We start from the raw sequence: 144,179 nt of genomic DNA, 5'->3' as shown, positions 1-144,179 counted from the left end.
GGCAAATGAAATAATACCTTCTTTTCCCAATTAAATGGGGAAAATCATAGCCGTGAGGATGATTTTTGATGGTACCTTGTGGAGGCTGGCACCCTAGAGGTGTCTTGTACACATAGGATCCCCTCTTCCTGTTCTTGCCCTTGTAGTTCAACCGCAATTGCTTGATAAATGCGCTTGCATGCCCCTGACCAAGGACACTGCTCTCTTCCAAGCAGGGGGAGCCTGAGGCTCAGTGACTTCAAGCTGATGCCCATAGATTCCTGAGTGTGTCTAGGATTCTTGGCCCAGCGGACATTTGCTCCCCTGGTGGCCATCAAAACAGAATCCATGACTCCTAAAGCCATTCTCCCATGAGGTGCTATAGTTCCAGAAACAACTTACCACATTTCACCAAAAAGTTTATCCTGTAATCAAACTGTAACACAACAGCTTCTCCTACCCCATGCTGCTGAAGCTTATGATAATAATTCAGTGATTTTTTAAAAAAATATTGTGTTGACATATTTTTATTCCTAGCCAAAAAAAGAAAGGAGGGAAAAATATCAATGCCTTTTTTTTTTTTTTTTTTTTTAACCCGAGCTCAGGAGAAAGCCTAGGACTGTGTTTCTTTTCTGATCAGCAGGATTGCTGGGTTGTGACACTGTGGTTGCTGGGAGGGCAGGGCCTCAGCAGGGATGGCTGAGCACTTTCCAGTATCTTTGACTTTGGTGAAAATAGTGCAGCGAGGACCAAGAACAGGCACGGATGAATGCAGACACAGGATGCTGGGAGTGTCTCCAGCTGGAAGGGCCCCACACTAGGAAATGAGGCCCAGGATCTGCTGAGCCCTGCAGTCGATATATGTGTGGCCTGGAGCAACTGACAGGCCCTCCTTGACCCCCTGTTTTCCCTACTGTGAAAGGCGTCTCTACAATCTCAGTGAAATCTGAGAGCAGGTGTCTAGTCTCTCCCTCTTTTGTCCCACTGGGAAGGATGGGGACAACTCCCTGCCTTGGAGTTTTTTTCCTGCCTCTCACACTCACAAGACCTATGATATCCTGGGGACTTGTCAGCCCTCCCCTGGCAACAAGAGCAAGGTAACAGCAGGGGTTAGCCCATAAACCTTACAGGATCTGCGGAGGGCAGTGAGCTAGTAGGGAGAGGCGCCCCTCCGGAAGAATAGCACAAAAGGCCACTGTGTATCAAGTTCATACCATGTGCCAGGCACACACTTCGTCCTCATGATAGCCCTGTGAGGCCAGTGTGGAAAATAAGATCCAGAGAGGTTTGGTCACATGTCCCAGGCATCGAGTCAGTGGACCTAGAATACCCTAACCCCCTCCTGAGCCAACTACTTGGGAAGCAGCAGAATGTCCACCCAAGAGGCATCCTGAGCATGGTGCAGGGGTGTGCTCCTTGCTGCAGACAAGGTGCACACTCTATCTCCACTCTGCTTTGTTTTACTCTCCCTGGGGTCAGAAGCTATGGATGAGAAGCACCGGGGAATCCCGAGGGGCCTGTTGCCCAGGACTCTACAGTCACTGGGGCCTTGCCTTCTCTAAGTGTTGGGCAGGAATCTGCATCGAAATCTCCAAAGGACCAAGCATGGCATCGGCTGCTTATGTCATGACTTACCCATTATACAGATGGGCAAACTGCCCCCAGAGAAGTTCAATGACACCATATGACTACACTTCACTGAAAAGCTGGTGGATGGGCCATCCCAGCCTTACAAGCGACAAATGATGCTGACTTGATCCAGCCACTGAGCAACCAGGAAGGACCCATCAGCAGAATCACAGCAGCAATGCCCACCTCACCAGGCTGCAGAGAGGACTCATCGGGATAAGCACAGAGTGTAAATGATGCAATGCCTGACATCTAGGAGGGCACTTGAGAAATTGGGGAGCAACGTATGCATGCACTTGTTTTTTTTTTTGTTTGTTTTTTTTTCCCACTGTACAGCAAGGGGATCAAGTTATCCTTACATGTATACATTACAATTACATTTTTCCCCCACCTTTTGTTCTGTTGCAATGTGAGTATGTAGACAAGTTCTCAATGCTACTCAGCAGGATCTTCTTGTAAATCTATTCTAAGTTGTGTCTGATAAGCTCCTTGTGCCAGGCTCTGTTCCTCATGCCCTGTATGACAGCTCATTATCCTGAGGACATTTCTGTGAGGCAGGCACCCTTGTCATCAACTGAGACTCAGAGCGGTTCTGTGGCACTGGGACCTGACCCCAGGGTTCAAGCTCTGATCAGTGGGTTCCTCAGCTCTCTTTACCTCTCTTGGAGCCCGGAAGCAGCCTGGCAGATGGGAGGAGAGATGTCTCAGGGCAGAATGCCATGAATCGTGGGAGGGTCCGGAGGTGAAAGGATGGAGCGAATTTTAAACCTGACATATTTCACTTTTAAAATCCTCCCCTGATACTCTCCAGATGCAGGAAGTGGTTGGAGTGCACATTCTTCAAAAGCCATCCCGGGCGGATAATCTGACACCAGAACAGACGAGAAAGCAGGGTGTAGGGGGATTTTACCTGCAGGGCAAGGGCCATGCATGTATGCAATGTGCTTCTGAGGTTGCTGCCAGCCATACACACTGATCAGACAGTTTCACACTCATGGTTCTGAGATATCCATATCACAGCAGGCCAAAGGCACAGACACCTCCCACCCCCTACCTTGAGCAAGAGAGCCTCATGCACAGACCTCTGATAATGCCTTCAATGAGGGTGTATTTTCCAAATAATGTCCAACAAATAATTCCAATTTCAATTCTCAGCCAAAAAGTATCCCAAGCTTGCCTGGTCCTGTGGGTCAGGGACCATGGCCATTCAGCCCACCTCTCTGAGGCTAAAGCTTGTCAGGGGCTGATGTGCCAGCCCAGCTGTCAGAGTCCAGTGGCTAAGTGCCCAGGTCGCTGCTCAGCAGGTGCGGGGGGTGGGGGCTCTGCACTGAGTCTTCTGGGTCAGGACCAAAAAAGGCCTGTCCTCACAGGGTTTTGCAGGCCTCTTCTGGGCTACATACTGTGGGAGCAGGAGCCCTGAGTCCCTGCTCTCAGGATGGCCAGACTTGGCTGAGGTCACAACCTTGCTGGGCCTTGGTTTCCTCATTTGTGAAGCAAGGACTGTGATGCTTCCCCTGCTGCTCTGGGGGCAGAAGGGAACCTGGGAACCCAGGTGGTTGGCATCCTGGAGAGGAAGGAGGCAGAGAACAAGGAAGGAAACAAAGAGATGCGTGAAAAGTCCTCAATTAGGGTTAAGAGTTTATGGCTCAAGGGCGCCACCATCCACGAATACTATGTCAAAGACCCAGTGATCCTTGTCACCTAGCTCTCCAAGTCCCATGCCCGCCCTTTTCAAGGCCAGTATGTCACCCAGTATGTCCAAACCACACACCTCCCTCTGCCCACCACCTGTCTTGAGCCCACACCTCCTCCCTATGCAGCAGCCATAAGTCGCTTTAAGTGGGCTATTTCCTGCCCAGCCCCTTCTGGGTTTATTGTTCCTCGTGGGATGGAGGCAAATCCCTCCTTCTGGCGGGAGCCCACATCTAGACTGCCCTACCCTCACTTCTAGCCTCCTTCCCAACTCTGTCCCCCTCAGCCACTCAATTCTTCTCCATCCTGAGTCATCAAGACACTCCCACTTGCCCCAGGGCCTTTACAGATGCCATTGTCACCCCTCAGTTCATCTTTCCTCTCCTTTCACATGGCTTCCTATCTCATCCTTCAGGTACTTGGTCTCCATAACTAGAAACTAGTCCTAAAATATGTCAGTGTACATGCACACATGCTTTTTGCCGCAGCTGTGCTTCTTTATTTTCAGAGGTGGGGTCCTTTTTGATTTGCCTCCCTGCCCTACCAGAGGGTGAAGTTCAGGAAGACAGGAGCCCCTGTATCCCAGGGCCTCATGCTGGATGCAGGAGTGGGTGTTGAATGCTGGAACGCCAAGCCCATGGGGGCTTATTTAAGCACTCAGATTCTGGAGTGTTCTGTCATCTTAGACGAGTGGCTTTCAAGTGTCATAATTATCATATTTCATTGGAATGGAGTGTGCAGAGAGTCAGCACTTCTGTGTCCTGGATGCACCTCTGGGTGTCGAGAGAAGGTGTGAGGATGCTTGGTTTGTGTTGTAACAGAAACAGGAGCAGAAGACGCCGCATGAGGCTGTCCCCTTTGGGGTCCCCAAGAGCTGTAGCTGGTATCACAACACCTGTCAGAGAAATGTGTCCGTACCTCTGTGACAGTGTGAATTCCAACCACTGAGTTATGCCTCATCTCCTCCCTGAAGTGGGACCTGAATCACGACCTAGAACTCAGATTCTAAAAGCCAAGTGCCACCATGGGCCAGGCCTGCCTTTGGGCCTATTAAATGGGGAAGCCAACCAATAGCAACCTCCACTGGCTCGGTCTGGAGAACAGAGACAGCTCAGGCAAGTCCCCACTAAAAGCAATGTTTGAGCGCTGTCTTAAAGCAGACAGGACAGTCTGGGGAGTGTTGCAGGGGAGCATTTGGCGGGTGTGGAGGTAAAGGCCTGGACGGAGGAGGACAGATGTGCCATATTCAGGACGTCTTCCCTGGTGGCCTTCGAGGAGAAGAGGCTCCACCTATATGGTAGCAGCTGAATAGAAGCCTCTGAGGGATTTAAAGCAGATTCTGCTGCAGGAAAGATGACCTTGGCAGCCAGAGGGAGTTCTCCCAGAGGGTGGAGGAGAGGCCTGGAGTGGGGAAAGGACAGGAGGCTATGGCTGCACCCCGGCAGGGAGAAGAGAGGCTTGGACCACAGCCAGCTCCCAGGGACAGAGGGGCAAGACAGAGCCCAGCCTCCTGCTGCCATCTGCCCCAAGGCTCACCGAACCCACAGCCTGCTAAGGACCAAGCAAACCGACCAGCAGGGCCTGTAACCATCCATAGGCCCCACCCTCTGGAGGTGGCAGCAGGTGGGGGTGGGAGGGTTGCAGAGAAACACACAGACCAATGAACTTAATTAAATGCAGGGAAGGAGAGAAAAATGGGGGGGGGGTGAGGGGAGGGCTTAATAAGATTGAGGATCAGAGAATGGATCTCCAAGCAGGTGACTTTTAAATTGAATCCAGAGAAACCAGTAGGAGTCAGTCAGATAAAGAGTCTGGGAAGGTCTTCAAGGTGGAGAGAAAAGCGCAGACGGAGCCTCTGAGGAGGTAAAGCACATGGGCCTGGAGGAGCTGACAGTGCAGAGTGGCTGCAGCACAGCCCCTGATGGGAGGCAGGAGTGGAGGCTGAAGAGGCAGTGAGGCCTAGACGGCCCCACTGAGACCCTCTCTAGGTCTGGTGAGGGTCCGAGCAGACCTATATTGAGGAGGAGGAGGCTATATTGAGTTGGGTCCCTAAGAGCAGGAGCCAGGTCTGGGGCCTGCATGTGTCGGGGTCCAGCCCAGCTCCCACACAGCATAGACGCTTGGTAAAAATCAGTCTCACTCAGGAATGGATGATCTTTTGGCCCCAGCACTGTGGGTCCTAGAGGCAAATCCTAGGTGCTGGGTGGTAGTCCTTGGAAAGTCTGGGCCTTGCCCGGACTCCCATTGGCCATTCCCTACTCACTCTGGCCTGCCCAAAGGAGGAGGACCTGTGGCAGGCAGCACAGGCCCCTTTTCTTTGCAAATTACCACCTGACATTTTAATATTCACCTTTAATTACATTCTCCGCAATTGGTGCAAAAGACTAAAAATGCATGAAGCCTTAGAGGCCTATAAACCAAATAAAAGAACTTTTGTAAAACCCTTTGAAGTCCCTCCTTGAGCCTAAAACTTGCTTCTCCTTTGAATGTGCCAATTGTGTAATGGGGCTTTTGAAATGAGGAAGGGCGCTGGGATCTGGGGACACGGTCACGCCAAAATGCAAACATACACACACGCAGAGGCTGGAAACACCCATAAACCTGTCGCTGCTTTTTAGGCAACTCCTGAGCCCATGGAGTTCTGATTCTTTCCTGGGAAGAAGTACCAATTACCTAGAAGAGTGACTTATGAGTTGAGGGGTCTGAGCCTAACTCTACCATCCCTCACACACAACCTGGGCAAATGGCCATGTCTCTGTTTCCTCACTGAGTGGGCAGTGGTGACGTCCAAGAACGAGAGCCTCATATGGTGCCTGGTGAGTGATACCATCCCGTCCACACTGGTTTGGTAAGGTGACTTGTTACATGGATACCAAATTGTGAGATCACTTTATAACCATACAATCGCTTAAAAAATTTCCCAAAAAATGCATTGACCTTCCAGAACAGGGTCCTCCTTTGGACACAGTGTCTAAGAGCCACTTTGGAGTGGTCAGGTGGGGTGGCCTTCTCTGAACTGCCTTCACATAACTGCTCGTGAGCTGCCCTATGAGAGTTGTGATGTCAGGATGCTCTAATGGCAAGGTCTCTTTGAGGTTGGTCCACAGCCCATATGAGGCAGGCTCACCAGCTCTCACTTCATCTTCTTTCCTGGTGGCTCTGGAAAGAGAAAAGAGTGGTGACAGAGTGCAGTTTCCACAGTCCATCAGCAGCTCTTCTCATCCTACTGACTCTTCTGTGGTGTGACTTTGCCAGTCTTGCAGAAAGAAGTGGAGACCAGTCCCCCAACACTTTGAATCCAGGCTGGATGTAGTGACTCACCTGTAACCAATAGAATGCAATGTAAGTGGCTCTGTGTTGGGTCACCAGAAGCCCTGCAGTTCCTGTCTTGATCCACAACACTCCCTCTTAGAATATTTCCTCTTGGAATCCAGATGCCCTGCTGTTAGAAGTCCAAATCCAAACATGAGGCAGTTGACACCTAGAGCAATTGAAATTGCTTATTTTTGGCAGCCCAGTCTTCCAGTCATTTCAGTTCAGGCACCAGATGTAAGAGTGAAGACAACCTCCTGATAGTTCTAGCCTGAGCTGAGTGCCAGATGGAAGAGAACAGTCAGCACCTCCTTGCCTTGTCCAAATTCCTCACCCACAAATTTGTGACCATAATCACATAGCTCTTGTTTTATGCTACTGAGTTAAGGATGGTTTACTAAACAACAAATGAAAATGGAAACAGCCATATTGATGTTCAGATAATGATGTTCAAATTTGGAAATGGGAGATAGATAATGTGACCATATAATTTATTGTTCAACCTGGAATATTTTTGAAAGTTAAAGGGGAATATATATATATATATATATGGATAATGAGCAGAACCTGGAACTTTTCTGGAATCCTGGCCACCCTAGTGTTTGGTCTATCTCATAATTGATGCTCCTTCCCATTCCTTCTTATTCTGCAGGGGAAAAAAAGCCTGGGCTTGGCTTTAGAAGATCTGAATTTATTTTCCTATTGTCATTTTACCAGATGAATGACATTGGACAATCATCTAGATAATCTTAGATAATCTTCTAAAATCTCAGTTTCTAGAAACATCTGCAAAATGGGAACAATAATTCCTTTCTGTTTTCAGTCTTCAATTCATAACAATTTTTTCATACTATGACCTGGTGGAAATTGTCCTGGAAGAAGTCCTCAGTGACTGGCTTATGCCAAATCCAAAAGATTCTGTTCAGTTCTCACCTTACATGACCCCTCTCTGGCATCCAACTCTGATTAATTTTGTGTGTCAATTTGATTTGGCCAAGGGTGCCCAGCTATGTGGCTAAATATTATTCTAGGTGTGCCTGTGAGTACATTTCTGAATGAGATTAACATATGGATCAGTAGACAGAGTGAAGATGTTTCTCCCTGCTCTGCAAGGTCCTCATCTAAACCCAAATAGAACAAAAGACCAAGCAAGAAAGGATTCACTCTCTTTGCCTGATGGATGGTCTTCAAACTGGAACTTGGTCTTCTACTCCTATGAAACTTGGGTTGGAACTTATATCATCATCTTTGTGGTCCTCAGGCCTTCAGACTGCAGATCTTGGGACTTCTCAGCTGCCATAATTGCATGAGTCAATTCCTTCTAATTCATAAATAAGTAAATGATAAATAAATAAATAAATAAATAAATAAATAAATAAATCCTATTGGTTCTGTTTCTCTGGAGAATCCTGACCAGTACACCAATCTTCTTTTGCACCCTGTTCTTTGTAACACCTTCTATTTCAGTTTATGGAGCATCTCCCTCTGTTGAATGAAGAATGGTTTTAATGGGCTTGTCATTAAACCTGACATGGCTCAGGAAAGAATCAGTGAGTTTGAAAACTGGTCCAAAGAAACTTCTCAAAATAAAACACAAAGAAGAATGAGAAAAAATATCCAAGAAAGGTGGGATGATATCAAAAGGTATAAAAATTCATAATTGAAATTTTAGAAGGAAAAGAAATCATTAAATGAGGCAGAAGAAATATTTGGAATAATAATGGCTGAAAACATTCCAAAATTAGTGACAGACACTGGACCACAGATCCAGGAAGCTCAGAGAATACTAAGTAGTATTCCAAAGATGAAAACAAAACAACAGGAAGAAAACCCCTCTAGGCAAATCATATTCAAATGGAAGTAATCTAATGATAAAGAGAAAATCTTAAAAGAAGCTTCAGGGAGAAAAACCACCTTGCTTATAGAGGAACAAAGATAAGGATTATGGCAAACCTCTCATTAGAAACCATGCAAGAAAGAAGACAGTGTATTTAAACATTTAAATTGTTGAAAGAAAAAAAAGGCACAAATCTAGCATTCTATATCCATTCCAATTATCTTTCAATAGTAAAGGAGAATAAAGTGTTAAGCAAATAAACCTGAGAGAATTTGTCACCGGTTGAGTTGTCCTGAAAAGATGTTAAAAGATGTTCTTCAGGTAGAAGGAAAAATATATAGGTCAGAAACTTGTGTCAAAATAAAGAAAGGAAGAGCATAAGATAAGGATAAATAAGGATAAAATAAAATATTTTATTTTTCATATTCTTTTTTTTTTTTTTTTTTGTCTTTTTTGCCATTTCTTGGGCCACTCCTGTGGCATATGGAGGTTCCCAGGCTGGGGTCAAATTAGAGTTGTAGCCGCTGGCCTAAACCAGAGGCACAGCAACATGGGATCAGAGCCATGTCTGCAACCTACACCATGGCTCACAGCAATGCCAGATCCTTAACCCACTGAGCAAGGCCAGGGATCAAACCCGAAACCTCATGGTTCCTAGTCGGATTCATTAACCACTGAGCCACGACGGGAACTCCAGTGTTCCTAATGATCTAAAATATAACTTTAGAGCAATAATTGTAACAGCATTCAGTGATGATAGCATGTGGATAAATGAAACGAATGACAGCAATGCCACCAGGAAAGTACTCACACTACACCTGAAGTGCTATTTGGAGGTGGACTTAGATTATTGAAAAATGTCTATTATAAACTATAGGGAAACTACAGAAAAGCTAAAAAGAAAAGAATTATAAATGATATGCCATGAGAAAAGATAAATAGAATCACATAAAATGTTCAATTAAAATCAAAGAAGATAGAAAAGAGGGAAGAAAAAAGAGTGAATGCAATAATAGTTACAGAAACAGTAGATTTTTAATTCAGCTATGTCAATAATCACTTTAAATGTCAATGGCCAATAGAAATTCTACCTAACCTAAGTACAACGATATGTCCACAAAAAACTTGATCATGAATGTTTATAGTAGCATTATTCAAAATAACCAATAAGTGGAAAAAGCCAACTGTTCATGAACTGATGAATGGATAAACAAAATATGGTATATCCATACATTGAAATATTATCTAGCCTTGAAGAAAAATGAAGGGACTTCCACTTCAGGGAAGAGGATACAGATGTACATTTCCCTGCTTCTCCCACTAAGTAACAAAAAACTCTAGACATTATATATAAAATGAGCATGAGAAGACTCTGAAAGGTAGAGGGGAAAAGGAAAACCAGCTAGGGACTCCAGGAAAAACATGATGGTGAAGTCCCTGAGTTTTTGTGGGTTTTTTGTGTCTTGTTTGTTTGGTTGGTTTTTTTTGTCTCATATATCTCTGACTTGGAGCCCAAGAAAGCAACCTGAAATACCAGTGGTGGTAATAACGAAAAATAGCCATAAGAGAAGCCTGCCTAGCAGCCAAAGGATTAAGAAATGAACAACCTAGGAAGACAGAAAACTTTTAGACAAAACCACTGCACAAAACCACTGCAGCTTAGGTCTATGCGATGACTCAGGATGACTTCCTAAGTACAGCCCAAGGTGCTCAAGAGAGCCAGAAGAGCATTCGGGTATGACTTTCCCCCTTGTGATTGCCCAAACCAGAGAAGCTGGAAGCATGTACTCAGTCAAATACTTCTATGGCCTTCTGAAATATGTCATCTCAGCCACAGAAGCAAACACCCTGGAAGAAACTCAAACTTTGATCGCCCTTGATCAAAGTGGTGACCCCAACACTGGGAGAAGAGAGAGTAGAGAGAGCTTGGGGAATGAGCATTATCCAGTATCTCAGCCTCCTCTGGCAGATGTGGGTATAGTTGAAGCAGCTAGGCTTAGATAGACCTAAGATCAGTTCTCCACCTCACCATTTTTTGGGTAATCCTGATCAAGTAAATTTTCCTAAGTTTTATCTGTAGAGTGGAGACTGAACACCCACTCCACACTATCTTTAGGATTAAATGAGAAAATTGTGGAAAGGGTTTGGCATATAATAGGGGATAAAAACATGCTACGACCCTCTTCTTATGCATTTTCTTGGTTGTAAATATACAGACTCTGAGTGTAAAACTTTATGGTTGATATTTACACTTTGGCTCTCATAATGGCCCCAGGGCCCACAGAATATAAAATATGAACCTTCATTCCTTCAACTGATATTTATTGACCTTCCTTCTATGCTAGGTACTGGGAAGGCAACAGTGAATTACACATTGTTGAGTGTCTAGAAGGATGTCTCATCTAAGAAAACAAACATGAGTGTGTCTAGACAGGAGGAATGAAATAAACAGACACTGCATTTAATTGGAGGGTTGGAAGAAGATACAGGTGAGAGTGAAGACGAAGTAGGACAAGTAGCAAGAGGTGGACCACCTCTCATATCACCCTCAATGTCACAGTAAAGATATCAGTATGTGTCTGGAGCTGCCAGAGAGCATGGAGGGCCATAGCCTGGGCAGTGACAATGGCCCAATTCCCCTCCCACTTGACTTTTTCAATCTACTCTTAGTTCTTAAAATGTCAGTTAAAGAACTAATCAAGATTGACAGTAGAAGAGTTTGTACTAGATTTTTCGTCCCAATTCCCTACAATCCTCTCTGAGGAAGAGCACTGGGCAACTCAGAGGGCCTGACACATATTAGATATTGATGAATATCTGTTAAAATGAACAAAGTGTACTTTAATAAAAGTTGAACTAAAGTCAAGCCCTGTGGGACAACTTTGGAACACTAATGAAAATATCATTCTAGATGCTCAATGAAAAATATTTACCCTTAATGAACCTTAAGTGAGCTGTAAGTTGGTCATATTCAGTTCAGTAACTGGCAGTTATTTAGGTAAGTCTTGACTCCATGCAAAAAATATGGAGTCAATGGGTAACACTGCAGCCTGAGTTTTCCCTCCTAGGACCCTGCTTGGACATCCTTTTCATGAAAGGACACTTTCTTGTTTGTACAGCAGCTGAAGGTTCACATGTGAATTCTTTATATGCCCTGCAAGCAATCCAAGCATCTGACTTCCATTCTCCACTCACAGCTGGAGCAAGTGCGAGAAGTCAGCAGAAAGTTGGAGGTTTGTTAATAAGGGGTTTATCTTGGCACTCAGTTGCAATTAAATCCAGTGGGTTAAAAGCTTCTGAATGCATTACCCTCTTTTAAACAGGGCACTTTTAAAGAGTGTTTCCACAATGAACAATATTCATCACCAATGTTATATATGGCTGCCTTTTACCCTCAAATAATGCTTTCTTTCCTTGGAAGGAAAAGCAACTTTCCCATCATAATAATTGAATCCAAACATCTGTCACCCACAAAGGCATGGTTTTAGAGGTCGGCTAATGGATATCTGGCTTACAGAGCACCCATAACCACAGTCATTTGCAACACATTTACACCCACACCCACATGCACACAACCCAAATGCATTACTCCAAAAAACTATACTTTTGCATGATCATCTCTTTGAATAAAAGTAAGACAGCAATGAATGCAGCTGGAATAGTCAAAAGAGTAAGAGACTTGGGGTCAGGAGACTTTGGTTTTGCCTTCACAAGTTGCCTGACGTTTGACAAGCAACATGACCTCTCCAGCTCTCAATTTCCATTCCTGAGAAAAATGTGAATGACGAAATCACCTCCACCATTTAACTCTTGTAACCCACCAACGACCATATGGGTTCATGCATTTGTGCATTTGTATGAAGGTCCCTCTACCAGCTGCACTCTGCTGGAACCTTATCATCCTTCAAGACTCACCTAGAACAGTGCTTAGCAAAAAAATTGCTGCCCAACACATTTGTTTACTAGGTCAGTGAATGAGTTTGTTATCTTCATTTGCTTTGGAATGAATCCTTTCAGTTGTTTTGCTTTTGTTGGCTACTTATTAAAGTGGTAGCCTTCCTCATGTGGTGTTAATTTCCTAGCATGCACGTGCAATGGTATCATTTCTCATTTTATTTGCTGGTTTGTCTCCCTGCATTCACTCCTCCTGTCTGACAGATTCACTCTTGCCTTCAAACAGCTCTTGGGTCTTCTACACCACTTCAGATCTCTCATTAGTGGTGAGATCTGAGGTCATGAAGAGGGGGCTCTAATCCTTTACAACTGGTGTTCATATAAAAGGGAATAATACTAAAATAATATTGTTGATCCTGTCCCAGGCCAGGGCAGGGACTGCCTTTGCTTCCAGATGAGTGGCTGCCTCTGTCCCCTCTTGCTACCCAGGGAAACATGTGTCATAGGCAGTTATTTCAAGTTTGATTCTATGTCTATGTGCTCAGCCCTCTTTGTAGGCTTCACACAGGGATCCTGGATCCAGACTATTCCCCAGTGGACCCTGTTCCCAAAGGCAGTTGGCTTTGTGTTTACCAGCATCTATTTCTGCAGCTTCAGCCCTGGTCATGTGGGTTTATATTCTATTTATGGTCCATGGAAATGCTTATTTTGTTGTGAATATGACTCTATATTCTCAATATTTTACATATATGTCTAAAAAATACTTTTTTCTTCGTAATCCTAGTGTCATTTCCAGAGAGTTTCACAAGGCTACTCTGTGCAAAAGCCAAGAGCTGACTCTTCCTTCTCTCTGCATTTCAGGTTCATGATCATTTTTTGAGTCCATAAAGTCTGGGTGAAAACATCTCTAAATATCTGAAAACATTAGCCCTGCAAGTATCATAGCATATATTCTTTTTTTCTTCCTACTTTTTCAGGGGGCATCTTGAGCAACATCTCTTTTGGACAGGTGTGTTAGACTTGGTACTTATCTGAGTCTGCTCAGGCTGCCACAGCAAAATATCACAGACTGGGGGCCTTGAACAATAGAAATTTATTTTCTCAGAGATCTGGAGGCTGGAAGTCCAAGATCAAGGTGTTGGCAAAGTTGGTTTTTCCGGAGGTCTCTCTCCTGAGCTTGCAAATGGCTATCCTCTCTCCTTTCCCCAGTGAGAGATAAAGAGAGAGTTCCAATGTCTCTTCTTCTTCTTATACAAACACCAGTCATAATGGATTATGGTCCCATCTTTATGATCTCCTTGAAGGTCCCTTCTCTAGATACAGTCACAGGCACACTGGAGGTTAGAGCTTCAACATATTGATTTAGGGGGACACGACTGAGTGCACAGCACTCCTACTAAGACCTGTGTCAAAATGGAACAGAGACAGATAGTGCAACAAATGGAGACTCGAACATTTGCTACTTCTCTTGTTTCAGTCAATGGTCAACAACACGAGTCAAATGATGCCTTCTATGATGCAGAGCTCACAAGGTCTTTTCTGTGCACATCCCGTCATCCTCATAAATCTCTATTATGTGATATGAGTGTATGGGAGGGTGTTGTCCAGTGCAGCTGAGCTTTATTTATTTGTTTATTTTTGTCTTTTCAGGGCCACACCCGCAGCATATGGAAGTTCCCAGGCTAGGGGTTGAATCAGAGCTGCAGCTGCCGGCCTACGTATGCCACAGCTGCAACAACACCAGACCTGAACCATGTCTGCGATCTACACCACAGCTCACAACGACACTGGATCCCCAACCCACTGAGCAAGGCCAGGGATCAAACCCGCATCCTCATGGGTACTAGTCAGGTTCATTACCACTAAGCCACAATGGGAATTCTGAAGCTGAGCTTTAGATTACTTTAGTGAGATGGGCTGTTGGTTATCCATAGACACCATGTTACCTCAGAGCTGATTTTATTTTGGTTACTTGGTTGGTAGCAAATAAGTGCCCTTTGCTTATGTTTATTATTTTGCTTGAGAAGGTCATTCTTCTTGATATCATTCATGGTGTCTGGAAGGAGACAAGATCCTAAGTCTCCCTTTTTGAGGTTTAAAGTTACGGAGTAGCTTGAGGGGGACCCCACTGGTAGAGCTGATGGGAAAGGACCCAGGGGGTCCCTAACTAGAGATGCGCTGAGAGGACAGAGAGGGTGGGACTGGTCATCCTGGCTCAACATAGGCCCTAGGTGGCCATGAGAGGATGTGGCTAAGGCTGGACACTCCTATATCAGGCCCACCTGGACATATCTTTGGGAACATGTGTGGGTGTAAGTGTGATCGTGGGCATCATTGCACGTGTGCATAAGTAAAGTCAAAGTAGCCACCTACATGAGTAACTGGGTGCAGGCTCACTGAACGTGGATCCATTTTCCCAAGTGTATGAGAGAAGACCCTCCCCTCCCCCCCACCCTGACCCAGTACCTTGGGTACCCAGATCACCAGGCCCCATCTTGCCTGTATCTGACAAGGATTGCCAAGACAGAATGAAGCTGCAAGAGCAACACTCAGAAGAGAGGGGCACTGGGGCAGACTGGGGGGTGGGGGAAGTCATTAGGCCGAACTGGGGCTGGGCCAGCCTTGCTGTGCTCTTAGGACTGATGATCTGATCCCAGGAGGAAAGAGGCTCCTTGGGAAGGGGGAGAGGAGGGTAAACACATGCTATTTTAAAATTTAAATATTAGATGCAGTAACATTTTGTTTCATACACCCAGCTTATGAATTGCCTCCGTTATTTTGAAATCAAGGAAACCATGGCAAAAATATTTATTTATGGATCAAATGCATATTTATTTAGCACCCACTTTGTACCAAAACCAGAATTAGGTTTTGGGGACACAGAATCATCACTGACCCACCTGCAAGGAGTGCCCAGTCTGACAGGAAGCACCTCAAACACCCAAGCTGATGCCATGTGATGCGTGCAGAGTGATAACGCCTAGATTGACTGGTGGGAAGGCTTCCTGGGGGAGGTGTCTTCTGGACAGTGAACTGAGGAGAGAATGAGAACTTGTCAGGAGAAGAATGAGGGGGGGTCAGGCGGCGCCCAGCTGTCTTTATTCCACTTCTGTGAAAGTAAGTCTTCCATTCAGAGGGTAGGGCTGAGCCCATCTGTGAGCACAGATGGTTCCAGGAAGGAGCTGGCAGTCACCCACACTGACTGATGTAAAATTTGCAGTTGGGCCTGTCCAGGGGTGTGTGCAGCAAACTCCAGCATCAGAACCTGCCGTCCTGCACTCTGCATGTTCCCCCGACGTGGGAACATTCCCCTTGAATCTGGACAAACTGGAGCTGGTGCTGGAGACACAGAGACCTCCCCAGCCTGGCAGGCCCCTCTACCCAAGTGGAATGCTCCCCAGGAGATGCCCCATCAGCAACTCCTGCCTTCATCTGCTTTTCATCATCCTCCCTCTGAGGCATATCCCAGCTTGTTAATAAAACATTTCTGCATTCGCCAACTGCCCGCTGCTGGGTCAGGATGCTCACCTTCACATAGGAAATCTGAAGGGTGAAACTCCTCAATCGGGCATTTCTGTAAAACATGATTTATTTATTTAGGTCTGGGGGTGCAGTCCTGGTGCTGGCGAGCCCAGAGCAGTGCCTCCTATTCCCAGGAAAATCTGGTTCGTATCAGCTGAGCACTCCCCGGGCCCCAGCTGGCTGCAGGATGCTCTCTGGCAGAGGTCTGTGTTCTAACGAGGCTCTGTTTGTCTACAGATCACATTTTGGTACCTGCTAACAGAATCAGGGAGCATCCGGGATCCTTCAGCCCACAGTTTCTTAAGTTGCTGTCAATAGGACTTTGGCTAAACCTCTTCCTCATCTCTCCAAATAAGTTATGGACAGATCAGCTTTCTGGGCCATCAAGCATGTCAGCCATCAAGTGGCAGCCCCCAGGAGGCCCCACAGCTCTGGCTGAGTATTCTGCTAGTGAGTTGGTGTTGTTTCAAGCCAAGATCTCAAAAGCATTAGTATACCTTGGAAAGGGAGGGGTTCCGCCATCACCTCTCTACTGTGGAGTGAGTACACCCCAAGGAGCTTTCCAAGAAGCAGGGGCATTGGTACAGAAATGCTTGGGATGGTTGGTGACCATCCTTTCCCATGGTGGTGACAATGGCAAGGATGCTCAGGCCCCTGGGAAATGTGAGTTGCAATGTTCTGGGTCTTCCATGCTGTTTGGGTGTTATGGGTATTTCTTGTGCTGATTGCCAGCATCCACATTCTCACTGTAGACAAGGGTGGGATTTCATGATTGCATGTGCTTCCCTGGCACAGAGACCAAGGCAGAGAATGGGCCATTCAGCTGGGGTGAAGGGTGGGTTTTTCGACATGAGCTGTGGCTATGAGGGACCCACCAAAACCTCATACCACAGGTATAGGTTTAAAAGGCAAAACCAAGTTGGGGCACCTCAGGGGAGGCAGCACCTAGACCCAGCAGAGGCCTAGTTGACCACTTCGGCCACCAGGCTAAGGGTCCTAGAATGTGCCCAGGGGGGCCATGAGCATGGGGGTGTGGGGTGAGCCAGGGCATAAGTGGAAAGGTGGGCTTCTGTTCATGGGGCTTTACTAACATCCATTTCTGTAGCCATTAAAACTTGCCTGAAGACCAGGGATCTACTTCCTCCATGACTGGAGGGGTATGAAGGCAGGGAGAAAGTTTTTTATTTTTTTAAATTTATTTATTTTTGTCTTTTTTTTTTTTTTTTTAAGGGCCGCACCTATGATACATGGAGTTTCCCAGGCTAGGGGTTTGAATTGGAGCTGTAGCTGCTGGCCTATACCACAGCCACAGCAATGCCAGATCTGAGCTGTGTCTGTGACCTATGCCGCAGCTCATGGCAATGCCGGATCCTTAGTCCGCTGAGCAAGGCCAGGGATCAAACCTGCTTCCTCGTGGATACTAGTCAGATTTGTTTCTGCTGAGCCATGATGGGAACTCCTATTTTTATGCTTAAAATTTTTTGTAACTTAAAAATTTTTTGTTGTTATAAATCATTATTATTTTGGCTGCACCTGTACCATGTGGAAGGTCAAACCCGAGGCACAGCAGTGACAACTCTGCATCCTTAACCACTAGGCCAGCAGGGAAATCCAGGGAGAAAAATTTTTAAACAGTGCATAATCCTCATAAAAGTGAGATCTGTTTGTGTTCTTTCATATTGGTGTCCCTGGCAGTCAACCTTCCTTTTGATCCCTGACCCTTAGTGAGGAGCAGACTGGAGAAAGTCCTCCTATGCAGCCTGGCCAGTGTCTAGGGAAGACAGGCAGGAACCCTAGAAGAGGGAGGTGAGTGAAAACCCGAGAGGGAGCTGAGACCCTGGGTCAAATTAAAATGAATAAATACTGAGAGGCAAGAAGAGTTGTCAGTGGTAAGCAAGGGACAGAGGAATCCAAATGCCCAGGAGGGATGCAGTAGAGTGAGCTCTTGGGTTGTAGTTTTAAGCTCACTTCCTAGGGTCAATTACAAAATAGCCCCAGAGTTTACAGCCCCTCCAATCCAGTGTTGGGGTCTTCACCATCTTGGGCTGGCCTTGGGACTTACTTTGGCCAGTGGGACAAGCGGCCCATGTGACACAAGCAGAGACTTGTTTGCGTACTAGGGCTCCCCCTCTGGCTGCTCTTGGAACTCCACTGTCAAGTGATTACGTCTGGGCACCTTCAGTGTAATGAGAGACCTGGAGCTCAACTCCCCCTTCCCTCCCATCTCCCTCTTTCCTCCTCCTCCCATTCTCTTCCTCTTCCTAGACTTTTTACTCCTAAGTTTTGAGAGTTCTTTATTCTAGGTACTAGTCCTTTGTTGGATATGTGGTTTGCAAATATTTTCTCCCAGTGTGTAGTTTATATTTTCATCCTCTTAGAAGGGTCTTTTGTGGAGTAAAAGTTTTTATGTTTATAAAGTCTAATTTATCAATTTTTCCATTTATGGATTGTGCTTTTGGTGCCAAATCTAAGAACTCTTTGTTTAGCCCTAGCTCCTGGAGGTTTTGGGGTTTTTTTTTTTTTTTTTTTTGAAGTTTTGTAGTTTCATATTTTACATTTAAGTAAGTCCTTCATCTATTTTGAGTTTGAGTTAATATTTGTAAAGTGGTAATATTTAGGTTTTAGGTTTAAGTTCTTTTATTTCTCTTTCTTTTTTCTTTCTTTCTTTCTTTTCTTTTTGGCTTGGGAATGTCCAATTGCTCCAGTGTCGTTTGTCAAAAAGACTATCTTCCTTCCATTGAATGTTTTTGCACTTTTGTCAAAAGTCAGATAGGCATATTTGTGTGGAACTGTTTCTTAGTTTTTTATCCTGCTCCACTGATCTATGTGACCATCTTTCCACTGATACCATACAACTTTGATTACCATAAATATGTAATAAGTCTTGAAATTGGGTAGATGATTCTTCCCACTTTATTATTCCCTTTAAAAATTGTTTTAGCTATTCAAGGTCTTTTGCCTTTTCATATAGATTTTGAATAATTTTGGCTGTCTCTGCAAAAAAATCTTGCTGAGGATTTGACCAAAATGGCATTAAACTTGTATATCAACATGGAGAGAACTGATATTTTTATCATATTGAGCCTCCAATAGATGGTATATCTCTCTACTTATTTAGATGTATTCTTTGATTTCTTTTATCAACGTTTTCTATTTCTTAGCATACGTCTTATACATATTCTATTCATATTCTACTTAATTTTTTGAGTAATTATAAATAGTATTATATTTGGTATAGTTATTTGAAAATAAAAGTTGGAGTTCCTGTTGTGGCACAGTGGAAAGGAACCTGACTAGGAACCATGAGGTTGTGGGTTCAGTCCCTGGCTTAGCTCAGTGGGTTAAGGATCCGGCATTGCTTGTGAGCTGTGGTGTCGATTGCAGATGTGCTGTGTTGCTGCGGCTGTGGTGTAGGCGGGCGGCTATAGCTCTGATTCGATGACTAGCCTGGAAACTTCCATATGCTGCAGGTGTGGCCGTAAAAAGCAATAAATAAGTAAATAAATGTTTATATATGTTATTCTATAAATGAAAAACAAGTGTAACTTGCCATAAATAGAGACTAATCACAAAACACAGTCTTATGTCATTTTATTGTGCTTTACTTTTTTGTGTTTCCCAGAAGTTGCATTTTTTTGCAAACTGAAGGCTTACAGCAACTTCACGTTAAGTCTATTGGTGCCATTTTTTCTCAACAGCATTTTCTCGCTTTATGTCTCTGTGTCATGTTTTGGTAATTCTCTCAATATTTCAAATTTTTTTGTTAATAGTATAATATGTATTATGTTGGTCTGTGATCAGTGATCTTTGATGTTATTACTACAAATGCAGATGTGGTGGAAATAGCAAGAGAACTGAATTAGAAGTGGAGTCTGAAGATGTGACCGAATTGCTGCAATCTCATGATCAAACTTTAATGGTTGAGGAGTTGCCTCTTATGGATGAACAAAAGAAGTGTTTTCTTGAGTTGGAAACTACTCCTGGTGAAGATGCTGTGAAGATTGTTGAAATGGCAGCAAAGGATTTAGAGTATTACATAAACTTGATAAAATAGCATCAGGGTTTGGGCGGATGGACTCTAATTTTGAAAGAAGTGCTTCTGTGGGCAAAATGCTACCAAACAGCATTGAATGCTATAGAAAAGTGGTTCATAAAAGGAGAGTCAATCAATGAGGCAAACTTCACTGTTGTCTTATTTTTAAAAATTGCCACAGTCACTCCAACCTTCATGAACCCCCACCTTGATCAGTCATCAGCCATCAATGTCAAGGCAAGACCCTCCACCAGCAAAAAGATTACAACTCTTCAAAGGTTCCAATGATGGCTAACATTTTTTAGAAATAAAGTATTTGTAATTAAATATATACATATTTATTTATTTATTTATTGCTTTTTAGGGCATACAGAGGTTCCCAGGCTAGGGGTCAAATCAGAGCTACAGCTGCCGGCCTATGCCACAGCCACAGCAATGCCAGATCCAAGCCAAATCTGCAACCTACACCACAGCTCACAGCAATGCTGGGTCCTTAATCCACTGAGTGAGGCCAGGGATCAAAGCCGCAATCTCATGGTTCCTAGTCGGGTTTGTTTCCGCTGTACCACAGTGGGAACTCCAAGTATATACATTTTTAGACATAAAGTTATTGCACACTTAATAGATTACAGTATAGTGTAAACACAACTTTTATATGTACCAGGAAACCAAAAAAATTTGTGACTCATTTTATGGCAATATTCACTTTATTTTAGTTATCTAACCCAAAATATCTCTGATGTATGCCTATACATAAAATATATCTGAAACAAAACACGTAACCTTTTTTTTTTTTTTTTTTTGAAAGGGCTCTGTACTTTGTAAAATCAGCTCACGTATCACAATCATACAGGCACCAAACTTTGGAATGTAATACATCTTCAGTGATTCATGACTCTCCAATAAGTCAGTCCTAAAACAGGGCCATCAAGGTTTTATATAAAAAAACCCCACAGGTTTGGGAAACTCACCACCTGCTGAGGTAGCTAATTCTAGAGTCAAACATTTCCAATTATTGAAGACTCCTTTCTCTGGTTGAGCTGAAATCTGTAGCCCTCTCCCACCCCAGTTCCGAGTCTTGGAGCCCAGGCCCAGATACTGCAGATGACTTCAGGGCACCTCAAACTGAGATTTAGATGGTGTATTAACCCATGCCAGCAGGGTGCCATTCTCTGAAACTGATTGGGATCCTAAACAGTCTTCTTGAGTCCTGTTATTTCACTGCCTGTCTCTAGACATCTTGTCTGCCCTCAGTGTTCCCTTAGCCTTTGCCTGGCTAGGAGGTGACCATTGACATCAACCTTAAATTGCCTCTCTGTTCCACCGTTGCTGTGCAGATTTAACCGACCCCAGGCACATCCATTTCTGCAGCCCAGGTACCTTCTCAGGACATGACGGGGGAAAATAAATTAATTTCCTATTCATTCCACCATCCCTTTGAGTGAACAGGGGACTCTTCTAAAGCCTGGGGACAGGTAGAGGAATAAAATGCAGCCCCTGTCCTCCAGGACTCAAATATGTGAAAGTGACAAATGTACAAACATGAATCACTAGGCCTATGATGGACATTTGTGTCTAGTGCTATGGGGATCCCGTAGCCAGGTTTCCCTGGAGAACAGGAGGCATCTGATCTCTGTGAGGACCCGATAAGGTAGAGGTATTCATCCTCATTCTGCAGATGAGAAAACTGAGATGTCTACAGACTTTTCCCAAGATTGCAGAGTCAGTGAATGACAGAACTGGTTTGGGCATTAAGCGAGAGCCCTAGCTTTTCTTCATTGAGCAAGTGAAAGGCTCTCAGTATTTACTAAACGAATGAAAAAAGGTAGAAATGAATTTCGTGCTGTCTGCCAACAAGTTTCCCCACAGGTGAGAAAAAGCAATGGCTCTCCAGGTCCCTTCCTGAGGGGGTGGGGGCTGCCCTGCTCTTGCCCGGGTGTGAGCAGCTCAGAGGGAAACCCTCCTTCTCACCCTGGAAGGCCTGTGAGTTCCTCTTCACACTCCTGGGATATTTGTTTGCTTAGTTTCACTCACCCAGTGAATGCCTTTGAATAAATAGCCTGATCTGAACCTGGCTGGGGAGGCGAGGGGCAGGGAGGTGAGGAAGAGCGGGACAGTGCAAAGAGCCGCTCCTGAGTTCATGGCGCAGACCTGCCACCCAGAGAGGAGAAGCAGTTTGTCCAAGGATTCACATCCATCAGATGAGAGCCGGGATTCGGATCCCAAGTTTGCTTGGGCCCTTCCCATGTGCCCCTCAGCTGCTATGGAGATTCAGAGGAACAGGACAGAGCAGCCAACAAATGATTCAAGAGCAGGAGGGGGCTGCCACGGACCACCCCCCACCCCACGCCACAAGGCCGGGGAAGGATGTCTTCCTCCTGCCCCAGACAGTACCCTGTCAGGGGCTCCCTTGCCTGCATCCTTGAAGATCTAGACAGAGACCTCATCCCATCTCCCTCCCCAGCCCTGGGCCTAGCGCAGCAACAGCTCAGCACAGCTCCCAGCAAACCCCGAGTGAACCCTTGGGGGCTTTATTTTCATTTCTTCTTGGCAGGACGTAACTTCCTGCTTCTAAGAAAAACATCTTTCAGCAGAGCCATGAACCAGTTCCAGGGTGTCCGTACATCCCCCAGTCCAACGGAACAGCAACACGATGAGCTAAATGGAGCCCGATTGGAAGCACATGGAGCCTGTTTCCTTTCAAAATCCCCAAGGGTCTCGGGCCTGGAGGAGAGAGGTGTTTGATAAATCATGCTGGAGCTTTTATCAGGTCCAGTGTGTGCGAGCAAAAGCCAGGCGAGGGAGGAGACCAAGGGCTCCATTTGGAGAAGACTGAAGAGCAAGAACTGCCAAGCCAAGTTCAGGACCGAACAAGAAGAAACCGTCATTTACTGAGCACCTACTATGTGCCAGGTGCTGAGCTAATCCAGAGCCGGAGAGCAGTACGCAGAGTGCCTGTCCTGACTGGTGACGAAAAGGCTTCACAGACTCCAGTCATAGGGCACAAAGAGGAAAGGCGGGAATTCTGGCCGTGAGCAAATGTCCACTTGGCTGCAGGATGGCACTAAGTTGCTACAGGTGCTCTATCCTCATTCTCACCTCAGTGGATAAAGGGGAGGTGAATTTGTGTCAGCCAAGGTACGGTGTTCGGAGCCACATCATTCTCTCCTCCCTTGGTGCAGGCAGATCTGTGTCTGGCCAAGAGTCTCCTCTCAAGAACAGAGAGGCTGGGGAAGGACTGGGAGGGGAAGTGAGGAGCTGGAGGAGGGAAGCATCTGAGGGTCTGAGGGGTCCAACCATGCTCCACAGTCAGAAGCCCACAGCCCCCTCTCTGGGCAGCTGCGGGGGCTCAGCGTCTGGTCCTTGCTGGGAAGAGCAGCACAGCTTTTCCAAGCTGTAGCTCCTGCAGGAAACTTGTCTTGCCAAATATCACAGCCAGAATGTGGGTCATACATAGTGGTTATTAGGTTTGTCACAGCTTTAGTGGCTTATAACAAGCATCCTTTACAATATAATTTTCATTTCATTGATAATTTCCTTGCAATCTCTGGGAAACTGCATTGCTCCTAAGAACTTTACAGAGGCTCTTCTTATACAACAGGAAATGGTGCTAAGATCACTGGACTTGTGAATCTGATAGCAGTGGTTCCAATTATACCTTCTTGACCTAACAACTCAGTCTTCTGTTATCAGTTTTCTCATCTGTGAAATGGGAACCAGAAACCCTCCATATGGGTTTGATGTGATGGTTATTTTCGTTATTCATATATCCCTTTTTGTTACAAAAAGATTAGGGTGACTTAGGATCCATAAGATAGACTAAAATGGTATAAAAACATAAACAAAAGAAGAAAGAGACTCAAAAGAGAAGATAGAAAATAAATTCAGGAATAAGGCCAACAACCATATTCCATAATGATATTTCACTTCCAAAAAGTGAAGAAGAATTTTCTCTCTAAGAATCATTGCAACCCATGTGAAAATAGAACCTGATGTTTTGCACAGTTCACAGAGGTCATATAATGATGCAGAACAAGCCCCCACAAGAATCTCTGCAGTTCTTGGTACCTAGAGAAGGCAGCAAGTAAGCCTGGAAGTCTTTTAAAAGAGAAGGCAGTGTGGGATAATGAATGATGTCCTAGGGAAATATTGTTGGTTCTTACATAGGGTAACCTCTCAGGCTGGATAATTAGCATCATACGACAAAGCAGTTTAGTAAAAGTGATTGTCTGTGCACTCCAGGTGCCCGACTCTTGGCTGAGTTGTCTTGACGTAGATGTAGATTTCACAACACTGGGAAGAATGACAAAGCTAATGATCTTTCAAGAAATTATCCCTATCACATGTCAACAAATTGAAGACTGTCCTCTCCAACAGCTACAGGATGGGCAGCTGCTCTCAGCTGCTGATTAAATGCAGACCCCTTAAGCCTTGGCAAGATGCTGAGCAGAGGAAGTGTTGGCCTCTTCCCAGGAAAACTGAGATGCCCAACAATGACTCAGGCCTGATCTCTTGCTTAGGGGAGGGTGCATATGTGTCTGCCTGTGTGTTCCACAATCCTCTGTAGAAAATTAGTTTAAGAGCACTGGAAAATACAAACTTTAATTGGGGATTGAGGCCCTAGCATGCCTACTCCTTATTAAATGGACAGAAGAAGTTTAGTCTTGAAAATATTCAGAATTAGTGAACTCAATCAAATAATCAAACAAATCATCTTATAAAGTACTCCACATTTGAGGTGGAGCTATGTTATTTCCCAGAAATTTTTAGTAAAACTGTTTATTTAAAGACATAGTTGTCTGTAAATCATGTAGATTGAGAATTGTCTACGAAAACTATAACTTGAGTTTTCGAAGAGTTGGTTCCTCGTTCAGGCAACGCTGTTATGTTGCATTGTTGTTTGGGCCACAAAACAGACTGAAATACTACATCTTATCATCTGCAGAGAAGACAATGTACGTACTTATATTACTTACATTCTCTATACCAGGTATTTGTGTATTCATCTTACCTGGGAACAGTGCAGGATAATTAACAAATCAGTTTGGAGGCATATTTTTCAATGTTTGAATGTGTTTCTCTAATACTTTAATTTTATAACGTAATGTAATGTAATTTTATAATGTAATTTTACTACAATACAATGCTGAAAGTGTAGAAGAAAATTCTCCCTCCTTTTCCCCTCCTCATCCTACTCTCCAAGGTTAATCACTTTTCAAAATTCTGATTTTGCTTTTCCTGGTTTCTACCTGCATGCTCTAAATATGTTCGGAACCCTATTTATTGACCTATCAGTTCTTAGTAATTCCTCTTGGCTCTTCCTATTTTAAAAAAAGTGGAGGAGCTCCTGCTGTGGCACAGCAGGTTAAGGATCTGGCATTATCTCTGTGGTGCCTCCTGTCACTGCTAAGGTGTGGGTTCAAACCTTGGCCTGGCACAGTGGGTTAAGAATCAGGCATTGCTACAACTGTGGTGTAGGCTGCAGCTGTGGCTTGGATTCAATCCCTGGCCTGGGAACTTCCATAACCACAGATATGACCAAAAAAGAAAAAAAATTTAAAAATTAAAATAAAAAAATAGAAAATTTAAATTACGTACATCAGATTTTACTCAGCCAAAACTTCATTTATATATATAATTATATTAGTTCTCCTTTAGCTCTGTTAGCTTACTTTTATGATTTAAAAATATACTTGAAGCTATTCCTTGATTTCTACTTATGGGGCACTTTCTTATGGTCTCCACTACGTAAAATTGAGGAAATTAAGATCGCTGCTTTCTTTGCCTGTCCCATTCCTTCCCCATCTCATTTTCTGTCATTTCTATTTTTCTTCAAACTATTAAGGTTTATAATATTTTATTTTTTCTCTGTCAATATTTCATGTCTTATTAAATATAGCATGTCACATGTCATTGATCCTATGACACACCACAGTTTTATATTCCATTAAATTAAAAAATGCTGCCAATGATATTCTATTAATTATAAAATTTGAAAAAAGTGTGTCTATTAGAATTTATGGAAGATGGTAATCTCATGTGTTTTGCCTGTTAATCCTAAAAATAAAAATAAACTACTTTTATAATATTGTGTAATATTCCAGTAGGGTGATTAAGACCACAGAGAAGTAATATAAGCTTTTGTCACTAAACCCGTGCTACTCAAATGGAATTGCTCCATGTCAAAGAGAATCTCTTTTCTTATTGCCTGTAACTTGCCCCAAACCATGCAACATTTTAGTGTTCTTTACATGGTTTTCTCATGTAGCTTTCCTGGAATTTTTAATATATTTTCATTTTAAAAAGAGAATGCTTTGCCTTCACCTTATCGCTAAGATTGTCTGGTCCCCAAATCATATTATATGTTATAAAATCCACTTTTTATTTTTGGGATATTCTTTTTGGGACCCTCTGGTTGGACCAGTTGCTTTCTTGATCCACCACATATTTTCTGTCTTTAGATTTTTCTCAGCATTGAGTAGTGGTTTATATCTTCAATTTCTCCAAAACATGTATTTTCTCCTCTCTCTTACCTCATTTTTTCATTATTTTTCAGCATATCCTTCAGTATTTTCCTCCCCAGGGGGATGAGAAGAAAGCATGTATTTCCAGAACTGTAAATACTCTGATGGAATTCCTGACTAAACTTGTTCATTTATCTCTTCTTTCTCACCAAATCCCAATAAATGATAGTAACAGGATGTTTTTAAAGCACAAATAATTTTTAAAAGAAACAAGAGAGTAGTTAATATCAACACAATGTAGTTAAAGCGACAAAGTGAATGGGAAATGAGCAATGGCTGAGCAGTCTAGCCCACCAACGTCCTCCACAGGCTCAGGAACTGGTGGCCCAGCTGCCTCCTGGGATGAGGGTATACAAAGGGTTTCAGCAGTGTATTTAAGTTTGTTAATGTTTCTGTCAAGGATCTGATGGGCTTTGGTAGTATGGTCCTCTTTTTGATTAAATTATGGTTATGATTATGGTTAAAGAATTGAACACAGACCTTTTTAAGCTGCTAGTGCAGACTCTTCCTATTTTCACTGCTGTTGTGAAATTTTCCCCTTCTGTGTTTCTTAGTGATCATTTCACTAGAAGTTCAAGGAACATCACAGATGCCAGATAAATGATAGGTAGATAGATAGACAGACAGATAGATAAATGGTAGATAGATAAAGATAAATAAAAGAGAGAAGTGATATATAGAAAGGTAGATAGTCAACCATTTTGAATTAGTATCACTGCTAGAAAAATGCAAGTTTCTGCCAAGACATGGCTCCTCCTGACTCTGGTGAGGGTCCTGTAAGCTTGGTCCGTGATTCAAACGCCAAACTCTTTGTTGACCTCATTTAGCTTTGTCCATAACCAAGTTACATCAGTATGTTAAAGGGTGCAGAAGGTTAATGAAATCCACCAATAAAGCAGCATAATTGTGATGTTCCCCAAGTGGCAGTTCCCCGGTTGAACATTGGGCCGTGTGTAAGGTCCTCTGGATACATCTGGAAAACATTGACTTGAAAAGTCCTGACCTATAATGCATCAACCAAGAAACTGAACAACATTTGGATAGAGTGTCTGTCAATTAAATTTTCAGGGAGAAGAGAGGAGTCTTTTTAAATATAGGATTCCCTTTCTCAAACCACACGGGACCACACCTATAGAGTTAACAAAGGTGAGTGAGGGTTTCCGAAACAAAGCCCTCCTCACTATGCAGCCCTTTGTGGTCTAGATTTTTAATCAGCAGCTCAAACTCTAAGGGACCATTGCCCAGCTGGAATGTTCCTGTCTTAATCTGCTTCAGCTGCCATAAAAAATACCATAGCCTGAGTGGCTTAAGCAATACAAATTAATTTTCTCATAATTCTAGAGACTAGAAAGTCTACCATAAAGGTTCCAGCCAGGTTTGGTGTCTGGTAAGAGCTCTCTTCCTGGCTTGCTGACAGTTAGCTTCTTGCCATGTCCTCACGTGGCAGAGATTAAGAGAGAGACAGAGACAGAGACAGAGACCTGGCATCTCTTCCTCTTTTATAAGAACCCTAATTCTGGAGTTCCCACTGTGGCACAAGGGGATTGGCGGTGTCTCTTGGGCACTGGGATGTAGGTTTAATCCCCAGCCCAGCACAGTGTGTTAAGGGTCTGGTGTTGCTGTGGCGTAGGTTGCAACTATGGCTCAGATCTGATCCCTGAGCCTGGGAACTCCATATGCCATGGGGCAGCCAAAAAGAAAAAAAAAAAAAAAAGAAAAAAAAAAGGCACTAATTTTATTGAATCTAGTCTCAACCCTTATGACTTCATTTAACCTCAGTTGCCTCCTTACAGGCTCTGTTTCCAAAAACATTGACATTGAGGGTTAAGCCTTCAACATAAGAGTCTGGTGGGACACAATTCAGTCCGTGGAAGTGCCTTAGGTGCCAGACACATGGGAACCAGTGGCCATTATTCATACAAGAGAGTAGAACAGAACTTGTAAGTCTTCCTAGAAATCTGGAACTCTCTCATCTCACAGGCTATTTTAGACCGTAGCAGCTTGTTGCAGCTCTTCCACCACAAAAAGACATAAGGGACTCAAGTTCTGTCCATCCTCAAGGGAATAGTGGCCACTTCTGTTTTCTATCAAGTTCTTTTGTGTCAGAGTAGCACTGTGTGGCCACAAGGCCACAGAGCTCAGTTCTAATTCAGGCTCTCCTGTTCCTTACTTTGGTGAGCTTGAGCAGTTTATTGGACTTCTGAGTCGTATTTTTCCTTTTCTAGCTGGGGATCATAGCGCTGATCTCAAGGCTCTTGGGAGAATTAAGTAGATGATGTATGTCAGGCCTTCGATGCCATCCGTAGCAGAGGGTGCAGCCCCCACTTACTCCCTCCCTGCTCCTTCCCTGCCCCTTCCCTGCCCTCCTCAGGACCAAGGACACTCTGTGAGTCTCTTCTCATTTGAGATCTTGTAAAACATAAATTCCATTCTATGCTATTCAGTGACCCCCTTTTCTGGGAACACTCAGGCTGGATCTGCAGAGCGGCTGCACCTCCAAGCATGAAAGCGACACCAGACCCAGGTTTCACTGTGTGGCAGTAGTTTCTGGGCTTTATGCTTTTTCTTTTACCCTTTTTCTTCCAAGGCAGCTCTGTCTATGGATCTGCCTCTGCCCACCAGTCCCCTCTGATATTACTGTCATGAGATGGTACTCCAGAGTGGGGTTTCTCCAAAAGTGCCCCCAACCGGCAACAGCATCCCTACGAACCTGCTTCAAGTGCACATCCTCAGGCTCCACCCCACAAATGTGCTATCACATATCACAGGCAAGAATAATACAACACCTAGCATGGTCCTGCCTTCGAATTCCTTCTAGCAGTGGGATTTTGACTCTGATGAAAGTCTCCAAAATGATGGGACAGTATTGCCCTGGGCCAGCCTAGCAGCAAAGGACCTCATGTCCCTGAGGACAGGCTCTGCCCTACATAGGCAGTGCCCCCATCCCACTTCCCTGCTGTTTGATAGCCCAAAGGCAGAGGCATCTGTCACATCTGTGGGCAGTACCACTGGTGGGAGGATTGGTGAGCCCCCGGCAGACATCTCTATTGTTGAGGCCAAGCTAGAAGTGTGACTGGGAGACAGCCCGAATACCAGTGATGGGATCCATTTGATTTTCCTATGGTCAATTAGCCTTTATTTCTAAATACCCTGGGGTCACAGGGCTTCCATCAAGCAGCCTCTCTGAACACCTCGCCTCCTGAAGACAATGCCTGATGTAATGAAGATTGATGGCCCGTTGCAGCCTGCTGGGCCTTTCCCCACAGTGGGAAGAGAGACTATGAGGAGCCTGGGGGCGGCAGGTGCCATCTGGGCCGCTGCTCTGACAACTGCTCCTTGCAGACACAGCCCGCTAGCAAAATGGGCTGTCTTGCTGTTGGCCTTTAGGAGCAGGTTAAAAATAAACTTTGATGAGGTTGCTCTTGATCCAAGCTTGTTTCCATGCATTCCAAAGAGACTCTAAAATGCAAACATGGCCTCTGGGTCAGGACTGTGCTTGGTTACTTTTTATTACTCCCTTAAGAGTGAAAATTGCTATGGACACACAGAACTTCTCCAATCAGGCGCTGACTTCTTCCTGGTTTCCTGCCACTCATTCCCAGAAATTTCAGCAACTCTGAGCTGTTCTTAGTTCCAGGTCTTGTTGTCCTATCACCTGGGTGGGGACATGTGCTCTGGCTGTCCATGTGTCTGCATATGATCAGAAATGCCCCCACTCATCCTCTTTTCCTAGGCCTCTCCTGACCCCACCATTAAACCTGTCACTCCACTGTAATGCTACACATCTGTTCCCTCCTCTGTCTCATCATTGTGTGTATGCCATTGTCCATTTTTAAGCCTTTAGTCCCTTGTTTTCTTATTACCAAAGGGCTACATGTTTACTCTAAAATAGAAAGTATAGGAGCACATGAGTTTAAGAATGGTTATTCCACTCAATAAAAAAAAATGGAAAAGAGACCTAAAGAGACATTTCTCCAAAAACGACAAACAGATGGCCAATAGGCACATGAAAAGATAATTAACTTCACTAATTATTAGAGAAATGCAAATTAAAATACAATGAGGTTATGATATCACTTATATATGGACCCTAAAATATGGCACAAATGAATCCATCTAAGAACAGAAACAAACTCAGGGACATAGAGAATAAACTTGTGGTTGCCACGGGACAGGGGGACGGAGTGGGACAGACTGAGAGTTTGGGGTTAGTAGATGCAAACTATTGCATTTGGAGGGGATAAACAATGAGATCCTGCTGTAAAGCACAGGGAACTATATCTGATTTCTTGTCATGGAACATGATGGAAGATATTATGAGAAAAAGAATATATATATGTATAATTGGGTCATTTTGCTCTACAGTAGAAATTGACAGAACACTGTAAACCAATGAAAATAAAAAGAATGAAGGAGTTCCCTACATGGCACAGTTGTTAACGAATCCGACTAGGAACCATGAGGTTGTGGTTCGATCCCTGGCTTTGCTCAGTGGGTTAAGGATCCAGCGTTGCTATGAGCTGTGGTGTAGGTCACAGACACGGATCGGATCCTGAGTTGCTTTGGCTGTGGCATAGGCCAGCAACTACAGCTCCCGATTAGACCCCTAGCCTGGGAACCTCCATGTGCCGCGGGAGCAGCCCTAGAAAAGGCAAAAAGAAAAAAAAATTTAAAAAAAAGAAAACTACAGTGAGATGCTACTTCACACCAGTCAGAATGACCACCATAAAAAAGTCTACAAACAACAAATGCTGGAGAGGGTGCGGAAAAAAGGGAACACTCCCACAGTGCTGGTGGGAATGTAAACTGGTGTGCAGCCACTGTGGAAAACAGTATGGAGGTTCCTTAAAAACTAAAAATAGAATTGTTGTATGATCCAGAAATCCCACTCGTAGGCATACATCCAGACAAAATTATAATTCAAAAGGATACATTCATCCCTATGTTCGTAGCAGTATTATTTACAATAACCAAGACACGGAAGCAAGTTTTCAACCTGAATGTCTATTGACAGATGAGTGGATAAAGAAAATGTGGTACATATATACAATGGAGTGCTACTCAGTCATAAAAAGAATGAAATAATGCCATTTGCAGCAACATGGATAGAACTAGATTGTCATAATAAGTGAAGTAAGTCAGAAAGAGAAAGAAAAATACCATATGATATTACTTATACGTGGACTCTAAAATGAACTTACAATTCAAATGAACTTAGTTACCAAACAGAAGTAGACTCATAGACATAGAAAACAAATTCATGGTTAGCAAAGGGGAAAGGGGATGAGGAGGGATAACTTAGGAGGTTGGGATTAGCAAATACAAACTACTATATATAAGATAGATAAACAGTAATGTCCTACTGTATTGCACTGGGAACTATATTCAATATCCGTAATAAACCATAATGGAAAAGAATATGAAAAAGTGTGTATATATATATACACCAAAAGTGTATATATATATATATATATATATATATATATACACTGAATCATTTTGTGGTATGCCAAAAACAGAACATGGTAAATCAACTATACTTCAATAAAATATTTAAAAAAGAGAACATTTGTTCATTGTACAACCTCGGCTACTTCGGTATGTATTTCAGTTATCGTGGGTTTAATCTCTGTCTCCCCCAACAAGTGGTGCTCCTGGAGGGGCTGTGTCCCTTCACTCCACTCTGGAGCCCTGCTCAGTAGAAGAGGATGGCCCAGAGCTAGAGAGAGAAGATGTGAGGACCCTATTCACTGTCACGATCATGTTCAAAGCCCATCCACCTCAGTTCTCAGTCCCAGTTGCTGGTGTGTCTTCTTCCTACAGTCCCAGCCTCCTAGTAAGCCCCTGGAAAATGGCAGTATAAGATCAATTTCATGACACATTTAGAGCCTGAGCAGCCTTCTTGCTGTGAATGTTTAACTTGGAGAGACAGAGCAAGAACTCTGATATTAAAGCCCACAGGCTCAGGGAAGATATATAAACTCAGACTTCTGACTCAGGATCAAGGGTGGCAGAGTTAAGATTTTTTTTTTTTTTTTTTGAGCCACATTCCATGAAGAGCAAGATGGGAATACAGTGAACCATGGATTCTCCCAAAGCTGGAAGACTGAACTGAAATTAAGTCCCAGGCTGGCCTGATGTCTAAACTTGTACCTGCCCATTGTTCCACGCTGCCCCCCACCCAGCAATAAGGAATCAGACTATTTTGATTGGATTCAGCACCCAGTACCAGACACTGACATGTAGACAGACCATTGCAAATCAGAATGACTCATACAATGGTGGCCTCAGTGAGGGGCTGTCAGCTCTTGAGTGGTCCTAGAGTGCTTCAGAGTCAGAGCTTGTCTTCAGTGTATTTTCCACACATCTTGTTATCTTTCTGGCTTTTTTCTAGAGCAGATTGTCATTAACCTTGAACATAAGGGATTTGGTCTTGGCTGGATGTCCAAAGCTGACTCCATCTCAAAGTCTCATTGGAAGTCTTCAAAATAGTATTCACTTAGTCAACAGGGCTTTGTGTTAAAAGCAAACAGGTGGAAAATAACAGATCATGCTTTCAAACACCAGCCAAGTAATAGCACATGACAGCACGACCGGTGTGTTACCAAGCTTCATGGAAATGTTCCGCATGGTTCCAATCACTCTACGTGCTCTGGCCACTCCAGGAAGTGAATAGTTTTTAAATGAGGTGCACGCTCATTTGCTATTTCCAGGGCCAACTCAGAAGGAACACTGCCTGAATCACTGAGGGAAGAGCCAATAGAACCTGTTTGCAGACACAGATTTTAAGAACCTACTTGTGCTTCATCCCAAACCTTTCAGATGGCCCGCATGTCTTCATAATCCCCACGTTCAGAGTCCATCTTCCCAAGGACCTACCTTCCCCCTACCCACTCACATCCTCTCCCATTCTTCATTTCCTTCCCCTCTTAACATGTCCCACTGGGAGGGAAGTGAGGGTAAAGGGAAGTCGGCCAAAGGATCTTCTGCGTGGGGAACATTTGCTGATGCTTCAAGTGCTCTGAGATCTGTAACTCCCAAATGGACCATGCCAAGCTCTTTTCCCTTAATTTCTGAGGCCCATGGTGAAGTTTAAAGAAAATCTGATCCATGTGTTTCTGATCCATCTATACACAGCTCATCCAAATGCTGGATTTTAAGAGTTTGCAGATATGCATGATGCTTATGGAGTCAACTTTACAAGCCTTTCACGCTCTCATTTCTACTGAGAGAGAAAGCTGGGTTCTGCCAAGAGTAAATGAGTTGGCGTCTCAGAAGGTTCACGTTGGGTCTGTAACATCGAAGCCACAAGCCTTGAGTGGGAGCTCGGCCTCAGAGAAAGTACTCTCATCTCTGCCCAGATTCAAAGCTTCATAGGAGGCTTTGAAGCCTTTATGTCTTCATCCTCTGCCTGTGTCATGCTCACTCTTTTTAGCTTCCTTTGGAGCTTAGCAGTGTTAAGATAGGATCTAATACTGCCAAAAGGTTTTCCTCAGTCAGGGATGATCCTTGCAGATGGTTGAAATGAAGCTTTGGCAGAGAATTGATGACTTTGCCTTCTGGTTTTGAGGTATTGAGACAACAGATAAAATGGTCCCCCATACTAGCAGGTTGAGGCATTCCTCATACTGTCAACACGTAAGATCCACAACTGTTGAGGTTCAGGGCAGATGAACATGACTGTGGATCTGAATGAGGCACATTCCAAGTATCATTAGTAGTGAGAGAGAAGCGTGGAAGGAAGCAGTATCCTTCTGGAAAGCCATACACTAGGAAAGGAAAGAGAGAGAGGACAGTTAGGCCCCTATCACAATAAAGGAAGCTGTACATCCCTTTCAGGAGAACATTATAGGAATAGCATGAAATGTCCTGCTCAGGATCTGTCCAGATCCTCAACTTGGCTGTGTAACTGACACACAGTGTTTATATAAAAAGGAGGAGTTCCTGTGTGGCTCCACAGAAACGAATCTGACTAGCATCCATGAGGACACAGGTTTGATCCCTGGCCTCACTCATTGGGTTAAGGATCCGGCATTGCCATGAGCTGTGGTGTAGGTCACAGACATGGCTCGGATCTGGCATTGCTGTGGCTGTGGTGTAGGCCAGCGGCTACAGTGCCAATTCGACCTCTAGCCTGGGAATCTCTATTATGCATGGGTGCAGCCCTAAAATAATAATAATAATAAAATAAGGAAGGAAGTGTGCATGAGCAAGGCAAAACGCATGGTGCTAGGAACTGCTTTCATTTCCGTGCAAGCCATGGGGCCTAAAAGGCAGCTTCAGGGTAGAGTACAAAGCTGTTGGTTTTGGAACCCAGTGAATCCTGGTTTGCCTCCTGATTCTACCACTTTGTAGCCACATGACCTTGGGTAAGTCCCTTTACCTCAATTTCTTCCTCTGTAAAATGGGTATAATGATATCAATCGCTCAAGGTAATTGGGAGGAAATACACTAGACAAAACACAAAGTACTTAATAAGCAGTGTAATAAAACAAGAGGGTGGAGACAGGGCTGCCATTGGCAGGTAAGTAGGCTCTTGTGGCCCTGTGACCTGGTCGGCTGAGGTCTCAAGAGCTCCACTCTCCAACTTGGTCTTGGGGCCTTAGTGTGTTTGAAAAGAGCAAAGGCAGAGGTGTTCAGAGCTCCCAAGGTCGGGGCCATGCAGAGCACAGAATGGACTTGGCTGTTGGAGTCCCAGGTCTCAAGTCCCAGCTTTGTCTCCAGGACAAGGGGCTGAATATCTTGGAGGTTTCAGCTTGTTTATCTAAAGAAGTGGGGGGTCATGATACTGGAGCCCCAGGACTGCCCCAGGATTTGCATGAAAAAAGGGATATACAGAAGTGCATAGAACTCTAGGTAGGAGCCACAAAGCCAGCGCCCGAGGAGGAGGGGGACCAACAGCCTTTGGGAGGAAATAGAGAGTGATGGGAAGGGGGGCCTGGCACATGCCCTGACTGAGGGCATTCACCTGCACCTTTACAGACACCACCACTAGCAGGGAACCACAGTCACTGTGTGACCCAAAGAAGGCAGGCTGGCTTCGGGGAGCTAGGATGCAGCCTCTGGACAACTGGTGACTGTAACTTTGCATTGTCCATTATATGAAAAGTCCCACAATCAAGGATGGAACTCTCCATGGGCTGCCAATAAGTCAGAGGGGTTGGGAAACATCAGAAGAAACCATTTATCAGAGGGTGCACATCCCACAGTCACAACAAGGTCTTGGGCAAGTCATTTCCCTTGTTAAGCCTTTGTTTCCTGTCTGCAAAACAGAGTGTCAGCAGAGATTAACAGAGAATGCAAGCACCAGGGGCCTGGCACATGGTAGGCTCTCAGGAACTGTGTTGGTCTTTTTCCTCCCACGAAAATATTAGGCTGCCCCAAGTTTTTCTGATGGATAGTTCAGCTTTCTTAATATTGGTGGCCAAAAATACAAAAGAAAAGATGAAAGCAGCCTCCCGCATTAGCCCAGGGAGAAAACACGAATGTGATCTGGGTGCAATGTAATTTCTCTTTTAGTGTAATATGGAAATGCACGTGCACGTGGGGACGTTACTGTCCTGCTTAGGCAGAGGTTTTGCAGGAGGAAGGAACACTTCCTCCCAAGCTCTGCTCACAATTGACTCCAGGAAGGCAGCTCTCCGATCTCCCTGGCGTGTTTTGATTCTGGAGGCCCCGCCAGCCACTAACAGAGCCCCTATTCACTGCTGCCTCGGAAGAGTAACGAAGCATTTCACTATTGCATGCAGCAGGCTCCCAGAAATCGGGTTTACAAAGAGTTATTTTTTTAAGGACAGATTTTTAAAAATTCCATTTCCTTCTCTCCTTGCCGGGGCCCAACCCCCATACCTTTGTGATTGGACCAGAAAACTCTGTGGCCAAGCTTTTCTTGGATCATGTGAATCAAGATCAATAAATATCTGTCCTGGAGCATGGCTTGCCCCGGCGCCTCTCTGAATTCTGGAATAAGGGCCCTGGTTGTGTATGGCCGTGTAGCCCTGGTGTGTGCCAGCTCTTCTGCTCTATGTGTCTGTGTTGTCTGTGGACCCATCAGGTCCCCAGAGAGGAAAGACCCTTCTGGGGCTTGAGTGCTGGGGGACATGCACCTGGAGGGTGCTCTCCCAGGAGTGTGGCCTGCCTCAGGGGCGGGGTGGAGGTGGAGGAGGGAGGGGCTCCATCGGTCTTGGGTTCCAAGATGAATTTTCGGGGTATGTGGTCCACAGCTCGATTTCAGTTGGATCACGAGAGGTCCTAGGAGCAGCTACAAACATCATTTCTTAGGTACCAGCACAATTCCTTGAAAGAGGAGGGAGTGGTCTCTACTCCCTGCCTCCCCTTCCTCACTCCCCATCTTCTCTTTAAGGTGCTCCAATCAGGCCTTTGCCGCCACTGTTCCACCAAAATCACAGCCATGACTGCAATCTTGTCAAACCCAGTGGTGGACTCCTTGTCTTCATCTGGCTCAGCCTTTCAGCAACGATTTCAACCATCACTCCATCCTTTCCCTCACCACCTTTCCTCATCACCTCACATCCACACTTCCCTCATCATGCTTCTATAGGACCACAGAGGACCAGAGCAGGCTGCCTTCCTTCATCACCCTGGTGGCGCCTCCTCTTCTCCCTGACCTGTTAGTGTGGGGGCATCAAGGGCCCAGGCGTCTGTGAACACTCACTCCTGAGATAATCACATCCAGGCCCCTGGCTTCAAATATCACTGATGCAATTAACATCCTTACATTGATCATGTCAGCCCCAACCTCTCCACCCTAACCTAGTTCAAATCACCATTTACATGGCTATTTGGAATCAATATGTTGAAAACTCAATATGTCTAAAACATAAGTTTGCTCTGTCACCCCTCTCCCGTGGCAAATATACACTTCACTCTACTCTTTTCTATTGCTTTCTTTTCTTCTTGTAAGTAGTTTTTCCCCTACTTGCTTGTGTGTCTTCCCTGTTAGATTATAAGCTCCACAAGAGAAGACACTTTATGTTTGATGCTTTACTTTTAGTTCCAAGGCCCATCCACTCAGGAACCCAATGAATATTTAACGAATGATGGAAGAAAGTAACACTGAATTTTGTAATGTGAATGTTATTCTTTTTCCAGCTCTCTTTTGATCCATAAAAGCATGTCTATAACACTGCTCTAACACATGATAACTTCCATTTTTAACAGACAGAACAGCTTCAGTCTGAAAACCTTAGAAAAACAGTATCTCACCAAAATAAACTTGTTTTATTTTCATTGTCTTTTAAATAGTTCCATTGTATTTGTGGCAAGTATTAATAATTCTATATTTATACTCATGACAAAAAGTTTCCTTCTAAATTTTATTCATTTAGGCAATATGAGTGAATCAATTTAAAGAAGATACTAATAAGAGAAGGTTAGACATTGGAGCTGGTTGGTCAGGAAGAGACATCTGCCAACACCACCAGACACAGCATCACTGGACTCCAGGGCCACAGGGAAGGGAAGGGAGGCCAGTGCCTCCTCATCACAGGACCAGGGAGGGGCTCAATGAGAAGGAGTTGAAGGACCAGTCCCCGAAGCAGGGCAACCAGCTCCCAGTTGAATCTCTTCAAATGGGAGATTCTGAATATCTCCTCTCAACTTCTGTTTTGGGTATCTGGGACCATACCTTCCTGCTAGGGTACCATGGGAGGGAGTTTGCACATAGACAGAGATGAATGACCTCAAGAGCCTTCTGGGAAGATTCTAGGAAGGATATAAGGGAGAGGGAGGGAAAAGAAGGTTAAGAGGGAGAAGAAAATAGGAGACATATTAAGCATTGATTATTTGTCAACCTTGCAAACTATCTCAGTCTACTCTCTAAATGTCCAACATCATACAGACATGAAGGAACACGTGTCTAATGGCTTCATTTTCTGCTCTGGGGCCAGGTCTTTGGCAATAAGACCAGGCATTGTCCCTTCTGGCATGAGGCCTCTCATCCATGCAGACCTTTCTCTGAGACTGGGAGCTGAAAAGGCCAGGCCCTCAGCCCATCTTATGCCTCCTGGTGGTGTCCCCAGAGCCTCATGAATGTTCAGATACTCAAAAGTCTCTGCTGAATAAGGGAAATAACACTGAATATGAATGGGTCAAACAAACACACAAAAAACACCTCTGAAGATATCAAGTCTCCACCAATAATTTAAGACAAGGTGATATAAATGCAGTCTTTATGACTGCACTGGCCATGAAGAAATACTATGAGGTAAAGGTGAGACTAAGCTGCCACGTGAGGGAAATATGGGTTTCTCAGTTCTCCAGGGAAGAGATTCGGAACATTCCTTTACCAGTTTCCCACCTCTCCAGCTATTATAATACAAAGCACAGACATTTCACAACAGAGGCATTCTGTGTGATACTACAGGTTCCATGGGTCAGAAAGCATCCAGAGAGGGCACTTTCTGACTCACCCATCTGTGCGTACATGATGTCCAGGGTGGCAGAGCTGGGGTTGACCAAGGCAACAGATGTGGCAAGCTGGCCGTGCTGCCTTTGTACAAATTATGAGTTTTTTGGTTGGAGGCAATCATATGGTGGGTGGGTGGGGGCAGCCATTCCCTAGGACTAAAGCTCCCTCCACCCAATGAACTTCTCTTATAAGGGTTTTCTGGATGGAAAAGAATATCCCCTGTTAAAGAGGAATTATTCTTTCTGATACTTGATTTCAAAAGGCAAGGAAGGATTTATTCAAGATTATTGCAATAAGGGAGATACATAGAACTCAACTCCAAATACAAACAGAGACAAGTGGGGATTTATAGCCAGTGGGCAAGGTAAGGGAAGGGATAAAAAGCTATGTAGAGGAATTTGATTGGGTATCCATGGATGAGAGGAAGTGAAACTTGATTGGACATCAAGGATGCAGGTGGGGGGAATCCATGATAAACTGGCTAAGCAGGATTCTTTGCTCTAAGTGGGCTTGGCTGACAAGGACTAGGCTTAGTCCAGAGGAGGGTTCAGAGGATCCAGACTACAGTTTGGTCCAAGAAGTCCTTGTTACCACTCAAAGGAAAAAGTCTTGCCTGGGGCATGGGCTGGGCTTGGGGATGAAAGTGAAAGAATAATTTGAAGGCAGCTCTGCTAGAAGTCAAGTCACTCTGATGTCTCTTAGGACCCAGGAATATAAGCTAAATCCATGAGCTAGAGAAATGGAATGGAAGATATGACAGGGAAATCTGGGTCAGGGACCGTGGTCTTTAGCACAGAAAAAATGCTTTACCAGAGTAAGTAGGGAGAATCCCTCCCACATTTCAGCCTGTAAGACTCCAGTGAGCTGAAGGCACTGCCACTTGGAGAGAGAAGCAATGGCTGGAGCCAGGGATCTTGAAATGGGATAGGAGCTCTGGGACTGCAGAAGCCCTGGGATCCACAAGGTGGAAGTCAAGGGCTGTGGTGGACCCTCAGGAGGCACCCTAGGGGCCAGTGGATACCATGGAGGTGTTCAGATGGGGATGGTGGTGGGCCCTTGGGAATTTTATGACTTGGACTAGAGCCAGAGAGTATTGAGCTGAGGTGGCTGGGGGCCCATCTCTCGGTCAGATCCCCCCAGGCTGGCTTGGCCTTATGGGGCTTGGTCCACATCGCTTTGAGCCTGGAGATTGATAACCAAGGCCTGACACCATTTTCATCATTAATGAAAGAGTGAGTAACTTTTACCAGACTAGCCATCCTATGGCATCAGAGTGGACAAATGCTTTACTTGCCAAACAAATGTTAGAAAAAGGTAAAGTTTCATGACATTTCTGCCCAGGTATTCCACTTCTGGGATCCTAGCCAAAGGAAATAATATTAAATAGAAAACAAGCTTTATGAGCAAAGATGTTTATTGCAATGGCACTTATGCTAGTGTAAATTGCAAACAATCTAAATGTCCCACCACAGGGAAGACAGTTAAGTAAGTTCCTTCATAATCCACTTTGAAATATTTATTCAGTCATTAAAAGTGATGCTTACATAATCTATAACAACATGAAGGAATGTTTAACATGAATGAAAAAGTGGGGAACATAATTCATATATAGTATGTTTGCCTCTGTGTGCAAGTAAGAAAAAATTAAATCCAATGTTTCAGAATTCTAAGAAATTTTGATACTCCTCTATTAACCAAAAAAATCTAGCTGCCCCAGAAACCCTAACCCCAGATAATTCTCTATAAGACAGCACTGCTGCCTGGTCCAGACCATTATGCCATGTTAACCAGGCAGACACCTGGGCAGCAGGGATGAATGCCTGTTCCAAGTGACCTTGACAAGCTTCATTAGTTGGTATAGGCTAGGCTGTGCTGCAGTAACAACCAACTGTAAAACAACATAGGCAGATTCCTCACTCAGGTTACACGTCCAAGTTGACCAGCTGGAGACTGTGCTCCTCACTGTCCCCACTCAGAATACAGGCTGATGGCCTCATCACCTGGAGTACACATTGTAGAGGGGCAGGAACCATGAGGGTTACTTCCTCACACTTAATTGCTCCATCCCAGAAGTAACTCCTAACACTTCCACCTACAAACCATGGGACAGAATAGTCATGTGTCACTCTCTCACAGGGAAGGTCAGCCTTTTCTGTGCTGGAAAGGACAGGAGAACCGGCATCCTCTGAGAACACCATGGGCTCCACAAGGCCTTCTATGAGCCCAGGTTCTCCCACAAGATCCCTCGGGACGGTTTCTTAGTGCAGATGCCTCACTATCACCTCTTTTTAAAATGCACAGAGACATTTGTTTCGAAGAATTGGGATTAGGGAGGCTGGCAACTCCACTTTTTTAAGGCAGGTTTAGTGGTAGTGAACTTCCTCAGTTTTTGTTTATATGGGAAGATCTTCATCTCTCCTTCATTTCTGAAGGAGAGTTTTGTCAGGCATAGTATTCTTGGTTGGTAGGTATTTCTTTCTTTTTCTCAGTACTTTGAATGTATCATCCTACACTTTGCCTCATGGGGATTCCTTTGAATGTAATAAGTCACCTTCCTCCTGTTTTCTGAATTTTTTCTTTATCTGTAACTTTTGATAATTTAATTGTTTTTTTTTTTTTTTGCTATATGCCTCTTTAGGAAACTTATTTGGAAAAAACTTATTTAGGAAAAAATCTTATTTAGGGAATTTATTTGGAAACTTTTGGGCTTCATGAATCTGGATGACTTGGGTAGTTTTTAGCTATTATTACTTTGAATAATCTTCTACCCTCTTCTCCCTCTCTTTTCCTTTTGGGACTTGCATTTTGTGTATATCGTATCTTTTGATAGTGTTCCATAAATTTCATAGGCTATCTTCATTCCTTTTTATTATTTTTTTTCTTTTTGCCCCTCTGACAGGGTAATTTCAAATGACATCTTTGAATTTATTAATTCTTCTACTTTATTGAGTCTGCTGTTGAAGTTTTGTATAGATTTTTTCAGTTCAATTATTTTATCCTTCAGCTCTAGGATTTCTGTTTGGTCTTTTTTAATGGTTTCTATCTTTTGCTGAATTTATTTTGCTTATGAATAATTTTCCTGATTTTGTTTAGTTGTTTATCTATGTTCTCTTGTAGTTCAGTGAGCTACAAAATGATTATTTTACTGTCAAGTAGTCTATAGATCTCCATTCCTTTAGGAGCAGTCACTGGGGCTTAATTATTTTACTTTGTTGATGTCATGTTTTCTGATACTTCATGATCCTTATAGCCTTGCATTGCATCTGTCCATTTGAAGACATAGTCTCTTCATCTGTTCTTTACAGTCCGGCTTTGGCAAGGGAAGACATTCATCAGTTTCTGGCTTAAGATTCTGGGTGAGGCAGTTGACAGTGTCTGTAGAAGGGTGGAACCTATTATTAGGGGTTGTGTGTTGGCTAAGGTGGCCTGCTGCTATAATTCCAAGGTTGTGTGGGACCTGTTGCCAAGGTCCATGGTCAGATAAGACCTTCTGTTAGAGCTTCACAGGTGGGAAGGAGCTGCTGCTGGAGCCCGACAGTCAGACAGGGTTGGCCAGTGAGAGTCCACAGTCAGACAAGGCCATTGGCAGGGATCCATAGTGGAGTGAGGCTACACCTGGGGCTCTGCCACCTGAATAGGACCAGCAGGCATAGCTCTGCAGTCATAGTAATGGGGCTCCATGGTGGGGCAAGACTACTGCTGGGGTAGGCAGGGCTTCTTGGTCAGGTGAAGTTTATGGCAAGGGTCTTGATGGGGCTTCATGGTTATGTAGAGCCAGTAGGCAAAGCTATGTGGTCCCAAGATCTTCAGCAGGGCTCCTGGTTGGGCAGAGCTGTTGGAGGGGGGTTATTCCTTAGGTACAAAACTGATGGTGGGACAGAAGCTCCTGATGGCCTCCATTGTTGGGCAGGGTGGCTAGAGGAGCTTTTGGTTTGATGGCATCTGGGCGATCAAAGACCTGGCAGGGTCACAGTTAGGTAGAGCTGGCAAAGCTACTGGTAGAGTGAAAGAGGCTAGTCTAAGACCTATGCTTGATGAAAGGTGAAAGTCCTATCTTTTGTTCCTAGATACCTCCAATAGTCTAGCCATGATGGTTCCCCTAGTTTTTCATGAGTTGAGACAGAGGTGGGGCACTAACACAGTGTCAAATAATGAGGAAGTTGGACATCCTCCTTGGTCTCTCTTTCCCTCACAGGAGAAACAGTGGATCAGTGAGATCCTTCTCAGCACTGTGCTGTGGTGGCTACAGGTGATATAGATAAAGTGTTCATCTTACCATTTTAATGTGGTTTTAATTTATCTTTGCTCCACTTGTGTCCTTTAACTGTGCCTCTAGGTTTTTTTTGTTTTGTTTTGGTTTGTTTGTTTTTTTTTTTGCTTTTTAAGGCAGCATAGTCAGATGCATTTCCACTGAGCTACTACAGAGACTCCTGACACTCTAGGTTTTTTAATTCTCATAAAAGAATTCTTGCTCCTAGATAATTGCTTAATCAATGTTTCTGTTGGATGGACTAGGACAGAGGTCCTCCTATTCTTCCTATTGCTGACATCACTGGGGCTGGCAGGTCCAAAATAGGCAGCATGGACTAGCTGACTAGAGACCCAGGAAGAAGTGATGCTGCAGTTAAAGTCTAAAAATTGGCAGCCCAGAGATCTAAGAAAGTCCAGTGTTGTAGTTCAAGTCCAAAGGCTGCCTGCTGGCAGAATTTCTTTTTACTTTAGAGAAGTCAGTCTTTTGCTCTGATTGGATGAGGCCTAGCACATTATGGAGGGTGATCTGTTTTACTCAAGGACCACCCAATTTAAATGCTAATCTCATCCAAAAACATCCTCACACAAATGTTTAGAATAGAAGTGTCTGACCACACATCTGGGCTTCATGACCCAACCAAGTTGATATAATCTTAACCATCACACACTTGGGATAGGTTTAAATGAAGGTATGGGGGGGAAGAGAAAGTGTTGGGTTATGCAGAAAGTGTTTCACTTGAATGGAAGGGAAGTTCCCTTTTTATTAAATCGAAGTCAACCTATTAGTACCTTAATCATATCTGCATAATATACATGTAACCATGTAATGTAACCTAATCACATATGGATAAGAGCCACATGACATTGTATTCAGGGGTTCTGCCCACAGTTAAGAGGAGTGAATTATGAAAGTTGTGCACACGCAGGGTAGTAAGTAGTCTTGGGGCCACCTTTGAATTCTGCCCACAGCAGGGGTCTGTTTTTCCATGGTCATCAGATTCAGTGCACAGCCAGCGGGAACCTCTAAGCTGGATGCACTAAACCATCATGGACACTGCAAAGAGCCACATTTTATTCACAGAGTTCTTTGTTCAAATGCCAGGCCCCTGGTCAGAGGGGAGCCTTCGGCATCCTGGAATGGAGAATGGGAGCCGTCAGCAGACATAATTCCAATTCCCTTCTTTCTCTCTGCTGCTTCCTAAGGAAGCTCAGGGAGGGCAGGGATAGCCCCGGGGAAGAGCAGGGCCATCAGAGCAGAGCAGAGCAATGCCACACACAGAGTGTCTGCAGGCCTCGGACCCCTGGAGAAGCCATGCTAATATTTTCTTCTCACCAGTCAGTGGAAGCAGAGGACAGTGGGGTCCGGGGAAGTGATAGCAGATGTGTGCAGGGCCTTGGCTGAGAACTGATGATGTGGTGGTGCTGGGTGGGGGGATCAGAGAACTCCTATTTCTCTTTGGGAACAGACTCCCTGGCTTCTGTCCACGGGCTCCAAGGACAACTCTCAGAGCTGTCCCCCAACTCACTTCCCTGGAACCTGGGAAGCCATGTGGGAAGCTGAAAGGGAAACTGGAGTCCCAGGGGCTATACTGTGGTTGGAGCCATGGGCCTTGGGTTCTAGTCCTGCTTCTTACTGGCTGTTGGTCTGGAGAAATCACTGAACATCTCTGAGCTTCAGTTTCCATCTCCACAGATGAGGATGGCTGCAGGATGGTGTGAGGTCCCTTAAGGAGGGGGCTTTCTAGCTGGCTGTGTACTTTTCACATCTTTTGCTCCTGGGCATCCTGCTGCAGATCAGGACAGTGGGCCTCAACTCTCCTCATGGGCAGGTAAGGCAGGGTCCAGGTGGGTCTGAAAGGATGCTCTCTCCACTCCACCTGACACCTTGCCTGTACTGTTCCAGCTTATCCCAGACCGACTCAGGGAAGTCAAAGATGGCCCCATGGCCAACAGGGCACATGGCTGATCCAAATCCAGAGCCTGAGCCATGGGTCAGGTCAATAAGCTGGGGCTGTACTCAGTGCCTCAGTTTCCCCATCTCAAAATGAGGGCTGATCCTAAAATGTGCACCATGTCGCCTGAGGTCTAGGACTGAGCCTCCCTGATTCTGGGGCAGCTTGCTGTCATTTTAATATATTTTTTAAACTAAATGATCTAGCACCCAGCACTTAGTAGACCCCAAAATTTACTTAATAAACCAAGTTGAACAGGAAAATCTCCAGGGCGGACCCTCAAGTTGTGAGTCACTGCATTAGAAAATTCCATCACTGGAGACAACACCCCAACCCAAGTGGGGACCTCAGCTCCACCTCCCCCCCAGGATAGAGAGCTTGCTGCCCAGAGGCCTTATTTCACTCTCTGTTATATAGTTCTGCCTTAAGCTCAGGCCAGCCTCCCAGTCATTCTGCTAGGCAGCATTTTGGGTTGTGGATGAAGAATGTCACCTGCCACATGTAAACAAAGAATGTTGAGGCCACCAAGCTGTCAGCCACTGTGGCCACCCCGCACTGTGCACCCTTAGGGGATTTAGGATGGAGAAAATCAGGATACTGGCCCTATGTAGTTAAGATGCATATCAAAGAAATGATTTCAACGAGCCCAGACCTTTGCATTTTTCCATACATAGAAAAGCGCTAAATTCATTAACTTAATATGTCTGGTTTTCTTTAATTAGCAGTAACATTTTGATATTCCAACTACTTTGTTTTTGTTGCTAAAACTCATATATATTCTGGCTCCTCACTCACCTCTTCTGAGCAGTCCCTCAGAGCTATCTGAGAGCCTGTGTTCTGGACTTAAGTCCTCAGAAAGTCCACCAAATAAAGAATGATTCTCAACCTTTAGGTTGTGCATTTTTTTTCAATGAGGGTTTGAGGAGCCTGTGTAGTACCTCAGGGTACTACATGTGCTTGCCTGGGGCTGTGGGTTGAACAGAACTGACCTGTGGTGAGAAATGGGAGGAAATCCCGCCCCCAGATCCGCCCTCTGCCTTTGGTGGTGGCGGTAATTGGGGGGCTACCTCCTGCTGCCATTTCAGAGATGCAATTTCCATCTTGGCAAAATAGAACCAACAAACCCAGTTTCTCCTGGGTAGAGTAAGAATGAACCAATCTGGAACAGTTTATAGGGTGTTATATTTGAAACTGTGTCCCTTGAGTTTCCCCATAGTGAAGCCCCAATGCCTAGTGTGACTGTATTTGGAGATAGGGCCTTAAAGGAAGTAATCAAATTAAAATGAGGTCTGAGTTTCCACTGTGCCTTAAAGGTATGGAACCCAACTTGTAACCATGAAGATGCAGGTTCGATCCCTGGCCCTGCTCAGTGGGTTAAGGATCTGGCATTGCCATGAGCTGTGGTGTAAGTCACAGACACGGCTCAGATCCTGCATTGCTGTGGCTGTGGCTGTGGTGTAGGCCAGCAGCTACAGCTCTCATTTGATCCCTAGTCTGGGAACTTCCAAATGCCAGGGGTGTGACCCTAAAAAGCAAATAAATAAATAAATAAATAAATAAAATGAAGTCATTTATTAGGCTGAGCCCTAACCCAATATGACTGATGTCCTCCTAAGATGAGATCAGATTCACACGGAAAAACTGTGGGAAGACACAGGAGAAGACGGCTCTCTATAAGCCAAAGAGAGAGGCCTCAGAAGAAACCAACCCTGCCAACACCTCCATCTTGGACTTCCAGCCTCCAAAACTGGGGGAAATGACTCTCTGTTGTTTAAACTGCCCCATCTGTGGTATTTGCCATGGTAGCCTGGGCCTACCAACACACAGGGGAAGATTCATTTGCCAGAGGCAGAGAGGGAAAGGCCACTGGAGCTCTCCGTGCAGACAGTTCCTACAATCCACCCACTGTGGCCTAGAGCCCAGTGTGCCCAGGCCTGCCCTGTGGCCTGGAGCGCCCGGTGCCCCATGCAGGACAGTCAGCTGGGCCCTGGGGAGGGTAGCTGACAGCACACCACTGCAAAATTGTTTTGATTGTAGGCAGCTCTGCTGAGAGGCTGTAGAACTCCGCCAACTCTTCTAACATGATTCTGCGAGAAATGTTGACTCTAAATTACAAGGACTTAATTTTTCCAACCACAGCTAGGCCGTAAATGACTCTCTGAAATGACAGATGGAAAGTTCAGTTAATATGTTTATCTTCTGGCTCTAAGCGGCCCCACCTCCCCCGGCACAGCTCAGGGGTAGTCAGCTCAGAGAGCGGAGGTAAAGTGTGCTGTCCCCAAACATGGGCCCCCTTCCCCAGACCTGGACCCTCAGACCTGCCCTGGACAAGAGGTGGCTGCTGTGCAGAGGGCAGGAAACCTGCCCGCGAACCCCAGGCTCCAGGCCCCTTCTCACAGCCAGTTTGGCCACGTCCATCCCCAGAAAGTCAAATGAGCTATCCTGAGACAGCCATGACCTGGCTTTGTTCCTGAAGTGGCAAATCACATGACCTCTCAGTCAGCTACAGGGTAGTAATACAATACCTCCCCTCAGGGAGGTGCCAGGGACAGAATCATAATTAAAACAGCCAAGGTCTACACAGAGTTTTCTATGGGTCTGGCACTGTACAACCTGGGATGTAGGTGTTACTACCGACCCCCTTTTATTGCTGAGGAAACTGAAGCACAGAGAGGTTAAGCAACTTGCTCAAGGTCACACAGTTAACTGGAACTCCAACCTGGACAGGCTGGCTTCATAATTCAGGCTCTCGATCACCTCTGTCCTGACCTCAAAGAGATTTCCTGTGGAAAGTTTCTGGCAGAAGGATCTTGTGCTTGGCAAGGCAGTCACCACTCAGCTCTGGGTCTCCTTCTTCTCTGTAGAGATGAGCATGTGGGCTTGGACCAGACTGGGCAGGGTTCTGGACCACCTCCCAGCAACTGGCCCCCGCTAGGAAGAAAGCAGATTCATCTCCCCACCTCCCTCCATCCTCCATCACCTCCAGTCCCTGCCTGTGGCCTGCCTCTGCAGTCCTGGGAGCCCTGCCCAGCAGCCCTTGTGTTCTGTCACTGCTCAGAGGGAGTGCCCATCATTGCCAGAGAGTGCCTGTCCCCTGTGAGACCTCTGCTTCCAGAAAAGGGCTGCAGGCCATTGCCTGAGGCCTGCCGCTCTGATGGCTGCCTCTTGGATTTAACCTCCTGATGTAGCATATTGGTCATTGGGCCAGCCCCTTGTATAAGGAGCTGGAGCCCCTGGGAGGGCTTGGGGGCAATTGTCCCTTAGCAGAAGAGAGACAAGATAGGACCTTTACAGTCCTCAGTGGGGTGGGCTCCAAACAGGTCAGAGCCCAGAGCGGGAGTAGGAACCTGAGACCTAGTGAGGGAAGGTTTCCTTGGCAAGGCCCTGTCTGGGCCAATCTTCCAGGAGAAGGAGTAGGTAAGGGGGGTTTAAGAAGAATTCCAGGCAGAGCAACGGCCAGAACAAGAAAAAGAGGGTGGCATGGTGGAGTTGTTGGTGGCGTGTATGTATCTGTCTCTGTGAGTGTAAGCCTGGGAGAGTGGATTTCCAGGGCAACCACTGTGACTTCTGTCCATCTGTGAGTTCTTGGGAGAGTAGCAGAACTCCCAGATGGATGGACAGAGAGATGAGGCTGGAAGGGGTGACAGATGCTGGACCACACCCCCTTCTGTCAAGGTCACATGTGCCAAGTTAGGGTGTGTGTCTCATCTTTTCAGGGATGCGTCTGTGTTTTGTGACAAAGCAGATGTAACATACAGTTTACCATTTAACCGCTTTTAGTGTACAGTTCAGCAGCACTGAGAGCATTTGTGTCTCCAGAGCTTCTCCAGCATCCCCAGCCAAATCTCTGTACCCACTAAACATCTCTGCATTCCCTCCTTCCAGGCCTCTGCAGCCACCATTCTCCTTTCAGTCTCTAGGGATGTGATGGCTTGAGGTAAGGGGACTCAGTCTCAGCCAGGGAAGGGTGACAAGGTGAGGGGTTGGTTTCCCCATCACTGTAGCTGCAGAATAGACAGTGGGTTGCTAAAGACCTCACCAGTGGTACCACAAGTGTCCAAGCCAAAGACCAGAGCTGCTTTTGCACTGAGGAGGTGGCCACCGCCAAACACCCAGCCGGTTCTCTGTCCAGTGCCAGGCTTATACCAAAGGCTTTACATGATTTGTCTCAGACCAGCCATGGGCACCTATAGAGTGAGAGACTCTAAGTCAAGGAAAGAGGTTTATTGAAGTTCAGGGCTGAGTATTTGCAGCTGAGAGAACATTAGCACTGGGCTCAGCATTGAGGGGTTGCTCATAAATGTCAATTTACTCAGAATCCCTTCATAAATGTAAATCAACCATTATGCCACATTTCTCACATGAATGCACAGATCTGTCATTCAGGTAAATGGTACTTTTAATTCTTGGAGTTGCCCTAAAGTTCAAAGCAAAGTGGCCTCAAAACAGATCCATTTCAGCACAGCCCTGGTCCCTGCAGGAGGCCTTGGCTCCTGTTGAAAGGTAGGGAGTCCCCAAGAGGGTGACAGCTTCAGAGGGAAGCTGTATAGGGGCCTTTACCTGAAGCTGGAGGAAGCTTCTCTCCCCTTACCCTCACTGCAAGGTTGTGGGAGGCAGCACAGCTCCTAGCATGTTCCTGGGGTCAAGAATGTCATGAAGGGCTTTTATTGAGCAGCCCCAGACCCCAGGCCTTTGCTGTGGCCTTTGGGAAGGCCCACATGAAGAAGAGGATGTATCCACCCCACCATTGCTGCAAGGAAGAACTGGTGCCACCCCAGGGAATTCCAGAGCCAAAGTGGCTGGAGCCAGGAGATCTACTGGTGAGTCCAAGCTGCAAGACTCTTTTGAAGAGCCTGGACAGAGGCTCCCAGCATGCCATGGCCATAAAGAGGCAGCAAACAAACTGGGGCATGGCTTCTATTCCCCAGATCACAGGCTCCCACCCTCCCTTCCCTGCATCCTCTGTGATGCCCCATTGATGAGTCTCACCATCTAGGCCTTGTACCCTGGCCTCTTGTGGTCCACATGCATCCAATGCTGTCCAGTCCTGCTGTACTCATCTCTCCTCACAAATGCTGAGACTGAGTGGAGGAAAATGTCAAGTTCCCCTCCAACCCAAGTCTTCCGTGATTTAGTACCTAAGAGAGGCTGTGCCTTTCACTGAGGGCTGTTTCATGTTCTTCTACAGACCGAATCCTACTCAAACTCAACTCAATGTCATCTCCTTCAGATGCCCTCTGGGATCATCCCATCAGATGGCCTCCTACCCACTCGCCCCACCTCCCTCGCCCCAAAGCCTGTGCCCTCACAGCACTGGGTTTGGTGTCTAGGGCCACCTTTCCATGTGGTGTAGTAACACATCTGTCCAAATGTCTGGTTCCTGCCAGATGGGCAGGAACAGTGCCTCATTCTCCATGGCCACAGTGTCCAGTATAGGCCCCAGCACAAGGTGTTGTTCAAGGCAAGCTGCTCACCTGACTTAAGCAATGTTTTCCAGTCATCCTTACTGTGTGACAAACCATCACAGATGTGGCAGAATAAAACAATAATTTTATTATGTTCATGGATGCTGTGGGTCTAGAATTCAGTCACAACACAGTAGTATGACTTGTCTCATTTCTGTTAAGAGTGTGAGCTCTGGTGGGAAGCTGAGGTCAAGTGGGAGTGACTTGATGGAGGCTGGAATCATCTGATGACCTCTTCATTCAGCATCTACATGCAGTCTCTCCGTGCTGCTTGGGCTTCCTCCCAAGAAGGCAGCCTTGGATAGGCAGACTTCTTACACAGCAGCTCAGGCTTCCAGCTCTAGTGTTCCAGTATATAAGGAGGAAGATACATTGCCTTTTTTGTCTCCTTTCTTATTTTTATCACAACTCACCAGATTCAAGAGGAGGAGACATGAACACTGACCTTGTGAGGGTAGCAAAGTCACATAGTTTAAAGAGCATGTAAGATGCACCATATTGTTGCACCCTTCTCTGTAAATACAATTTGCCACAAAATGAAGAGCAGAGAAATTGAAATAAATACACTCAACTGAAATATTTCTTCTCTTTCCCTCTGCAGAATCCAATCCTCCATTCCCTTTATCCTCATCTTCAAAATCAGGTTCTCAGCACAGGGAGGAAGGCAAGCACCAACAGCCTTATGCTATTAAACTCATGTGTGGCTCCAAAAATATGCTAAAACAAAACTATTTGGCAAGCACATATCCTTGTGCCTATTTAAAATATGACATCCTAGACCCTGTGACAAAGGGCATATATATATACTGGTTTCTAATCTAAGTTTGAAAACTGAAAGAACATCAGGTCCTAATTTCCAACAAGAAATTCCTTCCAGCCAAGAACTCCTGGGTTCCATTTTGTTCATTTCTGTAGGAATTTGGACAAGCTAAAAGAGACACTGTTTTCAACTCAGGATCTTCATCACATCCAACTGGAATGAATGTCAGATTTAAAGAGGGGGTGGTGGTGTTAATTTCCTTAAAGTCATGTAATAGGTGGGAAGGGACAGAGAACATCTTGGAGTAAATAGAACGCTGGGTGTTGAAATGTGTGTTTGTTTATTGAACAATTTTAAAGAAATTAAAAAGGCCATTGGTCCTATTTCTTTAATTAGAGATGAGACCAGGAGGTTGGGGATGTTGAGGTTAGCTGAAAACAGGGATGCACTGACCTCAGTCTAAACAGAAAGGAAAAATAGTGTAAGCACCCAAAAAAAGCATTTGATTATTTTTCTTTAAATGTAAATAATGTTTTTGGCCAGTAGAGAGTGGAGGACAAGCTAAAACTGCCTTTGCTGCCTTCAGCAAATAAAGACACAGAGTAGACTCACCACCAATTTAGTCTCTTTTCAGAGTCATATTTGAGTCTTCCATGTCATTTAAACTGATCTGGGACCTTTGGGTAACATCTGGAAGGCATGTATGCCAACAAATGCCAAAAATAACTTTTAAATATCAGTCCTCTAGAATAAGCAATGGGAGGGAGGCACTCTTCAGAAACCATGGAAAGATCAAACTCATTTTATTGGTTCAGAGAGCAGCCTAACCTCTCATGCATCCTGTGATGCTGATGTAATGTGATCAAGAGGTACCTTTCTCCAGCTTTCCTTCACTGTAATAGCCCTGTCAACAAACAAGTCTGTGGAAGACATGAGGTTATCTCTCATTTAGGAGCAGGCCCATGGTGATCAGGCAGGTCTTTGGCTTTCTTGGGATTTCTTGAAGGGGCAGTACCACCATTTAGCTCAGCCAATGGAGCACAAAAGGAGGAAGTCTAGAGAAACATAGCATCTAGGACAAGAAGCTGACTGATCACATGGAATGTCTTGCTCTTTGTTGTTCCTTCTTCCAGCAGGCTTTGTAATCCATCCTGCAGCTTACACTTGAATACCTGCTGAGATGGGGAACTCACTGCCATCTAAAATCTCCTATACCATTAGGAACCTTTGTTGGGCAGCTCTTCCTAATAATAAGCTGGAATATCAGCACCCTCAAGTCAGTTGATGGACAGAATGAAAGAAAGAAACAAGTACCAAGCTGAGAGCCATCTCCCTTAACACCCTCTGGTGATGCTGTGCTTCCTGGACCTTTACAGAAGGCAATCAAGGTAGTGAAATAGATGGACAGACATTGACCATGGGTCTCTCTCCATGTAGGTCTTTCTCTTCTGAGACACCAGAGCTTGCAGGGTCAAGGGGATGGGCTTACCCAAGATATAGGACAAGGTACAGGGTGCTGTGAGTATGAAAGGGGAGGTCTAGAGTGAGTACCAGGATTATTGTTATGTAAGAGAACAATGGGAGTCCCAAAGGACATGGAATGTTTTCCCCACACACTGCTGCCTTGCAGAAGAACAATGAAGCAGATACTTGGGGGAAATTGGGAATTGCATTTAGTGTGCATTTGTTTTTTTGTTCTTTTGTTTTTTTTTTTTAATGTTTGAGGCATGCTCTCACTATTCAGATCTTGCAGGGCTTTGCAGAATTCTGTACAGATGCTGTTCTTATTTGGTAGAAATGGAAGCCATGGCAGAGTCTTGGCAGAAGAGTGGTAAGACCTGGAACATGGTGACAGGATTACTCTGCTGTTGAATATTCAAAGCACACGTCCAATGCAAAAAAAAAAAAAAAAAAAAAAAAAAAAAAAAAAAAAAATCAAGTGCCATTGCTTTATTCGTCTGTTTCTTTGTTCATTCATTCAACAAATATTTATGGAAGTCCTACTATGTATCAAATGTTAATTGTCCTCACAGTTGGGGACAAGGCAGGGAACAAAGCAGACATGTCTGTATCATCTCGAGGCTCAGCATCCACCTGGGGGAAGCAGCAATAAATGAATGATGGTGTGTTTTATAAGGAACACAGAGCAGGCTGAGGGGGAAGGAGAGGAGGAAGGATGGAGGGGCCTTTTTAGACAGGGTGTTCAGCTGGGGGACACCGGAGAAGAGCATCTCAAGAGGTCCCTTCAGAGGAATGGTGAGTGCAGAAGTCCTGTGGCAGCAATGGGCTGGGCTGCCAGGGACCAGCAGCAAAGAAACCAGTTGTTCTGGAGGAGAGTGAGCAAGAAGGAAAATGATGGGTGAGAAGGTCAGATGGGTAGTGTGGCTCTGAGGACACAGGGCTCTAGAGGCCACTGTGCAGATGTTGCTTTGACTTTGTAGGAAGGAGGTCATTGACAATCTTGGCAGAGAGCCCTTGTGGCCTGTCTTACACTGTGAGAGAATTACTCTCTATGAGAAAAACTGAGTTTTGGGGAGCAAGGAGGACACAGAGTCTACTTCAATAATCCAGGCAAGAGATGACAGTGGCCCAGACCAGACCAGGCTGGGCCATCTTTAGCTGCAAGTCTATGGTAGTGAAAATGTCTAGCTGAGCCCACTGTCACCTGAATGCAATCAGAGTTCTCCTGCAGACTAAGGTGAGAAAAGATACAGGCTGGGCAGCTGTAGGGCTGTCATAACTCCTATTCGCCCTTGGGTCCAGATGTGGATTTCCAATATTAATTTGCACCAAGAAGCATCAGGACTCTTGTTCTCAAATTGTAGGGAAGGTAAGGTGTTAATGAGTATGGAAGATCTTGAGAATTACCATAAAAAATATTGCTTTCAAAAAATGATTCTAAGATCACTGTTGAAAGGACAAAGGAACCACTTTGAAAACAGCCCATCAACCAAGCTGAGCATGAAAACGAAAATAATAATGAAGATTACTTAAGCAAGTTGATTTAATAGAAGACCATGAATTCATGACAATAGTCAAAAAAGGAAATTTAAAATAATTGTATGCAAAAGAAGAATCCATATATTAGGACTTGATTTTATCATTTCTAGTAAATAGAAAAAAGTGCTTGTTTTTACTGTGATATTCACAAAATATAGAATTATATTATTCACTCTTTCTATAGATAAGATAGAATAAACACAGGGAACTATAAATAAATTCAGATAATCCCCCAAGCATGGGTTCTGCATCATGTAATAGGCAGATGGAGGAAAGTCAAGCAATTGATTGCTTTTGTGGTTCTACACAGCAAGCAATTAAACAGAGAATCCCGCAGAGTGTTCCAAGATGATTAATTAGCCAAATGTTGCACGCACTCCATCTCTCATCTCTTAGTATATGGAACCTTGAGATGGCCCTGCTAATTATAATACAATATTGATAAGGCATGCATAAGTTTCTAATTATATGTATAGACTAGGCCAATTTATCATAATGACGGGACAATAGTTTAGGTATTGCCAACCATAAGAAACTTTCAGAAATACATCATTTCTGGGAATGACACCAAGTTTCAAAAAATTAAATCTTTGAACTTAGATTTTGAAAGGCAGGGGCTTAAAAGTCCGGATATAACAAATAGAACCTCATTATCGAAAGGAACTCAGCCAGTGATTTGGTTTAGATCACTTTAGACTATACAGACTTGTCCTAGATTGGAATCTGTGACTTATTCTCTTCTCAAATGGTGTGTGTGTGTATGTAGTTTAGGGTCTGCTAAGAAGATTAGTATCTAATGGAATTGCTAAAGCCCTATGTGGGTATAAATATGAACACTTAAGAATATTATAAACAAAATTTTATTTTCAATGCAGGGAATTCATTATTATAAGACCCCTTTTACATAATAATTGTTTTGATTTTGTTTACATTTATGTCTTAAAAAGACTAATCGAGGGGATAGCCTAGGATGTGTTGTGATTATAAGTAATCTCAAAATTCTAAAAACTTAACAAAATAAAGAACTCTTTCTTTCTCATTCTCTACCTCTATCTTAGTTCAGCAAAGAGCTCTGTTCCACTAAGTCATTCAAGGACTCAGGCTGATTGATAGAAGGTCCACAGTTTTGTAGTTACAACATCCAGAGTACGCATTCTCTTCCATTACTAAGTGTGACTTTAAAAAAAAAATGAATTCTTTTATGTTTTCAAATTGTAGAGACTAATTCTACTCCCTTTTGGTCAAACAATACTCAGTGACTTGCTTTTAATGAGTGGAATGTTGCAGTAGCAATGATGTGATTTCCAAGACCAGATTATAAAAGGCATTGAGGAATTCCTGTTGTGGCTCAGTGGAAATGAATCTGACTAATATTCATGAGGACACAATTTTGATCCCTCAGAGGGTTAATGACCCAGCATTGCTATGAGCTGTGGTGTAGGTCACAGATGTGGCTCAGATCTGGAATTGCTGTGGCTGTGGTGTAGGCTGGCAGCTGTAGCTCCAATTAGAACCCCTAGCTTTTTTAGGCCTCAATTCCAAATAGGTACAGAAGGAATATAAGGATATACAGGACCAGACTGTGATGTGCCTGCTGGGAAAACAAATGTTGTCTTAGGTGACATTGCTAGAATTGTGCAGAGTCCAGAAGAGAGTGGTGATGACCTTATTTGGCCATCATAAGACTATGGGGAAAAGCTGCTTGCTTCTAAGATCTACACTAAAAGAAGGTGTTTCAGAGAGTGGTGATCAGGACAGTGAGAAATTGGAGGTCATCTGAGGGGAAGCAGAGATACGTGAAGTAACCTGGACAAAAAGGAGACAGGTTGATGGCCTCAGGCATTTGAAGGGTCATGGAAGAGGGTTTGTGGACAGAGCCAGCTCTATTTAAGGGTAGAGAGTAGTCCTGGGAGTTGGCTATGCTAGGAAGATAGGTAGAGAGCAGGGAAGAATTTTCCAGTCATGTTTCAGCATGGAATTTTCAGGCTCATAACATGGTAAGACTCCAACATTGGAAGTGGTCAAAGAGAGGCTTGAAGGTCATTTGTTAGAACTTACGCCAGGGATCCTGACTTAAGATAAATTGAACTAATGGCATTCAAATTCATTCCTCAACAAGACTCCAAAATCTGGAATCTAGCTAATCCAAAGATAAAAGCTCCCAGGTTAGCTGGGTTGAACTCTTTATCTAATCAAGAGAGATTTGGTCTACATGGTTAACAAAATTGATGTTCACCTTCATCTAGTTCTCCTCTAATTTCACTTACACAAAGAATTATATCATGCTGTATAGCACAGGGAACTATACCCAATGACATGTGATGGAACATGATGGAAGATAACATGAGAAAAAGAATAGATAGGTAGATAACTGGGTCACTTTGTGCACAGCAGAAATTAACAGAACGCTGTAAATCAACTATAACAAAAAAAAATTTTTAAAGGGAGAAACATAAATTCTACTCCTTGGAGTTAGGAATGGGCATGTAATGAGTTCTTACCAAAGAAATGGAAATGAAAATGATGGGCCATATTTTTGGCCAAAGCGATTAATTGCAGATGTTTGGCCTTCTGATTCTTTCTTCATCTGCAACTGTGAGGAATGTTGAGATGGAGAGGCCAAAAGAAGGGAACCATGTGAATTCCTAAATAGGCTGAGAGCTGCCCTGGAAAGTCACCCAGATCTTCAGTGCACTTCATGAGAGCAAGAAATCGATTGATTTTGTTTAGGTGATATTTTACTGCAGCAAAATTTAGCCTACTCTGAGTTATACTTTAGGAGCAAGAGGACGTGTGAGTTTCTAATAGGAAAGAAACTAGAGGAGCGGGGAACAGTTCCTGTGAGATAGATAGAAGGGAAAGCCACGGTCAGATCTCCTGGGGGTATAAATTTCCAAGGATTATTGGAACATTATACACATTTTTAAAGTTCCCTCTGAGGTCCCAAATGCATCTCCTTAATAGTCAAGTGAGAAAGATCTGACACGAAATTTTGGGGACGGAGAAGGCTCTAAATAGTGAAATGAAGTTAAACTTAGCTTCTGGAGTTGCCCCTTTGGCACTGTGCAAACACCAAAGGTTTCTCTTTTGTGCGAAAAAGCCAACCTCATTGTGTCTGCAAACACAGTACATCTGGGGTTACACAGAACTCATTGATTTTATAAAGAAGTCCCTGCTGAAGAATGAAAACTAGCTTTATTTAATAGGTGTAGAAACTGAGGTCCCACCGGCTCCAGGGAGCTTGAACCTGGGTCCTTTGGGTTTCTGTCTTCTCCCCAGGCCAGGCTACGGCGATTGCCCAAAGTATTTCTACAAAAGAGAATCAAACAACCCTCCTCTGTCTCCATCGACAGTCCTGGGCTGGAGGGGAAACAGGGCTCCTCACAGAAGTTCAGTTTACAGCAAGCCTCCCCCTTTGCCCCAAGACAGCTTTGATCACTGTGAAGTTTCCACAAACACAGAATGAATGAGGAAGAAGATGGTTATGTTTTTAACCTGACTGAACTGATGAGAAATGAGGCATGTACAGTCTTTTCCTTTGCTCCCCACTTCAAACAGCTGTCCCCTCCCCTTTAAAGTATAGGCTCAAAATAGTTGTATATTTTGTTTGCTTTTTAACACCTCTCATCACGTAATTAAGATTTGATGGTGAAAGTCACTTGTGCCTCACTGATACGGTTCAGTAGAGTACAAGGCCAGAAAGCAACCTGCCTGCCTTCAACTCCCAGCTCCTCGCTTCTAATTTTCTGACTACGTGGCTTTGGGAAAGTTACTTGACCACTCTGCACTTCCATTTCCTCATCAGTTAAATGGGTATCATAATAATATCTACTTCATAAGGCAGTTATGGGATAAAATGTGTTAATATATGTAAAGCATTTGGAAAAGTGTTTGGCATATGGTAAGTATTCAAGAAGTAGTATTTATATTTTTACTAAGTTCTTGACTGGCAGCCAACCAAATTCCAAGAACTGTGAAGTCTCTGTGTGCTCAAGTCTAGGTGGGGGGCGGGGTAAAATAAGGTAATTCATGGGCCTCCCCTAAAGGCCCTAAAAGTCCATCGGGGGGGAAAAAAAACTAGACTAAGCAAAAATCAGAGGATTATTATTAAGAAAGAAATTAAGAAAGGGCAGTAGACAGGGAGATAACAATAACTGCTACAGTCACGAGGTCACATAATCACCTTCGGCTCTGGCGATGCTGGGAAAAAGAATTGTTCTAAATGGCCAATGAGGCAAAAGCAGGCTCTGGAAATTTTTTCTTTGCTGCTCTCTACGTGCTGCATTTCTTTCTTGCTCCATCTTCCTCCTCCCTCTCAGAAAACAGGATTGTCTGTTTTCAATTAGCAAAGGCCACACAAACTTCAGGAGTCTTGGTCCTGACAGACCAAACCTCTGACCCAGGACCCTGTACACAAGAAAAAAAAAAACAAAACAAAACTGTAGTATGTTTAGATGCTACACTTGAGTGGGTTTTGTTATTTGTGAGTTACAAGTCTTGTCCATCACATTGGCAACATTTTAAAAGAATAATGTCCAATGTGGTCTAAGATGTGAGTAACCACAGTATCAGGCATTATTGGTGAAGTGAAGATGGACCCAATATTTTCAAAGGATATTATAAAAAATCCTTAAGATAAAACACATTTACTTTGAGAAGGAAATTCTACTTCAGGGTGTTTACTATTTGGAAATAATCCAACAATCATACAAATGTGTACATATGGGGATTTTATTAAATGATATTTATAGTAGCACAAAATTAGAAGTGTTGCATGTCTTCAGCAAAAAGCTAGGGTGGTAGGGAGAGCCATATCCTGCACTGAAACCATGCTGCTGTAGCTCTGTGTGAGTTCATGGCCATGCTTTACTAAGTTCAAAATTCAAGTTATGAAACAGTGTGTTTTGTAGGATCCATTTGCATGAACATATATATTAACTGTAAATGTGTGGTTTGACAGTATTTGGAATTATATATACTTAATTGTGATAGTTGCAGTCACAGACTTTTAGAAGTTTGGAGGAAAATTTTCTTTTGAACTTTCAGAATGGTTAGACACCTTCTTTACAACCCATTACCAGTTTCATCAGAAAAAATAAACACATCCATTTCTGGAGGGAGAGAAGGGAAATAAAGTCGGCCTCCCCACCACCAGCCTCCCTGACTCCGTGGTACAGAGGGCAGAGAACTGAGTGTTGGTCAGAGCAGCTGTGCTCCTTTCAAAGCCACGAGGCCAGATAGCTAAGCAGGCATCTCCTCAGTGTCAGATCAAGACTAGTCCTGTGAAGCCCAAGCCATCACTTTGGGAAGGTTTCCTCTCATTTAACAATGTTTGGATTGAACCCTATGTAGGTTCAATTCATTCATTCACTTAGAGGTACTTTTTATAACTGGTTTATCTTGGCATGTTCATCAGGAAGTCACATAACTTAAAGTGAGACATCCTTTGCTAAGCTTTATGAAGGGTTTTATGACTAACATGAGCATTTAGTAACACCTAGTTTAGATTTTCCAGCCTAGAATTATTGCTATATGTAAAAATCTTGAGCCTTGAACACACTCTATTGATAAAGTAAATCCCAGTTCAAGTCTTCATTCTTTAATTCTCCAAATATTCTTCTAGCTTGCTTTTGTGCCTGATATTGTTAGGAGATGCAAAGGTGTTATGGGTTGAGTTTTCCCCCCTCCCCCCAAAAATTCATTTGTTGAAGTCCTAGCTCCAGGGACCTCAGAATATGACCTTATCTGGATAAGTGCTAACAGAAATCATCAAGTTAGGGTAAGGTCATTAGAATGGGCCCTAATCCAGCATGACTTCAGAGACACACACAGGGAAAATGCCATGTGAAGATGGCAGTCATCTACAAGCCAAGGGGAGAGCCCTGGAACCCACCCTGTCCACACCTGGATTTCAGACTTCTAATGTCCAGAACTGTGAGATGATACATTTTTTGTTGTTTACACCACTCAGTCTGTGATGCTTGGTTATGGCAGCCCTGAGAAACCAACACAGGTGGTAAAGAGTCCAGGCGTGGCTCTCACGCTCAGGAAGCTCCCTGCATGGTGTGGGGAGAAGAGAACACCCTGATGGGCGCAGGCTGAAACTCAACAGGGAGAGGCAGGTGGGTGACTTGCTCTTCAGGCAAGTGTCAAAGTCAAACAACAGTTCAGCTCTCTGGACGATGACATCTGGGTTTCAGTCTGGCCGCAGCATTTATACGTACTACTCTTCCATGAAAAGGCAGTGAAGGCCATCTTCACTCCAGGTTTCAGAGAGTAAAAGTTTGACTACATCATCAATTCATGACTAAACTTAAATTGAGACAAATATTATTCCTTGAAGATGGGATGAAGGATTAAGCCAGAGCAGCGTGAAACAAATTCTTTGTGCCCCTACCTCTGGAGCTCTTTTCACACAACCACAATTCATGGTTAGAGCACAGGCACATGTAAAGCAAACCCAGGGACAGCCAGGGAAACTCCTAGTCACCGACCCTGGGAGGATGTTGGTAAAGGACACTGTCCCCTGTCCTACACAGTGACTGCTTGGTTGGAAGCCAAAGGGATGTGAGGTCTCAAGTCTCAGCAGCATGAACTGAGTGTGCCTCCTGGGGAGCTGCCGTGGTTTATTTATATTAAAGACATTGTAAATCATGTTGCCTGATCACATTCCCTCCTCCTGTGGGCTGCTTATAACCTCAGAAACACCTTTCAGAGCCCTTGGCAAATGCATGAAAACCTGAAGTGCACATTCATATCATTTCCATCCTCCTAACCCACACTGAATTTTATTTTAACCAGTATTAGTTTTCATAAATGCCTGCTCTGATGGTTTATATGAAGAGGGGGATGGTATTTAAAATTAAGTAGACATGTTACTTGATTTTGGTAACCACTCAAAAATATTTTGTTCAGTTATTAAAAGGATACAGGACCATGAGTATTTTGTTTATTTCATTTAACTTTAAGAAAAGGAAATCCCCAAGATGGGCTTCTTTTTCCAGCGATGTCCCCATCACCCTTTTTTTTAAAAAAAAAAAATTATTATGATTGATTTACAATGTTCTGTCAATTTCTGCTATAAAGCAAAGTGACCCAGTCATACATATGTATACATTCATTTTCTCACATTATCCTCCATCATGTTCCATCACAAGTGATTAGATATATAGTTTCCTGTGCTCTACAGCAGGATCTCATTGCCTGTCCACTCCAAATGCAAGAGTTTTCATCTATGAACCCCAGACTTCCAATCCATCCACTCTCTCCCCTTCCCCCCTGGCAAACATAAGTCTGTCCTACATGTCCATGATATTTTCTATTTGTAGACAGATCATTTGTGCCTTATTTTAGACTCCACATATAAATGATATCATATGGTGTATGACTTTCTCTTTCTGACTTACTTCACTTAGTATGAAGAATACTATAAAGAATATCATTGGTAATTTGATAGGGATTGCATTGAATCTGTAGATTGCCCTTTGATGTAAAACATACTAGGAGTGGTTCCAGGAGCCCCTGAGACATCTCTGGTGATACTCCAGGGAGCAGGCTGCAGTCATGGGCATTCCTGAGCAGGGGCATCTGGCCAAAAGTCCCACCCCTATCTACAAAAGCCATATCATTATAGGACCAGGCTCCTCAGAATTAAGGATTTTATCATCAAAGTCATGTCTAGGAATTTGCAAACTAAAAAGACTGGTTGCCCTCCATCCCCACCCTAGGATACAATGTTGAGGCAGAAGCAGGATAACTGTGGGGGACACTCCCACCAAAAGGGGATGGAACTGAAATGGAGCCACATCACAGCTACTGCCATCTAGCCAGGCTCTTACAGACCCCTGCTGTGGGGTCAGGGTCATCTCTGATTAGAGGCTGGCTCATTTTCCTGGAAGTGGCTCCTCGTTCACTGTTTCTGAAAGCTTGGATCCACTCTCTTTGAGGGTCTTCCTTTTCTCTAAGATATGGCCATGTTTGCAGCTGAGTAGCTTTCTCAGCCAGATGCCTGCCTGGAGATATTTGGGGACCCAGAGATCTTTTTTCAAGTTTCACAATCTTAGTTCCTGCCATAGCAGTGCTGTCATTTAGATCCCCTGACTGAATCTCCTCAGCAAGATAAAGAAAACAATAGATACAATATAAGAAACATCTTTTCAAATGTAATGCTGAGCTGGAATACTAAATTTGTTATGATTTGTTAGAAGAAATCCTAAATTTGTTAGAATAAATACTAAATTAAACGAAGAATACAAAAGTTTAAAAACAAAAAGAGGCTCATGTTTCATGAAAAACCTGCTTCTAGAAAGTAAAAAACCTAGAAAAAAAGAGTATTAGGAATAGCTTTTGCAGTGACAATAAAGATACTAATAAACTTTAGACATTCTTAAATATGTGCTTTGAAATAGCTAAGATAACCTTTAGTAGAGCAGACGTGGAATGTATACCCTTAAAACAAGTAGAAGGAAAACAATGGAATTGGGTTTTAAGGCATTTCATCCAAATTAAGGCACAAAAGGAGAAGATAAAAAAGAAAAAAAGAATGAGGCAAATGGAAATTGTGTAGTAAGAATGAAGGTAACCCAAAAAGAAAATTCCAAACTACATATTACTAAGAGTGACCTCAAAAATATATAAAGCAAGAACTGCCATTACAACACGGAGAAAATGACTAATCCACCATATTAAAGGTTGTTATTAAATAATAATCCACCTTACTAAAAACATCTTTAAGTAATGGATACAACAAGCAGCTATCATACCGAGTAAACAAGGAATAGACAGTTTTCTCACATAGGAAGCATTTATAAAATCTGAACATACTGATAATAAAGCTAACCTCAATAAATTTCAAAAATATTGTGTCACATGGACCACATATTCAGCTCACAACATAATTGTTAGAAATAAATAACAAGGGGAGTTCCTGTCGTGGCGCAGTGGTTAACGAATCCGACTAGGAACCATGAGGTTGCGGGTTTGGTCCCTGCCCTTGCTCAGTGGGTTAAGGATCTGGCGTTGCCGTGAGCTGTGGTGTAGGTCACAGACGTGGCTCGGATCCCCCATTGCTGTGGCTCTGGTGTAGGCCGGTGGCCACGGCTCCGATTCGACCCCTAGCCTGGGAACCTCCATATGCCGCGGGAGCGGCCCAAGAAATAGCAACAACAACAACAACAACAAAAAAAAAAGACAAAAGCCAAAAAAAAAAAAAAAGAAAGAAATAACAAAAAAGATAACTTAATATGAGTTTTAAAATATGATAAAGATATTGCTAAATAATTCAGGGGACAAAAAAGAAAAAGAAAAATCAGAAAGTATTTGTAAATGAATATAATAAAAATACTATGCATTACCTTCGTGGTACATAGCGGGGAACTTATAGCCTGGAATACTTAAGGTAAAAAAGAAGGCTAAAAATAAAATACTTCAGGAGTTTACATTGCAGCGCAGAGGAAGCTAATCTGACTAGTATCCATGAGGATACCAGTTAGATCCCTGGCCTCGCTCAGTGGGTTGGGGATGCAGCATTGCTGTGAGCTGTGGTGTAGGTCGAAGACATGGCTTGGATCTGGCACTGCTGTGGCTGTGGTGTAGACCAGCAGTTGCAGCTCTGATTCAGCCCCTAGCCTGGGAACTTCCATATGCCAGAGGTGAAAAAAAAAATGACTTCAGCATCCCAAATACAAAATTAGAAAAATAATGGCAAAGAATATGGAAGGGAGAAAACAAATGTGAGAACAGAATGAGTGACATAAAAACAAACATACAGTGAGTAGGTAAAATTTAAATCAATTACTGCAAATTCTAAATCTAAATTTAAATGTTGCCTATCCTCTTTATGTTTGTTTCTGTATCATTCATTGGGCAAGTTTAATCAAGAAAAAGAGGTAAAGACAAAATTGCGAATGGAAAGGAATATAACTAAACATTGCAGAAATTAAACTAACAGAGAAATACTAATGGAGCTCCTTGTGGCTCAGCAGTTTAAGTATCCAGCATTGTCACTGCAAGTGGCTCAGGTAGCTGTTGAGGTGCAGGTTCAGTCCCTAGTCTGGAAACTTCCACAAGCCAGCAGGTGTGGCCAGAAAAAGAAAGAAAGAGAGCGAGAAATATTAAGAATAATTATTAAGAATAATTTCACGTAAACAATGAGGTAGATTCATATCTATAAAAATACAATGTATTAAAATTATTTCAAGATTAACATGGAAAACCTCACTAGTTGCTAGAATTCTTTCATAAGGAAATACCAGACCCTAATGGCCTTAGGGCTGATTTCTATCAAACATCAAAAACCAGATAATTCTACCTCACATACATTCTTCCAAAGAACTGAGAAAGTGAAAGCACATATTTTCTCATTTTATGAGGCTGTATTTTTGCTTAATACTAAAACAAGGAACTGCAAGAAAATAAAGCTACAGCTCAATTTCCCTTGTAAATAGAAAATTCTAAACAAAATACTATAAAGAACTTAATATATGTTAAAGCAAAATATGTAAAGAATTATACATCATGACCACTTTGAGATTATCCCAGGAATATAAGCATGGATTCAATTTTTAAAATCATTTAAAGTAATTCACCATATCAGCAAATTATAAGCAAGACCAAGTACTCATGCTTACAGTTGCAAAGATAATATTCAAAAGATTCAACATTCATTCATTATTTTAAAATAAGACAAAAAATAAACAGCTAAAAGCAAAACTTGTGACAAAGAATGAGAATATTCTTAACTTGATAACAGACATCTAACAAAACCTATATCAAATGATATGTGAAGATGATGAAGGCATTTTCTTTAAGATTAGAAAAATGAGGAGTTCCCGTCGTGGCGCAGTGGTTAACGAATCTGACTAGGAACCATGAGGTTGCGGGTTCGGTCCCTGCCCTTGCTCAGTGGGTTAACGATCCGGCGTTGCCGTGAGCTGTGGTGTAGGTTGCAGACGCGGCTCGGATCCCGCGTTGCTGTGGCTCTGGCGTAGGCCGGTGACTACAGCTCCGATTCGACCCCTAGCCTGGGAACCTCCATATGCCGTGGGAGCGGCCCAAGAAATAGCAAAAAGACAAAAAAAAAAAAAAAAAAAAAAGATTAGAAAAATGATAAGCATGTCTGCTTTCACCTTTCCTATTCAGTAATACTAAAGAAAGGGCTTAGCCAGTACAGTTTCTTCTACCAAAAGGAGAAAAAAGAAAGGAAGGTTAAAGAGATTGGAAAGCAACAAACAAAACTGTCATTATTTGCAGATGTTAAGATTCTCTGCATAGAAACCCCCAAAGAATACATATATCCCTGGGAATAGACCCCATGCCAAGAATAGAACCCATGCCACAGTAGCAACACAAGCCACTGCAGTGACAACGCTGGATCCTTAACCCACTGCAGTGCACAAGAAAACTCCAAGAAATACTTTTTGAATTAATAGAAGAATTTGTTACCTTTGTTGGATTAAAAACTCAATACACAAGAGTCAATTGCATTTCTAAATGCCAGTAATATGCAATTATATAATGTATATTTTTTAAAAATTACTATACTGAAAACTACACAGAAAAGGACAAGATAATTAAGGCAATTTTCAAGATGACACTACTTGGAGGGAGGAGGTGAAATGCAATTAGGGAGGGGCACACAGGGGGTTTCTAATGAATTTGTAAATGTCTGTTTCTTAAGCTGAGTGGTAGATTCTGTTTTTCTTATTTCAAATATACCCATACTCTTTTTGCATTCTTTTTATGTTACCAATTACTTTTGCAATATTTTATTATTAAAAAGAAACTTCTACTCTTTTTATATATGCAATTATTTGCAATTATTTTTGTTATTAAAAACTAGGACATCATTTATCTGGCATGTTACAATAAGGTTAGACATACACATGCATGATGAGGGGGCAGTTATAAACCACAAATGAGAAAGCTGGGAAGATTTAAGTTGGAGGAAGAGACTGAGGACTTCTTGATCCCAAATACCATGGAAAGGAATTTTCATTCTTTTCCAAAGGCATAGCTATATATTCTATCAAGAAATAATGAATATGTACAGACACAAGTGATTATATTGGTGTTTTAGGAAGGTAATTGGCAAAGCACTATAATGATCATTTCAGAATTTTAGGAATGGTTTTCTATGCAGGTTGACATACTTTGAGGATTTTCCAGAATCCTCAGCCTTCTCCCCTCAACAACTCCCCGACCCCAAGCATTTCAGTGTGACATGTCAGGGCACTGCTCGGTTATGAGATGTCCTGTCACGCTGGGCTCGTCCAGAACTCCTTCTTGTTATTTAGAAAAAGGCTAAGAAGGTGAGGTGGTCTTGAGGACAACACATGCTCTAGCCCACAGCATGGAGGGCGGACGCCCAGGCCACCCACCACCAGCAGAGGCAATTGTGACCTTATTCAGAAGGCTCTCCAGCCACTGGTCCCTGGTTTGTCTCTACCCTGGTATCTGTCCAGACACTGACCTTTTTGGGAGATCCTTCTCCTCCAGTCCTGCCCTTGCTTTTTGAATAGGAATACAGTTGGTCCCCTATCTTCTTTCTGGAAGAAGCCCAAATCCCCAGGTTCTCAGTCCTAGACCACTGGTATAATGGACATTCCCTGGCCAAGCCTGCTGGAGCCCACCCATGGTCTCATCTCCTTTAACATAAGGCCTTTGGCCCTGATCAGTGTTTGCTTATCTCTTTAGATTAGCATTGAAATAAGTCCTTACAGTGTTCGGTTCTAATCACAGTTTGAAAAAACTGCAGGTTACAACCCTAAGTGGATTGTGAAATCAACTTGGTGCATCATAACCAGCATTAATTTTTTTCCACATGCGTGGCATATGGAAGTTCACGGCCAGGGATCAAGTCCAAGCCATAGTTGCAGCCCACACCACAGCTGTGGCAATGCCAGAACCTTACCCAATGCACCACAGTGGAAACTCGCAGCATTTTTTTTTAACAGCGTAGAATTCTACTTTTAAATTAACTTTATCAGATCACCTCACCCATGCTAAGTATTGATTCTTGTATTTCAGTTATTTCTATGTACTGAGTTTTTACACTGTTATGGACTAAATTGTGTCCCCCCAAATTAGCATGTTGAAGCTCAAAGAGCTAGTACTTCAGAATGTGACTGTATTTTGGATCTAGGACTTTTAAAGAGGTGATTAAGTTAAATGAGGCCATTAGGATGGGCCCTAATCCAACCTTGCTGGCATCTATAAGAAGAGGAAACTTGGACTCAAAAAGAGGCTGCAGGGCCACACATGCACAGAGGGAAGGTCACGTGAGACACAGCAAGGAGGCCATCATCCACAGGCCAAGGAGAGAGGCCTCAGAGAAACCAAACCTGAGACTTTAACCTGGACTTCTTTAGCCAGTTAGCTGACACTTTAACCTTGGACTTCTTTAGCCTCCAGGACTGGGAGGAATACATTTCTCTGAATAAAGCCTCCTGTCTGGTATTTTGTTGTGGTAGCCTTAGCAAACCAGTATAGATAGATAATGTAATTCTTACGGTGGATCAGGTCAAAAAAGTTAGTCACTGGCTTAGATTGTCTCTAAGGGCCCCTCAAACTTTAAAACTTCTTGGAGGCTGGATAGAACAAAGGCCTGCTCTTCAGCTTGCAAGGAAGCTTCTACAGGGTCTTCTTGACCATCAGCGTCCCCCTTGAGCCGGCCTCACATGATGCCTGCAGGGTAGAACCAAGGCATGCAACTGGTCTCAGAGCAGCTGTGAAAGCTTATAACTATGGCCCTCCTGTTTTAGATGGAAGCACACAGAGCATGCAGGAACTAGCCCCCGGGGTCCAGAGGCCAGTCAGAGCTTGGCAGCAAAGGGTTAAAAAAGAGCTGATTGAAATGTTCAGGGCCAGGTGCTCTGAGGCAGTAGGGTTTCTGGGTCTTGCTCCATTTCCTCCGATCGGTCCGCCCCTGAACACCATCCCAACATAAATGAGGGCGAGGCCAGCCCTAGCAGAGCCGGCCCCATCCTGGCTGGAGCATGGGCACGCTCGCCGCAGCAGACTCCAAAGGTGAGCCTGTAAACGCCATCCCCAGAGCGCCATTCAATGACAACCTCCCCTTGGCAGGTCTGCTTGGAGGATCCAAGCGTCTCACTCCCACAGTCGCAGTGTAACCTCTAATGCCTGCTGCTAAAGAGTTTTCTGTGTCCAAAAATAATCTCTTACTGATGGTTAGCATGACCCTGGCAGAATTCATCCTCTCCAAACAAGTGAAAGGGAGCTAATGCCCAACTCCTGGCACAGTCACAGAGCAGGCCTTGGAAGAGAAGGTGGCTGTGACTTCAGTCCTTGGCATAGAGCTTCGGGCTGGATGGGGAGCCAGGCCAGCAGCAGGAACATGGGCATAGGGTGCCTGGCATGGGCCTTTCCTTCTGGCTGGGGCCTGGGAATACTCTGAAGCTCTTCTGCCATTCTGCCCAGAGCTTTGGGTGTCTATCACCTGAACTGGATGCACCCCTAGCCCTAGGTATCACCAGGATTTCACTTTTCCAAGAGCTTCCTGTTGGGTTCTTGAGTACAAGGAAGCACTCACCTGGTTGATGGAGCTGATCCCTGATTGTGAGAAGAGCCTCTCTGTGTGTCCTAACTTGCACCTCTCCTTGACCCCAGGGAGAGACCAGAGATCTCTGCATGTCACTTTACCCTACCCATATTCTCACTCAAGGCTGATGCTTAGGACTTCAGATGCATTACTTTGGGCCTAGAAATGGATGCTGTTGGCCTCTTCACACCAACTTTCTTCCTTTGCTCCTTTCCCCTGTCATTCAGGGCTCTTTATCTGGAACATTTTGAGGCTGGGAAGAGATGGAGGTGGAGTCTACAATGAGACAGGAAGAGTTATTCAGCATCCTCAGAGTGTAGTTAATCTTTCCAACAGCCCTGGGAGTGACAATTAATCTACCCACTTTGTAGACGAAGACACTGAGTACCAGAGGTCAATAACATGTGCCAGGTCACCAAGGTCATGTGAGGCATTTGCACAGTTTATTTTGGTTGAGATCTATGATCTTTGCATTCTTCCTTAGCCTGAAGCTGGAAAGATTGATAATTGGTCCTGAGAGAGGCAGGTAGGAATGGAGAGGGGGCCCGAGAATGACTATGAACTATGAATCTTCAGGAGCTTCCCCACAGCGATGAGGGGCAGCCCCAAAGGCGGATCCATGGTCACCTGCAGGTTAACATGGTCAGTTCTGACCTTGGAAGGGGGCATCCTTCGTTAGACTTCATAGGCAGAAATGTGATGGAAAGCTCAGCACCTGGGGTGGAGTCCAGCATCATGACTCACTGACTGAGTGACTCTGGGACAGTCGTTGGACCTCTCAATGCCTGTTTCCTCCATCTCCATCTGTCACCATTGCTGAGGAGTCAGCCCCATGCTGGGCATCTGTCTTCCTCACCCCACACGTGTAGATGGCATGTGTGTGCGGGCCTCTCGCTCTCTGCTCAGGACATTTGGAGGTGTTGAAGTCAAATGGAAAATGTATGCTTCTTCTACAGAGCTCTCCTTGTTTGAATGAACTGAATCTTTATTTTTCTTTTACAAGCAAAGAGGTTTTCATTAATTTGTGCCAGACTGTTTAATATATTCTTCGGTTTCTACAGTGCTCTTGTTTCACTTAATTTTCTGGATTTCCAAGAAAGTTTCAGGACCTGGTTTAGTGAAAGACCTTGAAGGAGCTGAGAGGATAAGGAAAATGAGAAGTGATTTTTTTTTTCATAGCAAGACTTCTCAGTTTCAGGATCTCATCAAGAAATAAGGACAATTGGATATAGGTAGGAGTTTTCCTTTAACATCTTTATTTCGGTTCTTTCTGGCAAAGTAAGATGGGTAGGAAATCAAGACAGAAATTCAAAGAAACAATGCACAGCTTTGTTTGATTTAATGTGAGTCATTAATCAGCAGTTTAAGCCATGGAATGGAGGGGAAAGATGCTTTGGAAGAATTTTGAAGAAACATTCAATGCAACCTACCTGAGAGCTACCTAGGAACACCAGAAACCTAGTAGGGACAGTTTCTTCACTGAGCGCCAAGCTCATGAGTTGGATTGTTCTTCCTGTTCTGCAGGTGAGAACCCTGAAGTTCAGGGAGCTCTGGTAACTAGCCTGAGATCTCAGAGCATGTGAAAGGAACCCAGCACAGCTAGAAGATTCCAAATGCTTTCATATATATACCTGGTTGGGGGAAGAGGGCAGAATGGAGGGAGGAGGAGAGAAAGGGAGAGGTGGAGAAGAAGAGAGAGAAAAGGAAGGGGGGAAGGGAGAGAGGGAGGGAAGAGGAGAGAAAGAAGGACTGATAAATTCAAACCATGCTGGGATGGGGAAGGGACTCCAGGGGCCTTAGCTTTCCCATCCCAGGAGTTGCCTTACAACATTGCTTCAGAGGGTAAGCTATAAAATGATGAAGTGATGTAGCACAATGCAGAGAAATGCTTCCTTGTGCAGACCTGAGGCAGTGAGATCCACCGTCCTCCAGCTGTGTAACCTTGAGCAAGCTTCTGCCCCTCTCTCTGAGCATCAGCTTCCTCACCCATAAAATGCAATTAGAGAAGGTGTGCTAAGAAGCTGACACTTACTGGGTGACCTATCAAGAGATATAAATCCATAAGCATGATTAAGGCTATGATGCCTATCAAGAATTTAAAGATACAATGCAAATAAACATTATTGTTGCTCTTTGCCTGAAATAGATGTATACAAGGAAGCAACTGTATTCTAGGAAGTAAGGAAACTATTGATGGATGAGGGGGCGAGTATTGTTGCATGGATTTGCCCTCCAAGGGCTCTGGCAAAGAGGCTGACACTGCCTGGGTATTCTGGGAGTCCTCTGGGGCCCCTGCTGGAAATGCCCCCACCTAGCCTGGCCTGCTCACCTTCTCCTCCAGGTAGAGCTTCCAGTTAAAAGGATGAATAGTTCAATTTGAGTTCAGATAAGTAATGAATATTTTTTTAGTTTAAGTATGGCCCATGCAATATTTGGGATGTACTAATGCTAAAAATTTGTCATTTATCTGAAATTACAATGTAACCAAATATCCCATCTTATTTAACAAATGTAGAAAACCTACCTCCAGTGAGAAAAATAACTTGCTACTTCATTGACCTTTTTGTTAGAATTTCTTTTCTGATTGCGAAAATAATATGTGCCTATTGGATAATTTAGGAAATACTAAAATACATGGAAAATAAAATAGTAATTCTTACTGTAATACCATTAACTGTATGTTTGAAAGTCTCCAATACTTGAAAATATTAGAAATTGTGGCCTATTTCTTTGTATCTTATGCAGTAGAGATGATACATTATATATGGGCTTTCTAGGTCTTTGGTCCAACATTATCCATAATCTCCCTGTCATCAACTCTCTTCTTTATTGATTTTCATTAGGCGGCATAGCCTCCTTTCCGTCTTGCTGAAGTCGGTGGTTTCCAGCATGCATATCTGCATCACACTGTGTCTACACGCCTTCAGATGATCTTTCAAGTGGCTTTTAAAATCATTCCAATTTAAAAATTTGAAAATAACTAAATTAAATTATTCCAAGTTTTGTATGTTTAATCATGGCAATTTGAAAGTGATAACATTTAATATCTCATAGCGATTTTTTCTGAAGCCCTTAATGGTGCAGAGCTTCCCTCCAAAGCCCAGCTGAGCAACCCTGAACAAGCGGATATTCCAAGGGGAGAAAGGGAAGCCAATGCTCAGCCTTTGTTCCTCCTTGAGCCCAGGAGCATGCAGTCCTGCAGAAAACTGTTGGTTTGAAGAACACAAAAATAAGATCTGCGAGATGGTGCCTTGATTGCCAAGGTCAGGGGGATGGATTTTGGGATAGTGTTTGGCACCTAATAGGCTGGGACACATGATGAAGAGTTCACATCCCTTTCTAGACCTTCCTCAGATTAGTGGTTCTCAATCCCAGCTCTCTACCCAAATAACTGAGGTGTTTATTGTTGTTGTTTTTATTACTCAATGAATTTATTACATTAGTAGTTGTACAAAGATCATCACAATCCAGTTTTATAGGATTTCCATCCCTGAGGTGGTTTTAAAATTGCCCAATCCCCCAGCCTCACCCCGCCTAGTCAATATTTATCTTTGGAGGAGAGGTCTCATGATCAGCATCTTTTTCTCAAGTTTCCTACGTGACTTCAGTGGGCAGCCGGGGTTGAAGGTATCTGTGTTAGACTTTAAAGCTATTACTTATGGTGAGGAGGCTGAAGACAACAGAAGAATGCCAAGGATCTACCTCGACCTGGGGCTCCAATGTCACCATGCCCTTGAGTCTGCCCATGTAAGGAGCCTACCTGCTGGTCTAAGCAGGCACAGCTTCTCCTCAGGGCCTCTGCAGAAATCTTCCCTAAGCTGGGAAGGATGAAATTCTGGTCCTCCTGAGGTCCAGCTCAAGTGCCCACTTTCCCCAGGTTACCCCTCTGTCCCACTCCCACACAAAGCCCTCACCCCCATCCCAGTGTGCAGTGAGCATGGCCTTTAGTGACCACGTGTGAGCCCGTTTGGGCTGCTCCTTCCCATCCCCAACACTCAGCTCAAGGCTGGCCCAGAGTGAGCTGACGTTACTCCCCTTTTATCACTTGGTGGGCCTCTGCCCATCTCCATCTGAAAAGACATTTTCTTTTTCTTTTTTTTTTTTTTTTTGCTATTTCTTTGGGCCGCTTCTGCTTCTGCAGCATATGGAGGTTCCCAGGCTAGGGGTCGAATCAGAGCTGTAGCTGCTGGCCTACGCCAGAGCCACAGCAACACCAGATCGTTAACCCACTGAGCAAGGGCAGGGACCGAACCTGCAACCTCATGGTTCCTAGTCGGATTCGTTAACCACTGCGCCACGATGGGAACTCCTGAAAAGACATTTTCAAGGGTCAGGGCACACAGCTTCCTCTGAGGATGAAGGGGTCTGTTTTCTGAATTGCAGACTTGTCACTCTAGGGCTAACTTTTGCTCTGTGGAAAGCCAGAACCATTTATTTCACCATTCACATTCCAGGCAGGGACACCAACCCTTTCGGCTGGTACACACATAGGACGGGAGGTGGACTTTATGACTGACCCCAGGGGTCATGCCCAGCGGAGCTAAGAGTCCTGGAGGAGGCTGTCAGGGGCGGGTCACTTCAGTTCCGGGAGTCAATTCAGGCTGCTTTAACAAAATACCATGGCCATTTATTTCTTGAAGTTCTGGAGTTATGGAAGTTCAAGATCAGGATGCCAGCATGGTTGGGTTTTCACCATAGAAACTCCTGGTTGACAGAGAGCTGCCTTCTTACTGAAGCCTCACACAGCGGAGAGAGAGAGAGATTTGGTCTCTTTATCCCCTTATAAGAACACTGATCTGATCGTGCAGGGGGTCCGCCCTTGTGACCTTGGGGATTTAGGCGGGGATGAATGGGAGACATTCAACCCATAGCAGGAGACACAGGGGAAATCAGTGTTGGGGGGAACCAAAACATCTGAGAGAGCAGCCACAGGTTTGGGAAACATGCCCTGTGGATGGCCCCTCACCAGGCAGGGTTGTTGGGGTGGGTATGCCATGATGATGGGAGTTGGAGACAAGGTAGAAGTGGTCCCTTCTACCACTTCTCTCATCTGGGACCTCCCAAGTTCCCAGAGGAGATGAGAGAGGACAGAGGGCAGCCTCTCATTCAGGGCAATGGGGGATGTAGGGGTCTGGGTCACTTACTGGGTTCTTTAATGATGCTTCCAGGCTGGTCCAACTCCCACTTGTCTGCCATATCCATTGGTCAGTCTGCAGACATTTAGTGAGAACTGTTATGCCCCAGGTGTTGTATAGTGAGCAAGATGTGCAAATTTTCTTCTTCATGGACTCACACCCCTGGTGATGGGGGCAAGACAGACATTCATCACACAGTCACACAGGTGCACAGGCCCAAACATGAGGTATGCAGACTGCATTCCTGCAGAACCTGTGGCTTCCAGCTGGGTTTATCCAATGGAGAAGGTGGAGGAAAGAGGAGGGAAGTGGGGGCTGGTCCCCCTGGCTCCCTGCCTGCTGCATGCCTGGATGGCTAAATCCTCTACAGAAGGCTCTGCTCTTGTCCTCCCACAGCCGCATCTGAGAACCTCAGTTCAAGAGAGAGATCCCCCCTATAATTTAACCCTGCTGGCTCAGAGGACCACCCCGCCCCTCCCGGCTTCCCCTAACCCTGGCCCACACTTTGTAGGCAGTCCCCTCATTGAACCCTCATCAAATTACCCAATTTAAATATACCATCTGTTTCCTGCTGGGACCCTGCCCGACCCAGTGACCTAGTTTGGGAGGTCAGGGAAGCTTTCAGAGAAAAGAAGTGTTTGAGCTGAGCTCTGAAGGATGAAATTCGAATTTCTCTTAGTGGGTGGATCCACTATGTGTGTTTGGTCAATAAGGGGGGCTCCTGGTAAGTTGAAGGCTGCAGTGAGCAGGGGGTCACAGTGGATATCATGCCTGGCCAGGGCATCCCTGAGCCTGGACCCTGCTGTAAAGAAAAAAGGGCAGCAACTCTCATTCTTTAAACTTCACTGCAGGAGCTAGGAGTATCCTGGAACCACATACCTTCCATACACGTGGACCCAGAAAAGGCCAATATCTAGTGCTCCAGGTTATGAGGGATGCTTTCTAAAAGGTCCAGGCAAGCAACAGGAGGAACTGAACTCAAATTTGAGGGATGCTGTGGAAAGCTCTAAACCCCATGCACAGATTTAACTCTGCCTCCCAGAGTTAGTACCTCAGGAAAGTGTGGGTTAGAACTAGTCACATAGACATTCCAAATGCAGTTTTATAACCTTGAAGTTTTGCTCTCTAGGTTTCCTATGGTTGCTGTAACTAATTGCCACAAACTTGGTTGGTAAAGCAATAGAGGCTTATTCTCTCACAGTTCTGGAAGCCAGAAGTCTGAAATTCAGATGTCACTAGGCCTTGCTCCTTCTGGAAGCTCAAGGAGAGTACTCATTCTTTGCCTGTCCCAACTTCTGGTGGCTGCCAAATTTCTTGGCTGGTGGCCACATCACTTCAGTCTTCAAGGCCAAGACCTTCACATCTCTTTTTGCTCAGTCTTCATATCACCTCCTCCATGTGTATAAAATCTCTCCCTGCCGCCCTTTTACAAGCACTTGTGTTTGCATTCAACCCAGATAATACAAGATTAAATTCCCCATCCCAAGATCTTTAACCTAATCGCACCTGGAAAGACCTTACTTTTGCATACAAACTAACATTCACAGATTCCAGGGATTAAGACCTAGATATCTTTTGGGGGCCCTGCCTCAGGCTGCTGCCCCCAGCCATGAGACATCATAGCTCCCATGTGGCTGGTGGCTTGATCCTGGAAAAACTGCCGGTGGACAGCAGAACTCAAGCTTCCTAATGTGCTGCCGCTACTGGGTCCTGGTCCTGGCCGAGTCACTGGACCTCTCTAAGCATTTGTTTTCCATTGTATATGAACTGATGGAAATAAGTCAGTTTCCATGAATCACTACGGTATCTCTAGGTGGGCCACAAGGCATCTGGAGGCCCCTTGCAAGATGGGTGCTCCCTCATATGCAAATATTCCTTGTCATCCTCTTTAGTTCCCCTGAAAGCCTGCAGCTAGAGAAGCTTCTAAAGGATCACCTGGGTGACTCCTAGCCCTGGACAGAGAGCCCTGGGAAATTTCAAAAAGTAGCCAGGCCCCAGACCCAGTCAGCCAGAACCTGTGCAGGTGGGGCTGGATTTTGTCAGGCTATTTAATCTTTCCATATGCTTCTAAAGTTCAGGCAGGGGTGTGAACCATGAACCCTTAAGTCCTTTCCTTTAATGTCCCCTCTAGGTGATATATTTGATGAATCAGAAGAGACAGAGCCATGAACATCATTAACCAACACAGACTTCTGACTCCACCCTTGGAGTCTGATTTAATTGAACGGCATGTGAGCATCAGGAACTTTAAAGCTCCACAGGGGCTTCGGTGTTCAGTCCATGTTGACAGTAAATGGCAGCCTTACTGTGTAGCTTCTGTTCCTAAGGGTGATGGATGTTTAGGTGGGACAGGTCTTCCTGATTCAGAGAAGTGCTTTGAAACCACAGGATGGCTGTTCTATGGGAAGTCATTTCTCTGGAAATCTTGACCAACCAATGAGATTTCTAATGGTCAGAGGACTTAGACATAGCTTTATATCCAAGAGGTTGAGGCATGGATTAGGTGACCTTTCAAAATACCTGACAATTCCCTGAATTATCAAAACTGCTATCAAGACGGCCCTTGCTAAATTGCCCTTGATAAATTCTGTCGCCGTGTAGACAAGGACTATAAAAAGAATAAAAATAACCTGATGAATTCAGGATGGTGGAAAATGTCATTACTGGTAATGAAAATTACAGGAAGCCTTGCCGACTTTTACTCCCTCCCCAAGACTAACATGAGAACATGTTTTTTCTTCTGATGCAATAATTAAGTTTGCCCAAGAAAACGTCTCTCTGTGCATGCCTCAGGGCAGGGGTAAATGAAGCCTTTAATGAACTGATAAATGTGATCATCTCAGTTACTAAACTCTCAGGGCAGACAGGTTTCCCAAGTGGATTAACTGAGCAGTGATGTGCATGGGGAAGGGGAGGAGGTGGAGGAGGTGGGGGTGGGGCAGGCTCTGAGGCTAGAAGGACTGACTTCATCTGGAAACGGATGAGGTTTGGGGTGACATCTGTAGCTGACACTGTTATAGAATGGGAGCCTGAGGTCAAGAGACCTAGATGGAAGTAACAGCTCAAAATCTCCCCATATACCCCCAAGGTGAAGAGACACACTCCCCCAACACTGAGTACAGATAGGACAAGGGCCCTGTGTAGACACTGCAGATACCAGAGGGCCCTCCCCACCCCCCTCATGGAGGTCTCATTGAGTGGGGAACCAATCTTAATCTGGGGAGTCTCCCAGGGCACTCAGAAAACTGACCAGGACTAAGGGTGGGGTTGACAATACCTGAGCTTGAGAGTTGAAAACCTGGGCAGAATAAAACTGGGCTGGGCACAGGGGCTGGAGGCCAGGGGCAGTGGATCCATACACAAAGACCAAGGATGGAGACGCGTAATTACTAATTACAAAACATGCAAATGAACCCAAAGGGAAAGGTTTGCCCTCATTAGCTATCAATGAAACAAGAGGGAAAAGCCTCCTGAAGAATGATTTCTATCCTCTGGAGGAATACAGAAATACTCAAAGAATGGCTAGTGTATAATGAGGCGGATCCTCCCTGTACTTTTGAAAAAGGATTCACCTGGAGTTTTTTTCTAAGTCCCCCTTCTAAGTAATTACACATCTAGTCACAATTCAGATTTTATTTTATTTTTATTTTTTTGTCTATTTGTCTCTTTAGGGCCACACCCATGGCATATGGAGGTTCCCAGGCTAGGGGTCGAATCAGAGCTGCAGCTGCCAGCCTACGCCAGAGCCACAGCAATGCAGGATCCAAGCCACATCTGCAACCTACACCATAGCTCATTGCAATGCCGGATCCTTAACCCAATGAGCGAGGCCAGGAATTGAACCCACATCCTCATGGATGCTAGTCAGGTTCATTAACCGCTGAGCCATGACAGGAACTCCCATAATTCAGATTTTAAAGAAAGGGCATAGCTTGCCAGAGGAATGAGGAGTCCATTCCAATTAGAGAATCCAGAGGCCCCTCAACCAGAGAAGTCCACAGGCCTGCCTGGGATGAGGGCTAACCAGCAGGCAGCCCGTGAACAGAAGGAAAGTAGAGGGAGGCTGAGGAGCTATGATGGATATGAAAAAGACGAAAGAAATAAATTCCACCAGAGAACTTAACATAGCATTGCAGTTGCAGGTTTTGAAAAAAAGAATCTTCTGAATAGAGCTTTTCAAGATCTTGAGGGAAAGGCTGGGGTTTCCTACCCTTTGCAATTGTTCCGACATTCTAGATCTTAGCAATTACCCTGAGATTTAGCACAAAGAAAAATAGATGGCTCCCATCCCCTCTATCGGATCCTTCCCCAAGTAGAGTTGATGAGCTGCAGAGCCTCACTGGGCAGCATGGCTGGAACCAGGCCACTAAGTCCCCAGCTCTTTAAAGACTCACTTTTCCTTTACCCCGGGGTCTGGAAGCCCCCAGAGACAGTTCCTGCTAGCCAGCTCACAGCATATTTTGGTCTTGCTTTCCTCCAAACCACAGAGAGCTAGCACTCATCACTTGCAAGTTCTATCTTTTGCATTTCATCTACTGTCTTCTGACTTCCCAGCCTCTCCAAGAGACCTGAAGTATTTCTCTATGACAATGCATCAAGTTCTCTATGTTCAAGTTCCTAAACTTGACCGTGCATTCAAATCACCCCAAGGGGAAATATTAGAACAGAAAATGCGGGATTTACCTCAGAGTTTCTGATTCAGTAGGCCTGGGATGTGGGTGAGAATTTATGTTATTACCAAGTTCTCAGAGCATACCAATCCTGCTGGTCAAGGAGCACTGTGTTCTATGCAAACTGTAGATCCCAGGGTGCACATTTCTATAGGAAATGCTGCCCTTCTGCACTTGCTGATGAGCCAGGGTCAGGGCAAGGAAGGACTCTATGCTTTCTGAACAAAGTGTTTCACAGTGTTGAACAAAGTGAAACACTGTCCAAAGATGGTCCATGTTGCTGAACTTCAAATAGAGAAAGATCTGAGTTAGTGCTAGTTGTGATATGGTGGCTACATGTATGACTTTTGCCATCAGGGCCTTGAGAAAGGCACCACAGTGGTAGGATTTGAGAGGAACCATGGAGGTTTGGGGGATTATGAGGGCTTGAGAGGGAAGAGAAAGTAAGAGAGGCATCTGGGGTGGGGCCTATTCTCTACTATAGAGGATATAGTAAAAGAAATTAGGCCAGAGCAGTGTTGAGGGTTGAATTACATCCCTCATTCTGAACGCTGTGAATAGGATCTTATTTGGAAATAGAGTCCCTGTAGGCATAATTAAGATGTAAGGTAAGGTGAACCCTTAATTCAGTATGACCAGTGTCCCCATAAGAGGAGACGCACAAAGGGATACACATAGAGGAGAAGAGCATGTGAAGACACAGACACACAGAGGGAAGAAAACCATCCTAGGTGACAACAGAGACAGAGACTGGAGTTACACAGCTGGATACCAAAACCACCAAGGATTGCCGAAAACCACCAGAAACTAGGAGAGAGACCATGAGCCTGCTGCTGCCCTGATTTTGGACTTCGGATCTCCAGAACACTAAAAGGATAACTGTGCGTTCTAAGCCACCAAGTTTGGGTACGTTGTTAGAGCAATCCTAGGAAACTAACACAGGCAGACAATATTGATTTCTTCTTTCAAATATAGTAGAGTAGGAATTGAGCTGAAGGTGAATAATCCCAACTGCTCACCTTTGAGAGGGATCAGCTGAACTGGAGAAGAGCTCAAGTGAACCTAGAACGCTTGCTGCAAGGTCATTGCTCTTACCTTGCTGATCCTACCATATCTGCCTGTTCACATAGTGTCCTGCCTTGGTCTTTTGTTCTCTAATGCACGGATGAGGCCCCCACCTCTGTATATTGTCAAGTTCTGGGTGGGCTAGGTCCTGTCCACAGTGATGAGAATAGGGGGTCAGTCAGCTCTGTTAAAGGGGATCAGGACTCTGGCTTTCTTGAAGGAATTCAACGTAATAAAGATTAGAAAGGAATATGTGTGCCCTGATTCTGAGCCCTCACACTCAGCTCTGTGCCATCAAGGGCTCTTTAGACCTGATGATGCTTTAAGGACTGAAACATCCTCTCCACCGAGCATATAAAGCTCAACTCCACCCTCATAATCTCAAGGTTGTTCTTACGTGGTCCAAATGGTACTTGTACTTTATCATTAACCCTTCTAAATGCAGTAAAGCCCACAATGTGATACTGATTCCCACCCACTAGGGTCTCTAGAATCAAAAAAACTGATGATAGGAGTTCCCATTGTGGCTCAGCAGGTTAAAAACCCGACTGGTATCCATGAGGATGCAGGTTTGATCCCTGGCCTCGTTCAGTGGGTTAAGGATCTAGCATTGCCGTGAGCTGTGGTTTAGATCACAGAAATGGCTCAGATCTGGTGTTGCTGTGGCTGAGGCTGTGGCTGGCGCCTGCAGCTCCAATTCAACCCCTAGCCTGGGAATTTCCATAAGCCACAAGTGCGGCCCTAAAAACCAAAAAAAAAAAAAAGAAAAGAAAAGAAAAAAGACAAAAAAAGACAGATAATAGCTAGTGTTGGTGAAGATGTGGAGAAGTTGGACTCTCATACACTGCTAATGGGAATGTAAAACAGTGCAGTCCCTTTGAAAAACGTTCTTGTAGTTTCTCAAAAAGTTAAACATAGACCATATGACCAAGAAATTCTACTTCTAGGGCTATACTCAAAATAAATGAAAGCATATGTTTACACATGTGAATATGTATATTCACAATAGCCTTATCCACAATAGCCAAAAAGTGGAAACAAGCCAAGCATGCATCAATGAATTAAAGGATAAAAAAAATGTGATATAGCCCTACAATGAAATATTTTTCAACCCTAAGAAGACATGAAGTACTTATACATGTTACAACATGGATTAATCTTGAAAATGTACCAAGTGAAATAAGCCAGTCACAGCTTGATTCCACTTACAGGAAATGTCCAAAATAGGCAAGTCCACAGAGAGAGAAAGTGGATTGTGATTGTCAGTAGCTGGGAGAGAAAAGAACTTGGAATAAATGCTCATGGGGATGGGGTTTGGGGGTGTGTGATCAAAATGATCTAAAATTAGATAGGGTTGATGGCCAACACAATTTTGTGAATATAAGAAACACCAAATTGTAAAATTTGAAGGGTGAATATTATGTGACTTGTATCACCATTAAATGCATACATATATACACAGAATATATATAATTATGTCAAAAGACAGAATAAAGCCCACCAAGCCCTCTGTAGTGTTCATGGATCAGAGATAAATGACTTTTGGCTTCATATGGAGCTGATACATTTTCTTCCAGAGCCTCTCCATTGAATGTTGCACTTCATTCATATCTATGGCAAGTGCCTCTACAGGAGAGTATGAGGCTAGGAGCAGCATCCAATGATAATTATCCTGGCAATCTTATTCCCCATAGATTGGAGAAATAAGAGGGTAGAATCTGTGAAAGCAGTTGAAAAGAATTTTGCTGCAAAGGATAAAGAGCTGAGGACCAAAAAATCTAAGAAGTTGCTATGGAAACAGAATAGTAGGACACATGGAAATAAGGAAGAATTGTCTGAGGAGCATTTCAGAACATAGTGATAATGGGCTGTCTGAGGGACCATGGGGTCTGCCCAGACATGGCCCCAGAACTCCCAGAGCTCCAGAAGTTCCAACTGTCAGTCAGAGGTAGTGAATCAGACAAATTCCATTGGCCATTTTGGCTCCATGGTGAATATAAGAAGGAATAAAGGCTTCAAAGCCTCTCCAATCTTAATTCCTCAGTTTCTACCTGTGATAGCTGACCTCCAAAGGTGACCTCCCCAATGAACTATGCCTCCCAATACCCACATCCTCATCTAATCCACTCCCACCTTGAATCTAGGCTAGCCCGGTGTAACCAATGAAATGCAACAGAAGTGACACAGCGTGATTTTCAACAGGAGGTGATGAAAAGGTCTTGCAGTTTCTGCCTTGGTCTCTTGGAATACTCAATATGGTGGAAGTCTGACATCATAGAAACAGTCCAGCTAGCCCAAAACAGCCATTAACATGAGGACACTCAAGACATCCACATGAAAAGGCCAAGTATGGAGAGAGAGAGACTCCCAGTCAGTCCCAAGAACCTAGCCACCCCAGACCGGGGACCAGGTGTGGGAGTGAAAAAGCTACCTTGGATGTCCAGCCCATGTTAGGCTTCAGATAACTCTAGCCCTAGGTGACATCTGCCACCCCCGATGACATCTGACTACAACTACATAAATGAGTATCACCTTGCTGAGCTCAGTTAATCCTCAGAACCATGAAAGAATGTGACAAAATGTTAATTCTCTAAGTTTGGGACACTTTGTTACACAGAAATAGATGACTGGAACATTAACCCAGGGAGCCCTATGAGAGCGACTCTCTGCAGACACTAAGACCATTTCCATGGCCTGGGAAAAGGTGGGGGAGGCTGTCACCCGTGCCACCCATGGTTATAACAGCCTCCATAGATGAGGATAACTCATTGATACCAACCCTCCCCACATTTCTCTCTTGCCTAGAGGCAGAAGGAATCCAACCAGCTCTTCTAAGCACAGAGCCCACAGATCCCCCTGGGTTTGCCTGTGTCTGGCTGCTAATTTCCCTGGCAGCACACCATGATATGGTCAATGCCCAGGACTCTGCCATTTGTCACCAGACTTGATCTCCATTTCTCTATCCTAGCTCTATATACCCTGCTGCTACCTATCTAGGGCATGGGGAGACCTTGCTGAGGGAACCTGGGAATGATCTGGAAAGGAAAAAGGCTATAGAAATTGGGGCCCAGAAGAACCTCCCAGGCCAAACTGGAACCTACCACATGCCCTGGCCCTCCCTGCCTGTTGACTTGGGCTCTGTGTATTTTATATTTTATTACTAGTGGCCCTGGGCCCAGGCTACACATAAGTGTTTATGCTGGCAACAGGGGGCAGCATTTCCTGGGCTGCATTTGGAGAAGGAAAGTCATGTTTCAGAGCTTTATTCTCTCTCCATGCTGTCAGTTTTCTCCTCCTAAGCCTGTGCCATGGTCAAAAAAGAGCTTGTTTCTTGGGGTGAAAATTCCCTTCTTACCCCTGGGTCTGGTCTTTTTGAAAAACACATTCCATCTATGAAGCACTTTTCTCCCGACACAGGCATAGTGTAGTTGCTTGTGGGTGTGACATTCATATTCTCCAAAGTTTCAGGGCCAGGGTCCCATAAAGTACTTTCATGTGATGTAAAGGGGTTAGCCATCAATGCTGTTGGCATTTGGGCCCATGGTTTCCAGACCGGCCGTCACATTCAGGGGTCTCCAGCCAGTGTTACTGATGGTCTTCACTTATGTTGACCTCACTACCATCCAAGTCCACCCCCCAAATGGTTTAGACCTAGAAGAAGTAGGGTAGATGCTTGGGCAGGTATGATAAATACAAAGGCTATTAAGTGCAATCTGTTTTAAAATATCAATCATCTTGTTAAACACACAAACACACACACAACACTCACCTAGATGATTTGACTGCATTTAGTCAAAACAGAATTACTTTTCATATTTCAACTGGCTAAAGAGTGGGGCAGTTTTCAGGTTCCACATGCAACTGGATGCTCAGAGCTTGCCCTGGGCTGGGGATCTGATCAGCAGCTAGGCTTTGATCTACACTCCCCTTGGACTAATGGCCTGGAAAGCAGTAAGCTGGTAAGAGCCAGGGAGGTGCTAGTGGGGCCAGCTGGAAATGGCCTCTTTGTCTGCCTCTGGGCAGTTCCCAGAGCCCACTCTGTACCACCCAGGGAGGTTTTGCTTTCTCTGACTCCTTTGCTTGATCCCCATTCCTGCCTCCAATTTCACAGTAAGCATGGAAAAACTGAGCCACGGAGAAGTAAAGCCAGTTAGCAGGGCATTCAGCAAAAAGCAGGAGAGCCAGGTCAGAACCCAAGAGTGACCCCGCTGCCCATGAGACATGGAGAAAAGTCACCAAGGCTTTAGAATCCTGGGGAGGCTGGGGCCAGAGGACATTTCATCCACTGAGGGTATCTCTTGCCAGAATGAGAGGTCTTTGAGCTTGGCCAGTGACAGAAGAGCCATGTCATAGAAGGAAATTTACAGTGCTGCTCCAGCCTGTCTCTTCTTCTGTAACATAGGTACACATGAGAATACTCTGCCTCTCACTTACATTTTGCTCACTCTTTAACAAATCATGTGGACGTGAAAAATGTTTTGTAAAGTATCTTCACCATTTTCATTGTGGCCAACAGCAATGTAAAAAAGACCTGGGATAACACTCATACCAACTGTCCACCTTCCACATGGCAAGTCCAGAAAGTGATCAATTCCAGATTGACACCATCTTATCCTCATGTCTAATCCCCTTTCCTGAAAATGGGCTGCACTCAGGGACTTACCTGGCCAGTACAACATGGTAGAAGAAACATTCTGGGCCAAAAGCCTCATAGCTTCCACCTTGGCCTCTTGGAACACTTGCTTTTGGAATGCCCTCTCGGCTGCTCACTTCCACGCCACACAGAAAAGTCCAGGGTAGAGGTCTAGGCATCCACTGTTTCAGCTGAACTCCTAGCCCATGACCTGCACCAAGAGCTGGCTGTGTCACTGAGCCATCATAGGGGTGTGGAAAAGGAAATAGGGAGGTTGACAAGAGTGAAGCCATTTTGCCGCCACCATCCATCTTGGTGAACTTAAGGTAACTCATATGAGGGCTCTGAGAAAAAAACAAAGTCATTAGGACTTGAGAAACTCCAGGCACCAATTATTCTAAAGAAATTCAAAAATAGCTAGATTGTACTTGAGGTTAATCATTAAAGTAACAGTATAAGGCATTCTGTACAGCTATACATCTTTCTGTATCCTGCACGTAACTAAAGATTAATGTAGCATGTTAGACACCTAAGCAAGCTCTGTAAACATATGTCCCCCTTTTTGTTCAGGGTCCACGATTGGGAAGTGATTGCCCCATGGATCCGCTGGTGCAATAAATTTGCATCATCTTTCTTGAGTGTCCTCTGAGATGATTTCTGGGAATTCTACAACACCATGTCTTGGATGTCCAGCCTCTCTGACCCCCAGACACTCCAGCAGAGCAGAGCCATCCTGACCGTGACCGTGTGAGAGAGCCTAAACAAGAACCACCCAGCTGAGCCCAGTCAACCCAGAAGAGGACCAAGAAGAATAATAAATCATTGCTGTAAACTACCACATTTTAAAGCTGGATATTTAACTGAAAGAGCTCGTCACAGACCTATAGGCATCTGAGTCCCCAGTGCTCCTACCTGAACTCTAGAGTCTAAACTGATGAGAGTCTCTTAGCCTGGCCTCCTCTCACTCTGTTCCACAGTATCTCACCCCACTTTCTGCTGTCCCCACAGATAACCCCAGGGTTGTTCTCAATTTAGGGCTCTTACTACAGGATCCTTGCAGGGACAAAGGTGAGACGACAGAGTGACAAGCAGAAGGAAGTGACTTCAGGTGGATCCAGTGTGCTCTACACACACCACCGTTCCTAGGCTGAGGTGGTAACTTCCTCTAAATGATGACCAGGAGAAGCTCCTGAAGACTCACAAACAAGCTCCAAGATCCTCTTGACCATCATCCCCAAACGCCTGCCCCAGGAGCACCTTTGAGCAGAACAGAGCAGAAGTTCCCCACAGGGAGCTCTGCATGCCCAGCCTTCAGCCAAGAGTCTGTAGTGCTTATCATCTCTGCATCCCTTCTCAGCTTTGTCTTCACTACCCGGAGCAGGGAGGCTGGCCAGAGTTAGGGTATTCAGAAGAAGTAACTCCACAGACCAGGCTTTCTCTGACATCTGTGAAAGCACCACAGATGTGAGAGCTAATTAGCCACATTCAGTGAGACCAGGCCTATCAAACATCCCAGGCAGAGAGGTCGGCTCTGGGCTGAAAGGTGAGCTGTTTGTTTAAGGGTGGTGGGTGGTCTCTAGCAGGACTTTCAGATTAACCTAAGCCCTCTGAAAATAGAAAATGCAAAGCTGGGTATCCTGGGGTACCAGCGGAGATAAGAACAAGCCAGGCGTGAGGTCCTCTTTGATTTCAGGATCCTTCAGGGGTCGGGGGTGAGGAGGAGGGAAGAGGAGGAGGGCCTGGTTCCAGCCAGAGTCCAGAGGGGCAGGCTGTCCTGGAGCAGAAAAGATACAGAAATCTTCGCAGCCCCAATTGCACTTCTGGGGAAGAACTCGGTAAGGTCTTTGCATTGCTGGGTAACCTCACAGGCTCTCAGTTGCTTCCTTTCTATTTCTGGGATCATCTGGAATATCAGGAACATAAAATTGCAATCCCTGCAGATAATGTAAAAGGCAGTGAATAAAAGTCCAGGCTTTCAGGGTTAAATAAATCATGATTCTAAACCTGCTTCTTATTAACAGTGAAGTATTGGGCAAATCTCTTCTTTTTTTTTTTTTTTTTTTTTTTTTCTGTCTTTTTGCCTTTTCTAGGGCCACTCCCACGGCATATGGAGGTTTCCAAGCTAGGGGTCTAATCAGAACTACAGCTGCCAGCTTACGCCAGAGCCACAGCAATGAGGGATCCGAGCCGCATCTGCGACCTACACCACAGCTCACAGCAACGCAGGATCTCCAACCCACTGAGCAAGGCCAGGGATCGAACCTGCAACCTCATAGTTCCTAGTCAGATTCGTTAACCACTGCGCCACGATGGGAACTCCCAAATCTCTTCTATGGTCTTCTCTACCTTGGCTTTTCCCATCAGGAAAACGGGTATCCTAACCCCTTGCCCTCCGTGCAAGGCCTGAGATGAATCACGCACACAACGCCAGCCACGGCACCTGTCATAATCCCCTGACTGCCCCCAAGACTCTGCCTGCAGGACTCAGACATTTTACTAAAGGGCTTATTTCTCTCAGTGCCTGGGATGCTCACGCATGGCCCTGGGAGGCAAAGTTCTCCCCAGTGGACAGGGGGAAAGCACCAAGAGAGACTCGGAGGGATGGTAATGCAGCTGCAGTCTGAGTGTGAATTTCTGTCCAGGTTCTGCTCATCAAAGCCCAGGGTCTTGATCATGGAGCTCTATTTCACCCCACTGTAACCAGGATACCACAAATGCCATCACTGTCACCATCCACAGGGCAGTCTCTGGTCCCACGGTGCGGCCCTATCGGGGCCTTTGCTGCCTCCCCTTTCTGAGGACAGCCTGGGCCCCCTAGTTCCACAACAAGCCAGCAGGGCCTCCTTCCACTCCTTCCACAACCTGTGGGACTCAGCAGACTGGTCTGATTCTCCAGCTGGGGAAAGCAACTGTCACCCTCAGGCCTAGTAACAGCGTGGGTGGGGGAAAGGCAGCAGATATCCAGAGGTCTCAGCTCAGGCCCCTTGGAGCAGGACCAGAGGGTGAGCTTCCCCAGTGCAATGTGGATGTGTCACTGATAACAGATGCTCTAGACCAAAATGTCCTTTCCATTCTCTTTCAGCCTCTCTGGGGCTTTGTGACAATCCTCAGAGCAATGCAGGACAGACAAGGCAAGGACACAAACACCTCTCAGAGGTACAGCCTCTGGCTTCAGGGAGATCCACTCATCCTTCCCATGCCTTGACCCCTGGGCTGTGTGACCCCAAACAAGTTCCTTAGCCATTCTGTGTCTCAGTTCTCACTTATTAAGACAACAATAAGGAGTTTCTATTGTGGCTCAGCAGTAAGGAACCCGACTAATAACCATGAGGACTCGGGATCCATCCCTGGCCTTGGCTCAGTGGGTTAAGGATCTGGTGAGCTGTGGTGTAGGTCATAGACATGGCTTGGATCTGGTGTTGCTGTGGCTGTGGTGTAGGCTGGCAACTGCAGCTCTGATTCAACCCCTAGCCTGGGAACTTCCATATACTGTGGGTGTGGCCCTAAAAAGAAAAAAAAAAAAGACAGTAATAATACCAACCTCATCAAGACTAAGCTATGAGGATTAAGTGAAAGAATTAGAAGAGCTCTGCCAGCCAGCCAGCCGGCCAACCATTTATCCTTCCATCCATCCATTCATTTATCCATCCATCCATCCATTCATCCATCCATCCATCCATCCATCTAGGCAGCCAACCAGCCATTTTCCCCCCCATCACCCTCTCTGAGACCCTTTAGGTGCTGGATGCAGGGAAGACATGAGTCCCAGTCCCTTCCAGGCTGTCCCAGCTGGGTTCTCTGGAAAGCAGGCTCTGAGACAGAGTTAGGAATGTAAAACATTGGCTGGCAGGTACCACCTATGAAGGGATGGGTTTGGACTGGGAGAGGTCAGGCTGTGGTGCAGGTATAACCAAGTCTCTGTCAGGCCCAGGGAACTCTGGAACAGAACCATTAGAGAAGACTCTGTTGCTTGGGGGAAGAGCTATACCCTGGTACCTTGCCTTGCTCAGTTGTTGATAGAGGCTGCTTCTCGGGAGTGTGACTAGGCCAGAAGGTAGCCAGAGGCCATCTGCTAACCACACTTCTCACAACTGAGCATCTGAGAGCCCTCTCCTAAAGGGGGACCTGCAGTGTGTCTTGGAGCCCACCACAGCAGACCTACAGTGGAGGGTGGGATGTAGTTATGACAGAGCCTCATACACAGGAGCTGGTGGGCTAGAGCGAGCACTGTGAGGATGCCAGAGACACCTGCCCTTGGTTAGCGGGGGGAGGGTGGGTGCAGTGAGGCTTCTTGAGAGCAACAGCTGGGATAGAGGCTAACTGGTGAGTGCCAGGTGCCAGGCAGGGACAGGATGGGGCAGGGGAGGCAGTGCTTACTCGGTGGTAGCTAGACGCTGCCGAAGCCTTGGGCTATGGCTGCAGGACCTTCTGGAGCCCGGGGCCTGGCCCTTTCCAGGAGGCTGCCAGATTTCTTGCTCAGGCTTTTCTATTCTGGTCAAAACCGCAAGAGCCTGGGGCGGTCCCAAGCGCCCTTCCTCTCCATCGCTATCGCCTTCATGTGGAGTGTGGGACCAGAATACACCGACCCCGCTGTGAGGCTCGCGTTTCTTGCAGACAGCCTTGGCCTTGTCTGCCTGGGCCCAGGGGCGCTGGTCAGAGAGACAGGGTTAGCAACAGGGGTGAGTTACCAGCCAAACCCAAACCGCTCTGCGAATGCGCAGAGGGAGGAGCTATTGTTTTTGGCCTCAGGATTCAGCTCAAAAGCCAGGGTTGATTTTGGTCCTATTCAGCCACCAAATACGTGCTCAAGTTCCGCGGGTCCATTTCAGGTGAGCAAAGGGTCTGAATGTCAGCCCTGAGGACCATGGTGACAGAAGTCTGGGGGGGGGCGGGGGGGGTGGTGGTGGTGGCAGATCTCTGCCCTTGGCTGAAATTTAAACCATGCATCCCGCCCCTCCCAAGAAATCCTCCTGGTCTCGTCCCCCCAGAGTGTTATCAGGCCCAGGCCTGGCCCCAAACCCTGGATGTGAATGGTTCAACCCTGAGATCCTCCCACATCTGGCACAGCCAGATGTTGCAGGGCTACTGCTTTTTCCCCTTTAATTTGATTCCCCTCAGTAGCCCGCAAAGCTGGTGGGGGGGAGTTATTTTCAAACAAGAAACTCTTGTTTGCTGAGCATAAGCTCCCATTCCTTTAGAAAAAAGTTGAGGGCTTCCAGATTTCTTCTGGAAGCCTGGCCTCTATTTTGAGGCAAAAGCATTTTAAGAAATTGAGTTCCCAGGGAAAGCTTCCTGCTCCCCCAGGGGGCTTTCAACATGTATATTTGGTTGTGGACCCTGAGGCAGGGCTGAGACCCTGAGGCAGGGCTGAGACCCTGGGTGTTTGATCAGAGCCCAGGTGATGTCCATGTTGCTGCCCCGCAGGTTGCATAGTAGTAAGGATTGAGGATCTGGCCAGAGCCCTGTTCTCCAGAGGGTCCTCTACTCAGGTCTCAGAGGCTGTAGTCTTTTTTTTTTTTAGGTCCGCACCTGCGGCATATGGAAGTTTCCAGGCTGGGGTAGAATCAGAGCTACAGCTGCCAGCCTATAGCAATGTCAGATCCAAGCCACATCTGCAACCTATACCACAGCTCACAGCAACTCAGGATTTTAACCCACTGAGTGAGGCCAGGGATCGAACCTGCGTCCTCATGGATACTAGTTGGATTTATTACTGCTGAGCCACAACAGCAACTCAGGAGGCTCATGGCACTCATGGTAAAGCCACCAGACCCTCCCTGTCTGGCCACCGTGCAAAGAGCATTGGCAGACTATGACCCAAAGTGCATGAAGACAGGGATGCCCACCTCTAGGCCTTCCAGGTGGGAGAGGTGCAGGAGAGAGGACGGGCAAGGACTGGGCCTGGAGACCCTATGTCTAAATCACTGGCAGATAAGGGAGCCAGAAAAAGGAACTGGAGAAGGAGCCCACTAGTAGGGTGGGTGGGGGGTGGGGGCCATGAAAGACACGTTGTCATAGAAACCAAGGAGGAAATGGTCTCAACTCCAGCACTGCAGAGAAATCACAGAAGCTGCAGACTAAGGGGTGACATTTGGGTTGGGTTCAACAGCAAGGTGCTCACTCAGCTGGTAGGGCTGCAGCCCTGGTCCCTGCACAGCAGGCCCCTGGGAAGGATGCAGTAGATGCCAGTGAGGCGAGGGGCACAGGCAGAGGCTGGCAAGGGACAAGAAATTGAGTCAAAAAGAGGGAGCGTCAAAGCAGTGATTAAGAAGGTGTAGAGACAAATGGGGCTCTTTTCTTTGTGAGAAGGAAGAGTGAGGCAGAAACGATGGTAAGCGAAGAGAGCAATGGGAGGAAAAACGGGCCATCAGAGGGCTAAGCCCAGAAGGTTGGCACAGGGAGGTGTGTAAGAGACAGTGAGAGGAGGGGGAGGTGGGCTTCCATCAAGGCTACAAGGAAGGAGGGGAGGCCATTTGCTGCGAGTGAAAGAGAAGTTTGGAAGCAGCCACTGCGGGGAGTGGGGTTCCTATGGCTCTGGTAGGCACACGTTGGTGGGCTGGTTTTCTCCAGCAGCATGGAACTGCCCAGATACCAGCTCTGAGAAAGGAGTGCTTGGCTCAATCCCTTGCTGGGGTGTTGCCAGGGGAACTCAAGCCAAGAAGGGTGATGCAGGAGATGTGATGATATCGCAAGAGAGAGGCTGTAGCGATGCTTCCCAGAGTCTAAGCAGGAGAGGAACGGAGGAAGGCAGGAGGGAGTCCAGAGGTAGGGAGAAAGCAGAGGGGGCAGTGGTCTTGGACATCCAGTGCTGTGTTTCCGGAATGATTGATTGAGACAGGTACAAGGAAAGAAGTTACAGAGAAAGTGAGAATATTTAGTCCTGGATGAGGACATAGTTGAGTCATAGGGGAACAATGACAATAATAAGTGGTGATCAGGTAAGGAAGTGGAGTCTTGGCACTGTCCCCAAGGGTGGCCACCTAGGAGAATGACTTACTAAGCCCTGCAGCTCAGGGGAGACCCCTCCACAGTTCCTGGGATGTGGCACAGTCTCAGAGCAGTGCTCTCCTTCTGCTGATGAACAAGTAGAGGTGTGACGGTGACACCTGAGAGCCAGTCCTCCACTAATTGAGAGAGGACTAGGGCTGGGCCCGCAGTCAGGCACAAGGCACTGTGGTCTCTGGGGGAAGCCCCAGGGTAGCAGCCTTGCTTCCCAAGGGCTATCTCTGGGGGCTGGCCTTGCCCACCCAAATGAGCCAGCAACAGAGGAGTTGCCACCAGCACACACAGAGGGAATGTGAACAGAGACCAGGCTTTGAAGCAACATTGTTTCAGAAAGAAACAATGAGAAAACACTACCGGCAAGTGAAGTGTCCCTGTAGGGAAGGATTCCTGTCCTTTTTTTCCTGCTAAAGGATCTGATAATTTATGTCCCCTACACTGACCTTAAGTGCCACCATTAGGTCCCATTCAACTCTGTGCTACATAAGTCTTGTATACATTATCTCATTTAATCCTCATGACAAACTTGAACTTGAAAACTGCAAATTGGCTTACATGCATTTCTATGTGAACACTTCTGCTCCCCCAAATAGTGGAGCACAGAAGGAATCAGTCAGAAACACCAGTTTAAAAATTCCCTTTCTCATCCAAACACCCATTCAAGTGGGACAACTCAATATCCACATGCAACGAATGAATTTGGACCCCCACCTCATAATATATACAAAAATTAAATCAAAATCGAACATTGACTGAAATATAAGAACTAAAACTATTAAAATCTTAGAGGAAAACATAGGAGTAATTCTTCATGATCTTGGATTTGGCAAAGGAGTCTTAGATATGCCACCAAAAGTGTGAACAAAATAAGAAAAATTAGATAAATTTGACTTCATAAAAATTTAAAACTTTTGTGTATCAAAGAACATATCAAGAAAGTGGAAAAACACCCTATGAAATGGGAAAAATGTTCACAAATCATATATCTGATAAAAGTCCAGAATATATCAAAAATATACAAAGAACACTTACAACTCAATAAAAAAAAAAGATACTCAATTTAAAAATGGGCAAAAGACCTGAGTAGACATTTCTCCAAGGAAAATATATACAAATGGCCAATAAACACATGAAAGATGGTTGACATTGTTAGTCACTAGGGAAATGCAGATCAAACCACCATGAGATATCACTTCACACCCACTGGGATGGCTATAATGAAAAAGGCAGATGATAATGAGTTTGGCAAGGACATGGAAAATTGAAACTCTAATACACTGCTGAGGGGAATATAAAATGGTGCCGCTGCTTTGAGGAAAGCTTTGGTTGTTCCTCAAAAATTTGAACAGAATTATCATATGACCCAGCTACCCTACTCCTAGGCATATACCCAGCGAAATGAAAACATCTGTCTACACAAAGTATTGTACACGAATATTTGTAGCTGCATTATTCATAAAAGCCAACAATGGAAGCAACTTAATTGTCTGTCAATGGATGAATGAATAAGCAAAACTGTGGTTTATCTATACCCTGGAATAGTATTTGGCCATGAAAAAGCAGCAGTGTACTGACTCATGGTACAACTTGAATAAATCTCATAAACATTATGCAAATTGAAAGAATCTAGACAATATATCTAAAATAGGCAAATCCATAGAGACAGAAAGCAGATTAGAAATTACCAGGGGGTGGGAGGAGGGGAGAATGGAGAGTGATTAATCAGTGAGTATGGGGTGTTTTGTGGGGTAATGAAAATCTTTTGGAGCTAGAGTGAGCTGGTGATCGCATGGCATTGGGAATACCTGAAACACCACGAACTGTAAACTTCAAAATGGTTGATTGAAAAAAAAAGGAGTTCCTGTTGTGACTCAGCGGTAATGAACCTGACTAGTATCCATGAGGATACGGATTTGATCCCTGGCCTCGCTCAGTGGGTTAAAGGATCCGGCATTGCTGTGAGCTGTGGTGTGGGTTGCAGATGCGGCTTGGATCCCGAGGTGCTGTGGCTGCAGTGTAGGCCAGCAACTGTAGCTCCAATTTGATCCCTAGCCTGGGAACTTTCATATACCGTGGGTGTGGCCCTAAAAAAAACAAACAAAAAAATTAAAAATTAAAAAAATAATAAAATGGTTAATTGCATGTTATATGAATTTTGCCTGACAACAGTGTGGCAAAGAGCTGCATGAAGACAGAAAGGACAGGCCAGTCCTGAGAGGGACATGGCAGCCCACATACCCCACCTGCTCCCTTCTGGCCTGGGAGCTGCTGGACTCTGGCTGCAGGTGAGAGTCAAGGCAGGCCTGGTCACTTCCTGGGGGCATGGTGGTGAGTGGATGCCTCAGGAGCCTGGCATCCTCTACCAAGACGACCAGATTCAGCTCTGACCGCGCTGTAGCCCCAGGCCTGGGAGTTTAGGGAAGAGTGTTAAGGAAGAGAGAACAAAGACATTCACAAAAGGGCAATGCACAGACTTATTTCTTATCTTTCCTTAAATTGAACGCTTTGTTGTCTCCTTCCCCAAGATTAAACATATGCTAATTAATAGTCCACCATAGCTGACCTTCTAAAGCCCTGGCATTTTACAATGGAATGCTTCTCTGAGAACATCTTATCTAATTTTATGATGAGGAAAATGGGGCTCAGAAAGGAGAAAGGAGTTAGTGACAAAACGAAGATAACTCCATGTTTTAAGATCCAGGCAATTCCATATTTACTGACGCACAAGTCATTGCTTCAAAGCAGGAATTAAAGATGCTGGGAGGAAGGAATGAGGTTTCAGGATGGTGGGATAATAGGAAAATTCTTCAACCAACAGGAAAGGGAAATGACATCTGCAAGTATTTCCACGTATCCCACCCATGCGATGGATCCACGCTTGGAGGAAAGGAGGGCAGGGGCAGAGCACAGCGAGGAATAACAGGACTTGAGTGCAAGCTCTGGGTCTCCAAGTCACCCCAGGGGTGATTCAGAGGAGCTGCAGCTCATACAGATCTCGACTCTCCTTGGTCACCTGGAAAGAAGTGGGCCAGCAGTGTAGGGCCACAGTCAGGTTAGAGAGTGATCTCAAAGGCTGTGCCAGCTTCACGGTCATCCTCACAGTCTGGGAACAGGTTGATGGGCTGGAGGGAGCCAGAGCTTGTCCTCAGGGAGAGCCAGAGGAATCATCGCTATGGCTGATTCTTCCTCTCCCTCCCGCCCCTTCAAGTGATCCCACCATGGCTAAGTCCTCCCCAGGTGGTGGTGGCACAACGACCCTGCAACCACCCCGCAGACACCCACACCTCCCAGGTTGGGCCAGCAACAGCCAGCTGGCCACGGAGGTGTTTTTCCCCCGCTGACCGGGGCCCACTGTGACTGCTCTGGCCCGGTGGTGACTCACAGCTGGCAGGCCTCTGGCCCGGTGTTATTTTGAGATCCGGCTCCGTGATGGGCTGATGTGACAGCTTTGTTCTCTCAGGCCCCTTTGATTTGTGAATCTCTCTTTGTGGCCCGTGGGGAATGTTTGGGCCCTGCTGTTTCTGGGCTCCAACGTCCCCTCAGCCAGGCAGGCTGGGCCAGCAGCAGCGGCAGCGGGGGTGGCAGACAGAGGGCGGGAGCAGCAGGGCCCGGAGTTGAGCTGCCGCTGGCTTGGGCAGCTCAGGGCTCTGCTTCCAGGCAGCGCAGGGCTGACTGGGTGGTCGGGGGAAGAATGATAAGTGTCCGCTCAGAGCCAGTTCTGAATGGCCAGATCGCAAACCACAGGGATGGACAAGGGCTGCCCCGCTGTGCTTGGGCCTCGGCCCGGAGCTCTCTGCTGTGTCTGTGAGGCTCGGGGATGGACCCCAGAGAAGCCTCTGCGGACTGGCAGGGCAGCCAGCCCTTGGGAAAGAGAACTTGGGGCCTGGGAGGGTTCTGCTAGCCAGAAAAGACTCCAGGCCTGTCAGATGAGGTCTGTGAGACCCCGTTCGTGGCACTTAACTTCAAGGCAGGCAGTGTTACAAAGCAGAAAGAGTGGGACAGCCAAATCCTAGCTCTGTTCCCAGCTGCTGCTAAGACCTGGGGCCCATTCTTTAAACTCTACTCTCTCCCCTGTAAAACGGAATTCTAAGACCCACCTCTCTGAGCTTTGAAAGGTTGAACTGAACTATAACACACCCAGATGGGCTCAGCATTGTACCTGTTTGGGAAATGTAGTAACACACACACACACACACACAAACACAGAGCCACCTTCCTTCTTCTGTGATCCATGGAGTAGGGATGGATTGTTCCCCATTGCTGCCTGGCCAGGTGTCCCCTCCATCCTCATGGTTCTATGAATACTTCCCGAAATTGATGTGTTTCCAAGTCACTAAGGGTCAGTCTCCGGCCACTGGACTGGAGGCAGTTGAATTCAGCATATATTCCCTGACTACCGACTTCCTACACTGGACTCTTAAGACTTCTTTGGCTGCTGAAAATTTTATGGTCACAGGTGTTCCTTCTGGCTAGACAGTCAGTTTCCACTAGGCAAAGCCTCCTGCAGAAAGAGGAAAAGGCAGATCCCAGATTAAGGCTCACTGATTGAAAGAAGGAAAAGGAGGAAACTGAGGAGCTTTGCACATCCTTCAAGGTGTGACCTGCCCTGGAGTTTCAGGGTCTTACTCCAAAAGCCTCCACCACCTGGAGGGGATGGCAAGGGTCACATCTTACAACGCATGTGTCTGGGTTGGAAGAGGGCTTATCTCTCCTTCTGCCCAAGCCTCAAGCAGTGATACACATCCACACTGACACCTGCAGCAGCTTCCACTGGGACCCCTCCAGGGAAGGGCATTCACTCTCCTTTGGGCAGCTTGCTGCATCAGCAAGGCCTCCGAATAGTGAAACCCTGCCCCACATAGCTTATAGCAATTGAACCGTATTGCATCGTCGAGGGATACACAGCATAGATCCTCGTTTACACTGGAATAAGCGGATTCTGAGGAGATCTCCAGAGAGCCAGCACTGATAACCCTCCCTGATGCTCCTCTCCCTGGGGACCTCTTTAAAGGCTTGGACCCCTTCCCCTTGGGGGAAGGGATATTTTCTTTGGTCCTTCCTGAGGCTGGGGCTGGGTCTGGCCTGGGTGTCTGAGAGCCTCAGTCTCATCCCCAGCCATGGCATCTTTGATTCTGTAACTCTCAGCTTTTCCATCAGAATTCAGAGGGCAATAATAGGAACTGTTTGCTTGTAAAGTGCTTGGAGCTCAGAGGAGAAAAGGTGTCAGACAAGTGTGAAATGTTATTCCTGGCACAGGCCAAAGAACAGAATGGAAATTTACCAGCAGAAAGTAGGAACTCAGAGGAAGCCATTTGTCAGCTCCTCTGAACAAATGGATGTAGGAAGGGAGGGAGTCTCTCCTCTGTGGCCAGGCACACCTCCAGGTCAACCGGAGGGGCTGGAGGAGAGACAGGTGAGCCCAGAGGTCGGGTCCTGTTTTCTGGTGTCACCACCACTGAACTCATTCAATAGCCATGCATTGAGCCTGAAGACTTACTCTCCACTGCACACTAAGGGAGGCTGCCAGCCCAGGTCAGGTACCCAGGGCCCCCAAGCAGTCAGTTTAATCAGAGAAGAAGCCTCCTGGAGAAAAGGGCCATTGTTTCCATCATCTGGAGGAATGAACCTGGCTTTCAAACAGGGATGCACCAGGCAGAGGGAACAAGTCAACATGTGTGACACAGAGACTGAAATGACAGGCAACAGGACAGACTTCTTTGGACACGTGGATAATTCCATAAGCAAAAGCAACTTTAAACTCTGATTAGCACTCTCAAAAATTCGGGAAGATTGTACATTCATAAAAGAATATGCTAGGGAAAAAATGCCTTCTTAGACATTCTAAATATGATTCCATGTCCTCAAAATAATCATCAATAAGTGAATTAAAAGAAAATTAAGGAGATCTTCCAGAAAGACATGGAGAGAGTTCCCTTTGTGGCTCAGTGGTTAACGAAAACCAACTAGGATCCAGAGGATGCGGGTTCCATCCTCGGCCTCCCTCAGTGGGTTAAGGATCTGGCGTTGCTGTGAGCCTTGGTGTAGATCACAGATAAGGCTCAAATCCCACGTCGCTGTGGCTGAGGTGGAGGCCTGTGGCTGTAGCTCTGATTTGACCCCTAGCCCAGGAACTTCCGTATGCTGTGGCTGTGGCTCTAAAAAGCTAAAAACAAACCAAAAAAAGGAAGGAAGGAAGGAAAGAAAGGAAGAAAGGAAGAAAGAAAGAAAGAAAGAAAGAAAGAAAGAAAGAAAGAAAGAAAGAAAGAAAGAAAGAAAGAAAGAAAAAGAGAAAGAAGGCATGAAAGAAAGAAGGAAATGGAGAAGGAATTATAGATGGATATGACCCATACATCCTATTAAGATGAGGGATAAAATACCATATAACATTTTAAAACAAGAAAGATAAAAAGAAAAATCAAAAACACTGAGAGTGAAATGGCATTTAGTTAACAAAAAGTGTTGGAAAATTGTGGAATTTTAGCACATACCATCTTCCTAGATGGGAAGTCTTCATATTCTAAAGATACCAAGCATCCTCAAATGAACCCAAATGTCAGATTATTCCGCCTGACTCCTGAAAGCTAAAGCTTGTCACTTTAGGACTTTGAGCCTGGAACTGGTACTGCAAAGGATCAGAGGATGGTTCAGAATCTACTCTAGTGATGGTGGTAATACAGATGGTGGTGGGAGGTACTGGTGGCAGTGAGACAGATGGTGGTGATGGGGATGGTGGTGAGTAGTGAGGATGGGATGGCAGCAACCAGTACCAGGGCCCAAGAAAGATGCTGGTAGCTGAATCAAGAGAATAGCCTCTTGGCCACAAGCATCCAGGGGCAAGGGCACCAGTGTCATCAGACTGTCCCCAGGATATCATTTCTCACTGATTCTCCAGCCTCTCCCTAGTCTGACCTTTATTTCCAAAACTAGTTTCCAAAAAGGAAGAAAGACATCATTTCACAAAGAGATCCAATATCCTTCTAACAAATCTCTTCTCTGCCTCAGTTAAATAAAGTTGGCTCCTGTTGCTTGCAACCAAGAACATTGACTGGCACCAGGGATTTTCTAATCTTGAGAAAGAACAGGCTTTTATATGCAAAGCGTTAGATCAGAAATATTATTCTGAATGTAAAAGACTGATGAATTGAACCACTAAAACTTGAAATAATCCAATAGAAATAGTGATACATGATAGAGGAAACAGAAAGGCTGATAAACATATGATAAAGTGCTCAAGCTCCTTTGTAATCAAATAACTGCAGATTGAAACAACAAAATACAATTTTTGCATTTCAGGTTAGCAAAAAATATAAATGATAAGTAACATCCAAGGTGCAACAGGGTAGAAAAATGGGCTCTCTTACAATGCATTGGGGAAAATAAAGAAAAATGGCTTGATTGGAAAGTAAATGGTATCTTCCAATACTTGAAATGGAAATTTCTTCTACTCAAAAACATTATTTCAAAGAATTTGTCCTATAGAAATACATACACAAAACACAGATGTTAATAGCTGGATTGTTTCTAAGATTCAAACATTGTAGACAATCCAAATATCACTAACAAGGGAATGGTTTAACAAAATATGGAAAAGACAGGAGGAATTAAAAAGAGTTCAGTTTATCTCTACTGATCTAGAAGACTCCTTGATGTATTGTTTAGTGAAAAAAAAAAAGCAATTGAAACACATCCTGTGTTATGATTGAATTTCTCTTTTTAAGACATTTTTTGAAAATCACAAAAAAGGCAGCTAAGATCACATAAAAAACCTTACACACCTTACACTTGCCGCAACCTCTGTAACAAGTAATACTGTACAATAAACATGTTTCCCTTTTGCAATTTCTCAGCAAACTAAAAGTAGAAAGAAATGGGGTTAACAGGAATATCCCTTTAGGGATAAGTCACCATGAGGGTTTCACTACTGTCATGTGTCATTGCCAATCTGCTGTGGACTAGGCTGGGTGAGGGGTGGGACTTCTGCTGTGCCCTGTGCCTTTCTGCAGGGTAGGTGCAAGAGGCTGAAGAAGTGCCTGGTTTTCTTCTACGGCCTCAGAAAAATTCCTTTGGAGTCTAGGTCAAGCTAACAAGGGAAATACTGAAAAGAACAATTGCTGCCTTGCTTAAGAATTGCCCGGGTCCCTTAATGTTCCATCAGAGAAGTGAAGTTAACTAGAGGGAAAGCCCCCACGCAATAAACGGAATCACAGACAGATGAAAAGATGTTTGTTTGACCCAGTAAGTACAATATACTGCGCCCACAGCACATCCTGATGGAATATTACTAAGGGGCTGCCTGTGTTTTACAGCCTGAAGTCTCTTTGATTTATGGAGCCAAAATAAATGACAGGCAAGGCCAATAAAAATTCTTTAGAGATTCGGGCTTACTTTCCATTCCATTTCGTAAAGAAGGTGAAAAGACAGGCAGGCCTATAATGGGACTTAGTGAAACTCATGAACCACGGATGGGGCGTTCATTCATCTGTGTGGAGGACGACGTTTCTGTTGTCAGAAGGGGACTTCTGTCCAGGGCAGGTCTTGAGGCAGGAGCATAGCTCCATCTGGGGGAGGTCTGAGCTAGATAAACATTGTCCACTGCTGGGAGTCAGCTGAGCAGGCTCTGGGGGACCAGAGGAGCTGGCTTGTCCAGGAGCTGGGTTCCTGCAAAGCACAGTCCACAGTGTCTATACCCAGTGGGTCAGCTTGCCTTTCAAAAGAACCTGGAGAAGAATGTACTTAAGAGAAATGAGTGTTTTCATGAGTGAACGAAAGATGTCTCTTCCCTAAGTGGAACCCTCACACAAAGCCCAAGGGGAAATATCCACTGAGAGTCATTGGGAGGTAATGGGCTTGGGCATGAGATGGTTTGGAGTTCAAACTATACTTTGAGTAACTTTGGGTATTTTGCTTCTCTGAACCTTTTTTTTTTTTTTTTTTTTTTTTTTGTCTTTTTGCTATTTCTTTGGGCCACTCCCACGGCATATGGAGGTTCCCAGGCTAGGGGTCGAATCAGAGCTGTAGCCCCCGGTCTACGCCAGAGCCACAGCAACACAGGATCCAAGCCGCGTCTGCAACCTACACCACAGCTCACGGCAACGCCGGATCGTTAACCCACTGAGCAAGGGCAGGGACCGAACCCGCAACCTCATGGTTCCTCGTCGGATTCATTAATCACTGCGCCACGACAGGAACTCCTGAACCTTGTTTTTTTCTTCCTTTAAATGTGCACCATACTAGCTTCTTCATAGAACAGACATACTGATCTGTGTTAGTTTTCTAGGGCTGTCATTAATGGGGGATCACAAAATGAAGAGGCTGGAATTACAGAAGTCTGGTCAGAGGTCTTAGGCTTACCTTGGGAGGCCAGAAGCTCCAGGTCAAGGTGTCAGCAGGCTGGGTTCCATCTGGGGGCTGTGAGGGAGAGTCTATTCCATACCTCTCCTCCTTCTGGTGGCTGGCAGCCCATCTTTGACATCTGTGGGCTTAGAGAAGAATAACCCCAAATCCTGCCTTCATTTTCACGTGATATTCACCCTGTGTATCTACCTCCAAACATCCCCCTTTTTATAAGGACACCGGTACATGAAATTAGGCACCCACCTAATGACCTCATGTTACCTGATTACATCTGTAATGGCTCCATACCCACATAAGATCACATTCTGAGGTACTAGGGGCTAAGACTTCAAAATAACAAATTTTTGAAAGACATGCAATTCAACTCACAAGCGAAAATAATGTAAAATGGCGGGCATATCATATAGTTCCTCAATAAACATAAATGAAATGATTCCACGCTGGAATACTAATAGTTTGGAATCAGTGAGTTAAAAAGCTATTACTGGAATTAATGTCACCTGGTTTTTCCTTTTTTAATGTGGCTATGAGAACATATAAAATTACATATTTGGCTCATGTTTGTGGCTCAGAGTCTATTTCTATTGGACGGTGCTGATCTAGAGTCTGAAGCAGTAGACAAAGCATGGGGTTTTGAGTCAACAGCTTTGCACTCCAACCCAAACTCTGTCATTACTAGCTTTGCCAACAAGGGCAAGTGATTTAACCTCTATGACCCTGGGATTTCCCGTATGTGAAGTGGAGATAAGAAAGTATTTCACAGTATTGTGGTGAGGATTAGGTGGGATCAGGTACCTACAATACCGAGCAGGAGTTTGCCACCTAGTAGAAACTCAATAAATGTTTGTCTCCAACCCCCTAGTTAATAGGAAGAGAAAACCGTGCTGTCAACGCTCTCTTAATCATCACCAGATGCAGGGCTGGTGGCTTTGCAAAGATGCAGTCCTGAGCAAGCACAGTGAAGGAGGGGATGTTCAACCACACACAAAAAGTCCTCAATGTTATTCTATAGGAAAAGTTTAGAGTTTAGGGCAGGGGAGGGTCTTTATTTGAATTTATCTTCTCACATTTCCCTAAAGCGAGCTCTAAATTGTGGAATGTATCCTTGATAAGTGGAGAATTGTAATGCATCAGTATTGGTGCTGTGTGTGTGATGAAGTCACAGCCATAGAGAGCATGCTCTATGCCTGTCCTCCCTGTCCCAACACAAAACTTAGGTGCTCTCAGCACTTGCAGCCTCTGCCTCGCAGCAGCTCTGGGAACCACACATTAGGACACTTGCAGCAACCAATTGGAGGGGACCAGCCTCTTAGAGCCGGTCTTCAAATATAATAACTGAGATGAAATTCAGTTGAGAGAACTGAATATCCTGTCCTGGAGAGAAGGCTCTTATCTTGGTTTGGTTGCCCAGACGTTCAAATGAAAGGTATGGGTGTGTGTGTGTGTGTGTGTGTGTGTGTGTGTGTGTGTGTGTGTGTAGGGGGGCTGTTTATTGGATCTAAGACCATGGTGTGCTGCTCAGATCAACAGCTGGAGCCTGGAGGCACAGGGTTTTCAGAACATTGGTACCAACAGCTCCACGTATGGGAGTTCATTTGAAAAATTGTTTATTTCTTCACACTACATTCTAAGAGGAGAAATAGAAAAGTGGGGTTTGTCCTAAGGAAGATAAACAGGTAGCAACCATGTCACATGGAAACCATTGGTGGAATGGGAGTGTTTAATCTGAAAAGGGGAGACCTGTGACGTCTCTAAGAGTTGGATTCATTGCACATGAAGAAAGTTCTAGCCTCACTCTGCTGGCCTCTTTTGGTGGGAAAGAGGCCAGTGGGTGGACTCTCCAGGAGAGAAATGATTGGCTCCCATGGGAAGAGTGCATTGTCATTAATTGTCAATGTCCTCCCTTCTTCCTAAAAAGATGTAAAATAAATGAAAGGAACACAGTGGTCCCCCAATACAACAAGCTGCATTGTTATGTTGCGGGCTCCGTGTCCCCAGAGACATCCCAGTAGTTGTCGCCTGTGCTCCAGCAGCCTTTGTTGAGTGAAAACCTCCAACTCTGGGCTAAGAAAGGCAGACACAACTGACAGCAGGTGGGGTCTTCCCATGAAGCTTCCAGGATCTGCTGCTGGCTACCTGCTCCTCAGGTACACATGCATGCTTGTGAAGTTGGAAATTTGGTTTGGAAACTTTTCTCCTGAAAAATGCATCATCTGTTGGTAAAGTTCACTTTTCTTGCACCTTCTCCAGGCTCTGGTAACCTCAGGCCCCTGGCCCCACCATCACGCTGAAAGGGATGCCCGACCAGCCTTCTCTCTAGTGCACACATTCAAAGGAAAACCAAAGCCAAGACCAGAAAATGAAATAGCTAGTGTGGATGGAGGGGGGCAGGGCAGGTTGGAAGAAGAGTCTCTGAGGCCCCAAGGGGGTCAGGGCTTGGGAGGAGCCCGACACGTGCCTGCCCTGGCCTGGCTCTTGTTTTCGCCAGTCCTGCCTGGACCCTGGACTGAGCCAGCCCCAGGGATGGGCTCTGTTTGGGCAGGGTGGGAGGTGCTTTCAGTGTTTTTAAATTGTAGTTGCCTTTGGGGAATGGGAAAGAATGAGTCAGACACAATTCTTTGAACCTGGGACCCCCAGCCTGAACTCCGAGGAGACAGGAAGGCGCTCTGGTTAGTCACTGTGTTTCTGTGGGCCATGAGGGGGGTGAAGCCTGCTCATGTGTGTTGCCATCACCAGCTTTCACGGGCGGAACAGGAGGTATGGGAGTGACAGCTTTCAGGGGAAATAACTGCCCAGGGCCAGCCAACCACCGCAGCCTGGAATGCTCTTCCAGGCCTCTGACGATCACTGCTGCCCAAAGCTCTGGCCAAGAGGGGAGAGGGCTGGAGGGAAAGGCAAGGACAGGGGCTCACAGAGTACCTGGTGGTCAGATTCGGGCTGATCGGCTGGTCTAGGACAAGTGAACAAGGGTTTTGTGAGCAGAGGACTCTGCTGCTCCCTCTGGGCATGTGGAAGTTGGAATCCTAAGGATGGCCTTTCTCACAGGAGATCAAGAACCTAAAGGTGTTTTCACATCTTGTGAAGTAACAGTTCCACTCTGGGAACTGACTGTAAAGAACTGATCCTAGATTTCAAAAATAAACTACCCAGGAGTTCCTGCTGTAGTGTAGTGGTTTGAGAATCCGACCGCAACACCTCGGGTTGCTACAAAGGTGCGGGTTTGATCCCCAGCCTGGCACAGTGGGTTAAAGGATCTGGCATTGCTGCAGTTGCAGCGTAGGTTGCAGCTGCAGCTTGTATTCAATCCCTGGCCCAGGAACTTCCATATACCTCAGCCAAATAAATAAATAACTAAATACCCAAAGAAGATGGTCACTATTATTTATAACAGCCAAAGCTTAAAATGGACTAATTAACCAATAAGAGGTGATAGGTTGCCTAACCTACTGTGTATCCTTAGCCACTGCTTGGACTATTCAGGAAAAATTTGTAATCACATGAGAATATGTTATGTCTTTCAATAAAAAACACAAAATCGCAATAGGAATATACACAGTTGTACAACCACAGCTGTGTAAAAGGACAAAAACACATACAGAAAAAGTCAAGAATGGAAAGTTATCAAAACGGTAGTTAGTACTACGTGATAGGAATGAGAATTATATTTTCTTTTCTTTTTGGTATTTTCCAAACTGCCTCTGATGAGTGGATATGTCTGATAATTATTTCTGATGTTTTACAAGGTAAGCTCAGGTTTCAAGACCATTAACAGCCCTTTCACAAGTGGCCCCATGGGTAGTAATGGAGAATAAGGATACAGGAGGCTTCTGTGTTGAGACTCATGGACTGTGAAGGCTTATGCCATAGAAAGTTGCCTGAAGATGAAGGTGCTGGTTCTCTGACATGGCCATTGGTCAGAGCTTCACCTTTCCCTTCCCCGCAGGTCCCCACAAGCCCTAGAGAAACCTGACCATTTTCCAGCAGGGGGCGGAGGGATGCTAAGTCCCCATGAAACTGCAGGAGAGGAAATGTCTACTTCCTGGTGTCCCCTGACACAGATCATAGATGGACAGACACAGAGTGTGGACTGACCATGCCTTCTTGGTCCCCTGACACTCAACTCTGTCTCCTCTTCTCACGCTGGTGGTCAGAGAATGAAAGATTTCCTCACTCTTCCCATGGGTCTGGCCCCAGGACAGAGAGACACAATTGCCACATGTGTCCCATTTGCCAGGCCAAGAGACCCTGACCCTCATTGTACCAGAGGAGTGATGAAATGACTCATGCATGGCAAGACTTGGCACACGTCTTTGTGTTTCTTAACCACCACTCTTATTTTCCTGTTACCCCCACCAAAAGAGGATGTTATTGTCCTTCAGCTGGGTGTGCTTCCGGACCCCACAGACTTGGGGAAAAACAGTATCGTGGTCCCAACAAGAACATCTGTCTCTTAAGGGATTAAGAACAAACAGCAATATGATTAGCTACAAAATCTCCTATTGACCAATATGAAGACTCAAGTGTTTCCAAATGGGACAGCTCAAGACTTTGGTGGATGATAGGGCCCCTGGGAATGAGGTCTTTTGAGCTGTGCACATGAGGAGTCTTCATGCTGTGCACTTGCTCCTCTTACAGGTGGAGAAACTGAGGCTTGGAGCAAGGGCAGGTGGCTGGATTCCTTGTAGAACCAGGCCAGAGTCTATGACACTCACCACTGGCATCCTGGTGACCTGAGGACCACTGCTCCCATGAATAAGGTCAATCAGTAAAATGACCCAGGGAACATGGATATTCGGAACCTCATGTACCACTTCTTTTGGATGGTGGAATGTTTCTAGAATACCTGGAATCTCCCGAGCTCAAATTACTCCTACTTTCTACCTGCAAGCTCTGTCATCAATTGCCAGACAGCAGACCACATACAACATCACCGCTCCCACCACTCCCACCCTCTAACACCTCCATGACACATAGAAGAAAGGAGGTCCTTGTTCCTTCCTCTTGCTCTCCATGGTGCTCAGACCCATGAGTTTCAACATGGAGACAAGTCTACCTTCTGCTTGAAATTTGCCAGTGGCTCCAGAGTTCAAATGGTGGATGTGGAATCTACCTCTGCACCTGCGCAGGGTAGAGGAAGAGCTGGCAGAGAGCCCACCTGGATGAAACCTCACCAGACTCTGCCATGGACACTCAGTCGGATCACAGACATGACTGAGACGCCTAACACATTTCTCCATGGTGGTGCTGAAAATCCTGGGTTACACGGCCCTTAGGGAAGGAAATTAACATACAATGAGCACCTCCCATTCCCCTGCAAGGTTGGGAAGGGGTGGGATTAACATCTTTTTTACTACTGGAGAAACCGAGGTTCAGAAAGGGTGAGAGTCTCGTCAAACTCACTTACTGTGTGCTGGGGCTGGGATGCAAATGCAGAATGTTTACTTTCAAATCCCACCCTGCCTCCCCACACCTTGCTGATGCCAGGAGCTCACTTGATCTGGTACCATTATCCCCACATTAGGGAGAAAATCGGGGCCCAGGGGAATAGCAGGATGTCAATTTCAATCAAATATGGTGGGTAGAAGTGGCATCGTGTCCACTTAAAATTCCAGTAACAGTAAAGCCATAAACTCGTAGAAGAAAGACTGAAAAGAAAAATGGCAACAGATTAGAGATGTCAGCAGAACTTGGGGAAGTTAGAAAGGTGAAAGTTCAGCTTGCAGTAAGGAAGGTTTTAAGAAGTCAGCTAATTCATCCCAATGAAGCACTCTAAAGAATCTAGAGTTGGAGGTGCCAGGATCTAGGAAAGGGAGGCCAGGAGTGGGACTGAAAACAGAGGTTTTGTGGACACTGTGAACAAGGAGGTTATATTCTCCCATCCTTTCTCCAGGCAGCATAGCCAGGTGCCCCAAGAAAACACACAATGTTCCTTCTGGGGAATCGGAGAAGAAACAGCTTTGAATTCAGGGATAGCAGTTACTGTTCAGGGATAGCAGTCTCTGTTAAGTTACTTCCTCACTGGGAAGGCGGATACAGTGACTTTCAAGAAAGGAAGCCTCCTTTTCTCAGTCCCTTCCCCCTCCACTTCCTCCACCCTCACAGCCACACCTGCCCCTTCCCAGGTAGGAGGCAGGGCACTCCTGATCTGCCCAGGAGAAGATGAACAGACATTTGGGTCCCCCAAGGAAAGGCCAGGTCCCCATGTGACCAGACTACTTAGAAAACCCTCAAGTGACTGCCCCACCCCCCAGCCCTCACACTCACATGTACCTTGAACCCAGTTTCCAATCAATTTTGGTTGGATTTTAATTCGATATTGTGTTTTGACTTTAGAAAGACAAATTTAAGTTAATGAAATTCTTCAATTCAGAGTCCACCTTTGGTCCCTGCAAGCCCCTCTTCTGGGCTGGTTTGTTTTCCCCGCCATCCTCAATCCCCAGTCCCGAGCCCCCAGAAACAGCTCTTCTGATGTATTTAATATGATTGCAAATTTCATCAGATCTCTTCCAGTCTCTTCTCCCCAGTCAGGCCCCTGAGCCCCCCTGCCATTGTCACAGGTCCCCAGTTGGCCCTGCTTCCAGCTCTTCTCTTACCTCCAGGAGAACACAGGCTCACAGGCTCACTGCTACGGCGGGTCTGTGTTCTCAGGGCCTATAACAGGCTCTGGCAGAGACTGGAGGGACCTGGCTGAAAGGTCGGTCACACTTTCCTGCTCTGAAACGCTTGCGGCCCTGGAGCTCCCGCCAACCCCAGGCTCCCAGGGGCCTGTCTCTGCCTTCAGACCCCACGTCGTCCCCCAGCCGCCCCCCGCCCCTGCCCGCCCCTCCCGGCTCAGCCCAGCCCTTTTGTGAACTAATGGAAACAGGCATTTCAGGAAAGGAAATCTCTAGCCAGGAGGGCCCAGACCCCCTGTTCTGTGGCTGGGTCTTGAGGTGTGGTCCCTGGGGTGGGCCTGCTGGGGTGGCCCCCAGCCTCTGCTTTTGGGGCAGGCTCAGCCAGGAGCACAGACGCCCCCCAGCCACCCGCACGCTGAGGCAGACACAGACCTGCAGGGCCACACCATAAAACCCTAACTAGGCACATAAAAGCCGCCTGCCAGCCCTCTGGTGCCTCTGCTGGCTCCAGAGAGCCTCCAAGACCAGCCAAGACAGACGGCAAGGGTCCGGACACAGCGGCACCAGGTTACACAGGGTCCCCAGACGCCTGGCACCTAGGCACAGGGTGTAGCCACAGCAAAGCTGTGATGGCCAGTTTGAAGAAAACCACCTGGCTGGCCCCTGACTCTGGGGGAAGGGAGGGACCTGGCATCAGCAAAGTGATTGAAAGAATGATGTTTAAGCCTTGGGCTCCACCAAGCAAGGTGAATATTATAGCAGATTCAGACACTGTGCTTGGGAAGGGGAAGGTCATCCAAGGTCATGCAGCCAGGCAGGCAGAGGCTAATCCTCCACCCCTTGCTGTCTGCTGGGGATGGCCACTTTCCTGCCTACTCCCCGCCATGGACCAGACTGTATAGAAGCACCTTAGGGTCTACAGGAAGCCAGACCGCCTTCTCAGTGAGAGTAGAGAGTATTGTTTCCAGAATCACCCCAGAAGGGTGAGGGGTTTCAGGAAGGGGACAAATGGCGAGCTTGGACCTGACTCCTTCTCTCAAGGTTCACTCCTTGCCTACAGGGAAGACCCCCAGCCCCATGCCACTGCCCATGCATGGTCTTTGTGTTTCTCTGAGCTGCTCTGCAAATTTACTTCTCTGCTTTAGCAAATGCCATATGCCTCTTCCTTCTCTCCTAATGGTTAACTCAGTGGTCCTGCTGGCTAAGGGAAGGATCTGCAAGCAGAGGTATTCTTGCCTTCCACCTTACTTGCAGTTCCTGGAAAGACCAGGTATGTTCTCTCTCTCTGACTCTGGACACTCCCTTGACCTGGAACACCTTTCCTTCTTGCCCTGTGCTGTTTCCTTCTTGGCCCAGTCACCACCTCCTCCAGGAAGCCCTCCTAGACCTCTCCACCCAGGCTCAGTTAGGGTTTCCCAGGGAGAGTTCTTCCATCACCCCATGCTCCACACCCACCTCTCCATCCTCATCTTATGACCCACCCCACCCTGCTCCCACTTCTTGGAAATGGAATGCTCTTTCTGCATTCTGAGAACCACCTGTCCCAGGGCTCATCAGAGACCCTCAGGAAACACTGTCAAGTGGATGTTGGAAAGGGAAAAATCTCCAAATCCCACTGGATGCAGTGAGAGTTCAGGAACAGGACTGGGATGCTGCAACCTGGACTGGGATGAAGGCAAAAGCAAGGCCAGTACCTCCCTGAGCTGCCCCTGAGGAATATCCTGGCACCTCTTCCAATCTCTTGTCATCTGCACCTGGGACCAGACCCATGCTGGCCAAGTGGCTGCCTGGGATGGTGGCAGGGGGTGGGGCAGCCAGGCTGCCCAGGGATCTCTGGGAGCCCCAGAATGAATCTGGGGTGCAAGGATACAGAGAGTGCCACTCAGGGAGGATGTGGAGTGTGGGGTCACCCCTTCCACAGCACAGCCCTGCCTGAGGGCTCCATTAAACATCAGAGAATCTTACACATCCTTACAACCCAGAAAGGAAGCCCCTCTGCTTCAGCTGGAAGGATGCACAAATTGACCATTGGGTTCAGAGGAGGGAATGTGGCTGGGGAGGTGAGTGTATTCCTAACTTTGATGCCCAGGCAAGTTAGAAGCCAGCAATCAGAGCCTAGCCACCTCACCTCACACAGTTGGCCAAAGAAATCCCACCTAGACCAAATAGGCAGGCATGACAACATTTATAATAATAAAAATGAAATAAAATAAACATCACAGGAAGAAATTATAACTGAATATTGAATTTGTGGAAGGGGATGTAATAAAGCGCAGAGGTATAAATAGTATTGGAAGAAACAGACTTGATTTTATAAAAAAATGTAAAACTCAAGACATTAAAAAAATTAAACTCCGTAAGAATTTTACCCCATAGCAGTTAGAAATATGCACAGAAGCTCTGTAAATACTCATACTCTTCAATCAAATAATTTCATTTCTGGAAATCCATTTTTGATATTATCTTGCAAATTATTTGCAAAAGTCACAATCATTTTAAATATGGAAAAGTATTTATTACACAGCAAGTACCTTTTGGTATTGTTTATCATAGGAAAAATTGGAATAATCAATAAGACAATATTGGTTAACTGAACCATGGTAAAGTTAGCCAATGAAATAGGCAATCTATTAAAATATGCTTTTGTAAAGTTCTTTTGTGATATAAAGAAATGTTTATGCTCCAAAGTTTAGTGACAAAAAAGAAAATCTAAGCATGTGAATTCAGAATGGTGTCAACTAGGACTTCCCGTGTGGCTCACAACAGAATGATGTCAACTGTTTGAAAACAAAAGACATTCATAGAGTAAGAATGGACGAGAATTGAGTAATCTATTATTGACAGTGAGTTTGGGTGGTACAAAAATAGAGAATTCTTTTTAACCTCTGCTTTTTATACTTTCCATGTTTTTTTTAAATGAGGTTTAAGTATATTTAGAATAAATAAGCAAATATCTTTTTTCAGCAAATCTAAATTGACTCTGCTTTGCAATCTGACACTGACTTGGGTTTGGGGGACTAATGTGTGGCAATGGATCCAGAGTTCCTGGTCACAGAGGGCACCACCGCAAGCAGGGACAAACACCAGTCTTCATCTTATACACAAGTGGGCAAAAGTAGGAGTTCCCTTTGTTGCTCAGAGGGTTAAGAATCTAACTAGTATCTATGACGTTTCGGGTTCCATCCCTTGCCCCGCTCAGTGGGTTAAGGATCCCACATTGCCGTGAGCTGTGGCGTAGACAGTGGATGTGGCTCAGATCTTGTGTTGCTAGGGCTGGGGCTGTGGCCAGCAGCTGCTGCTCTGATTTGACCCCTTGCCTGAGAACTTCCATATGCCTCAGGTAAAAGACCAAAAAAAAAAAAAAGCAGGCAAAAGTAAACAAGTCACACAATGCAACAGATATTGAGAAGAACCACATCTGATGAGTCTTACCTGAAGTAGGCAAATTCAATGCATACTAGAATTCTGGATTGGGTAAAAACAAATGCTCACCAAAAAGAAAATCAGGGTGAAACTATCCTTCATAAAATATTAACCTGATTAATGTGAATCTGGGACAAGGGCACCACTGGCAAATCGGCCCAAGAAGAATGGATCGTAGTCTAGTTTGCTTTGCAAGGACTTGGCTTTAACTCTGTTGGTCGACTCAGCCTTAGTAGTAGGAGAAGTGGCAGAGGCTGGGGACCTGGCATCCTGGTGTCACACAAAGCATCTGCATCCCTCAGCAGGCACCACAGACATAGGAGGACAGGAAGTCTGCTGCCAAAGGCCTGTGGCAGGTAGAGGCAAGGGTAGTCCCTCCTTAACTCTGGGGTGGGGACAGCCCCAGGCCCAGCTTCTCTCCAGCCAATCTCCTGAGCCCCTCCCCTTCCAGCCCCTCCTGCAACCCTCCCCAGACCTCCCGGGTCCACAGAAGATGCCAACATGTAGCCTGGCAGTCCAGTTGCCTTCTCAGTCCAGCCCTCCCCATATGGTTTCACCCAGTACTCCCCATGGCCAGACCACCAAACTATTTCTCTTTCCTGAAATTAGCTAAATGGTGGGAAAGGGCCTCATGGGTGTTGTCATGAATAGAGGGTGCCCTTGAGAAGTAATATGGCATCCAGAGGAGGAAGGGATGGAGCAGACAGAGCTGGGAAAGGCAGGCGATGGCAAGATGCCCTGACAGGGCAGGAGCAGGGAGGTGAGAGCAGAGGGTACTCTGGGGACTGGCAGTTTTCATCGGCACCTTTGTTCCAGGTCAGGCAGGCCTGAGTGAATATCTGCATGAACAGAGGGGGATCCAGGGCTGGGGTTGGATGGGTAGCAGTTCATGGCCACAGCAGGGTCTGGATCCTCCTAGGATGAGCCAGAGCAGCGGGGGGTGGCAGGGGAGCGAAGGGTGAGTCCAGCACACAGAGGAGGATGCCCAGAGCCTACAATCTTCCCTGGGGTCAGAACCAGCAGGCCAAGGAGCTCTTCTCCACAGAACAGCCTGGGGAAATCTGGAAGATAAAAATGGAGATGTGTGGGGACATCATTCCCTGTGAAAGAGCCACGGAGGGAGAGGAGGAAAGCAGAACTGATGTTCCCGTAGCATTTAGTGCAGTGCCAGATCTAAGAACTACCTGCAGGAATTTCGGTGCTGCAAACAGGAAGGGTTAATGGACACGGTTGGTCACCAAGCCCTATGATGATCCAAGGACAGTAGCATGAGCCAAGGACAGCCAAAAACAAGGGGATCAACCAGCAGCTGCAGTCAGAAAAGAGAGAAGAGGCAGTGATATTTTCCAGCGAGAAATCTAGTCAATGGAGAGTCACTCAGCTTCATCGCTCATTCCGCTGCTCTCTGCCAAAGCTGCTGTGTTGGTTTGCTCTTACTTCATGACAAATTACCGCACATTCGGCAGCTGCAAATAACACACATGTATTAGTTCACGGCTTCCATGGGGCTGGAGTCCAGTGTGGCTTAGCTGGGTCTTCAAGTCAGCACCTCACAGGCTGCTATGCAGGCCTTTCTGGAGCTTGAGTTCCTCTTCCCAGCACCTCGTGGTTGAAGGACTGAGGTCCCCACTTTCCTGCTGGCTTTCAGCTGGGATGCTGCCACTCCTTGAGGTCCCTACGGTTCCCTGGGGCCCTCTCAGCAGGCGGCTCACTTCTTGGAGGCCAGCAGAAGTCACATGAAGGGCCCAGACCTCTCTTTAAAGTCTTTCATCTGATTAAGTTGGGCCCACCCAGGACCATCTCCCTTTTGATTATCTCAAAATCAGCTGATTTGGAGCCTTGATTATATATGCAAAATTCTTTCAGTGTTCCCATATAACATGCATCAGTCTGGTTTCTTAGGGGCCAGACTTGATGTTTGTAAGGATATCCTCATTTCTGCCATTCGCTGGGACAAAATACTGATTTTGATTTTTTTTTTTTTTCCTTAACCTGGCTTGGGCAGGTAGGAGGGAGTGGTTTCAGAGCTTTCCACTTGGACTCCCTTACCACGGTAACTCTTACCCTGCAAGCTTTGACTTGCAAAAGTTCTGGCAGCTACCAATGATGTTTACTCCAGCTATACATTCGAGGTTTGGAGAAATGGCTCCTGGTTGAGACCATGGGCTCAATGAGCTGGACCTGGACCTGAATCCATTTATTACCTAGCCCCCATAAATCTTTTTTTTTTTTTTTTTGCTATTTCTTGGGCTGCTCCCGCGGCATATGGAGGTTCCCAGGATAGGGGTCTAATCGGAGCTGTAGTCTCCGGCCTATGCCACAGCCACAGCAACGTGGGATCCGAGTCGCATCTGCAACCTACACCACAGCTCACGGCAACGCTGGATCGTTAACCCACTGAGCAAGCGCAGGGACCGAACCCGCAACCTCATGGTTCCTAGTCGGATTCGTTAACCACTGCGCCACGACGGGAACTCCATAAATCTTGACTCTAACAGGTGGTTAATGATGCTTTGGGCACCCAGGATCAATGTCAATTTGGACCTTGTATCCATGTATCCTTGAAGCATCTGGATGTTCCCCTTTCCTCAGGTATAGCTGTACTTTGAGTAAATGGTCATAGGTCCCTTTGAGGAAGGATGGGGAATCATCACCAATTACCCTTGCTGTGCTGTTGCGGGCTCCTTCTTTCTGGGAAGAGAAGACCTAGCCTTTCTAGTCAATGTGTCCAGGCCTAAGAACAGGCTCAGGTCCAGAAACTGGGCAAGAGAGTGTGAATTTTATTGGGGTGGCTGCCCCCAGCCTCATTCATCCATCCACGTTCTCATTTTGATTGTACAAATGGAGCAGCAATCTTGTCGGCTGCCTGTCTATTCATCCCCTAGGGACTCCGTGTTCTGTTAAGTACCTCCACAGCTCTAATGTGAGTTCGGCATCCTGACTGCACTCCGGTTGTGCCTCTTTTTTGGATAATTGTGTTCACCTTAACTTAAACAGTCAAGGATTCCACCAGCGGGGGCTCCTTTTATCCCATCTCTGCTGGGGATCCCAGCTCAGCAGTAACATCCCCTACCCCAAGCCTGAGCCCACAGAGAATGACCATCACAGAGCTTCTCATGAATTTGATGCCCTACCCACCACTGAATTTCTTGTCACTCTGGTAAGTGGAGAGTCCTCTGAGCCCTTTTTTGGGAATATATAGGCTCATGGTATTCTGGCCCTATATACAAATTCATCTCCAGGATGTCCTCTGAAACTTTCATCTCTTCCTCTATTTTTCACCATGCAATTTTGGCATTGATATTTTACTTAGTGTAGGCTGTTGCTTTTTTCAGCTGTCCAAAAGCCAACCCGTATTAGCCCCATTTACTGGGGCTCTTGCCTGGGTATAAATCCTGCATTATGGGGCAGTACATTTGTTTGATAAACTCTCCCTTATCCAACTATATATCCTGGCCTCCTCAATCCCACCCACCCTACCTCAGGATCTGGTCCCAATCGTAATCTCCAGTGTCCTCCTGGTGCATGCTGAGTCTGTACTAAGACACTCTAATCTACAGAACCTTTCCCCCTTAGTGGGCCCAGCACTTCTTCAACTGAGTTATATGGTGCCATGACCTCAATTTTCATTTGGCAGCCGAGAAGGGAGATTTGGATAGATCAGAAGAAGGACACAGGTTACGTCTGCATCATCTTCAAGCAAGAGAGAGGGGGCACTTTCCATGCTCAGTGCATGTAAGCAGATATAGGGTTTTAAGGTTCTTGTACATCAACCAAGATGCCCCCATCTCAAGACTCAGGGACCCACTCCTTCCCAACCAGTGCCTTGATTTGGGCATAAGACTTGCTGAGGTTGAGAATTCAACCATCTCTGAAGCTCAACTACCTTTGAATTTAAGTTCTGGGCGTGATCCTCAGCTGCACCCATTGCAAGAGATGGAGGTCTCTTTATGTCCTGCCAAGAAGGCCCTCTGGTTTGCACACTTTGTCTTAAATTAGTGATTAATCACCCTCAACCTTTCATTATCTACCTCCCATGACTCTGATTCATTCAACAAGAGCCAGCCACTTCCATTGCCTTTATAATGACCACTTCCCCTGAACCTTTAATATTGGTGATATTGAACCCTACAGCTCATACCATATATGCCAAGAGCTAGGGTGACTCTAGCTATACTAGCCACAGAGTCCTCTTTGCTAGTGGGTGGTCCACAACTCAGCCTCCAGATCCCAGCTTTAAACCCATTCCTCACATCACTCCTGGCAGTGACTGTCTGAAGTCAGTGGTCTCAGGAAACCGACTCTGAGATAGAAATATGCATACAGAGGTTTATGAGTGAGAGATTATGGGAACCAGGACTGGTCAGAGTGAGAAGCTGAATGCAATGCGGCTGCAACAAAGTCTTCAGCAGAGATGTAGGGAGTCCTAGAGACAGATCGTCCTACAGAACAGTCCTGCCTTGTGGCAAGGCATCTTTCAGGGTGTCCACACTGCATTTGGGTTGCCCTGGGGAGGGAGACAGCTTTGGGTGAGGCAATCTGTGGAGAGTGTAGGGGGAACTCAGCTATAAGCCATGAACAAATGACTATACTGGCAAATGGGTCAATGAGAGCCTGGGTCCTGGAAGGGATACTGGGTGGTGCACCACAGCCTGCCTGTAGGGAAGCCCAGCAGGAGGGCTGTGCACTGAGAGCATATGGACACTTCTGAATTCTGGGGCACTAGAAGACTGACAGAAAGAAAGAGATTGGAGAGAGGCTTTACCAATGCAGACAGAGATAGACGAGCCAGATAATGAGGGCTTAAATGCCAGCTCAAGGACGTCAGGCTTTGTCCCTCCCGCAAAGTTTTGAGGAAGATTATTTGGGGGTTGTAAGGAGATAGCACAGCCCCAAAGGGGTCCTAATTTCTAAAGTGTCGCTTTGGCCTCCCCCTCCACCCCCACTCCCACTGACTCTTAACTTGCTTTGGCCAACTCACACATACCACTGCCCCCTCCCCCAAATCGGCTCCCTTCAAATTGTCACTCCCCACAGTGCAGCATTCATGCATCAGCTCTAAATAGTCCCACTGTTCAGCTTTAACGAGAAGTAATACCAATTCCCATGTTTGCTCAGAGAGCACCATATTTCATCAAACCAGAGCCCATGCCGGCTCAGATTACTGGCTGAGACAATGTTCTGTAATCCTGGTTTATTCACATGTCACGGGTATTTTAGCAAAACAGAAATGAATGGCCCGAGCCACCCTAGGAAGTAACGGGAGAGTTGGGTTCCCGCCCAGGGAAAGTCATGCTTTCTCCTGCCACGGTTCTCCAAGGAGCTGACTTTGATTCTCTGAGTTTTCCCCAACTTTCAGAAAGAGAATATGGGCTGAGGAGGAGTCACAAAGTGGGTAGTTATTTCCCTATAAAATGTTAACTCCATGGATGGATTTTGCCAGAGCAAAAATAAAATCTGTCATTGATTATAAAGTCTTTTGTGCTTGTTATTTCACAGATTTATTACACTGGGGCCTGGCGGCCTGGGGGAGGCCCTGGGATTCTTGTCTCTAGCGCCCCAGCAAACCCTCCAGCCGCTCGCTTTTTCACAGCTCATGCCCCAAAAGGGAAGAGGGATTTGCTCTCATTTCTTTTGTCCTAAGGGCCAAGAGCTGGAGATCTAGATAAAGAGACGTGAATCACCCGCCCTTATCTCTGGACGGGGACCCACAGATACGGATGATAAAGGTGCATTGGGAGAGGTCTATGACTTCCTAGACAAGGAAACGATCTCTTCCCTCTTCTTTTTCTTCCCAGCTCTTGGCACTGTGCATGAAGAAATACATTTCCTCTGTTGGAGCAAGGAACGACCAGGCTAAACTTCTCACCAAACCTCCCAGAGTCTGGATCCACTTTAAAGAGGCTACACCCTCTTTTGAACACAGGATAAACAAAAAGAGGAGTTGACAAAGATCAGTGCTATTTAGTATCAGCTCATGTTAAAACTTTTACCAATGGTCCTCCTAATATCTTACACTTGTCTCTCCCCCACCCCATTTTAGAGTTGAAAAAACCAAGGCCCAGCAAAGTCAAGTAATGCACCTGGGGCCATACGGTTAGGTAGGGGTGAAAATAAGGACACGCACCTCATCCCAGTTGACTCCAAACGTTCATGGAGACGTTCTTATTTTGAAGAACGGGTTGACATGAGGCCACAGACCTCAGGCGTAGCATGTTGGACCTGAAACAGCCGGGAGGTGAGCCTTCTCATTTAAACAGCCAGAGGCTTGGGTTCCAAAGAGGTGCTGTGGTTAACCCGGGGTGACAGAGCTACTTAGATCCAAAAACTGGCTCTACCACAAGGTAACTGGACAATACCATGAAACCACTACTCAGGAGTATTTCCTTTGGGGTTTACTTGGAGTGAGGTTCCTAATGAAACCTAATGAGCTTGCTTCCCAGCCTGCCCAGAGTTTGATTTCTCCTCTACTCAGACATAGAATGGCACAACTACAGAGCCTCTTCACTCCTTCTTCAGGGTTTTCTGAGTCTAAAAACCCTGTTACTCCAGGGCGAGTGGCAGACAGGCCTGGAAGACCGTGGACCCCCCAGCAACCTCTCAACATCCTAGAGAGCATCACCACCCCTGACAGCAAGTTCAAGACCTCAGAGACCCCGGTAAAAAAAAAATAGCATTGGATGCTCTGGGGACTGGGATGCTTTCAGTAAGAAGCAGCAAGAAATCACAGCTCTCAGGACTTGAATCCACCATCCGCCATCTCAACTCTTATTTTGAGCCGCAGCCTAAGCGATTAAAAACAAAACATCCTCACTGGCAAGCTCTACAATTAGCCTCATTTCCACGCTAGGAACACTGTTCTGCATGAGCTGAAGTCGCACGGCGATTGTTTCTTGTCCTAGCGACGTTGTTTGCAGGCAGTGCTGGGAGCCAGCGAGGATGTGACCCGGTGGTAATCTGAATTGCTTCACCAAACACATTTTTATCCCATCATCTCGGCTACATGAAAGGGGGCCATAGTGCTCCAGTGTTCAAGACTTTACAGTCCCGCTGTTCAGCAATAAAATGAGGCAAGAAATATTAGCCGTCCCCGGCTGATGCCTTAATTCTTTCCCAACAATGTCAGAGAATCTGTACCCTACAGGTTTTAGTGCCGGCTAAAGCCTGACCCTCGGGCTGCCTTGAATGGAGCGGGAATGAGTTAAGGAGAGCAAGGAGGCTTTAATGGACACAGATCCCGAATAGCCCAGCTTGTCCCGGCCTCCTGCGGACTCACCCTCCTTTTCACAGGCCTCGATTGTGTACGGCCCCAGCAGAGACAAAACTACCCATGAGCAGAGGTTACCCCCAGCCGGTACAGGTCAGAGGCATTCTGGGGGAGAAGAGGAGGGGGGGCAGAGGGGAAGTGAGGGGCACATGGAGAAGGAGGGAAGTGGGGGTGGGGATGGGGGAAGGGAGCAGTAAAAGTTGGTGTGGTTCATTTACGAGAGATTCATCAAGTCCAAGACTGCGACTGGTCATCTCACCTCCAGGCAAACCATTTTTGCAAACTGTTTCACTGTACAAATGGGAGCTATACTATCCTGGAAAGTTGAACATGATATGAGCTGGTTATCAAAAGAAATAAAACGCTTCTCTATGGTTTTCCAAAAGCTACAGGTCTGACACATTCCAAAGTTTTCAATAGCATGGCCTCTAATTTGACACGGCAAGATTTTTAAAAATTACAAATGTGTGGCGTTTTACACACTGAACGGAAGCTTTCCCCAGCAATTTTTCAATTATTGCATTGTGAGCCCTCCAAGAAAAGTAACTCTTTTGGCTCAGGGAGCCCAAAGTTACCAAGTAAAGGGAACAGCGTGTTGGAAAGTTTGCAAATAGTCCTTAGAAATGTAGTATAGACATGTCCTGGGTCTTGCTGGAAGAATATGGGTTCAAAGAGGTCCTTTCCTTCCCTGAGAAGGGTCCCTAAACCTTTTGCGTGGGCCCTGAACCCCTACCTCAGTCTAAGGAAACCTATAGACCCTTTCTCAAAAAAAGTTCTTAGTACGCAGGGTTACAGAGGAAGCCACTTACATTAAAATAGAGTTATAAAAATGTTTCTTAAAACAACTTTGCAACATAGTGATATATGTGACTTTTAATTAACTCATTAAATAAGCAGCAGCAGGCTTAACTACTTTAATTTCAGAATAAGGATGAACAACAATGATATTTTGAGAAATCTGAAATATGATAGAACAACTGTGATATGAAAATATCTGTGGGTGGTGGCAACTGGTGACAAAGTCACAGGTATGGTTAATACCACTTTGTTGGTTACGTGCATTTTTAATATTATGAAATGCTAAGTGTCAGATTAGTGGAAAGTAAGGAGTAATTTTTTCCCCATCCAAGTTTACAGATGCCCCGAAATTCAATGCATGGACAAGAAACCCTGCTAAAGGCAAGATGAAGTTCAGGACCTTCTGCTCTGAGGCTAAACTGAGGGGTTGTGGGCCAAGGATTCACTGCACCCTCACTTCACTATGAGCTGTTGTTAGCAAAGCCAAGCTTTTTCTTTTCCTGTCCTGAAGCTTTAAAACGTTTTGTAAAACAATTTAAAACCATGTCCTTTTTTCAGGACAACTCTGATGGCTACATGCCCAAAGATTAATAAGCACCTTTGATGTGTTTCTTCAACAACTGGAATCATTGTCATCAAATAAAGGGTCAGTTAATCGACTAATTCCGAATTTTAATCAGGATCTTGTTCCATTTGCCCTGGGTTGGTTGAGCTTTAGTGTTGGGGTTTTTCTTTTCAAAGGCTGCCCTGGGAGGGCTCCTGTTCCCCTCACTCTTGCATTTTGGACACACACTGGCTCAGAGACAACTGGGCGCACACATTCCTCCCTCGGGTCCTCATGGGGGAGCTGTCATCTTGCAACCACACAGTCATCACATGCCATTGCAAGGGCAACCCGGCAGGAGGGCCCCCCTCTAAAGGCCGTCCAGTCCCCGCGCAGCCCCAGCCCGTCTGAGGCGCCGACACACAGGAGCCGGGCCGGGTCTCCGGCTCTCCGCCGGGGAGCAGGGAACGCGCTCGCCCACGCCCACGCCCCCCACACTCCCGAGCGCACACTCGGGCGCTCACCCCAGCGCGCGCACGCCGCCACTTCTGGCGCACGCAAACCGCGGCAGGGCCAGGGACTGCCGTGTCCGCTGCAGCCCGGGAGAGGTCCGGGGCGCGAAGCCGGTCCCCCCCCGAGAGCGCTGCCCGCCGCCCCGCCCCGCCCCGCCCCTCAAACCCTCCGAGCCCAGCGCGCCTGGGGCTGCAAAGTTTCGCCGGCAGTCAGCCGAGGCAGCGCGCGGGCTAGAGCTGGGCTCCGCTCTGCCAAGCTCCGGACTGCCGTGACCGCTGGCCGTGTCGTGCGCCCGGCTGCGCGCCCAGCTCTGCCCTGCGCCCCGCGCAGATCTCGGTATCCCGCACACCCCTCTTGTCGGGGTTGCCTGCGCGCCCTCCGGCCTCAGGGTCTGTTCTCAGCCTCCTGTGCGCCCTCGCTCGCTTTCCCTCCTCCCCCTCCTCAGCTCCGGCCAACTCACCTCTGCCACTCATCATGGCCCTTGGCCCCGCTTGGACCAGGCCGGAACCAGGTTCCCTACTGCTGCTGCTGCCGCTGCTTTTGCTGCTCCGGGACGCGGGCGGCAGCCACACAGCCCCCGCTTGGTCCGCCGCGCCCATGGCCGCCGACAGCCTAGCGGGGGACAAGGACCCCCAGCGGTCTCCGGGGGACACGGCCGCAACTGTGGGCCCTGGAGCTCAGGACATGGTCGCTGTCCACATGCTCCGGCTTTATGAGAAATACAGCCGAAGGGGCGCGCGGCCCGGAGGGGGCAACACGGTCCGCAGCTTCCGGGCGCGGCTAGGTAAGTAGAACCGGCCCTGGAGCCCTTTCTCTTCATCCTTGCGGTTCCTCACTTGTCTGTCCTCCCACCCCTGCACCTCCACTCTTCCTGTTTCTTCTATTCATTGACTAGTCCATTCATTCTTTCATTAACTATTATACCTTGAACAGTCTATGCCGGGCCCTGAGCCTTCAATGGAGACATCAAAGTGGCACAGACTGACAGAGTGTCTGCCCCTGGGGTGCCACCAAGTCTGGAAGGGTGTCACACTTTATGGACACAGAAACACACCATCCACAAGGCTTTAAGCACGGTGCGGAGATGGAACTGGGCTGGGGAGCGCATGGTGTGTGTGTGTGTGGCAGGGGTGGGGGGACCTGTGCCATAGAGGTCAGTTGTGTTAGCTCTTGACGCATGACGGAGACACTGAGGAGAGCCCAGCAGGTGGGTATAATGCAGCCCTGATGAAAGTGCCAGGCACAGGGCCCAGGCAGGGGTGTGCATCTCTAGCTGGGACAGTTAGCAGATGTAATGGTTGGAGGAGCAGAGTGGACTGAGAAGGGCCCTGGGCGCCCAGCCTTGGGTGCATGGGACTGAGGCCTGCTGGACACTAGCAGGAAATGCTCAGATGATGGGTATTTGAGGAAAGGTCTAGAAGTTTGGGCAATAGGGGTTCCCAACCCCTCTCCTGCCTTTATCCCTCCTGGGCAGATCTTTTCCCCTCTCACCACACCTTGAATAGAGCTGGACAGAGACCACTTGCTTTGCCCTCCTTGCCCTGCTTCTGAGAGCACTTTAGAATCCAGCCACAGCTGTCTGCCCACTGGGGCTGGGCCACCTCTGCCAGCCCTGGGTGAGCAGAGAGGAGGTAGCCTGGTGGCAAGGGCGAAGGAAAGACCCTGGTTGTCCTGGAAGCTACTCATGGTGTTGGAATGCCATTGCCGAAGATGTGGGTAAGGGTCCCCTGCAGCCCCTGTAAAAGAGGAGGCCATTCATCAGGAGAAAGACCACTGGTCTATAGGACTTCCTTCTGAGGTAGAAGGGAACAAACCCAACATCAGGACCAGAGAGCCTGGAGTGAGATCTGCCACCTCGCTGTTGATCACTGGCTGTGTGACATGAGGTAACATCTGTGGCCTCAGAGCTAGGCACAGGAGCCTGATCTCATGTAAATATGTACTGGGAACTCAGCCACAGAGAGGCCCCTTCCCCCATCCTCTGTCAGGCAGACTCATTAGGTCAGTGTTCCCAGGGTTCTAGGCCAACTGGACCTAATTCCACCCTCCCTGGTAATTTTTTTCTCTTTTGTCTTTTCAGGGCCACACCCACGGCATATGGAGGTTCCCAGGCTAGGGGTCTAATCAGAGCTACAGCTTCCAGCCTACACCGCAGCCACAGCAGCGCCAGATCTGAGCTTCATCTACAACCTATACCACCACAGCTCACAGCAGTGCCGGATCCTTAACCCACTGAGCGAGGCCAGAGATCGAACCCACAACCTTGTGGTTCCTAGTCAGATTCGTTCCCACTGTGCCACGATGGGAACTCCCTCTCTGGTACTTTTTATTCACCTCTTGGGGCCCATTTCTTGGAGCATCGTTATTAAGCTACTCAAGGATCTTCCAGCATGGCCATGATCTTGGGCAAATTGCTGAAGCTCTGTGGACTTAGATCTACTCATCTACAAAATGGACAGGTCATGGCAGTATCTTCCCTATGGGGAAGCAGGAAAGATGACAGGAGCTGGTATGTATAAGCCCGGACCCCAGCACTGGCCAGGTTAGGTGTCGGCACATCCTGTTTCCCTGGAGTACAAAGCAGTTGGGTTCCTATGAGTGTAGACTTGACCTTGCATCCATTAACACAGTCCCTAAAGCCTTGCAGTTGAGGAAAGCAAGGCGGACAAGGTCACAGCTACAATGAGGTAAGTAAACCCATTGAGCCCACCGTGTCATTGCAGGCCCAGGTATGGCGGTGCACAGTCTGATTTCTGTTTTCACAGACTGATGGTGGTGCAAGTAACAGTGAAGCAACACTTAGCCCTGGTGACAGCAGCTCAAATCCAGCCCTCTCATTTTACACATAAGGAAACTGAGGCTGGGGAGGGGGAGCTGTTCATAGCTGCTGTCCATCTGCCAGGCTGATGCTGTTCTCTTTGCTAGCTCCTTCCCCTAACTTCCATCAGATCCCAGGACTTAGGAAACAGAGAGTGGAACGGACCATCCTGGGAGATCAGAATTATGCTGGACTGGTCTGGGACTGTCTGACAAATCCAACACTCTTGTTTGGAGCTGTTTGACAGCTCTACTTGCTACTGGATGTGTGCTGTGGCACACATCACTTTACCTTAGTGAGCATCGATTTCTCTGCACAGAATGAGGAGGTGAAGATCCAACAGGATGAGATGTGGTTTGTGCCTGGCAATGAGTAGGCCCAGGCAGCTTGGTTTTTGATCCCCTTCCTTGACTCACTTAAGTTAGTTCATACCCAGATCCTCATCAGCCCTCAGAAGTGCTGGTTTCATGACCCAGTAATCCAGCTGTGAGAAGGTGTGGGCCTGGGCAGGGACCCCTCATTTTATGGATGAAACACAGATATGGGGGCTTCAGCTCTGGTGCTAGATTTCAGCAGGGAGGGAGGAAAGAGATGAGAAAAAGAAAAGAGGTAGGAGAGAAAAAAAGATTATAAAAGAAATGATACTTATCCAGAAATTATAGAATGTATAGTAAATAAAAGAAATCATCCCCAATCATAACCCAGATATAACCAGAGTTAATATTTTCATGGAATACACACACACACACACACACACACACACACATACATAATTCAACATACAGGCAAAATTTGTTGTATCTTCATTTGAAGTTACTGGGTTTTTGTTTTTCCATTACTGATCATCCTGAAATATTTTTCATGCCTTTTGGCCATTTGCAATTATTCCTGTGAAAATCGCTTCATCCCCAGGGGGTTCTGGCCTTTTTCTTACTGATGCATATATTAAGGATATTAGCCCTTTATCTGTAATAGATTATTGTCTTGTGAAGCATGAGCATGATATGAGGGTGACAGTGTCCTGGAGTCATGGTGGCAGTCGAGGTCAGGCTGTGGGCAAAGACAGTGGTGGGAGGATAAAGAGTTGAGGGTGGCTGTGGAGAAACAGCATGCAGTACCAACAGGAAATGATATTGATTGGATGCAGGAGGTGGAAGAAGCCATGAAAATTCTCAGGTGCCTCCTGGAGAGGGTGGACAGGTGGCAATGCCTCTGTTGGGCACAAGGGGTGTGGTGCCCTGAGTGTAGCAGTAGCTTGTGACACCACTCAACCAGTGTGTTCTCAGCGTGTGCTGGGTGCCAGGCATTTTGCTGAGAGCTGTGCAGAGATGATCTAACAGCTTCAAGATGCACACACACATATTCAGCCCAACTTACAGATGAGGAAATTGAGGCACAGAGAGGTTCTATTATGACTTGCCTAATGCCACAGAGCTAGTCAGGGATGAAACAGGGCTTAAACCCTGACTCTGGAGCCTGCTTTAAAATAGACACTCACTACAAATTAGTTCTCTTCCCTGCTCTGCAGTACCACTGGCTGGCCCACCTCTTCCTTCCTTCAGCTAATTATGTTGGTGCTTGCATCTTTAGCCTAGCAAAACAAAATATGTATCAGGGTGTCCCGAGGTGATGTGAAGACAGATGAAGCCCAGGGCAGAGTGATAGTGCTGCTCCTCCCGCCAAGGGAGCCAGTGGTACCCCTTGTCAGGCATGCTGCTTCAGCAGCAAAGGAGAGATGGGTGATTCTTGGAGGAGAAATGTTGGTGGAAAAAGGAGAAACTGGGACAAAGCCCTGAGATGGGAACTTCCTATTGGAAGGATATGAAGACCAGGGTGACGTGGGCAGAGATGGGGGTGAGGGGAGTAGATGGAACTGGGAAAGTAGGCAGGCCAGATCAAATAGGACCTTGGTAAGGGGTTGAGTTTTATTTCAGGGCTCTGAGCGGGATGGTGACCTGAGGTTGAAGGCACCCAGCACACAGGCAGCCAGCCTCACTTGGCCAGTGCTGTGGGAAGCTGTGATGGGCACTGCAAATGGGAGTCCCCACAATTACCATCTGCCTTATTCCCAGGCTGAACTCCTCTGAGCAACTCTGACCACCTTTTCTAGGACTCCGATTGGCCCAGCATTTAGCCCAGAGTAGGAGTTTCCCAAATGTTTATTGGGAAAAGGGAGAGAAGCAGGGAGCAGAGAAGGAGGGGAATGAGGAACAGTAGGAGGGAGAGGGCGGAAAGAAGGATCTTTTCTAGCTGATCAGGAGACGGGAGCTGCAGGCGCCAGCATGGTTCATAGGAACCAGTGACTTCTCTTTGGAGATTCCCTTTTGTAGCCTGTGCTCATCCAAGCTGGGAGGCTCCAGGTAGGTGCCCCTTCTCTTAGTCATAGCCTGGAGCCCCCTGCATTGCAGGCATGCAGGCATTATCAGAGAGCAGGGATGGGGTGACCCATCTCTGCTTCCACAGTTTTCAGCAGGGAAGGTCTTCACACAGCAGGCTGCCTAGGGAGGGGAGAGCTCCCTATGGCCAAAGGCCTTCAAGCTAAATGGATAAAAGCCTCCTGTCCTGAGTGGAATTGATCTGGCCATCTGATGTCCAAGATTCCTCCCCTCCCTGAGTCCCTACACGTGCTCTCCGTGGTTTCTGCATTCTAAGGGACGGACAGCACTTGCCATCCCCCTCCTGAACCTTGTGCAGAAATAACCTCCAGGGCAGGTCACCCCATTCCTCTCTGCAGATGTCTTGCTTCCCTGGAGGTGGTCCTTCCAGCACCTTCCTTGGGCCACTTCAAGCCAAGGTTGCTGTCTCTGCCTTGGTGGTCACAGTTGTACTTTATGTCCCTTCTCATCCTTTCCCTTGTCACTGGAAGGGGAGCCAAGGTGTTTTTCTCTGGGGATCCCTATCTGTCTTCCCCCAGTCTGCCATTTTCCTTCTCAACAAGAGCCATAGGTTTCCAGACCAGAGATGCTTGCATCCTGCAATGAAGGGCCGGCTCTTTAGAAAGAGTCAAAAATGTCGATCCTAGAGCTTCTTAAGTGTTCTCTGTCAAAGAACTTGTTAGCAGAACACTAGATTTAAGACTTGAATTGATTAAAAGAAAAACACTTTTCTGCTGTGTTAGCTGGATCACTGAGTGAGAGGGGTGCAGATTGGTGTAGGAGGAGCTTGCTCTGCCAGCCTTGGTTCTTTTTAGATGAAAGTGGCAGGAACCACAATTGGGGGATCCCCCTTTGTGTCTGGCACATTGCACATGTTATTTATTTAATCCTCCAAGCATTCACGTGAGATTGAGATTCTCTTGTCCTGCTGAGGCAAATGAGCAAGGTATGGTCCCACTGGGGCCCAGGAGCTTGGTTCCTAGAGCCTTTCCTAGCTTGGGGGCAGGGGCTGCCTTGTTGGTGAACTTGCAACCCACCCACAGTCAACCCCAGATGTTGCAGATACATAACCCTTCATTGCTCCTCCCAATTCCCTGATGGTGAGAGTCCCCTAGGATGCTGGTTGAAATATGAATTCCTGGGCCCTATTGTCCCAGACTCTCTGAACCAGTGTCTCCAGGGAAGGAAGGCAGTGATCTGTAAGGTTTGGGAAATGCAGGATTGGCATGACACTCAAGGCCTCAGGGTTTGGAGAAGCCAAGTTTAAATGTACATCAAGACCCATGTTCTTTTCCTTAAGTGTGGGCATGTTAAGAGGCCACCACACCTCTCTGTGGTTTTGTTCTGAGAATTAGTTAAGGTAGGGTCTATAGTGTCACCTAAGCCTTGACTGGCATTTATCCTGCCCTCCAACTTTTCCTTCCTTCCTCTCTCTTGTAGTCCCTTAAAAGGACATGAAAACTCCCAGTTGAATTATGCCTTCTTTCCAATAGATGCAAATAACCTTAAAATGATGATTTGGGTTAAAAAAAATTCCCAGCTGTTCCTGTGGATGCAGGTGTCAGAGAAACTGTGACCCTGGAGCACACCCATTGGAGAGACCATTGTCCATGCATGCCCGTGTGCGTATGCACACACACACACACACACACACACACACACACACACACACACACACTCCTGCTCTTGGGAACCCTGAACCTCTCTCAGCTTCACCCAGCAGATGGACACTTGACAGAAGGAAATAGAGCAGAAGGAGAGAGGCAGCCCACCTGGAAGCTTTGCTCTCTTGCTTGTCTGCTGCATTACCAGGAGTCCTTGGGAATGATGCCTCCTTCCCCTCCGAACCCTGGAGAGGGTTTGCTATTCACAGAACTCAGGCTGCCAGAGTTCAGGGAAGCTTCCTGGGGCTACAGACAATGGTGTTCTGCCCTGGGGCCCTGGGGGTACTCCTGGTAGAACCAAGAGAGAAGGAGAGAATTGTTGAAAGCTCCAGGGCTGCAGATGTGATGTTTGAGTCATCCTGGTCCTTGTCATAAGTTGGGCCTCTGGAGAGAAGCTTGGATTTTGGAGATTTTGTTGAATGAACTGATATAACCCTGATATCGCTCTTTCTTTGTAGAACAAGCTTAAAAAGCCATGGGCAGAATAAATAGCAGACGCCCAGATGGCAGTGCTCTTAAGCCCAGTTTCCCTCAGAAGGCACTCAGAATGCAGGGAAGTAGGGGACACTCCCCTTATTTTACTTCATTTGGAAGAAGGACTCCATGTAATGTCCCTAAAATAGAGGGCTGTGCCAATTCAGGGGAGATGCTTTCAGCAGGGCTCAGACCAAACCCAGACCATACTGAACATCTGATTCTACCTCATCTCGTGGATGAAGGACATTGGTGTGCAGGGGCAGGAATGGGGGCTGCAGGGTCCAGCAGGCCTGAGCACCTACCCTGTCTGCTACCTTTTCTCTTCCTTTCTTTTTAATGGGATAGGGACAATCCCTAACCTCTCTGACCTCAATCCTTCATCCTCATCCTGTCACTGAAAATAGCAAAGGTGCCCTCATCAGTTCAATGTGAGGATTACATGAGATAAGGAAAGCCTAGTTGGCCTGGAAGTGCTCCCTCAGTGGGACTTCCTCCTCCACTCCCTGGATGGGAAACCCTATGGCTATGGGGCCTCCCCAGGAAACTGCCTAACAGTCTATGGTCTGTCCTTCCCTCGTAGAAGTGGTCAACCAGAAGGCTGTGTATTTCTTCAACCTGACTTCCATGCAGGACTCAGAAATGATCCTCACAGCCACATTCCATTTTTACTCGGAGCCACGGTTGCCCCGGGCACGTGAGATACCATGCAAGCAGCGGGCCAAGAATGCATCATGCCGCCTGCTGCCCCTGGGTCCACCTGCACGTCAGCACTTGCTCTTCCGCAGCCTCTCCCAGAACACAGCTACACAGGGGCTGCTCCGTGGAGCCATGACCTTGCCGCCCCCACCTCGGGGCCTGTGGCAGGTCAAGGACATCTCCCCCATCGTCAAGGCCGCCCGCCGAGATGGTGAGCTTCTCCTGTCTGCCCAGTTAGATTCTGGAGACAAGGACCCAGGGGTACCCAGGCCCAGCCCCCACGCGCCGTACATTCTCATCTACGCCAATGACCTGGCCATCTCAGAGCCCAACAGCGTGGCCGTGACACTGCAGAGATATGACCCCTTCCAGGCTGGGGACCCAGAGCCCGGCGCATCCCCCAACAGCTCTGCGGACCCCCGTGTGCGTCGGGCCACACAGGCCACTGGGCCCCTCCAGGACAATGAGCTGCCAGGGCTGGATGAGAGGCCGGCCCACACCCCCCACACCCAGCACTACCACAAGCACGAGCTGTGGCCCAACCCCTTCCGTGCACTGAAGCCACGGCCAGGACGCAAGGACCGCAGGAAGAAGGACCAGGACGTGTTCATGACCTCCTCACAGGTGCTGGACTTTGATGAGAAGACGATGCAGAAAGCCCGGAGGAAGCAATGGGATGAGCCTCGAGTCTGCTCCCGGAGGTATCTGAAAGTGGATTTTGCAGACATTGGGTGGAATGAATGGATCATATCACCCAAGTCCTTCGATGCCTACTACTGCTCAGGAGCCTGTGAATTCCCCATGCCCAAGGTAGGGTGTGTGAGTTACCCCACTGCGTTCTGCCCCTGAGCTAATTGTCACACTCAGCTCTGCCCCTGCTGGCAAGCCCCTTTTCCTTATGACTCTGTTTCCTATCTGTAGGTAGGCGTAATAACACCTTCCATCTACTCAAGGCAGGGAATAGGTAGACAGAGAGGCCAAATTCTATGGGTGAGGCCCGCAGATGGATGCAATCTGGCTGTGCTTCTGGAAGTGTTGCCTTGATTGAATTTTAATTTTATTTTTTTATTGTTTATTTATTTATTTTTTTCATTATAGCTGGTTTACAGTATTCTGTCAATTTTTATACTGTACAGCATGGTGACCCAGTTACACATACATGTATAGATTCTTTTTTCTCACATTATCATGCTCCATCATAAGTGACCAGATAGAGTTCCCAGGGCTACACAAGAGGATCTGAATTTGAATTTTAAATCAGAACATTTCCTTGTTTTGCAGTTCAGAAGATCCATCTCCTTAGATGTGTGTTCCTGCATAGCAAAAACTATAGAGGTTGAGTAGACATTGCCCCCCTGCACATAGGTCAGGTCTCTGAAGTTCCCTCCTCACCAAGGCACCCATAGAAACCCTGGCCTGGACTTCAGGGCATTGGTGTCTGTGACCAGCACCGAGCTGTCCTTGGTGGCTTCCTGATGTGATTCCCCTCCTCCCTGGCCCCCAGCAACCCAGGGCAGAGACACACAAGATAACTAGCTCTCATTACAAATAAGGCTGCAGGACACACAGCATGGAGCTGTTTTATCCATTGCACTGGCCTGGGTTTTCAGAGGCTCACCTTCCCTCCAGGCTGCTCTGTGGCTCTGTCCATCCATCTCCCCACGCCCCGAACCATGGTGGGCCGGCTGCCAGCTGATGTTGACCTCGGCACAGAGCACACACTTTCCTCCTACTTAGCTCCTCTGCCGAGTTCCAGGTCATGCCTTCCCTTCCAAGAAAGGAAGTCAGTGCGTAAATCCACTGTGAATGTAAATAAATCAGCCAGCTGGGAAATCCCAGACCCAGTTGTGGGGCCGCATTAACCTGTTTGGGAATTAAGAGGCTTCTCCTGAAAGCCCTAGCATATGCAGGAGAGAGGAAGGGAGTTGCCGGGGAGAGAGACAGGCGTCTGCTGAAGGGCCCATCACAGGCAGATGCACAGATGCAGGGCTCCTGCTGGCTGACCCTGCACTTACCTTATCAGTCTGCCGGCCCCACTGTCTTCCCACCTTCCCAGACACCAGCCTCAACTCCCCAAATGCTGGAGTCCCTGCCTCGCTCTCCTCCCCACCTCCCCACCCCGGGAGGAGAATTCTCGCCAATGCACTCTGTGTGTAAAACTCTTTGGCCAACAATGAGCTGAAGCGCCTGTGATGTGGTCCGGTTCATCTCATGAGAGGTGCTTAAGGAACGGCACTCTCTGTGTTTGTGGCTGGACCCAGACTCCTCTGGATGTGCGAGGCTGCCTGGGGAGGGAGGAGAAGAGAGTTGGTGTGAGCCCAGCGAGCTTGATTTCCAATCCAGACTACTTTCTCACTGAGGGCTCTTGCTCAAGTTAGTCATTTCAAGCCTCAGTTTCCGCACCAGTAAAATTAAAGTCATACCCACCCCAAAAGGTTGATACAATGACAAAATGGGGTGATGCAAGTAAAACAGCGCCTAACATCAAGGAGTCAGACCTGCCTGGGAACTCTTAAGTTTCCAGCTCTGTCACACTGAGGCACACATGGGCCTCAGCCTCCCCTTGCAGCGCTGAAAATGTGGTCATGTGGCAAGCGTGTTCCCCAGACTGTGAAGTGTGGGCAGCTGTGGCCTCAGGCAGAACCACAGGGCTTCCCCTCCAGCCCTCCTTCTGGAGCTCCCACCCAGTTCCAGATGATCCTTGGGGATGTGTGATGCGCAGATGCCCCCAAGTGGCCAGTGCCACGCTGGGGTTGTGCCTTCCCTCTGGGAAGCCCAAGTGAGGAGCAGGAAAGCCTTTTGCAAACATCTCCAGGACTCAGTTCATGACTGACTCCGGAGGAAATGTGTACCCAACTCTGGGATCTCACCTTTCCTTCTAGATCGATGCCTTTTCTGCGACCTCAGTCAAAAGCGTGCGGGCAGCTTGGTGGTAGGGTGAGGACTAGCAGGGTGGGCAGAGCACTGAGGCGACCATGTTCTTTTCTGACTTGCAGATCGTCCGCCCATCCAACCATGCCACCATCCAGAGCATCGTCAGGGCCGTGGGCATTGTCCCGGGCATCCCGGAGCCTTGCTGCGTTCCCGACAAGATGAATTCTCTTGGGGTCCTCTTCCTGGATGAGAACCGAAATGTGGTTCTGAAGGTGTACCCCAACATGTCTGTGGAGACCTGCGCCTGCCGGTAAGACCAGCTGCTCTGGAGTGGAAGGGAGCTCCCCACCCCCGCCCAGCAGGGAAGCATTCTCAAAATCTACTGGAGTGAGCACTTGACTCAGGGTGCAGCTGCAAAGGCAGGACAGGGCTCACGGGCAGCCATCCGTCTCCTGGGGCATCGTTCTGCGGTCTGTCATTGCTAGTGACGCCATCCCCTCATCGACGGTCCAAATCCTCTGAAGGGATCTGGGGATTAACCTGGCCTGATGGTTGCCCACAGCCCATCCCCTCTGCTCTGAAGGCCTGAAAACTGGACACATCCACAGTGTTTTGTGACCATCCTCTCATAACCTGAACTGAGGACACTTGCTCCCTTCACATAGAAAGAACCTCTGTTTAAGCAATCAGTTTAAAACACATCGGGCCACATAGGGATGCTGGAAAACAGGGCTGAAATAATGGTATAAAGGGATGTTTCCTGTCAAAATCCACTGCAAAAGCTTTTATACATACGGTATGCACATATAACCAATGTTGGTTTCTTTTTCTTAATATATATTTTATTTGAAAACAAAAAGGAGGCAGTTGACACCCTTCCCCACAGAGGTCATCATGATGGTTATGTGTGCATTGTTTAAATATGCTTATTAAAATAACACGTACAATGATATGTTGCAATACTAAAACATAACCAAGATTTTATATTTTTGTAAATTATACTTTCTATACTGTAGACTGTGTATGTTACGTGTTTTTAAGGAAAGCTAATAAATTAAAGGGACTGTGTTATCTTGAAAAACTTAATGTCACCCATTCCAAAATAATGGAGGGACCCCCAACATGTAAGGATGACATCTGGGTGGCTGCTGGGGACACAGCCTTCTTTAGGAGCTGAGTCCTTCACAGGCCATTTCCACACTCTCCCACCTCTATCCTGAGCTCCAGACTCTAGCCTTCCAGGGTCCTGCCCACTCAGATTGCATCACAGTTCCCCAGCCTTGGCTCATCCAGGCCAAGACACGGCCAAGGCAGGCCCATTGGCTTTAGGGAGCTTCCTCACATCTAATTAGCCATGAAACCATTTTGCCATAAAAACTAAAACAAATGGTTGACAGTTCCATTACACTAGAAAATGATAACATATCAACTTTTAGAAATTCTTCGGTGAGCACGGTCATACCGCCCATGCATCAAAACCAAAAGTTTACCAAGCTATCAAAAATAGCAGCTACTAATTCCCAACAGTCTTCAAGGGCATTAATGATGAATTCCTTAGCTCGTTTAGCTCCGACACCTTGTTCTCTGGTGTCTTTAACAAATTTATCATTCAGTGTTAGAAGTTGGGAAGAGAAGAATCAAGCTCTCCTTCTATCACCCTCCCCCCCCCCCAAAAAAAACTAGGTATGTGCTTCCTGATGAGTAGAAGTTCCTTGAAAATGTGAAAAAATAAAATCTGGCTTAGATTACCTTAACAAAGATTTGCAAAAAAAAAAAAAAAAACTGATGTGTTATCATTTTCTAAAGTAATGTAACTGTCAAGTCATTTTTTCATGGCAAAATGGCCTTATGGCCAGTTACTCATGCTGTAAAACCACTCACGGCAAAGATGTTTACAGCGAAAATACTGGACACACCTGGCTGGAGCCCAGCAGCATCTGCTCAGCATCTTCTTTGAGGTGCTCCAAACAGCCGTGGGACATGTGTGTGAACAGCTGCCCTGGGCACATGGCCCTGCCTCTTGGCAGAAGTCAGGTGAAGTGAGGGGGGTGGTCTTTAAGGCACACACTACCTTATTCCTGCAGGACTTGTACTGGGACTAAATGATTCATTCACTGGATTGCTGGGATGTCTAATTGGTCTGCAAATTAGTCATGGCTTGGGTTGCCATGTCTAATCCTTTTTGAAATATGACAGGATATAAATTACTACCAAAATAAGTAAAAACATTAGGGCTTGATAAGTTTCCAAATACCTTTCTTCTCAATATTAGATTCTTCATTTTCCTGTCTCCCCTTCAATTTTTTTTTTTTTCGCCTCCAACTGCTTCCTTTCCATTTTTTGGTAGAGATGGGTTGTCCTATAATAATCCCGTCTTATACTTTCTGGCCTTTGCAGTTTCTGGGAGGCCTCCTGAGTCACCACGAAAGACCACAACCTCTCTGAGCCTTCATTTCTGGATTACAGGGGGAGGGAGCAGACTGAGAGGATCATTTCTGTGTCCAGCCACGAACAGGGGCTTTCATGTTTGTGCTGGAATGGATGGTACACACTGGTGATGACTTCGCCATATGGAGGAAGGAACCAGTGTCAGCAGTGACCCCACGCCTTTACAGAGTGCTGGGAAGTTTAGATATTGCACCTCGTTTAGCCTCATAGCAATCTTGCAACTTACTCCTCAGTTGGTGCTTCAGAAAAACAAACTCGAGACAGGTAAGTAATATGGCGACCAAGGTCTTACCAAGACCACAGGTAACATCAGCGTTGACCCATGAGGCTGCCTGGTTCAAGACCTACATGACTGGTGCTGCCTCCCAGCTTATTGGCCAGTGAACCCCCACTACCGGCCATTAGAGTTGTCCCAATGGCACCGAGTAGCCTTAAAATAAAGCAAGGTTTAAAGAGAAATGTAGGTATGAAACAACTTTCTTTCCTCTTAAGATCACAAAATCCCAAGGGCAAGAGGTTCCAGCACACATCCCAGACACGCGTGGGTCCCTGAGGTTATTAACTGCATCTGGGTCAGTCTGGAGGGAGCAGTGTGGTGGTCTGTCACTGAGCTGTATTCCTGAACTTATACATCCTCTGAAAGGATAGGGCTTTGGTTCATGTGTGACAAATATAAACAGTACAATTGCAAGATAGAAACGTTAAGCCTGGGGGAAAAAAAAAAACTTTGGAAAATTTCTGATGCATCCCTTGGACTCAACAAGTGGGGAAACTGAGTCTGGATACTACCAGGTGTCTTGCCTGAAGTGTCCCAATAGGTGCCTCTGTATGTCTAAATCACTTGTAAAATACCGTCAGAGCTATAGCCGGTAACTCAGGCTCCTTCTGTGGCCAAGATGGAGACAGAGCCATGACAGAGGAGCCTATGGATGTTTGGGGAGGGAATGGGAGGGTGTGACGAGGTGTAGAGGTGGCTCCACTAGGATGCAAGAGCTGGACTTAACTGGTGGCATAAAGCAATTGCAGGCACCAGCTTGTACAAAATGCATTTGATGGCACCACATGCAAAAAGAGGGCTGGAGAGGGTTTTGGTGGGGAAACCAGGAGGGCAGACCCAGCTTGGAGCACAAAAATGTTGAAGTTAGAGCCGAAGGCTATTTCTTTTACCTAAAGCTAGAAACATAGAATCCATCACTGATGAGTGGATGCCTCTGTGATTTCCATTCCCCTCCTTTCTTCTACTCCCTGAGATGATGATGCTCTTTCAAGCTTTAGTCATTTGTCCCTCTCATTCAAGTCTAATCCAATCTAAATTTTCCCCATTCTCTCCCAGAAATCCTGTTTGTATGAGTAGGGGATGGGTGAGCAGAGGAAAGACCTGTTTATTCATTCAGTTACTTAGCATCTACTATGTGCCAAATACAATACCAGGCAGCGCACACACACACACACACACACACACACACACACACACACACACACACTTGATCTCTTGAGGGCACACATGCATTTCTTCTTTTATCTAAACCAATGTGCAAACTCGAATGTGCATCAGAATCACCTAGAGGGCTTGACCAGATGGCTGGGCTGAATCAGACTTTCTGATTCAGGGCAAGACTTGGCATTTCTAACCAGTTTCCAGCTGCTGCAACTACCATGGTCCAGTGACTACACTTTAATAACCGCTGCTCTAATAAATGTGCTGACCACCTGGACACAGTCCAGAGACTCAGTGCACACTGGCTGAGTACTTACCCTGTGCCCAGTAGAAGCAGGATCTCAGGGCGGTGAAAAGCTGGGAAGTGATGTACCCCCTGTTCTGTCTGGTTCATGCTTTTTCCTCAAGGTGGGTCCAGTTTTCATCCCTCTGAGCCATGTGTGAGTAGGTGTGGATCTTGAGAGGTCCAAGAAGAACAGGTGTCTTGTGGTCAAGCCTCATGACAGAAGGGGCTCTTGACCCCCTGGAAGCAACTGTACCGCAGAAATTCAGGCAGATCCTTGTCCCAGCCCCATAAATGAAGGCTGAGGTCAATGTCTTATGGAAGGAGTTCCAGTTATACTTGGAATAAATGGATGAGTCAGACCTCTCTCTCTTATTCATGAAATTGCACTCTCTCATAGCAAAGGCATGTGATGATTCTATTTCTGTAATTCCTAAGTCCTGGGAGAGATAATGCTACAGAGGCTTTGGTTAAGAATTGCTGCAGCAGAGTAATGTCAAACTGTCTGGGCATCAAATATAGAGAGGGGGACGAGGCTGAGCTGGCAGCCATGGACGCAGAGCCAGCTTGGCCAACATACTCTATGGAGCACCCCGAGGTGTCCAAGTACATATGCAGAGATAAGTTCAGAGGCCTGCCCAGAAGGTACTTCAGATCCACTGTGAACACAGAGCTGGTTCGCTGGGTGCATCAAATTCCAGGAAGGATGCAATTTGACCAACTGAAGCCAAGAGCAGACAGCAGTCCTAGGGCCCTTTGCAGGGGTTGTCAAGCAAATCCAACAGGATGCCATTGCTCAGAACACAGGCTGTGTGGAGGAGGGGAGTCTGGGCAGGCACTGAAAGGCAGGATAGGATCTATGGTCCCAGGTGGAGGACAGTGGGGAGGAGCATGAAGCATCCCTAATGGAGAGCACAGCCAAAGTAGGAGCTCTGCAGAAGGGGAGGGCAGAGCTGCCCCTGGGGTGATAGAAATAGTGATAGTAAGATGAGACATCATACTTACAAGAGCAATGCTAAGTACTTGTCGAATGTTTACCATGTGCCAGGCTCTGGGCTAAAGGCGTTCAGTCTTCCCGAAGAGCACCCAGGCACCTCTGGATCCCTCTGGCCCTCTCCCTGCACGTAGATCATGGTACCAAATATGATTCTTGAGCATGGCCCTGGACCAGTGTGGATGAAAGGCAGCAACTACTGTACCTTCTGGAAGGTCGAAGGCCTTTGGGTAACCAAAATGTAGGGAAAATATAGTCTAGGTAAGCTAGCAATGCAAATTAACATTATTTTCATTCATCAAATTACTAATACTAGAAAGAACTATAGGTGAGGGAGTGGTGAGACAGTTGCTCTTAGGCTTTACCAATGGGAATGAATAGTAAAAGAGTATTTCTGGAAAGCAACTTTACCAAAGGCTTTGAAAATGTTTACATATATTATGACTTAGATATTCCACATCTGATGAACTCTCTTAGTAATATAAAATGTGGACTATATATTTATATAATTATATATGTATGTATGTGTAATTACATAGACACATACATATAATGTGCCTTGCAATATTATCTTGATAAATAGTCTAATTGTCCTACAGTTGGAGGATGTTTAATACATTAGGATATGTTGATGTGGTTATATACTGTTCCATAAAAATGGAAGTATATGAAAGTTTTTCATAGCATAGGAAGATAAGTTACACAATCCTTTAGTGGCATTGCTTTTTGGTGACCAGATATAGACCTCTCTGGGGGATCATCCCATTCTGACTCTCATTCTGTGCTGCCAGTGACATCACCTCCACCTAAGCCAATCAGGGCATTGAATTCCCCTGGTGCAGTGATTGGCTGGGGCCTGGGGTGATAACCCAATCAAGACCAAGGAGACATTATAGGAATAAATGGGACTTCCTGGGAAAAAAAGGCTTTTGCTCCTCCCCTGATGGATGTGATTTGAGTGGAGTCTTGCTGCAGCCACCTTGCCAAGACACAGAGATGGAGCATGAAGACCACAAAGTGGAAGGTAGCTCTGAGAGCAAAGAAATCATTGCTGCAACCTTGCCTGGACTCTGGACCAGGCTGTGCTAAAGCCCAACCTTTGCGGAGCTCTTCTTCTTCTATGGGTTAGCTATAATCCATTTTGCTTAAGCTTGTTTGGATTCTACTTTTCTGAAACCTGCAACAGAAGGATTTCTAAATGATACACTTTTTAATTTTGTTTAAATTGTGGTAAAATACACTTAACATTCACCATTTTCTGGTGTATAGAACAGTGGCATTCAGTACATTCATATTGTTATGTAATGACATCCATCCATCCATCTCCAGAACACTTTTCGTCTTACAAAACTGGACCTGTCGCTGTATGCATTAATCAATAACTCTCCATTCCCCCCTCTCCCCAGCCCCTGGCAATCACCACGCTACATTCCATATCTAAGCATTCCAACTACCCTAAATACCTCAGATAAGTGAAATCATACAATATTTGTCCTTTTGTGACTTCATTTAGCATAACTTCAAGGATAATCCATGTTGTGGCATGTGTCAGCATTCCATTCCTTTTATTTATTTATTTTTTTATGGCCGCACCCACAGCAAATGGAAGTTCCCTGGGCCAGGGATTGAATCCAAGCCTCAGCTGTAAACTATGCAAATTAAAGTGGCAATGCTGGATCCTTTAACCCAATGATCCAGGCCAGGGATTGAACTCCTGCTTCCATAGCGATCTAAGCCACTGCAGTGGGATACTTAACCCACTGCAGCACAGTGGAAACTCCAGAATCTCTTCCCTTTTCAAAGTTAAGTAATGTTCCATTGCATGGATATACTACATTTTGTTTATTCATTTATTGATCAGTAAACACCAGGGTTGCTTCTATCCTTTGGCTATTGTGAGTAGTGCCGCTATAAACGTGGGTATACAAATATCTTTATAAGACCTTGGTTTTAATTCTTATAGATATATACAGAGAAGTGGAATTGCTTAATCATATGGTACACTACCTGGGGGGAGAAAAGAGGGAGATAAGATCAGTAAATAAGATCTTTTTTGGCTCAATTAAAACAGCCATGGGAGCTCCCATTGTGGCTCAGCAGTAATGAAACTGACTAGTATCTATGAGGGTACAGATTCAATCCCTGGCCTCACTCAGTGGGTTAAGGATCTGGTGTCACCATGAGCTGTGGCGTAGATCGCAGACATGGCTCAGTTCTGACATTGCTGTGGCTGTGGCGTAGGCTAGCAGCTGCAGCTCTGATTCAATCCCTAGCCTGGGAACTTCCATATGCTCCAGGTGCAGCCCTAAAAAAAGAAAGAAAAAAAATCCCATCCCTGGGGGCCCAGCAATAGAAAGCTGGTGGCAGGAGAGAGAGGCAGTCCTTTTGCATGAGGATCCCACATATTCTGGAAAAGACCAAACAAGACTCAAACCTTGTTCCCTGAGACCAGAGTTAAGGGGATCTGCTTAGATGGACTAAGGCCCATTTGTTCCAAAAGGTAATGAGGTCCCTAAATCAACTAGAGAAAGGTGGGAGCCTAGGCTGGTAACTCAGGCTCCCCATAAGAACCTAGACATTTGTGGGAGACAGCAGGATGGGATCAGAGTGACCATGGCTGGCCCCTCAACTCAGTCACCTGCCACAGGGGAATGCCTTCCAGAGAAAGTGCAAGCTTAGTATGTCTAAGAAAGCTGTTACCTTGGGGCCCAAAGGCAGACATCATGGGAACCTTGGCAGATACCTGGACCAGCCAGGGCATCCCAGCTTCTGTGCACCAGTAGCTATAAGATGTGTGGGATGCACCCAACATCAAGACTGGATGTCACTGAGAAGCAACAGCAGGTAGAACCTGCCAGGACCCCTAGCCCATGCCTCCCTTCCAGCAGTAAGAAGTTGAACTTATACCATCACTACAGCATCCTTGGACAGTTCAGGAAAGGGATGCTCTGAGAGACCAGACTTTTCAATAATAGGAATCAGGAGGGCTCATGCAATGACTTAAATAAAAGAAAGGAGATGTGGACATATTGATACTCTTGAGTTTATGGGGCAGATCATTCCAGAAATACAGAGCCACAATGCAAAATTCTGGTGGTACCATCCTCACCCAGTCTATGTGACCAGGACCTCCAGACAGGGTTCACATGCAGCCTCCATGGCCCAGTGTGGTGACCCCATATATAAACAGGTCTGCAGTCCTGTTATATGAAATCCCCAAATCTGAAACTATTAGAAAACCTGAAGTCTCTTTCAATTCCTTTCAGGGCAAAACTGGACCTAAGTGGACATTTGTGTTTTTATTTGTTTCCCTAGAGAAATATTAATGTGTTTGGTTATAGGATGTTGTCCTGAACTCCACTGAGGATATTACAGTATATACTCCATACCATTTCTCAAATCTGGAGCTTTCTGAAACTCAAAGCACTCTTGAATCTTAAAACTCTGCCACAAGAAAAAAAAAAAACAAAAACTCTTCTCTTTTATTTTTTGAAGGCAAAGTAAATATACTTTTAGATCTCCAAGGATAAAGAAATGTTATCTCCTATAAACCTTCTGTAAACCCTATGAACAACAAAGGGGATTGTGGAGCTGCATATATCTCAAGATGTTAACTGTGTCCCTACTGGATGGTGAGATCACAGGTTATTTTTATCTCCTCCTTTCTAATGTGTTGCAGTTCCCAAATTATCTGTACTATATTACTGTTATAATCGGTTAAAAAAAATCTGTCATGTTTTTAAGAAAACATAACAGCTCCTCCAGCTTTGAGAACACATTCAGGCCAGCTCCCTTTCTCCCTTGGCTCCGCCTCTTGAATGTGACAGGCTTCTGGGCTGCCCGCAGAGACTGGAGCCCTGTGGGGAATGCCAGCCCAGCTCCCCAGATCCTCCAGGCTCGATCCCTGCTGTGAAGTTGCAGCTCCACTTCCTGGGCTGTGGGTTCATCTTTTCCCCGCCTCAGGGAGTTGTTGCCCAGAGCTGGCTCAAAGCCTAGCATGCTTCCTGCCCTCCTCGGCAAGCAGTACTTCTGGAGCTGCACCCTTCCCATCCAGCCTCCTTGGCAGTGTCCCAGGGGATAGGGACAGCAAGTTCTGTCCAGACCCGGCCACTGGGCCTTCCTGGATTCAGCCCACCCCCAGTAGGGATGGTGCATGCTGGGATCTCTGACCTTGCCTGCGCTGGCCCCTTGTTCATCTTCCTGAACCTCCTCCACTCACTGTAACCCCTTCCCAGGAGCCCCACCAGCTTGGGAAAACTTTGTCTTTAAATACTCCTCAAAGTTGACCCCCAGAATATTTTTCTGCTCATCCTTTGTTGTGAACAAGCCGCAAGTGATGGAAATGGACAGAGTCCGAATGTGGGCACACTGTTATAAAATGTCGCAGACCCCGGAACCTCACAGGCCCAGACTGCGCCACAGCTTGTTGGCTTCCTTAGGCCAGGGGGACGTCTCCTGGACATGTCCTGGCCTCAGAGCTCCCCCCTCCCTGTCCTTTGTCTCAGACGGCACGGTTCTCCTGACTGACAAGTGTGGTTCATGCAGCCGCCCAGCTGACATGAGTATGAGCAAAGATCAGCCCCATCTGAGACCAGTGACAGAGCTCCTCTGGGATCCCGGGGCCAGCAGGTCTCACCGTGTAAGTGGTGTTCATAGAGACCAGGCCAGGATCTCTACAGGGCTGCCTCCCTAGCTCCTCTCTCAGTCAGACCCAAGGTGGAGAAGTGGCAGCCAGAATGCAGCCACCCAACTGACGGGCTTACGGTGACTACCACGACCTTTAGCACAAATCGCCTTAAATCTTTACAACTCTCTCCCGAACCAGAGACTCGGGGAGGTGAAATGACTTGCTCCAGGACACACTTGTGGGGAGTAAGTGAGGGACCTGGGATTTGAACCCGAATCTGGTCTGACCCAAAGTCTCCATCACCTCACTGACTTCTATGTGCCACATTCACCCATGAGCTCACTGGACAGACGAGAAACCGAGACACAAGGTACTTGAGCCACAAGTGCTTATTGCAGTTGCACAGGAAGTAGGCTTCTTACTAACTCTGACATAAGGTTCCCACCCCACTGCCCACACTAGGTCCCAGTGGTTAGCAGGGGTCTTCTGGGAGTTTTGTGCTGTTTTTTCTATATTTGGAGGACTTTTGGGTCTTGTTTGTTTCCTGGATTCTTTGTTCCCCTGGCCCAGGAGATGGAACATATGTCACCCAGTCTCAAGATGCCTCTGAACAGAGCTGGCAAGGAAATGAGAAAGGATCCTAATTAGGGGGCGATAACCCTACAGAGAAATTCAGACTCTTTGCAGCAGGCCTTGTCCTTCCCACAAGTCTTGTGTGTTTGTCAGATGTTTATAGAGCCTTCATTAACGCAGCTCTCCCTCAGATAAGAGGCCTGAACACAGCATCAAGGGCCAGATAAGAACAAGTGGAGGGCACTCCGGGGACGGCGGGTGGGTGAGAGCCTGTGAACGGGCCTGGGCGCGTGGGGTGCGCGGTGGAGAGCTTGTGGGCAGGACAATGCGTGCCGGCTCCTTCCGGGCTCCTCCCCGCACCCGCTAACACACTGCAGCTGCCGCAGTCTCTGAAGCAGGGAGAGAGCACCCCAAGATGTGTCGCGGGGTGCTCTGGGTGGCCCTGCCTGTGGCGCTCTCCCTGCTGGTGTGCTCCACGCAGGGGAAGCCACTGGACAGCCGGGTGAGGGCCTCGGCTGGGGGAGATGCCCACCGCCTGCTAGGAGGGGCCGGAGGTGAGCAGGAACGGGGCACCTTCGACCTGAGGATGTTCCTGGAAAACATGAAGGTGGATTTCTTGCGCAGTCTCAACCTGAGCGGGGTCCCCTCCCAGGACAAAACCCGAGCTGAGCCACCGCAGTACATGATTGACCTGTACAACAGATACACCACTGACAAGACGTCCACCCCCGCGTCCAACATCGTGCGCAGCTTCAGCGTAGAAGGTAGAGTCAGCCCATCCGGGCGCCTGGTGTGGGGGCGGGGGGCTCAGTGGTCCATGGATGCTGCTGCCCAATATGGCGGCCAGTGGAAACATGGGACTCTTGATGTTTCCATTTATGTTAATTTAAAGGAAATAAAATTAATAATTTAGTTCTTTGGTTTCACTAGCTTGAATGCAAGTGCCCAGCAACCATGCATGGCTAATTGCTGCCCTATAGGACAGTGGCGATTATAGAACAGTTCCCTTACTGCAGACATTTCTACTGGACAGCTCTGCTCTAGAAGATTCTCCCTCCCTGGGCCCAAAGCCACATTTAACACCAGAGGTGCTGAGGAAATGTCAGCTCCCTTTCTTCCATCCTTTCTCCTACCTCCTCTTTGCCATACTGTCCCCTTCCTGCTTAGACAGCTTATTTACCATCCAACCAACTGGTATATTTTTGAACACCGAAAGAATGTCTGCTTCTCTCTCATCAAAAGGTGTTTAAAATTCAGATTAATTCCTTCAAGAGAGAAACATTGGAGGACAACTTATTTTCCAAACATTAAATAATTATCCTGACTTAGGCAGACTAGAAGATAATAAATGTCAACTTAGGACTTAAGTCTACTAATTTATTTGCACAACGTAGGTGACAAGATCTTGTGAGCAGGGGAGTCAAGGCTTGCAGACCCTGAGGGAACTTGCCCAGTTCACATGTTAGTTAAGCAGCTGACCGCTTAACTAACATTAGTTAAGGCTGCCCAGCTCAGCCTTTTTCTGCAGCTGCAGCCTCTCTCTAACCAGCCAAGCACTCGGGGCCTCTTCTCTCCTGGGCTTGGGACCTGCAGACTCCTAACAGATGTATGCCTTATTTAAAGGATGCTGTGGTCATGCCACGTGCCCAGCAAGACTGTATTTTCTTTTTTTAATTTCCTTTTTTTTTAAAATTAAAGTGTAGTTGATTTATAATATTGTGCCAATTTCTGCTATATTTTCTGATGTCCCTGGAGTTTATATGAACTTGCTTGATTTTTAAACGCTGGCTTAATATTTTTTTAATGCGGTCTCAGGTCATCCAGATGCTGCTAATGTCTCACTGGTGCATGTCTGTAACCTCTGCTTTAGGGGAAGGCTGGGCTCTCTTGGCTGGACCAAATCACCAAATCACCAAATCCCATAGTCTAGGAGTGCAGTGTTGGAGCTATATCAGTGACTTCCCACCCACACCCCGCCCCCAGCATTGTCATTGTCCCAGAAACAAGTGATCTGATCCCAGCTCTGCCTGTGGCCAGCACTCCTATGGAGGCCAGTTATGCTTCCCTTCACACAGCCTGAGTGCAGTTCAGGCAGGGAGGCCCTTGTTTTCTAGATGTCTGATGCGCTCCCATGGCCATGTTCATAGTGGGTCCTTGAAACACTGCTCATAGACTGCACTCACTACTCACATATGCTATAGTGCCTCGCCACCCACCACAGGAACTAGGATGGCATGTCCACTCTGGGTCAGGGGACACAGAGATATATGAAAGGCATGTGCTAGGGTGCATACATAGGCAAGAAGGACACAGAAATATTGAGTATCTGCTGTGAGCCAGAGACAGCGTAGGGCAAGTCCCATGTACCTTCTTGTCAAAGCCTCACACCGACCCTGGGAGGCTGGACAGATGAGCCCCATTTTCCAGATGAGGAAACAGGCCCAGAGGAACTCGGGAGAGTCAAGATTGGCACTCAGTCTGTCAGGCATGGCCAGGTTCACAACAGCACCCAGTCTTCCTTCACGTTGGCACATAGTAGGAGCTCAAAAAACACAACACTTCTCTCTTTGTGACCGAACCATGGTATAATAAATGTGCTGGTGGCCATGCAGCAGCCTGGGGAGTGGGAAAGTGAGACAGTTGTGTAGCTAAAAGGCAAGCCCTCTTTGAGCCAAATGTGACTAAGCCATTGAGGTTAATATTTTTTTTACCTCAAACATTAAAAAAAAATCGGCGTTACCGTCATGGCTCAGGGGTAACAAACCTGACTAGGATCCATGAGGTTCGATCCCTGGCCTTGCTCGGTGCGTTAAGGATCCAGCGTTACCATGAGCTTTGCTGTAGGTCAAAGATGCGGCTTGAATCCAGCTTTGCTGTGGCTGTGGCGTAGGAGGGCAGCTGTAGCTCTGATTTGACCCCTAGCCTGCGAACCTCCATATGCCACAGGTGCAGCCTTAAAAAGACAAAAATAAATAAATAAATAAATAATCACCTACCTTCATTTTGCTCAGAAGTTACAATTCTGGGTGATTTTTATACCACTTAGATGCTGAGAGT

General features: G+C 46.2%; 2 protein-coding genes and 1 long non-coding RNA gene across 4 annotated transcripts in view; 2 read left to right on the top strand and 1 right to left on the bottom strand.

Annotated features, from left to right (window-relative positions):
• Nucleotides 1-66,014: 66,014 nt before the first annotated feature.
• LOC146396934 (uncharacterized) lies at nt 66,015-120,454 on the bottom strand. Of its 2 annotated transcripts, XR_014827494.1 has the most exons (7): nt 120,316-120,454; nt 111,539-111,794; nt 100,694-100,821; nt 84,371-84,684; nt 73,982-74,134; nt 70,268-70,468; nt 66,015-69,973 (listed from the first exon to the last, which is right to left on the bottom strand). It is a non-coding gene; the product is annotated as an uncharacterized LOC146396934 (long non-coding RNA). The 2 variants fall into 2 exon arrangements; XR_014827493.1 differs by lacking the exons at nt 66,015-69,973; nt 70,268-70,468; nt 73,982-74,134; nt 84,371-84,684 and adding exons at nt 98,427-100,059; nt 110,743-111,080.
• GDF10 (growth differentiation factor 10) lies at nt 119,892-131,840 on the top strand. The gene is made up of 3 exons (XM_003133105.5): nt 119,892-120,639; nt 127,770-128,695; nt 130,882-131,840. Exons 1-3 carry the CDS (start codon nt 120,330-120,332, stop codon nt 131,071-131,073), a joined length of 1,428 nt encoding a protein of 475 aa, XP_003133153.1. The 5' UTR covers nt 119,892-120,329; the 3' UTR covers nt 131,074-131,840.
• Nucleotides 131,841-141,270: 9,430 nt separating this feature from the next.
• Nucleotides 141,271-144,179, top strand: part of GDF2 (growth differentiation factor 2) — a 6,107-nt gene continuing 3,198 nt past the window's right edge. The window contains exon 1 of the mRNA XM_003133104.6: nt 141,271-141,886. Coding sequence (XP_003133152.2) covers nt 141,538-141,886 — 349 coding nt within the window. The 5' untranslated portion in view covers nt 141,271-141,537. The remainder of the gene's footprint in view (nt 141,887-144,179) is intronic.

Source organism: Sus scrofa, chromosome 14 (assembly GCF_054392235.1).
Source record: "Sus scrofa isolate SSC_HxYL_T2T_F1_AM1 chromosome 14, Sscrofa_HxYL_maternal_Yorkshire_Landrace_v2.0, whole genome shotgun sequence".
Taxonomy (NCBI): domain Eukaryota; kingdom Metazoa; phylum Chordata; class Mammalia; order Artiodactyla; family Suidae; genus Sus; species Sus scrofa.
Note: the sequence above shows the minus strand (reverse complement) of the source record. Positions and strands in the feature narration are given on the sequence as shown.

What these genes read in the sequence shown, in the direction of transcription:
- GDF10 (XM_003133105.5), top strand. Translation starts at nt 120,330, where the DNA reads ATGGCCCTTGGCCCCGCTTGGACCAGGCCGGAACCAGGTTCCCTACTG. An exon ending in CAGCTTCCGGGCGCGGCTAG is followed by an intron (nt 120,640 to 127,769) that starts GTAAGTAGAACC and finishes CTTCCCTCGTAG; the next exon opens with AAGTGGTCAACCAGAAGGCT. An exon ending in GTGAATTCCCCATGCCCAAG is followed by an intron (nt 128,696 to 130,881) that starts GTAGGGTGTGTG and finishes TCTGACTTGCAG; the next exon opens with ATCGTCCGCCCATCCAACCA.